This window comes from Pristis pectinata, chromosome 24, assembly GCF_009764475.1.
Source record: "Pristis pectinata isolate sPriPec2 chromosome 24, sPriPec2.1.pri, whole genome shotgun sequence".
Classification (NCBI taxonomy): domain Eukaryota; kingdom Metazoa; phylum Chordata; class Chondrichthyes; order Rhinopristiformes; family Pristidae; genus Pristis; species Pristis pectinata.
Genome location: NC_067428.1, coordinates 27,647,822 through 27,792,000, shown reverse-complemented (window position 1 = coordinate 27,792,000; position 144,179 = coordinate 27,647,822). Strand labels below are relative to the sequence as shown.

General features: G+C 41.3%; 2 protein-coding genes and 1 long non-coding RNA gene across 6 annotated transcripts; 2 read left to right on the top strand and 1 right to left on the bottom strand.

Annotated features, from left to right (window-relative positions):
- Positions 1 to 53,298: 53,298 nt before the first annotated feature.
- Positions 53,299 to 71,756, top strand: LOC127582356 (Krueppel-like factor 9). The gene is made up of 2 exons (XM_052037525.1): positions 53,299 to 54,098; positions 66,145 to 71,756. Exons 1-2 carry the CDS (start codon positions 53,639 to 53,641, stop codon positions 66,441 to 66,443), a joined length of 759 nt encoding a protein of 252 aa, XP_051893485.1. The 5' UTR covers positions 53,299 to 53,638; the 3' UTR covers positions 66,444 to 71,756.
- LOC127582357 (uncharacterized) lies at positions 62,882 to 107,259 on the bottom strand. Its single transcript, XR_007958105.1, has 4 exons — positions 107,113 to 107,259; positions 72,123 to 72,262; positions 64,934 to 65,001; positions 62,882 to 63,730 (listed from the first exon to the last, which is right to left on the bottom strand). It is a non-coding gene; the product is annotated as an uncharacterized LOC127582357 (long non-coding RNA).
- Positions 107,064 to 138,168, top strand: LOC127582355 (BTB/POZ domain-containing protein 2-like). 4 transcript variants are annotated; one of them, XM_052037520.1, is made up of 9 exons: positions 107,064 to 107,605; positions 115,082 to 115,298; positions 117,730 to 117,903; positions 123,122 to 123,227; positions 126,534 to 126,731; positions 128,080 to 128,272; positions 129,818 to 129,905; positions 131,582 to 131,728; positions 132,551 to 138,168. In XM_052037520.1, exons 1-9 carry the CDS (start codon positions 107,136 to 107,138, stop codon positions 132,710 to 132,712), a joined length of 1,755 nt encoding a protein of 584 aa, XP_051893480.1. In that variant the 5' UTR covers positions 107,064 to 107,135; the 3' UTR covers positions 132,713 to 138,168. The 4 variants fall into 4 exon arrangements, with proteins under 4 accessions (XP_051893480.1, XP_051893481.1, XP_051893482.1 ...); XM_052037521.1 differs by having other exon boundaries at positions 107,065 to 107,605; positions 115,082 to 115,238; positions 132,551 to 138,167; XM_052037522.1 differs by lacking the exon at positions 117,730 to 117,903 and having other exon boundaries at positions 107,067 to 107,605; positions 132,551 to 138,167.
- The last annotated feature ends 6,011 nt before the right edge of the window (positions 138,169 to 144,179 follow it).

The window sequence follows — 144,179 nt, the reverse complement described above, 5'->3', positions numbered from 1 at the left end:
CCCAGCCACCAGACAGGCTTGGCAGAGTGAGATCTTGGTCCAGTAGCTGGAGGATCCAAGATGACTGGAGCTTTGGCTCTGCCATGTAGACTTAGCACACACATGCATGTGGACACACACACACATACATGTTAAGCACACACAGATGTAATCTGACCACATACACATGGACATGATCACTAAGTCTTTCTAGTTTATTGTCATGTGCACAAGTATGGTGAGGTACAGGTACAATGAAAAACTTGCTTGCAGCAGCATCACAGGCACGTAGGTTCAGACAACAACACACAGAACATAAATTGTACATAAATTATACAAGAGAATGAAGGAAGACTGTGCAAAACAAGACATTAGTGTAAAAACACGATTAGAAACAAGTCCATGGTAGGTCTGAAGTGGCGGTCTGAAGTGTTCCATTGCTGAGGTAAAGTTAGGGTTGTGCAGGTCAGTCCAAGAACCTGATGGTTGTTGTAAAGTAGCTGTTCTGAACCTGGTGGTGTGGGACTTCACACTAATAACTTTCCCCTCAGATCACCTCCATTGCACACGCTTCCCCTCTCCCCCCCCCCCACCAATATCTGCCATCTTTAATTTTCCCCACCCCAGACTCTCAGTCTCCCTACTTCTGTCCTACATCCCCTCATTGCTGATCTGGCTTACACGTGACTCCAGACCCACAGAAATACTAATAATAGTGTAAATAACACAACCTGATTTCTGTGATAGGTCACAGGACAAGGAGATTGAATTTCTTTTGGTGCTCTGCCACTTGTTCATCGATGAACATAAAAGATTTTAACTGCCTTGATCCATTCCAGCAAAGGAGTGATTGAATGCCATGCCAGTGTCTCTTTGCAACATAGCTCTGACCTCTGTGCTTGACTTTTGCTTTGTTACTAACTCTCTGCACCTCCCCATACTCAAGCGGTGACCAGATTCCCTATTGTTAATTACAGAACTAACCTGCCCAAAATTCACTTGAAGATCTTGATGTGAAAGAAGCAATGAAGTTTAGGAATTGAAATTTGCACCAGAAATTTTAGAAACCATCTTCTGAAATATTTTTTTTCCCAAAAGAGGACATTCCCATCTGAGAGATGTCACCATATGAGAGAGTCTCCTAACATTTTAATATTCTTTTACATTGATCCCTCAGAAACATTTCTGAGTTTCCTTTGTGTAGCTTGGAATAGAGGGTCCAGTGTCTAATGCACTGGTCCTATGTTTTAAGGAAAGGGGGGGGGTGATTCAGAAATGATTGAAATATGGGCCAGTAGTCAGTGTTTTAATTAATTTATGAACCCATATATTTTGGTGCGAGGTTTAGCGATTTCACACTGTGTCCATTATATTCTGCAAAAGCACAGAACTGCTTTGTGTAGCAACTGGCTAATCAATCAGATTGCGACATTTTTAAAACCATTTACGGCTCACATTCCTAAATTTTTATGAAAAGTGAGCAATTTGGCTCATTCTAAAGTTGTAAAGGAAATTCAGAATACAATTAACTTCTGGGTTGCTGCTCTGTTTTGGCACATCACTTCTTTGCGTTTGACAATAATGATCATATCAGGGTGTGGGTTCTCTTCAGTTAAAAGAGATGTCAGGCCTAATGTCACCAATGACCTAACTGCTTCTGACAGATGGGGAGCTGGTATTTGGAACGTAGATATTGCTTTCCTAAATTCCAACCACAGAAAGGAGATTGGAAAAGCACAAGCTGCCTTTTGTTTTTAACAAAGGCAAATTAAGTTAGGGAATATAAATACTGATGCCTTTTTGGGCAGTGGAGTACCTAATGTTGATGCAGAGCTCAAGAAAGATTAAAGTAATTCCAATAAAGAACTGAAGAGAAGGATCTTTTCCCAGAGAGGGGTGTCTACATTTGCTGTCTCGTAGAGTGGTTGAAGTGAATGTTGTAGAGTCAGAGAAATTTCCACACAGAAAGGTGGCCATTTGGCCCACTACGTCCATACTGGCAAATACCTAAGATAATGAAAATCAAAAGAGCTACAGATGCTGAAAATATGAAATAAAAACCAAAGATTCTGGAAGCACTCAACAGGTCGGACAGCATCTGTGAAAGCAGAAACAGAGTTAATGTTTTTCTTGGGTTGTTTTCTCCAATGTAGAGGCTATTTAGGTTAACCCCACTTCCCAGCTTTCAGCCCATAGCTTTGTAGGTCTGGTCTTTCCAAGTAGTTTTTAATGGTGATGAGGGTCTCTGTCTTCACCATCCTTTTAAGCAGTGGGTTCCAGACTACCATCACCACACCCAATCAGTGAGTGAACTAATTATTTCCTCAACTTCTCCTTTCCTTTTATCAAATGATTCAAACCAGTGTCCCCGAGTCATTGACCATTCTACTGTGGGAAATGTGTCTTCCTTTTCATCCTGTCTGAACCTCTCATGATTATAAGTACACCTTCCCGCCATCTCTTTTGTTCCAGGCATGTGAACAAACAAATTGGGAGCAGGAGAAGGTCACTTGGTCCCTCAAGCCATTTAATACAAGAAAACAATCCAAACCTCGCTGATCCTCTTCATATAATTCTCCAGTCCTGGTAACGCTCCTCTGCACCCTTCATAGTGGTGTCACACCCTTCCAGTACATAGTGACCACCTCTGTACACAGTGATCCCACTGGAGTCAGTATCCTGGGCACAGGAAAGCAATTCAACAAATACTTCCACCCATGACGGCTATCCTTTAGTACCCTGCTTGAAATGGCACAGTAGTGTAGCGGTTAGCATAACACTATAACAGCACCAGCGACCCGGGTTCAATTCTGGCCACTGTCTGTAAGGAGTTTGTATGTTCTACCCGTGTCTGCGTGGGTTTCCTCCGGGTGCTCCGGTTTCCTCCCACATTCCAAAGACATAAAGGTTAGGAAGTTGTGGGCATGCTATGTTGGCGCCGGAAGCGTGGCAACCCTTGCGGGCTGCCCCCAGAACACTCTACACAAAAGATGTATTTCACTGTGTGTTTTGATGTACAAGTGACTAATAATGATATCCTATCTTATAGATGTTAAATGTGGACAGGGTGAGCAGCAGTTGTGAAGCCACAATGGTGATTAGTCTGATGATATAGAATTTTCTGTCTGCACAATTTTAAAATAATTGGGACTGCATGAAAGCAAATGTTAATCAGAAAACTCAGGCCTAGTGCCTACTGCTTGCAGACCAGGTGACATCCTGAAGACAGCTGGTGCTCATGAGGAACCACCGATGGAGACAAAGGGTTGGAGTACTGAGGACCACACTCAGGCTGCGACCATCACACTCCACGCGAAGCTCCTTTGGAGCTTGGCCAGAAGGAATTAGTCCCTGTGGTTGAAGCTGCGCGTGTCATGGGGCGTTTTGTGGGTTTGCTTCCTCTGCTGCAGAGTGACTTAAAGGTGACCTTCCTCAGCAGATCTCAGCCAGGGATCGACACACAGGTAGCTCCCTTTGAACATGAGAGGTTCAGACAGGATGAACAAGGAAGACGTATTTCTCACAGCAGAATGGTCAATGACTCGGGGACACTGGTTTGAATCAGTTGGTAAAAACAGGTTAGGACTTTATTCCTTGGTGCGCAGAAGAATGAGAGGAGATTTGATAGAGGTTTACAAAATTATGAGGGGTATAGACAGAGTTAATGTGAGTAGGCTCTTTCCACCTAGATTAGGAGAGATAAGTACGAGAGGACATGGCTTTAGGGTGAAAGGGGAAAGGTTTAGGGGGAACATTAGGGGGAACTTTTTCACTCAAAGAGTGGTGAGAGCGTGGAACGGGCCGCCATCTGATGTAGTAAATGTGAGCTCACTCTTGAGTTTTAAGAATAAATTGGATAGATACATGGACGGGAGAGGTTTGGAGGGTTATGGAATGGGTGCAGGTACTAGCAGAATAACGTTTCGGCACAGACTAGAAGGGCCGAATAGCCTGTTTTCTGTGCTGTAGTGTTCTATGGCTCTATGGGAGAAGTTGAGGAAATAATTAGTTCACTGGCTGATTGGGTGTGGGGAGGGTGATCTGGAACCCACTGTCTAAAAAGCTGGTGAAGACACCTCGGGACTGCATGATGAAAATTTAGGATGTCCATTGTGAAGAAACAGGTATGGAAAATAAATGTAGTGTGTACTCGAGACTGAAGGTTGGACACCCAAGGATTTTGAACATTGTTGCAATGTGACTTTGGAAATAGTTTGGTGGTCTCGTGCACGTGTACACACACACACACACACACACACACACACACACACACACACGCACACAAACAGAAATTCAGATGTGCGCGTATACGCGCGCGCGCGCGCACACACACACACACACACACACACACACACACACACACACACACACACACACACACACACACACACACACACTGAACAACTGTCTGTGAACTAAAAAATAAATGATCCAAAAATTCATCAGAGCCTGCAGAGGAATGCTGATCAGTTGCTGTGCAGCCCAACACAATGATCTTATTGTGGTCCTGCCTCTTAAATCAGTCTTACAGCTAAGTCTACAAGTGCTGCATCGGTGCAGGGTGCTAAGGAAACCAGGTAACCCATTTCCAGGGATGACTGGGGGAGAGGGGATGGGGGGGGCTGTTGGAGGGGGCGAGGAGCAGAAGGGGGGTGGGCAGGTTGAATGAGGATTGGCCAAGGATCATCCACCAGCGATCAGTTGCTGGGGAAGAGGTCACTGAATCAGTGGAGGTTGCTGAGCTGGTTGACAAGGTTACCAGGTTGGTTGAAAGTTGCTGAGATGGGAATACAGAGGGGCGTAGGTCACTGCTTACTATTGGTGTTCAGGGTCCAAGGACAGGAAGGTGGGGAGGGGTGAGGTTGCTTGGGAGTTGGGGAGGCTTCTGTGCGTTCAACACAACAAGGAGCAGCTAAGTGAAAAAGTTCAAAGGGACCTACCTGTGTATCATTCCCTGGCTGAGATCTGCTGAGGAATGTCACCTTTAAGTCACTCTGCAGCAGAGGAAGCAAACCCACAAAACGTCCCGTGACATGCACAGCTTCAACCACAGGGACTAATTCCTTCTGGCCGCGTTCCAAAGGAGCTTCGCACGGAGTGTGATGTTCAACTTGGGAAACACGTCTTTGGCACAAGTACAGGTTCCTTCCAGAAGTGCCTGATCAGAGTTCTGAAGTAGCATGTTTCAACCCGAAAACCATTGTCATCATTTTCCATTCCGGAGAAATCAACTTTTGAATGTTTAGGCAGGCATGTCTTTACTTTTTAATCCAATATTTACAAGATGAAAGGCAATAATATATCACTTTTATAGACCCATCCTCAAGTGCCCTTTTAATTTATGGAGCCCTGGTATAATTGACAAGCTTCCCTGGGAAAGAATTAGTATAGTCTTTATGTAAATAACATAGAATTTGAATGCCAAATCAGTCATAATGTGCATATCTATGAGTGTAATTGTGTTAGTCCAGTGTACTCAGATATATCCATCAGTCAGGGTTAAATATTGCCCATGGGAATACAACTTGTTAAGTCTTGAAAATAAATATATTTGGCAGATCATTTTCAAAGCTCCAGCTTGGCAGTTGTTTTAACCCTTATCCCTGGAACTCTTGGAACACATGGCTGGGAACAGCAATGTGCAATGAGCACTCAGGCAGAATGAAAAAAAATGTCACAGCAAGGCATAAGATACCAAATGTTGCTGAAGTATTTGGTTTCACTCACACTTCACATACACACTCGTGTGAAACTAAAGATTAGCCAAAAGTTTATACCTCTGTTAAATGATTTTTCCCCTTTTCACAGGTTATTTTTTATTATTAAGGGCAGCACGGTAGCGTGGCGGTTAGTGCGACGCTGTTACAGCGCCAGCGATCGGGGTTCGATTCCCGTCGCTGTCTGTAAGGAGTTTGTACGTTCTTCCGTGTCTGCGTGGGTTTCCTCTGGGTGCTCTGGTTTCCTCCCACATTCCAAAAGACGTGTGGGTAGGTTAATTTGGGTTTAAAATAGGCGGCACGGACTCGTTGGGCCGGAAGGGCCTGTTACCACGCTGTAAATAAAATTTAAAAATTAAACAAAAATGTAAAATTTAAAATTTTTAAAAAATTTATTTGTTTTGCTGGGTAGCATGGAATAAAAGAGCCACTTAAAAAGTGTAAAGATTGACTAATATTCATACAACACATTACCCCACTATCTAAGTGAATGTCTGCAACTCCCAGAACTACATTTAACCATAAACGCTAAACCAGTTTTGATTTATCAACTTCTTTCAAAGGGGGAAAAGATGTGGTGACACAAAAAATTCTGCAGATGCTGGAATCTGGAGCAATACACAAAAAGTGCTGGAGGGACTCAGCAGGTCAGGCAGCATCAATGGAGGGAAATAAACAGTCAATGTTTTGGGCCAAGACCCTTCATCAGGACTGGAAAGGAAGAGAGCAGAAGCCAGAATAGGAAGGTGGGCAGAGGGGGAGGAGCACACGCAGGCAGGGGATAGGCGAGTTCAGGTGATAGGCAAGCCCAGGTGAGAGGGGGATGGTAGGTGGGTGAGAGAGGGGGAGAAGATGTAATAAGCTGAGAGGTGATGGGTAGAAGAGGTAAAGGGCTGAAGAAGCAGGAATCTGGTAGGAGAGGCTGATACGCTAGGGCATGTCGACGTGAGGAAAGAGGAGGTGCTGGAACTTTTGAGGAACATTAGGATAGATAAGTCACTGGGGCTGAACGGGATATATCCAAGGTTATCACAGGAAGTGAGGGAAGAGATCCCTGCATCTTTGGCAAGGATCTTTGCATCCTCACTGGCCACATGATTGGAGGGTGGCAAATGTTGTTCCTTTGTTTAAGAAAGGGAGTAGGGATAACCCTGGGAATTACAGGCCAGTGAGTCTTACTTCAGTGGTGGGCAAATTACTGGAGAAGATTCCTAGAGACAGGATTTATAGGCATTTGGAGAAGCATAAGCTGACTAGGGACAATGAACATGGCTTTGTGAGGGGCAGATCGTGCCTCATGAGCATAAATGAATTCTTTGAGGATGTGACAAAACACATTGATGAAGGTAGAGCAGTGGATGTGGTGTATGTGGATTTTAGTAAGGCGTTTGATAAGGTTCCTCACGGAAGGCTCATTCAGAAAGTCAGAAAGCATGGGATCCAGGGAAATTTGTTTGTGTGGATTCAGAATTGGCTCACCCATAGAAGACAGAGGGTGGTGGTAGATGGAGCATACTCTGACTGGAGGTCGGTGACCAGTGGTGTTCCGCAGGGATCTGTTCTGGGACTCCTGCTCTTTTGTGATTTTTATAAATGACTTGGTGGAAATGCAAAGGTGGGTTAGTAAGTTTGCTGACTGTGGATAGTGTAGAAGGTTGCAGTAGGTTATAACAGGACATTGATAGGATGCAGACCTGGGCTGAGTAGTGGCAGATGGAGTTCAGCCTGGATAAGTGTGAAGTGATACACTTTGGGAGATCGAATTTGAAGGCAGAATACAAGGTTAATGGCAGGATTCTTAGCAGTATGGAGGAACAGAGGGATCTTGGGGTCCACGTCCATAGATCCCTCAAGGTTGCCACGCAGGTCAATAGGGTTGTTAAGAAGGTGTATAATGCGTTGGCCTTCATTAGTCGGGGTATTGAGTTCAAGAGCCGCGAGGTTATGTTGCAGCTCTATAGGACTCTGGTTAGACCACACTTGGAGTATTGTGTTCAGTTCTGGTCACCTCATTTTAGGAAGGATGTGGAAGCTTTCGAGAGGGTGCAGAGGAGATTTACCAGGATGCTGCCTGGATTGGAGAGCATGTCTTGTGAGGATAGGTTGAGTGAGCTAGGTCTTTTCTCTTTGGAGAGGAGGATGAGAGGTGATTTGATAGAGGAGGACTAGACGATAAGAGGCATAGATTGAGTGGACAGTCAGAGACTTTTTCCCAGGGTGAAAATGGCTAACACGAGGGGGCATAATTTTAAGGTGAATGGAGGAAGGTATAAGGGGGATGTCAGGGGTAAGTTTTTTACACAGAGGGTGGTGGGTGCATGGAGCACACTGCTGGCAGAGGTTGTGGGGGAAGATACATTAGGAACATTTAAGAGACCCTTAGTTAGGCACATGAATGATAGAAAAATGGAGGGCTATGTGTGAGGGAAGGGTTAGATAGATCTTTTTATCATGTCGGCACAACATTGTGGGCCGAAGGGCCTGTACTGTGCTGTAATGTTCTACGTTCTATATTAGAGGGCAGTGGACCATGGAATAAAGGACGGGGGGGGGGGGGGGGAGGAGAGGATATGGGAAGGTCATCAAGGCGGGGGAAGGGACCCACAGGAATAAGGGAGTGGGGGGAAGAAAAAGAGGGGTGGGGTTACCAGAAGTTGGAGAAATCGATGTTGAGGCCATCAGGTTGGAGAATCCCAAGGAGGAATATGAGGCGTTGTTCCTCCAACCTGCATCTGGCCTCAACATGGCAGTAAAGGAGGCCATGGATAGACATGTCAGTGTGGGAGTGGGATGTGGAATTGAAGTGGGTGGCCACCGGGTGGTCCTGGCTGTTGCAGCAGACGGAGCGAAGGTGCTCGACGAAGTGGTCACCCAATCTGTGGTGAACAGCTGCTGGGTTCTCTTCTGACGGAAACCCTGGGATCATGGATGACTTGACGGGTGGCACGTTGTTGCAGGAGGTAGTGCAGCTGCTACACAGCTCCAGTGACCCCAGTTCAATCTGGTGCTCCAATGCAGTCTGTGTAGAGTTTGTATGTTTGCCTTGTGACTGTGTGGGATTTCCTCTGGTCCTCTGGTTTCCTTCAACATCCCAGTGCTGGTAGGGTCAATTAGTTGCTACCCCTGGTGCAGGAGAATGAGGGTAGAGCAGCTGCCTCACACTTCCAGAGACCTGGGTTCGATCCTGACCTCTGGTGCTGCCTGTGTGAGTGGAATCTGCATGTTCTACCTGTGACCGCATGAGTTTCCTCCGGGTGCTCTGGTTTCCTCCCACATCCCAAAGACATGCGGGCTGGCAGTGTAAGTTGCCCGTACTGTGGTAGAACCTGGGGTGAGTTGATGGAAGTATGGGGAAAACAAAAAATGGAATTAATGTAGGATTAGTGCGAATGGGTGCTTAATGGTCCACATAGACTCAGTGGGCTGATCGGCCTAATTCCATTCTTTATGACTCTACATATAGTGTTAAAACCCATCAATAATGCCCTTGTAGAAAGAAATCTACTGCCTCACCTTGTCTGATCTGTATGTGACTGCAGACACACAATAATGTGTTTGATTCTTAACTACCCCTCCCCCTAAAATGGCCAAGTAAGCCATTCAGTGCAAGGGCAAATAGGGATGAGTAATAAATGCTTATCTTTCCAGTGACATCCCCACCTGTTACTGAATTAAAAGAGAGACAATCTCAGCACTCTTTTCAGCTTTCCGATCTCTCACTCCACGGTGGAGAGACCAAGTGCTCCTCTCTCTCTAAAAATAAACTTCTCTCCTTTTATTTGCCTGGATTTATCTTTCTTCCCATTTCACGTTGTCAGGAAGAGGGGCAAGTGACTCTTTGCATTGTGACCTGTGTTGTTTCTAAACCGTCAGTAGCCCTGTGGTTTACATCAGTGATGTGTGGTGACTTGTCCTTAAGTTTCCCTTTCATCCTCAGCAGCCGTAGCTGATTGAGATCGGAAGCTCCTTGAAGGAATAACAGGAACTGAATTCCCACCGACCCACTCAGGGTGCAGTGTTTTAATGTACCAACGACCTCTTTGCTCACTCCTTGCCACAAACACAGATCCTTGAATGTTCTCATACTAGTCTTAAATATTATGTTATTACACATGCTACAAATTTATTTTACTGAAATGCTTCCGGTACATCGTGTTTTTACTTGAGACAATTACTTCTTTGGTAACCTTTCATAAGTAGTCTCCCAACAGAGGGCAGAATTCTATTTACAATGTTTGGTTCAGAATGACAACTCATCATGACTCAGAGTGCCTCAAGATGTTTTTGCTGTTCTGTTTAGTTTCATGCAGCAGGACTTTGCCAAATAAATATGAATTGTTTTCTTTTTTATGACTCTGATTTGTTTTTAATTAAAGCAAAGCTTTTTAGCACTGGATACAAACAGTAGTAAAGTGACCTAACTATACCACTGATTATGTCACCATATTTTTTCTCCTCCTCAGTTTGATCTCCTTTTTCTCTTCCTTTCTTCCCAATGGTTATTGAGTCATGTTGGGTCATCTTTACATGTGTTCTTAGCCAAGCCAGATCTACAGAGTGCCATTCTCTGAGATTGGACAGAGAGCGTTGATGATAGGGGTAGGAGAATCGTTTGGTTCTCCTTGCTTACTGAATCTAAATGCAACTTCCTTCCCCTTCCCTGAACTGAAAATAAGCTAACTCAGCATGGACGTCCAAACCAGAAGCTAAGAAACTCCCAAGATGTTCAAAAGACATTGCTCAGTGTGGAGCCATGGGCTGAGGGGAGACCTGATAGAACTATATAAAATTATGAGTCGTAGACAGGGTAGATGGTCAGAGTCAATGTGTTGCCTGATAGGATGGTGGAGGCAAATTCATTGGGGGCTTTTAAGAGGGGCTTGGATGGGCACATGAATGAGAGGAAAATGGAGGGATATGGGCATTCTGTAGGTAGGAGGGAAGCTATATTGGCACAACATTGTGGGCCGAAGGGCCTGTTCTGTGCTGTACTGTCCCATGTCCTATAAGTCTTTTTCCCAGGGTGGAAATGTCAAATACTAGAGGGCATAGCTTTAAGGTGAGAGGGGGAAAGTTTAAAGGAGATTTACAAGTAAGTTTTTTACACAGAGGGTGGTAGGTGCCTGGAACGCGTTGCCAGGGGAAGTGGTGGAAGCAGATACAACAGCAACGTTTAGGAAGTATTTAGACAGGCACATGAACAGGCAGGGGATGGAGGGATATAGGCCCCATGCTGGCAAATTGGACAAGTTTAGATTGGCATCATGTTCAGTGCAGACATGGTGGCCTGAAGGGCCTGTTCCTGTTCTGTACTGTTCTACGTTCTATGAAACCAACAAGGCTTCAGTTTTAGATCTTAACTTGTGTCTGCTCAGTTTATCTGCTGTCAATGGGGGAAGTAGGTGGGGTGCCACAACCTATTTAGCACCTATCAGCCTGAGAGTGGGACAAGTAAAGAGTTCAGGTTTCTATTCCCAATCACTGTCCCAGGATCCAAGCTGAAGGCTGGTCAAAAGGGTAAGGTGGTGGAGGACAAACTGTGTTATAGATCCTCCCCTCAGTATGAATGTTGTCTTCAGAATTTCTTCTGTAAAAGAAAAGCCAAGTGTAAAGCCCTGGGAGCGCTGGGGTGAGAAGTGTTATCTGTTGGGTGAGACTTGAAGCTGAGGCCTAGTGCCTCAGGTCTACAGTGCTCTGATGAAGAGTTGGGGGATGGGCAGCTGAGATTAGCCCCAATGAACTGGCTAGTATTTACCCCACAGTCAAATTCACCGAAACAGATCAACCACATTGTGTGGGCTTACTGTGCCTGAACTTGCTGCCATGTTTCCTACAATCTAAACTAGTTCCAATTGCCTGCACAGTGACTATGTTTCAAAATCTACTTCATTGGCTATAGAAAAATGTGGGATTTTCTGAGGTGAAGTTGCTATATAAATGCAAGAGTTCTTTATAGCTCGAGGCATTGGATTTATCAGCTGAGTCATTGTGGAAACATTGACACAAGAGATTCTGCAGCTGCTAGAATCTGGAGCAACACACACAAAATGCTGGAGGAGCTCAGCAGGCCGGGCAGCATCTATGGAGGGAAATAAACAGTCGACGTTTGGGGTTGAGACCCTTCAGGGATCCACTTTGAAATTGGTAAATTGGTAAATTGATTTATTATTGTCATGTGTACCAAGGTACAGTGAAAAACCATGCATGCCATCCATACGGATTATTTCATTACAACAGTGTGTTGAGTAGTACAAGGGAAAACAATAACAGAATGTAGAATAAGGTGTTACAGTTACAGAGAAAGTGCAGGCAGACAGTAAGGAGCAAGGCCATAACGAGGTAGATTGTGAGGTCAAGAGTCCATCTTGTCGTACCAGGGAACTGTTTAATAGTCTTAAAACAGCAGGATAGAAGCTGTCCTGGAGCCTGTTGGTACGTGCTTTCAAGCTTTTGTATCTTCTGCCCGATGGGAGAGGGGAGAAGAGAGAACGTCAGGGGTGGGTGGGGTCCTTGACTATGCTGGCTGCTTTACCGAGGCAGCGAGAAGTGTAGACGAGTCCATGGAGGGGAGGCTAGTTTCCGTGATGTGCTGGGCTGTGTCCACAACCCTCTGCAGTTTGTTGTGGTCCCGGGCAAAGCAGTTGCCGTACCAAGCCGTGATGCATTTGATAAAAATTGAAATTTGAAAAATTTCAACAAATAATTGATAAAAATTGAAAACCTAAAATATGCAAACACCACCTTGAGTGTCTCTTCTTCTCGCCTTCCTTTTTCTGAAGATAAGCCTGGCTTTTTTTCACTGCCTGCCTCACTAGTGGAACACGAACCCTGAACACAGGAACAATTGCAAGTACAAACCTGTGTCCCACCACTCCACAATGCCATTTGATGTGTTGCAACACACCAGACCACCTGATTACTTCACTGCTGTTTTAGAACAGTAAATACAGTCAGGAGATCTACATGGTTTCTAAACTGCACTCTAATATTAGTTCTGTGGTCAAAGCAGGCAGGCCAGACACTTTGAGTAATGAGGGAGATTTGACAACATCCCTTTGGGAATTATATCTCCAAACAAACTTAAATAACCATTAAGTGTAATTTCTGCCATTCCCTCTGCAAATGACATAATTCCAGTCTCCATCCTAAGATAATATTTGACCCCATTACCAACTATTCCATTTGTAATCTTTCCTCAACTCAAAATACACAGGGTCCTTAAGCCTTATACATTCAATATGTTGATTTTTCTAGTCTACTCTGCTTTTAGCTGTCAGCATTTATTGCAGAATTTAGCACCTGAGTTAGTTTATGCACAGCCCCTGAGGTTTGGATTCAGTCTATTTATGGTATATCCCGAATCTAAATAAACTGCCCTCAGTATAAGAGAAGTTATTCAGTTCAAATCACCAGAACTTGACCCTCCTAAGTAAATGAACTGAATCACTGTTTCAGATTGGGCTAATTTTAAACTATGTATCAAAGTACAGTAAATAGAATTATTTATGGTCCTAGGTATGTGCACAGCCCTCAGAACTAGGCTGTCAAAGTAACCGCTTCTTTGGTCAAATACCGTCATCAGATGAGGTGGGGTGTAAAATTTATCTGCTGTGGTATATTGTCAAATTCAGTAGATGGTCTGAACATACTGATCATCAAATATTTGTTGCTGATTTAAGAGCATGTTTGGAGACACAAGAGACTGCAGATGCTGGAAATCTGGAGCAACACACAAAAAGCTGGAGGAACTCAGCAGGTCAGGCAGCATCTATGGAGGGAAATGGACTGTCCACATTTCAGGTCGAGACCCTTCATCAGGACTGTCCATTTCCCTCTCTAGGCACAGTAGTGTAGCGGTTAGCGTAACGCTATCACAGCGCCAGTGACCCGGGTTCAATTCCAGCCGCTGTCTGTGAGGAGTTTGTACGTTCTCCCCGTGTCTGCGTGGGTTTCCTCCGGGTGCTCTGGTTTCCTCCCACATTCCAAAGATGTACGGGTTGGGAAGTTGTGGGTGTGCTATGTTGGCGCCGGAAGCGTGACGACACTTGCGGGCTGCCCCCAGAACACTCTACGCAAAAGATGCATTTCACTGTGTTTTTCGATGTACATGTGACTAATAAAGATATCTCTCTCTAGATGTTGCCTGACCTGCTGAGTTCTTTTTGTGTGTTGCTTAAGAGCATGCTTGTTGTCCGAAATGAAAATTCTTCAAGGATTTGAGTACGACAAAGACACGAGTTTAATGAGCATCTTTGTTTGTGCTCTAATGTGGAAAGAGTACATCCTCTGGAGCTATTTCAAGGCTACTGTTTCATGGTATACTTTGTGTTCCTGACTGCATTGCATGGTTTTACTGCCAGAGGTGCTAACACTTTGTCCTTTCATATTATTGGCTTCCAGGTGAGTTATGCAAGTCATGGAATCTGTAAAATATGTTGCATCATCACCAACTCTTTGTAGCAATGGGTGTTGAGGAAATGCAGAACTTCTGCCTGTTGTCTTCTGCTTTGTTGAAGCTGCACTTGTCAGAATGGTACTTTAGTCAGGGCCACAGTCTGTACTGTGGAGTCCATAAGACCATAAGATATAGGAACAGAATTAGGCCATTTGGCCTGTCAAGTCTGCTCTGCCATTCAATCATGGCTGATTTCTTTTCAACTCCTTCTCCCTGTAACCCTTAACCCCCCTTACCAATCAAGAACCTATCAATCTCTGACTTAAATACACCCAATGACTTGGCCTCCACAGCTGTCTGTGGCGACGAATTCCACAGATTCACCACCCTCTGGCTGAAGAAATTCCCCCTTATCTCAGTTTTAAAGGGACGTCCCTTTATTCTGAGTGTTGCGGTACAGGCGACAAGCCTCCACAAACAGTGTGATAATGACAACATAATTTGTATTTGTGATTCTGATTGAGAGTTAAATGTGGGCCAGAACACTGCTCTTTCTTAGAGGCAGTGAAAACAGATGCAAACTATGGGTTAAAATGGTTCAGTAATCTCTGTCAGTACGTAAATCATGACACCGATTTGCAGCAATGAAGTCCAGCTGAAAGGTTGCGGTTTGATAGATCTGGCAGCAATAGCTCAGCAATAATGTAAGTGATTGGCATGATGAAGCAGTGGCAAGTGGCATTGCTCCAAAACTTCTGCCTCATTTGCCAAAGGATGAAGTGAACTTAGAGAAAGGGGAAGAGATGGGCATTACTATGGAAATAAGAGTTAAAGAATCAGTGGCCACAGAATCAAGTTGTCGGACAGTCCGCATGTAAATAGTGAGAGGGGTGGCACAGTGGTGCACGTGGTAGAGGTAGTGCCTCAGAGCTCCAGTGACCGAGGTTCAATCCTGACCTCCGCTGCTGTGTGGGGTTTGCACATTCTCCACGTGACCATGTGTGTTTCCCCCAGGTTCGAATCTGATTGACGCAAGAGATTCTGCAGATGCTGGAAATCTGGAGCAACACACAAGATGCTGGAGGAACTCAGCAGGTCAGGCAGTATCTATGGAAGCAAATGAACAGCTGACGTTTGGGTCTCAGCCTGAAGCCATTGCTAATGGTATTGGTATTGGTTTATTATTGTCACTTGTACCGAGGTACAGTGAAAAACTTGTCTTGCATACCGATCATACAGGTCAATTCATTACACAGTGCAGTTACATTGGGTTAGTACATGAACACTACCTAGCTATACCTCTTTTGCACTATTTGTTTTTTTTGTAACTTATAGTAGTTTTTATGTTTTGTACTGTACTGCTGCTGCAAAACAACAAATTTCACAACATATGTCAGTGATAATAAACCTGATTCTAATTCTGAATGGCAAAAGGTTTTACAATTGTGAGTGGGTGTGTATGTCTACTCTTCTGTGATTTCTTTCACTTGCACACTCAGTATGATGCTTTGCACATTGCAATTTGTTCCAGTCTACTGAACCACCTAATACTCTCAATGATTTCCCCCTCCACTGGGAGATACAATCAGTTCAGATCTGAGAGCAGCAGTTGAAGTTGACTTGAATGATGTCATTAATTTCCTTTGCTTATACACATTTAAGGCCAGATTCTGTGGGAGCAGTGTTTGCAGCTCAGCTCCTACCTTTTCAGTTGTTAAATCCAGCACCATTACTCCAGTAGAAGATCCAGAGATCCAATGAAAAGTTCACAGAGTGAATAAGAGTAAATGTGGGGAGCCAACTCAAGGGCATAGAGTCATAGAGCAATACAGCCCATCTCGTCCATGCCGACCATGGTGCCCACCAGGCTAGTCCCATCTGCCCGAGTTTGATCCATATCCTTCTAAACCCCTCCTATCCAAGTTGTTATCTAAGTGCCTTTAAAATGTTGTTATTGTACCTGCCTCAACCACTTCCTCTGGCAGCTCGTTCCATGTACACACCACCCTCTGTGTGAAGAAGTTGTCCCTCAGGTCCCTTTTAAATCATTCCCCACTCACCCTAAACCCATGCCCTCTAGTTTTTAGCTCCCTTTCCCCTGGGCAAAAATACCATGTGCATTCACCCGCCATGAATCTCTTAAAGCATGCCTCTCTCCTACGTTCCAAGGAATAAAGCCCTAGCCTGCCCAACCTCTCCCTCTAACCTAGGCCTTGAGTCTTGGCAGAATGCTGATAAATATTCTCTGCTTCCTTTCCAGCTTAATGATGCCTTTCCTATAACAGGGCGACCAAAACTCTACACAAGTGCGGTCTCACTAACGTCTTGAACAACTGCAACATATCGTCCCAATTCTTATTTCAATGCCCTGATCCATGATCTGAATTAAACAAGTGGTAAAAAACCCAACAACTGGATCCTAAGATAACTATTGCATTCCTCAGCCAGTTAAAAGCATTGAAGTCATTTTCTTTGAAGCAGCTTTACAGAAGTTTATCTCACCATTATTTATCTCTCAATGGCAGAAGTAATTTGACTGTAGTCTTACAGAAACTTTCTGCTGCTGAAAGACCTCTTTGAAGTCCCACAGAGACACTTCCAAAGCATGTTGGCGATGCTCACCTACAACACCCCGAACACACAGTTAATTGAAGACCCTGCACTGGAATTCCCTAGCTTCAACTCCTGTAGGTGGCAATAGGTTGCATTTAATTTCGTTCGGACAACATACAGCAAGTATGACTATCTCCTTCAACAAATGGAAACGAAACAACTGCCTTAAAGTGAACATGGCAAATGCACTCTGCTCATCACACATCCAATTGTTGTCCACTGTCTGCTAATTCAGGGAGAGATGCCGACACGATATGACTCCTGATGTCGATGGATGGATTGGCCAACTCAATATTCAGTCACTTATGCCAGATAAAGAACTAAATAATGAAGAAACATAGCCAGCCACCCTGACCACAGGCACAGCAACATATTAAAATAACAGCCTGACATCAACTTCCCAAGTGTGTGGGGTTGCTTTCTTGATTTCTTAATGAGGGCCATTAAATACTGCCCTTGCCAAAGACTTCAATGAATAAAGAGGTCAGAGTAGTGGACTCTGCCCAATACATCACGAGCACATCCCTCCCCACCATCGGTAGTATTTATAGGAGGCACTGCCTCAAGAAGGCAGCATCTATCATCAAATTTCCCCACCATCCGGGCTGTGCCATCTTCTCGCAGCTACTATCAGGCAGGAGGTACAGAGCCTGAAGTCCCACACCAATAGGCTCAAGAACGGCTACTTCCCTTCAACCATTCAGTTCTTGAACCAACTATAATCACTTTGATAACTTTGCACTACAATGGACTTATTGTGTTATTGTTCTAATTGTGTTCTTTCTTGTAAAAATTGTGTATAATTTATGCTTAGTTTATGTTTGTCTTGTAAATGCTGCTATTTGATGCTTTGTGCTCGTGATGCTGCTGCAAGTAAGTTTTTCATTGCACCTGTGCACACATGTACTTGTGCATGTGACAATAAATTTGACCTCGACTTTGACGAATATGGCTCCACTTTAACTAGAAGTCTGGGGGGGGAGGTGGAGTGGGGGGGTGGTTGAGGGAGAGGAGCAAGGTCAGGAGAGGGGAGGATGGAGACAGCTGCTGGAGGGAGATAAGCAGGAACACAAAGGACTGCCAGTGCTGGACTCTGATAAGTAAAGGAGATGATAATGGGAACCATTAGGGGAGAGGTGTATGGCAGGTGGAACCAGAACCAGATAGGGGTTGGGTGGGGGAGACCTGTGGGTGACCTGTGTGTGAGAATCCCCAGCATTTTCTGCTTTTATCTCAGAGGTCTAAACCTGATATGTTAACACATTAAAGGTAATTTTCTTCACAAAGTCCCTTTAAATTATTTGACATACTTTTTAACATTGTATTGGGCCACATTCCAATGGCTCACTTGATAATTGTGCTACTAAACTGGTTTTGAATCTGGTAACTCCTGTATTTAATCCTAACTCAGTTTTGGGCTGGCTTGGGTAGAGACATGTATGTTTCAATCAATTTCAGTTTTCCCAACTGGAGTGGGGGTTGGGGGGGGGGGGGAATGGAAGCCAAGCAGGATTTCTTGTGTGGATTGGTTCCATGGTTCCACTTGAATTGGATCATGAACAACAGAGGAAAGACACTGCTATGAATTTTAGTTGGTTATGATACTCTTGGAATTGGAATTAGGATTGGTTTATTATTGTCACATGCATGGAGATACAGTGAAAAACTTAGTTTTACAAGCCAATCATATACATCATTTCAAAACATAACTACATTGAGGTAGTACAAGGGAAAAGCAATAACAGAATGCAGGATATCGTGTTACGGTTACGGTTACAGAGAAAGTGCAGTGCAGGTGGACAATAAGGTGCAAGGTCCATGATGAGCTATATTGTGAGTTCAAGAGTCCAACATTAATGTCCATTCAAGGGTCTTATAACAGCAGAATAGAAGCTGTCCTTGAGCCTGGTGGTGCGTGTATTCAAGCTTTTGTATCTTCTGCCTGATGGAAGAGGGTAGAAGAGAGAATGTTTGGGGTGAGAGGGGTCTTCTCCCTAATGTAGTAATAAACAAAACAGGCTAGGAGCCCTCAGGTTGAATTCCTAATCTGTGCTGAGCTGGGTATATGGATGCCCAATGCTAGTGAGCGAAAGATCGTTCAGGGTTCCTGCATTCCTGCAGTGAATTCTATCCAATAGATATAGACAGGATCTGTTTAGTCACTCCCCAGGAGTTACATCTCTCAGTGTAAATTTGGCAAGGTGTAAAGCAGGTGGTCATTTCTATCAACTTTCTTTGAACCATTGACCAATTTCACAGGCATTGTGTTACAGTGGAAGTTTGGATGTTGCACAGTGACACCAAAGGGCCTGTTCTCAAGCATGTGTGCCAAGCTGTGCATGAGCCGTGTGATTATCAGGGTGCTTTGAAAGTGGCCTCCATCAAAGAGCAACAAGTCGAAGAAGAAAGTCTTTGCATTCTGCATGTTTGCCTTTGCCTGGGAGAGTGTTGTGTCATCTTACCTCTGGATAGTTCTGACGCTGGGAAACACTTTGTCCCATTTTTTTCCCTCACTGTCTTTTTCCTGTGGGATCATCCCTTTCAGTAGCAAACAAAGGAACACTCCTCAGCCAAGGGAAGCTCCACAATTACTGAAAGGAGGAATTCTCTGTGAATGCTGCTGCATTTCACAAATCCAATCTAAACTGGAAACCCACAATATATACCTCATTGCAAACAAAGCCAAAGCTTTTAACGTGGCTGTTTCACACAGAGCAGAGCTTGGTGAGGTCCAGTCCACAGAATGTGAAATATATCGATGAGAATCATAGAGCAATACAGCACGGAAACAGGCTGATCAGCCCATCAAGCCTGCACTCGCCATCAAGCACCCATTTACATTAATCCTACATTCATCTCATCAACTGGTGTATAAGATGATGAGGCATTGATCATGTGGATAGTCAGAGGCTTTTTCCCAGGGCTGAAATGGTTGCCACAAGACGACACAGGTTTAAGGTGCTGGGGAGTAGGTACAGAGGAGATGTCAGGGGGAAGTTTTTTACTCAGAGAGTGGTGAGTGCATGGAATGGACTGCTGGCAACGGTGGTGGAGGTGGATACGATAGGGTCTTTTAAGAGACTTTTGGATAGGTACATGGAGCTTAGAAAAATAGAGGGCTATGGGTAAGCCTAGTAATTTCTAAGGTAGGGACATGTTTGGCACAACTTTGTGGGCCGAAGGGCCTGTATTGTGCTGTAGGTTTTCTGTGTTTCTAACTCTGCTCAGATTCTGCCACTTACCTAGACATCGAGGCAATTTGCAGTGGCTAATTAACCTACCAACCCATACATGTTTGGAGGACACTGGGGCACCTGGAGGAAACCCACATGATTACAGGTAGAACATGCAAACTCCACACACACACACACACACACACACACACACACACACACACACACACACACACACACACACACACACACACACACACACACACACACACACACACACACACACACACACACAGAGCATCCAAGGTCAGGAATGAACCCGGGTCTCTGTCACTGTGAGGCAGCGGCTCCACTGCACTGTCCCACATTACCTTTCAAGGCCGGGGGTTACATTTCTGCACGGTTTGCCCTGGTTTTCTACTCTAACTGGGACAGAAACCACGATCAAGTCTTTGGACCATTTAAGGAGATTGTGTCATTAAAAGTAGAGGAAGAATGAGGCATTTAGTTTAGCTCATTTGTCCACAATTACAAAAGCCTGGATCTGCTTATTTACTGAAATTGAGCTCAATACAAAAGAAATATGGGATTAAAAAAAACAGAAAATGCTGTAAATACCCAGCAGGTCAACGGTATTTGATGAGGGAAAAACAGAGTTAATCCTTCAGGTGGATAATATTTCTTCAGAAGTGACGTAAATTAGAGGTATGATGCATTAAGAGTTAGAGGAAGAGGCAGTGTGGAAGAAGGAACAAAAGGGATGGTCTTTAAGAGCACAGAAGAGAGGAGGGAACTGTTATAACAGCTGAATGAGGGAGATACCCAGCTCCTCAGGCAGCTTCTGAGGAGTGAGGAACACAGTCAATCGTCTTTCATCAAAACACTTGAGGATTAGGTTTAGGATTAATTGACCAAAGGGAGAAGGGAGTGGTAGCAGGACAGGCAAAGGAATAAACTCCTTTAAGCAACTTAGCTGCAGACTCAAGAAATCTTGTTACTTCCCCAGCAGAGTGGAGCTGATCAAATGGAGAACTCACTCGGACTTTTGGGACTTTAGGACTGGGGTGAGAGTTCATAGCTCAGCTGCCAATGATAATTCTGAGTTGGGCAGCAAAAGCCTAGATAGGCTCAGTGCAATCGTTCCACCCAAAAGTTTCAGGTAGATGCAAGTTTTGGGTCATGACTGTTTGCAATAGAGAAATATCTCTGACGCAGTAGGCTAAACCAGCAGGAAGTATGGTGGTTGTGACACTGGAGTGTCAAATTCACCACATTGACCTGTTTACTGTCAAATGTCAGACAGACGGAGGCTTTAAGTACATTTATCAAATGCCTTTGTTTTGGTTTATGATCTAAAAATGAGGAAGCAAACTTCCTGCAATGTATCAAACTTTTAGCTGAGAGAGAAATAACCAGTTTTGTATAACACGCACACATACGAACTAGGAGCAGGAAAGGAACTTGGCACCTTGCACCGGTTCGACCATTCACTGAGAACATGGGTAACCTCAACCTTGCATTCCTACTTACACCCTGTAACCATTCACCTCTTTGCTTATCATGAATTGATATACCTTTGCCTTAAAGATATTCTAAAACTTTGCTTCCACTGCCCTATGGTGAAGAGATTTCCAAAGAACATGGGAACTGAAGATCAGCCCACCCCTTGAACCTGCTCTACCATCTAGTATGTTCATGGCTGATCCAATCTTGCCTCAACGCCACTTTCTCATTCTCCCCCCATACCTCTTGACTGCCCTGTCAATCATTGCCTTCAATATATTCATGACTCCACCTCTATAGATCATGGGCAAGAGAATTCCAAAGATCCACGATCCCCTGAATGAAGAAAGTCAGTGTTAACTGGACAACCCTTTATTCTGAAAGAGGGCCTTCTAGTTCCAGATACCACCCACCTGGGGAAAGCTCCACTCAGCACCCAACTGATCGATCACCTCTCGTTCTTCTAAACTCCAATAAGTATGGACCCACAAACAATCTGCTGGAGGAACTCAGTGGGTCGAGCAGCATCTGTGGGGGAAGAGGAATTGTCGATGTTTCAGGTCGAAACCCTGCATCAAGACGACATCCAGTAACGAAACCTTCCCCAAATCTGAGGAATTTTGGGAAAAACATCAACTAATTCATCAGCTTAGGTGCTATCAATGGAAGGAGAAACTGTATTAACGTTTCGGAAACCTTTCGTTAGTTAACTCTATTTCTTTTCCACAGATACTGCCTGACCTGCTGAGTGTTACCAGCATTTTCAGTTTTTATTTCAGATTTCCAGCATCTGCGTTTTTTTATTTGCATCAGTTCTGTCATGAGCCATTGCCTCTAAGACCTTAGAATGAACTCCATCAGGACCCAGGGGCTTGTTTGCCCACAGCTTCAACAATTTGTTCAGTCCGGTTATCCTGTAATATTCATGAATTCCGTCCCCCTCCCACACCCCCACCCCTTGCCCCAACTTCCAATTCTTAATTTACACTATTTCTGGGAGTTCTGGGCGGATCTACTTGACAGTGTTGCAAGCTTCTTGCAAATGAAGTAAGCAGCAACAAGACAAAAACGAGTGGTTCACCTTATAATGACTTCCAGGAGCAAACTGATTGACAAGCAGCACACTCCTGGCAATGTGCCAGAAACTCCACCCCTGACTTGAGATGTCCAATTGGACAGCAGAACAGATGAATGATTGGAGCACCCATCCAATCATAAAGCCCCATCCTTATGCCCTCTGAATTCAACTTGTGAAAGCTTAGAGTGGCTTTTAAAAATATGCAAGCCTAGTTCTATTTATTATAAACAGGATTTGAAACTCTGCACCCCTGACTGTGCTGCCACTCCCCATGTTCTGTGTCTGTCATCTTTAATACATTTTCTGAAATAAACAACATTGTCCCATTTTATTCAGAGTAAGCAAAGTTTTGTAAAACCTGCTAGGTTGGTCGGCTTTTTTTGCCAGTATCGTTAACAATAAATCTCTCAGTGATGAGGTGTGACCACACCTTAGACAGAGTCAGGTAGACTGCCTTTTAATGAGATGACTAACAGCAAGCACTTATGTAGAAAATCTACCAGTGGTTAAGGACACACATGGTTAAGGCAATAATCCAATAAAACATGCAAAATTGCGTGACTTCGGTTCCTCAACAAACACTTTGGTGAAGGATTTCCACGCACCTCACCCAAAATATAGCAAGATCAACCAGGATAAAGAGGAAAATTTCAACCAGTACATTAGAACACAGAACACAGAACAGTACAGCACATTCGACCCACCATGTGTGCACTGACCATGATGTCAACTAATCTCATCTGCCTGCAAATGGCCTGTATCTCACTATTCCCTGCCCGTTTATGTGTCTGTCTAAATGCCTCTTAAACATTGCTATTGTATCTGCTTTGCTGCTATGATATGATGCTATGTGCCTGTGATGCTGCTGCAGGTAATGTTTTCATTGCACCTGTGCACACATGGACTTGAGCATATGACAATAAACTCAACTTGTTTTTTGCTTCCAGCACCACCCCTGGCAGCACGTTCCACACTCCGTGTGAAAAACCTGCTTCACACATCTCCTTTCTGTCATCCTGATCTAATGTACTTTCCCCCCCCACTTAATATGCTGGGATTGATAAAATAAGATCTCTTTATTAGTCACATGTACATCGAAACACACAGTGAATTGCATCTTTGCGTAGAGTGTTCTGGGGCAGCCCGCAAGTGTCGCCACGCTTCCGGCGCCAACGTAGCTTGCCCACAACTTCCTAACCCGTACGTCTTTGGAATGTGGGAGGAAACCGGAGCACCCAGAGTAAACCCACACAGTCATGGGGAGAACGTACAAACTCCTTACAGACAGCAGCTGGAATTGAACCCATGTCTCTGGTGCTGTAATAATGTTATGCACAAACAATCTGCTGGAAGAACTCAGTGGGTCGAGCAGCATTTGTGGGAGGAAGGGAACTGTTGACGTTTCAGGTCGAAACCCTGCATCAGGACTTCAATCCGAAACGTCAGCAAGACCTTTCCTCCCACAGATGCTGCCTGACCCGCTGAGTTCTTCCAGTAGATTGTTGCTCCAGATTCCAGCATCTGCAGTCTCCTCTGTTGGTATTGATATCGGCTGTAACCTTCCCTGGAAAGAGAAGCAGAGTTAACATTCTTCCTGGGCAATGGTCTTGGACCTGAAACTTTACCTCGGTTTCTCTTCACCTGATGAGTGTTTCCAGCTTTTTCCGTTTTTATTTCAGACATCCAGCATCTGCAGGTTACTTTTTAAAAATTTCAATGGTTTCCTTCCCTGACTACATCAAGCACAAGGCAATGTCCACCGTCTACACTGAGGGATGTCCCTCTTACCCCTGCTGAGCCTTTCCAGAAAGTGTCATTTAAGGGTCTGACTCCATATCTTGGGGGTGTGGCTCATGTTTCAGTCACACCCCTGTGAAACGCCTTCTAACATTATGCTGCACTGAAGGTGCTTTGATTGGTCAGTGTTTGTTGTGGCAACCTCTTCCTCCTGCTGCTGGCTCCAAACAATGAAGTACCAGCGTTGATTAAGGTGTTCCACAAGACTGTGATTCCGATCTGAGGGATATTGTTGCCTCTCAGATCCTGCATGACCCTTTCCGTCCTATTTCCATTGTCACTATTGCAATTTTAGGACTGGCAGGCTTGCTCTTGACAGTTTTGTCAGGAGGGAGCCTGCCAGTGGGAATTTTGTCAAGATCCTTAGGTAGAGTCAGAGTCAAAGTCAAGTTTATTGTCATATGCACAAGTGCATGCATACACAGATGCAATGTAAAGCTTAGCATCATAGATATAGCACAGAAACAGACCCTTCAGCCCATCATATCCATGTCAATCATCAAGTACCTATCTATACTAATCCCATTGGCCAGTATTGGTACATAGCCATTTGTGTCTTGGCAATTCAACTGCTCATCTAGACACTTCTTAGATGTTGAGAGAGTCTCTGCCTCTGTCAGCCATTGTGTTCCAGATTCCAAAAAACCTCTGGGTGACAAAGGTTCCTTAAACCTGTGGTGTTAGACTCCTCTGTTATGTGAAATGTTTCTTACTGCCTACCCCATCTATCCCCCAACACAATTTTCTACACCTCAGTCAGGAGCCCCCTCCTCTAACCCCATTGGTGATAGGATTGTCCCTCTTGTCCTCAGATGCTTTTCAAAGTCAAAGTCAAGTTTATTGTCACGTGCCCAAGTACATGTATGCACAGGTGCAATGAAAGACTTACTTGCAGCAGCAGCACAGGTACATAGCATCTTGCTCTTCTTGGGAGGGATGGAGTATCACCTGTGTAAATATTCGCTCAAGTCGCAAGTTGGAGACTAATGTTAGAAAAGAACAGCCACTTCATATGTACTGCTCCTGCCCCATTAGAACAACATGTATGAAGATGCTTTGAATCAATGTCATGTGGAGCAAGAATGACAGAGTGGATAAAGCTCTGCTCTGAGGAGGAGACTCTTGACACTTACAATCTGACAAGACAAATAAGGGAAGGACCTGATAAATGTAAAACAATGTCAACATACATATTACATGGCCCCAGTTAATTCACTCAGAATGTTTAACTGTGCTGCCCCAGTGCCAATGATCAATTGTAATACAATTACACATGTAACAGGGACCAGCCTTGACCATTGCCAAGGCAGTGTGATCTGATTGACAAACTAACTTCTGTATCTGCAAAAAAGATGTGTAATAATGCTGCATGCTACCTGCTCATTTGGGTGACCTCTGTAAGTTACATTGTGTAGTTACATTGAGTTAGTACAGAGTGCATTGATGTAGTACAGGTAAAAACAATAACAGTACAGAGTAAAGTGTCACAGCTACAGAGAAAGTGCAGTGCAATAAGGTGCAAGGTCACAACAAGGTACATTGTGAGGTCAAGAGTCCATCTCATCGTATAAGGGAACAGTTCAATAGTCTTATCACAGTGGGATAGAAGCTGTCCTTAAGTCTGGTGGTACATGCCCTCAGGCTCCTGTATCTTCTACCTGATGGAAGAGGAGAGAAGAGAGAATGACCCGGGTGGGTGGGGTCTTTGATTATGCTGGCTGCTTTGCCAAGGCAGCGAGAGGTAAAGACAGAATCCAAGGAGGGGAGGCTGGTTTCTGTGACGTCCTGGCCAGAGCAGTTGCCATACCAAGCCGTGATGCATCCAGGTAAGATGCAGCAACAGGAGGCCAATATCAGAAGTGGTTAGCTGAAGTTAAGGTTGAGTAAAGATAGCACTTCTTAAAAGGAAGGCGCACTGCTTCAGGATCAGTGCTAGGGTTGCACAGAGGGGGTGAATCAGACCTGGGAAACAGTGAATGATGACATCACAAGGACAGGATGAGTTTCCAGTGTCTGGACTCTGCACTAAAGGGGTAGAAAAGGTGTTTGTTGTAGCAGCCTCCTCCTCCTGCTGCTGACCCCATCCAGTGAAGTGCCAGCATTGATTAAGGTGTTCCACAGGACTATAAGTGCTGCAGACATTGGCACTCGAAACACTATAGACTGCAGATGCTGGAATCTGGAGCAATACACAAGATGCTGGAGGAACTCAGCAGGACGAGCAGCATCTGTGGAGGGAAATGAACAGTCAATGTTCTGGGTCAAGACCCTTCATCTAGACTCAGGATGAAGGGTCTAGATGAAGGATCTCGAGCCGAAATGTCAACTGCCCATTTCTCTCCATAGATGCTGCCTGACCCGCTGAGTTCCTCCAGCACCTTGTGTGTTGCATTGGCATTGGGACGTCAGAGTTGGAATGGTGGTTGGAGTCACCACTGAGCATCTATGAGGTTGAGAGCTACACGTCGGGACATGGCCGTCCTGCAGCTGAAGAGTGTGCACCTTGAGAGGGAGTAGGTGTTTGCCAGACAGAAGAAGAGTAACAGGCAGGGTAGTGTAAAGGTCCCTTGTTCAGCACCAGGTCCACCACACCATGGAAGGCGGACTGCTGAGGATGAGAAGGAAGGAGAGGAGAGGAGAGGAGAGCAGTAGATGAGATAAGATATCTTTATTAGTCACATGTACACCGAAACTCACAGTGAAATGCATCTTTTTGAAGAGGGCATTCTGGGGGCAGCCCACAAGTGTCGCCACGCTTCCAGCGTCTACATAGCATGCCCACAACTTCCTAACCCGTACACCTTTGGAATGTGAGAGGAAACTGGAGGAAATCCACGCAGACACGGGGAGAACGTACAAACTCCTTACAGACAGCGGCGGGAATTGAACCTGGGTCGCTAGCGCTGTAATAGCATTACACTAACCGCTACACTACCGTGCCTGCCCTCGTAGTGTAAGGTAGTGGGGACATTCAATAGTTAAGGGAGCAGATGTGACTCCCTGGTCAAGGATGTCACTGATTGGCTGCAGGGTATTCTGAAGGGGAAGGGTGAACAGCCAGTGATCATAGCCCATATCAGTATCAAAACTGTGGAAAGAGGGATGAGGTCCTGCAGGTAGGGTTTAGGAAAGAGATTAAAAAGCATAACCTGAAACCTCTGGATTACCACCTGTGCCACATGCTCATGTACAGAAATAGGAAGACAGTACAAATGAACACCCAGATGGAAGGGCGGTGTAGGAGGGAGGGCTTTGGATTCCTGAGGAACTGGGACAGTATCTGGGATGGGTAGACAGATTACACTTCAACAAGAATGGGGCCAATATCCTCAGAACATTGCTTGTGTTTTTTGGGAGAGTTTAAACTAATTTGGCAGGGGGATAGGAAACTGAGGATGAAATCAGAACAGAGAAAAGTTAAACTGGAACTGGAAGGGAATCATGCAGACGGGTATTTTGGAAAAATGATAAGATAAAATTTAAAGACCCTATAACTGAATGTATGTAACATTAGTAATAAGGCAGATGAGTGGATGGCGCAAATAGAAGGATGTGCTGGCATTGGAGATGGTCCAGAGAAGGTTTACAAGAATGATCCCGAGAATGAAAGGGTTAATGTATGGTTATGTTTGATGGTTCTGGGCCTATACTCTCTGGAGTTTAGAAGGATGATGGGGGATCTCATTGAAACGTACTGAATATTGAAAGGCCTGGATAGAGTGGATATGGAGAGGATGTTTCCGGTGGTGGGAGAGTCTAGGACCAGAGGGCACAGCCTCAGAATAAAAGGATGTCCCTTTAGAACAGAAAGTGGTGAATGTGTGGAATTCATTGTCACAGATGGCTGTGGAGACCAAGTCATTGGGTATATTTAAAGTGGAGGTTGATAGGTTCTTAATTAGTAAGGGCGTCAAAGGTTATGGGAGGAAGGCAGGAGAGTGGGGTTGAGAAGGAAAAATAAATCAGCCCTAGTCTAATGGCAGAGCAGACTCAAAGGGCCGAATGGTCTAATTCTGCTCTTACGTCTTATGGAACTAAATAGGTCTGATCTAATTGCCATCATGGAAGTGTGGGTGCAAGGTGACCAAGGCCTGGAACTGAATCTTCAGGAGTATTTGACGTTTTGGAAGGATAGGAAGAAAAGAGAAGAAAGTGAGCTGGGTTTATTAAGTGGTAAGGAATGACTTTGGTGCTGAAGACCAAGATGTAGGGTCTGTGTGGGTGGAGTCAAGATACAGTAAGAGCAGGAAGTCAATGATGGGTCTATTATGTAGACCCCTTAAAAGTAGCTACACAATAGGAAGGGGTATAAATCAAGAAATAATGGAGCTTGTAAAAAAGGAATGGCAATAATCAAGGGCAATTTTAATCATCAAGTAGACTGGACAAATCAAATTGGCAAGTGTAGCCTGGAAAACTAGTGTAATCAGGATGGTTCCTTAGAGCAACACACTGAGGAATTAACTAGAGAGCAGACTATTGTCGAGTCATAGAACATAGAACAGTACAGCACAATACAGGCCCTTCGGCCCACAATGTTGTGCCAATCCCTTAAACCTCGCCTAATACTATCTAACCCCTTCCTCCCACATATCCCTCTATTTTAAATTCCTCCATATGCTTATCTAACAATCTCTTGAACTTGACCAATGTACCTGCCTCCACCACCACCCCAGGCAGCGCATTCCATTCCCCAACCACTCTCTGGGTAAAAAAACCTTCCTCTGATATCTCCCTTGAACTTCCCACCCATTACTTTAAGGCCATGCCCTCTTGTATTGAGCATTGGTGCCCCGGGAGAGAGGCGCTGGCTCTCCACTCTATCTATTCCTCTTAATATTTTGTACACCTCTATCATGTCTCTTCTCATCCCCCTTCTCTCCAAAGAGTAAAGCCTTAGCTCCCTTAGTCTCTCCTCATAATGCATAGTCTCCAAACCAGGCAGCATGCTGGTAAATCTCCTCTGCACCCTTTCCAACGCCTCCACATCCTATAATGAGGCGACCGGAACTGGACACAGTACTCTAAGTGTGGTCTAACCAGAGTTTTATAGAGCTACATTATTGTTACTTTGCAGCTCTTAAACTCAATCCCTCGACTTATGAAATCTAACACCCTATCCACCTGTGAGGCAACTTTCAGGGATCTGTGGATATGGACCCCCAGATCTCTCTGCTCCTCCACACTACCAAGAAGCCATAGAGTCATACAGCACGGAATCAGGCTCTTTGGCCCAACTGGTCCATGCCGACCAAGAGTCACATCTAAGTTAGTCCCAATTGCCCACTTTTAGCCCATACCCTTCTAAACCTTTCCTATCCATGAACCTGTTCAAATGCCTTTTAAATGTTGTTAATTGTGTTGTAGATCTGGTATTATGTAATGAGATAGGCTTAATTAATGATCTTATGGCAAAGGATACCTTAGGAAGGAATGATCATGGCAGAGTTTTGAATTTATTTTATGGGTAAGAAACATGGGTCAGAAATTAGTGTTCTAAATTTAAATTAAGGAAATGACTGGGGTAATGAGGATTGAGAAGGCCGAAGTGGTCTGGGAAATAGATTAAAGGAAAAGATGGGAGATCAGCGGTGGCAGACATTTAAGGAGATATTTCATAAATCTCAGCAACGGCAAGGAATAGTGGCTCTATGAGGAAGTTGCACCCTCCATGTAAGTTACAGACGGTATGACAGTGAAATCAATGACATCAAATGTTGCAAAGGTTAGTGAATGCCAAAGGATTAGGAATCCGGTAGTGTAGCGGTTAGTGTAATGCTATTACAGTGCCATCGACCTGGGTTCAATTCTCGCCGCTGTCTGTAGGGAGTTTGTACGTTCTCCCTGTCTCTGTGTGGGTTTCCTCTGGGTGCTCCGGTTTCCTCCCACATTCCAAAAAAGATGCACGGGTTAGGAGCTGTGGGCATGCTATGTTGGCATCGGAAGTGTGGCGACACTTGCGGGCTGCCCCCAGAACACTCTACGCAAAAAGATGCATTTCACTGTGTGTTTCAATGTACATGTGACTAATAAAGATATCTTATCTTTTATAAACTAGCAAAGGATGATTTAAAAAAATTATGAAGAGGGAGAAGACAGTGTATGAGAGTAAATAATATAAATTCAAATAGTAAGAACTTTTCAGGTACATAAAAGAGAATAACAAAAGTAAACTTTGGTTCCTTTGAGGGAAGGCACTGGAGAATTAAAATAGAAAAATGGCAAAGGTTCCAAACAAATAGCTTGTATTGGTCATCCTGATAGAAAACAGTAAAGACACCTCAATAATAGTAGATAATCAAGGCACTAGAAGGAGGGAGGAACTTAAAATACATACAGGTATTTAACATACAAGTCGACTTTGACTTTTTTACTTTGAAAATAATCCCTATCACAGAGGAAAAGTACTAGGCAAGTCAATGGGGGTTAAAGGCTGGCAAGTCCCCTGCATCCTGGGTTGCTGCAGGAAATTTGCTGCAGGGATATTGGTTCGGTGGGATGCAAAGAACAATGCTCCTCTGGGTTTTGGAGAGGTCCCAGACGATTAGAAAACCGCAAATGTAATGCCACTATTCAAGAAAGGAGGGAAACTGAAAACAGGAAACAACTGGAGACACAAGAGAGACTGCAGATGCTGGAAATCTGGAGCAACGCACACAAAATGCTGGAGGAACTCAGCAGGTCAGGCAGCATCTATGGAGCGAAATGAACAGTCGACATTTCGAGCCGACACCCAGTCCTGATGGTCGCAGCCCGAAATGTCAACTGTTCATTTCCCTCCATAGATGCTGCCTGACCTGCGAGTTCCTCCAGCGCTTGTGTGTCTTGCTACAGGAAACAATTGGCCAGGATCCATCAATGGGAAAATGCTGAAATCTATTCTTACAAAAGTAATAGCAGGACATTTAGAAAATCAAAAGACAATCAAGCAGAGTAAATGTGTTTTTATGAAAAGGAAATTGTGTATGACACATTTGCTGGAGTTCTTTATGGGTGCAATGGGGCTAACAGGGCATGAACAAGTTGGACTGAATGGCCTGTTTCCATGCTCTACAATCCTATGATTCTTTGAGGATGCAGGAAACAAGATCGATAAGGGGAACCAGTAATGTAGTGTATTTTGACTTCCATAAGGCATTCAATAAGCTGCCATATCCAAGGTTACTGCATAAGATTGAAATGCACATGATTAGGGATAATCTATTGACATGATTGTCCAACTAAAAGGATAAATGGGTCATTTTTGAATTGGCAATCAGTAACTAGTGGGATGACACAGTGCCTTGCATCTCAACTATTTACAATCTATTTTAATCACTTGGATGAAGGAACCAAATGTACTATAGCCAAACTTTTCATGAGACATTATTCAGTGGGTTAGCAAATTATGAGGAGGACACAAAAAGGGAGTAAAGAGATGCTAAGTGAATGGGCAAGGAGTTGGCAGATGGAGTTTAATGTGGAAAGACGTGAGGCTGTGCACTTTGGAAGGAAGAATGAAACAACAAATTATTACATAAGTAGAATGAGGCAACAAAATGTTTAAGTACCAAGGAATCTGGAGGTCCATGTGCGTGGGAATATAAAACGCTGGCACGTAGGTAAGTGAGTAATTAGGAAGACCATAGAATGTTAGCCTCTTTTACAAGGGGCATGGATTGTAAGAGGATTGCAGTTTTGATGTCACTTTACAGCGCACTGGTAATCCCACACTGCAAGACACTAAAGACCCAAAACATTGACTGTCCATTTCCCCTTCATAGACGCTACCTGTCCAGCTGAGTACCTCCAACACCTTGTGTGTTGCCTATAGAAGTGCATACGGCTTTGCTCTCCATATTTAAGAAGGATATATTTGCATGGGAAGCAGGGCAAAGAAGGTCCTCTGGGTTGCTCCCGATGATGAAGGGGTTGTTGCTTGAAGAGAGGTTGAGTGAGTTAAGCCCATACTCAGTGGAAGTTTAGAAAAATATGAGGTGGACCTTATTGTAACGTAAGGCTCTGAAGGGGTGGGGGGGGGAGGCGGCTGACATAAGTGGAGATGAGGAGGAATTTCATCTCTCAGAGGGTCTTGAACCTTTGGAATTCTCCACCTCAGAGATGTGCGGAGGCTCAGTCAGTGAAGATATTCAAGCCTTTGCCTTCTCCACACCTTGCCCACCCTCTCTGCAACTTAAGTAACATTTTCTCTCTCCCCATTCTGACCAAGGGCTTTATGAAATGTTAACTCTTTCCTCTGCCTCATCCATTGAGTGTTTCTATCATTTTTGTTTTTTGTTTCAAATTTTCACCGCCTGCAGTTTTCTTGATTACCAATTATAATAAGTTGATGAGCCCTTTAACTTGCACCGCGGAGGGGTGCCCTTCATGGTTTGAATCCGTGCTCAGCTGTGTCACAGTAAGAGGGGCTGCTGAGCTCTAAAGTGGCAGCACTAATATCATTTCAGATTGCAATTTCTAGCACTCTCAAGGGGACAATTCACCAAGGGTGCCAACAAAATGCTGGGGCTTTAAGAGAATCAAAACATGGGTGATTAAGCTGCCTATAAAGATATTAGTGTAGATTTCCTGATGGGGGACAGTCACTTTCAGCAAGAGTGTACACAATGTCGTGAAGAATGAACCTGCCACAATTTCCCAGCTCAAGTTCAACTGAATAATTAAAGTAGCCTTCTGCCATTGGAGAGATCTGCCTGGGAGCTTGCTTGCAGAAAAATTGCATGTGAAACTGTCCAGGCATTATCAGCAACATCAAGACACCCATTTCCTTTTGTCCAAATCTAAGAGGGATCTAATGAGAAACACTGCACAGTACCCCTGTCTCTCTGCTCTCTCCCACTCTTCTCTGCTTATGGATTTAATTGTTGAAATGCTGTTGCATAAGGTTACAACAACAAAGAAGGTGCACATTTGAAACAGACTGGCGGAGTTGCTCTAGGCTAGTGTAAGAAATGTCCAGAGTAATGAATGTCAATGCAAACAACACACACTGGCATTTAATACCGGAAAAACTGTAATGACCTTACTAACCCAGCCAAAACAACAGAAATTGGCTACATCATCTAATAATGGACTGTACAAAGAAGAAATGTTGCTTCTGATACCCTCTCCTTCACATTATACCAATCTGCTTCCATTGCTTATCATTAATATCCATGAGGTGTGATAGAGCCTGTTACATCACCAGATTTCACTGCAAATGTATTGCTATTTATGCCCTTAAATAAATTCCCCCTGCATGGAATGTAATGTATATTTAATTCACTTGTCATCGCATTAGTTCTGGGCTGCATACTGACACTTGTTGTCATAGCAACGGAATGTGACTTGTACTTTTTTCACTCTTTTTCAAGAAGACAGCCAGAGGAGGTGAGCAGTAACTGGTGGGCCTGAGATCGCTGCCTTTCTGTGCTTTATGAAGAAGAACCTCTTGGTAGTCTTAAGGACAGAGAAGCAGACCAGCTTCATGGTAGGACTTTCACAGTGAACAGAAGGGCTCTGGGGAGGGTTGTAGAACAGAGGGACCTTGGAGTACAAGTACATGGTTCACTGAAAGGGGAGCCACAGATAAACAGGGTGGTGAAGAAGGCTTTTGGCACGCTGGCCTTCATAAGTCAGGGCATTGAGTATAAAAGTTGGGAGGTCATGGAGCGGTTGTACGGGACACTGGTGAGGCTGCACTTGGAATTTTGTGTTCAGTTTTGGTCGCCCTGCTATAGGAAGGATGTTATTAAACTGGAAAGAGCGCAGAAAAGATTTATGAGGATGCTGCCAGGACTTGAGGGACTGATTATAGGGAGAGGTTGGACAGGCTAGTACCTTATTCCTTAGAGTGTAGGAGACTGAGAGGTGATCTTATAGAGGTGTATAAAATCATGAGGGGCATAGATAGGGTGAATGCACTCAAGTCTTTTTTCTCAGAGTTGGGGAATCAAGAGCTAGAGGGCATAAGTTTAAGGTGAGGGGGAATGATTTAATAGGAACTTGAGGGGCAACTTTTTTACACAAAGGGTGGTATGAATATAGAATGAGCTGCCAGAGGATATGGTTGAGGTTGAGGTTTAATGACTTTTAAAGGGCAGTTGGACAGATACATATATTGGAAAGGTTTAGAAGGTTATGGGCCAAACGCTGGCAAATGGGACTTGCTTGGATGGAGCATCTTGGTCGGCACGGACCAGTTGGGCTGAAGGGCCTGTTTCTGTGCTGATGGATGTGCTGTCCACTCAGTCTGACACTCCTTCCTATTTGTGCCCTGTCTGGTATTACGGGCAGCTCAGTAGCTCTGTAGGTAAGGCAGCTGCTTCATAGCACCAGCGACCTGGATTCAATTCTGATCCCTGATGCTGTCTGTGTGGAGTTTGTACATTTTCCCGGTGACCATGTGGGTTTCCTCCAGGTGCCCTGGTTCCCAACCACATCCCAAAGACGTGCGGATTGTTAGGGTAATTAAAGCAAAAAGCATGATGCTGGAGGAACTCAGTGGTTCAGGCAGCAACTGTGGAGGGAAAAAGACAGTCAACATTTTGGTTTGAGACCCTTCATCAGTCCAAATGAAGGGTCTTGACCCGAAATATCGACTGTCCATTTCCCTCCACGGATGCTGCCTGACCCATTGAGTTCATCCAGCATCTTGTTATCTTGCTCCAAATTCCAGCATCTGCCGTCTCTTGTGTCTCCATTGTTAAGGTACTTTACGACTGCAAATTTCTCCTAGTGTAACTTCCTGTGGGAAGGTGATGATGGGGACCTGTAGGGAATAGGATGCAGGGAAAGAAGTGGAGGAATGGGATTGCTCTGTGAGCAGGTATAGACTTGATAGGTCATAAGGAAATATGAGAATTGCATTTAGCCTCTTTTCCCAGTGCACCCTGCTCTAATATTAATGAACTATACCATGAAATGTCAATCATCTTACTTAAAGTGACATGTTAATTTCATTTCTTCGCAAACCACTCAACTCTCTTTCTCTCCTCGAGATGTGCTTCAGCAAGAGGAGCCTAAGCTGTCAAATTAGAGAGACCTGGCTTTTGAAGGAGATCTAATGACAACTGGTTACTTGCTCCACAGAACCTGAGCTTACTGATACCATTGGTGTTATTAGATCTCTTTACCGATTCACCATAGAAAGCATCCTACCTGGATGCATCACGGCTTGGTATGGCAACTGCTCTGCCCAAGAACGCAAGAAACTGCAGAGATTTGTGGACATAGCCCAGCACATCATGGAAACCAGCCTCCCCTCCATGGACCTTGTCTACGCTTCTCACTGCCTTGGTAAAGCAGCCAGTATAATCAAAGATCCCACTCACCCTGGACATTCTCTCTTCTCCCCAATCGCATCGGGCAGAAAATACAAAAGCCTGAAAACACATACCATCAGGGTCAAGGACAGCTTCTATCCCACTATTATAAGACAATTGAACGGTTCCCTAGTATGATAAGATGGACTCTTGACCTCACAATCTACCTCATTGTGACCTTGCACCTTATTGTCTACCTGCACTGCACTTTCTCTGTAATGCAACACTTTATTCTGCATCCTGTTGTCATTTTACCTTGTCTTATAAGGAAAGGTTGAGTTAGCTAGGGCTTTTCTCTTTGGACAGAAGGAGGATGAGAGGTGACTTGATAGATAAGATTTCTTTATTAGTCACATGTACATCGAAACACACAGTGAAATACATCTTTTTGCGTAGTGATTTGGGGGGCAGCCTGCAAGTGTTGCCATGCTTCTGGCGCCAACATAGCATGCCCACAACTTCCTAACCTGTACATCTTTCGGAATGTGGGAGGAAACCGGAGCACCCGGATGATAGAGGTATACGAGATGATAAGAGGCATAGATTGAGTGGACAATCAGATACTTCTTCCCAGGGCGAAAATGGCTAACATGAGAGGGCATAATTTTAAGGTGATTGGAGGAAGATATAGGGGGGATGTCAGAGGTAAGTTTTTTTACACGGAGAGTGGTGGATGCATGGAATGCACTGCCGGCAGAGGTTGTGGGGGCAGATACATTAGGGACATTTAAGATACTCTTAGATAGACACATGAATGATAGAAAAATGGAGGGCTATGTGGGAGGGAAGGGTTAGATAGATATTAGAGCAGGATAAAACATCAGCACAACATCGTGGGCCAAAGGGCCCGTACTGCACTGTAATGTTCTATGTTCTATGTTGTACTACTTCAATGCACTGTATAATGAATTGATCTGTATGAACAGTATGCAAGGCAAGTTTTTCACTGTACCTCGGTACATGTGACAATAATAAACCAATTTACCAATTCCAGTAGATGTTTAACCATCCCGTGCCACTGCCCAGTAACAGTGGTCAGGTGGGAATATCTTCCCAGAAAATGCCAGCTTCCTGCAATCCCTTTATCTGTGGTAAAATGGACACTGGATCACACCGGCTTAAAGCAGGACAAAAGGTGCTGAATTCATCCCAGGACATCTGTTAAAGGGCTGGTATTGGGAAACAATTACTAGCCAGGAGGATCATAAATTGGAAATTACAGCTGGCCTAAAGGCTTGTAATTATGCAACAACAGCCACTGTAAATGAAAATCAAAGAAACTGCAGATGCTGAAAATCTGAAATAAAACCAGAAAATGCTGGAAAAACTCTGCAGATCAGGCAGCATCTGTGGAAAGAGAGACTTATTTCCCAGTTCTGATGATGGGCCGCAGACCCGAAACATTGACTTTTCCACAGATGTTGTCAGACCTGTTGAGTTTCTTCAGATTTTTCTGTTTTATTCAGCAGGTTCAAACCTGACCTGCAGTGCTGTCTGTTCTGAAGGTTGCATGTTCTCCCCGTGAGGGCATGGGTTTACTCCGGGTCCTCTGCTTGCTTTCCACATCCCATAGTCATGCTGGTTGATAAGTTAAGTGGTGTGTAGGCGAGTGGTAGAATCTGAGGTGAGGTGGTGGGAATGTGGAGAGAATGAAAGGGGCCAAGTGTAGAATTAATGGGAAGGGTCCTGACCCAAAACGTTGACCGCCTGCTTTTCTCCACGGATGCTGCCTGGCCTGCTGAGTTCCTCCAGCATCATCGTGTTTTTCATTAATGAGAATGGATGCTTGATGGGACGATTGAGTGGGCAAACAGGCCTGTTTCGGTGCTGTATAATTCTACAACTCTAACATTGAAGAGCGTCTGGATGCTGGAGTCCTTATGGATAGAATGGGAATTCATAAAAACTTAAAAATAGGAGCAGGAGTAGGTCATCTGGCCCGTCGAGCCTGCTCCACCATTCAATAAGATCATGGCTGATCTGGCCATGGACTCAGCTCCACCTTCCTTCCTTTTCCCCATAACCCTTAATTCCCCTACTATGCAAAAATCTATCTAACTGTGTTTTAAGTATATTTAATGAGGTAGCCTCTACTGCTTCCCTGGGCAGAGAATTTCACAGATTCACTACTCTCTGGGAAAAGCAGTTCCTCCTCATCTCCATCCTAAATCTACTCCCCCGAATCTTGAGGCCATGTCCCCTAGTTGTAGTCTCACCTACCAGTGGAAACAACTTTCTTGCCTCTATCTTATCTATCCCTTTCATAAATAAAATGGAGGCAGGTTCACTTATATCAGTAGAAGTGTCAGAAACTGGGGAACATGATTTTAAAGTAATTGGTGGAAGGATTAGAAGGGAGATGAGGAAAGTAAAGTCTTTTCATCTGATGGGTGGTGGGGATCCGGAACTTACTGCTTGAAAGGGCGGTGGAAATCTTCACGACATTTAGAACATAGAACAGTACAGCACAGGAACAGGCCCTTCGGCCCACAAGGTTGTGCCGAACTAATTAAACCAGTAATTAAATGCCGAACTAAATTCCTTCCCATTTAAAGTCATACAGCTCTACAGCATGGAAAACAGACCCTTTGGCCCAACTTGTCCATGCCGACCAAGTTGCCTAACTGAGCTAGTCCCATTTGCCTCTGTCTGGCCCGTATCCCTCTAAATCTTTCTTATCCATGCAACCAGCTGGTAGTTATTGCACAATTAATAGTCAGAAAAGCCACTTCTCTAGAAGGCAGTCTCTAACCTGTCAAATTTTTGTACCTCCAAATATTTAAGAAGATGAACTATATTAACTCTTGCAAAATGTCTCCATATCATTGTCCTCATTGGGCTGATAACTAACATTTTTCAGACTTGGAAAGGAAGTATAGTTTCACAGAGGAAATTTGACATCAGCTTCCATAAGGTGCACTGTACCACTCACCAATGCTTCTTCAACACCACCCCCAAAACCTCTCACCTCCATATTTAACAAGGCAAGGGCAAGGGTCAATTGGAAACTCTACCATTTGCAAGTAACTCTCTCAGTCACACAACATCCTGATTTTGACGTATATATTTGCTCTTCCATCGTTGTCGGGCAAAATCCTGGAACTGCTAACTTTAACAGCACTAAAGCAGTGCGCTCACCACAGTTCAAGAAGACAGTTCACCGCCTTCTTAAGGGAAAGTAAGGAAATTAAGCAACACCATGACCGCTTTGCACTGCAACGGACTTTGCTTTTTTTGTTCTAATTATGTTCTATTTGTATAATTTTGTATAACATACATTGTTAATTTATGTTTTTCTTGTGAATATTGTGTATCTGCTGCTATGTGCCTGTGATGCTGTTGTAAGTAAGTTCTTTGTTAAACTTACTTAAGCACATGACAATAAACTCGACTTGACTTGACTTTGAAGGTAATAAATGTTGCCCTTGGCAGAGTCAAACGTATCTGATGAATGACAAATGCTGCACTGCATAAACAGCACCAGTATTTTGCCCATTACATTTATAGTGGAAGAACATGTGCATGAAATTCACATTATGCACAGTAATATCGTCACCATTCTGACCACGGTGGACAGGATCAGTACTTTGACAGCTCACTTCTAACTAGCTCCAATACCACACACAGAATTGATTGTTGTATTTTGTTCAATTACCAGTATTAATTCTGCATTAACAGAACTATGTCCACTTAACAAGAAGCCAGACATCAGTAAGATTCCTATTTGTCTGAGTTTGGACATGAGTAAATTTTTGAGCGTTAATCTCAAAATTTCAAAGATGCAAGCCAGACAAAAAGGTCTATGTTCTTTTAATCAGGAGTCTGGTTTTAAAGCCATCACTTAAAACCACCAGCACCCATACCATAACCCTTGCTCAGCCTTAGACCTACCAGAAGTGACAACCCTAAATATCTGAGACCTCTTCCTCTAAAGTTGTTTAAATTTTTATATATCATATCTCAGTTTAGCTGGACCAGTGTTTCACAGAAATCTACAATAAGAGTTTAACTGTTGAGAACCATGAGTCATTGCACTACTGAGCCAGCTAATGACTGACTCAATTCTTCTTAACTACAACTGACAGATTGGAGTGTTAGTCAACACGAAAAGTGAAAATTTGGTGTTTTAATGAAGGGTCTCTGACCTGCAACATTGACTCTTTTTCTTTCTATAGATGCCTCCTGACCTGCTGAGTGTTTCCAGCATGTTCCGTTTGTATTTCAGAATTTAGTGGAATTGAGTTAAAAAGTGAATATTCTGCACCATTTCCTTCAAAACGTTAAACTTTAACCACACTATTATTTTCTTAGTAGGATCCATTCAGCTGTTTGATCAACAGAGGAAAGGTTCCTTATATTAGTGAACTGCGTTCTGACATGGAATAAACAGAAATCATGGCTATATAAGGCCCATGTCCTTGAAGGAATTGAGGTGCTTTAGCAGTTGATTTAGAGAAATAGTATCATTTATTTTGAAAATTTATATACAGAGGCATGATAAGGTTTAGGAAATCATCGAGCATATAATAACAATCAGCTCACAAAATGCAGGCAACCAATGGATAGATGCAGGACCCAACTTTGTATATGAAACAAACAGAGAGAAAAAAAACACTTATCTGGAAAGTGGACCATTTGTGCCCATAACAGAGCAGAATTGTAGTCCCAGAATATGAGTATAGGCAAAAAATAGACAGTTAGGGCTCAGATCAGAAACAGGCCTTAGGGACTTTGTTTCTGAAAATAAGAAAACTAAGGACAATTTTAATGCTCTGGTGTATAATTGGGTTGGAGATTAGATATCTATAAATCCAACTCTATAGCAAGCTATTCTTTTTGATTCCTGGAATATCACATTCCTTTCCATAGATACTAGTTCCACTATACATTATTGTTCTAGCATCTGCCATTTGTATGCAGCACCTTAAAGTATTTCTTATCCTAATGTTAAAGCAAGCTTACACTTGCTTTAAAAGACTCTAAAGTTCCCAGTCATTTGACGAGTAAATGCATGTTACTGAATCGTACAGATCAAGAATTCCCCAATTAAATCTCTTCTGTGCAAAGCATTATCTATCAGCGATGTGAAGGTGGTTTCAGCACCCACATGCTGATGAAGCAAAATTCTTACAACATTCTTACTTGTCCTTAAATAGCACCTGCACATAACACTGCAAAAGCAGAGCAACCAATCTCCTTGCAGGTTTGTAGCATTTGCCCCTGTTCTAACCATCCCTCCTCCGCAATCCCATCCCAGCATCAGCTGTGACTTACCTGACTGAATCAGAAGTTTATGGGCTCAAGTTCCACTGCAGAGACTCGGCTGTAAAAATATCGTTCAGTATTATTACAACTCCCATCTTTTGGACTGTATCACCTACAGGCTCCCTCAGGTGGATGTGAAGGATCCTATGACACGATTTGGAAGAAGAGCAGTCAACGCTGGTGTTTGAACCAAGGTGTATTACCCAATCAAAGTCTCCCCCCAAGTTATTGGCATTATGCCATTGCTTATCGTCACATTGCTGCCAACAGAAGTTTGCTGTCCACAAATTCACCGCTGTGTTTCCTACATTACAACAGTGACTATTGTTCCAAGGTATTTGGAGTGACCTGATGCAGTGCAGATAAAATATAAATGTACATCTTTTGTCTTTTGTTTTAATCTCTTGAAGAGGTCCCTCTGATAACATAGTCCATGCCTTCAAAGTGGAAAAGCTTTACTCCCTGAGGGTTGGGAGTCTGTCAATTAACTGATATGCAGTAATTGAAAAGCAAAAAAAAATATCTGCAGACGTTGGAAATTTGAGATAAAAATCAGAAAACATTGGAGATACTCAGCAGGTCAGGCAGCAGCAGTGGAGAGAGTGGTGATTTTTCGTCGGAACTAGAAAAAAACTACAAGCATGTTTTAGGTTGCAGAGAAGGGGAAGGGGTGGAGAGGACAAAGTGACAGAATAGAGATCCAGTGAGTGAATGACACAGAAAGTGGTGGTGCTGGTTGAGAGAGGGTGAGGAAGGTTTGTGCATTGTTGCTGACCTGAGTGAAGGAGGTATGACTTGAGGGAGATGAATACAGGCAAAGGAGAGAGAAGAAGGAAAAACACAGGCTGAAACTATGAAATACAAACACTGCTGTGGCTGGAAGTCCAAAATAAAAGAGAATGCTGGAAATACCCAGCAAGTCAGGCAGCATCTGCGGATAGAGAAAAACTGGGTTAACATTAGGGGTTTTGACCTTGCATCAGAACGGTTCAGTTCTTTCACAAGAAAGGCTGGTTACCTGACATAGTTGAATTCCACGCTGAATCCTAAAGGGTCTATGAGCCACATTGGAAGATGAGTTGTTGTTGCACAATCTTATGTTTGTCCTTCATGGGACAGTGTAAGAGGCCAAAGTCAGAGGGGTCAAGGTGGGAGTGACAGACAACTGTATGCTCCTGGTCGCTCTTGTGGATGTAATAGAGGTGATCTGTAAAGTGGTCACCCAATCTGCCTGTGGTTTCTCCAATGTAGGTATGACCAGATCATGAACACCAAATGACTAGACGACCTTGGAAGAAATACGTAAAGCACTGCTTGACCTGGATTTTTGACCTCTTGGATGATGGGAAGAGATAAAGAGGCAAATGCTGCGCTTCCTGCAGTCGTATGGGAAGGTGCCGAGAGGAGTGGGTGTTGGTGGAGAAGGAGGAGCGAATGTTCAAAGGGGAGGGGAGAAGATGTGTCTGGTGGTGGAATCATGTTGAAGGTGGCAGAAATTATGAGGGATGATCCACTGAAAAGGAAGGCTGCTGGGGTGGAAGATGAGGGCAATTGGGACACTGTCCTTACTCTGTTAGAGAGGAGACGGTGTTTAGAATAGCAGTGCGGGAATAGATTGAGGGCCCTGTCAACTATGGTAGAGGGGAAGCCTTTGTTAAAGAAAAATTCTCAGAAGCACTGTGTGGAAAGTATTATCAGAACACATGAAATGACTGGAAAAACTGGGATGATGGAACACAGGAGTTATCGCCTTAAATACAGAACTTAAATGTGGAACTGATAACACAACACTTAGGGTGAACTCATGTGATCTCAAGAAACCATCTCCCCCACCACTGCCTAACCATCTCACCATTGAAACATCTCTTGCAGTGGGCTTTAATAAAGGGCTTCATAAATGAGGGTCTTTTTGCCCATTCAGACTTCTTAAAGGCAAAAATACCATCAGACCCAAGTGTTGAGACCAGATTAGGTACAGATGTAGCAGCAGAGGGACCCTGTGGCAGACATTAGTGTCTGGAGCGTCAGAGGCTGAGGGGAGACCTGATAGAAGTTTGTGAGAGGTAGAGATAGGGTAGACAGTCAGAGTCTTTTTCCCAGGGTAGAAATATTAAGTACTAGAGGATATGAGAGGGGGAAAGTTTAAAGGAGATTTGCAGGGCAAGCTTTTTGACACAGAGAGTGGTGGGTGCCTGGAACGGATTGCCAGGGGTAGTGGCGGAAGCAGATACAATAGTGGGGCTGATGAGGCTGTTAGACACATGAATATGCAGGCAATGGAGGGATATGGATCATTTATAAGTGAAAGAGAATTAGTTTAATTTGGCATCGTGTTTGGCACAGACATTGTGGGCCGAAGGGCCTGTGCTGTACTGTGCTATGTTTTATAGACCTTTATGTTGGCGATTCCCACATGCTCTTGTTGCTTCCTTCAGTTTGGCTGTTTAAATAGGATAGTAATATGGGCTAGTCACAGGATGGTGTGTCACAGGGAAGTCTTTATGAGCTGTCTAATTATAGGCAGTGCAGTGTGTGCCCACAAATTCATAATCTATCTCTGCCACAGAAATCTAACAAAAAGTCAAGTGTGTCTACTACTATTATCATTGGCACCTGTTGACAGTGCTAATGGCAGTTGGATGTACATGTGTATTGATGCCAGGTGTGAGTGGGTCATGTGTGGCTGTAATCACGCAACGGCCTACTGACAGTGACTGCTCGATCTCGAGGCAGACCAAGCACCTGGGAGAGCAGCCACAGGGCAAAGACTGGCCAAGAGTTGCACTGTAGCATGGATTACCATTGATCCAGTTAGGATGAAAGGAAAGTGGACATACTTCTTTTAAGGAACCTCATCTCTGAGGCTTTGAATAGATTGCTGAAAAATATATACCACTCTAATACATTACTTCAGCTGCATTTATGTAACATTGCTTATGTAGTTAAAAAAAAGCTAAGTCAGACTAATGTAACTTTTCACTCTGGATCTGGATGTCCAATTGGTTTTCAATGACTTACCACAGCTCAAGAGAAATCAAACTAGGAACAAATAAGGAAGAAATTGTTTTTGTGTAGTAGCTTTCTTAATCTCAAAACATTCCAAAGTATTTTGAAGTCCAGTCACTGCTGAAATGTAGCAGTAAATTTATGTACAGCAAGATCACAAAGACAACCAGATCATTACTGTCTAAGGGAAATATCACTGCTATTTTACAAAATGGTTCTGTGGGACAGTATATGTCCAAATGAAAAGGCAGAGAAGGCCCTGGTTTAACAGCCAATCACAAAGGCAAAAATGTGGAGTATTCAATCAGAAATACACTGGATGATCAGCATAGATTTAGTGCTCGTAGAACTTGAACAGGGGATGCAGCTTTAGTACTGTGTACAGAGTGGTTCCCATATTACAGGAAAGATGTGAATGCATTAGGGAGGGTGCAATAGCGATTCACTTGTAGCTGTGAGGAAAGACTGGGTAAGCTAGGGGTGTATTCTTTGGAACAGAGGAGGCTGAAGGGAGAATTAATTCAGGTGTATAATATTTCAAAGAGCTAAGATAGATAAGCAAGAAGGATCTATTTTCCTTCAGCAGAGGGATCAAAAACCAGGGAGCAGAGATTTGAAGATGAAAGATCATTTTTTCTAAACAGTAGTAGGGGTCTGGAACCCTGTCTGAATAGGTAAAAAAAAAGAAACCCCATTCACGTTTAAATGTATAACAACATGTACATGAAGGGACACAGCCTCCACGGCTGTGGACCCGGTGTGGGAAGGTAGGATTAGGCTTGGTGCTCTCTTCTGACTGGCAGAGACACGGTGGGTTAAATGGCCTGTTTCTGCGTCATAAATTTTCTATTAATCCATTACAGTTTTACTCAAGAAATTCAAATGCTTCCCTAGACCCTTGACATTTTATACACCAGAGGAAAAACTTGCAGCATTGTTAAAACCCACGATTCCTTCTGATGTGCAGGAGAGTGGGCTGTGTAAGTTCTCCCTCAGCAGTGGACTGCTACTCACTTCCATTCACGCACAAACTGTGCCTTGTTACATCAGACCTTTGCAGCTAAAATAAATGGCAATAACTATTGTGCTGGTCCCACGCAGGACAAAGAACCATTATAACTCCTTAATGTTTTAGTTTTACTCAAAGTACCAATGTGACACTAGTACTTAATGCTTCAGTTTAATTCTAAGTACCAATGTGACAATAGTACCATTTCTTTCAAGTATTATGAACAATTAAAATTGTTATCTTTTGTCACAGTATTTAGAATGAGGTTAAGAGGATCTCCACTTGAGTAAATCAGACAAAGAGAAAATAAAGAAGTAGAGTCATAGAGTCATACAGCACAGAAACAGGCCCTTTAGCCCAACTGGTCCATGCTGACCAGGATTCCCATCTAAGCTAGTCCCATTTGCCCACATTTGGCCCATATCCCTCTAAACCTTCCCTATCCATGTACCTGTCCAAGTACCATTTAAATGTTGTTAATGTACCTGCCTCAACCACTTTCTCTGGCAGCTCATTCCATATACTGACCACCCTCTGGGTGAAAACGTTGTCCCTCAGGTTCCTATGAAACCTCTCCCCTCTCATCTTAAACCTATGCCCTCTGGTTCTTGATTTCCCAACCCTGGGTAAAAGACTGTGTGCATTCACCCTATCTATGCCCCTCATAATTTTATACACATCCATAAGATCACTCCTCATTCTCCTATGCTCCAATGAAAAATGTCCCAACCTGCTCAACCTCTCTCCATAATTCAGTTCCCTCGGGTCCTGGCAACATCCTCGTAAATCTCCTCTGCACACTTTCCAGCTAAATGGCATCTTTCCTATAGCAGGGCGACCAAAACTGAACATAATGTTCCAAATGCGGCCTCACCAACATCTTGTACAACTGCAACATAACATTCCGACTTCTATAGTCAGTGCCCTGACTGATGAAGGCCAGCGTGCCAAAAGCCTCCTTCACCACCCTGTCTACCTGCGATGCCACTTTCAGGGTACCATGTACTTGTACTCCTAGGTCTAACAGTTCTATTAATTTAGATAATAGAGTCTTACTTTTCTTATTCATTTGTTTATACTGTATCTACTACCTTAGTGGCTGTGGCAAGTTGAATCATTGGAACTAATTTGATTTCTAAAACAAATGACACTAAGCTGACAATTTTTAAGTTCTTTTAGTTTCAAGAATGAATCCGTCAGGTAAAATCATTTCATATTGAAGGATCTAATAAATGAATAAAATATAACTGATGTCCACTCCTGTTCTACTGAGGCGTGGAGAAGCTTAATAAGAAGTGGATTGGAGGTAAACAAGGAGAAGTAGTATCATTGCATAAAGATGACATCTTTAAGCCGTCTATAGGAGGTAGCATAATTTGAATTCTGTCTCTGCTGTACCAGAAATTATCTCAAAAATAAGAAAACATTTATGTAGGTAACAGAGCATTACAAAGTAGCTCAGATTGGGCGCAATGACCGATAAGCAAACAGAAGAAACAATCAAAAGGTAAAAATAGAAAATGCTAGAGATACTGATGTAAAGTCAATGACCTCAAACATTAATTCTCTTTCTCTCTCCAGAGATGCTGCCTGACTAGCCAAGTATTTCCAGCATTTCCTATTTTTATTTCAGATTTCCAGCATCTGCAGTTTTTCAATCAAAAAGTTGGTATTTTAAATGCTTGCTTTTTTCATAATTGATCTCTGGAAGAGCGGCCTGGGTAACTCAGCACCTACTTTCTCTCACTATCCGATGGGTAGGAGTGCAATCATTACATTTTCAACTCACCAATTAAAGGTTCTTGGACTTGACACCCACTTAGTTTGCAGTAAGCTTAATAGAGTTTGACTAAGTCATGAGACATTCATTGTTTCAAGATTATTGAAACATTGTGAAGGAGAGCTTCATTTCTTTATAGGGATCTAATCACTCACACCTATTCATTGAAAGGATTCCTCAATGATTGTCTTTGATACTGTTAAGAATTCCCTCATATCATAAATCTCTTGTGTGGTGTTCCTTGTTGTTAAACAACTACTCCTGGCTTTCAAAAACTAACCAAGCTAAGTGTTACCATAAACAAAAATGTTAAGTATATGAAATTAAACCAAATCCTATGAAAATACATACATAATATTAGAATTTCCAGACTAGTATCCAAAATATTTTCATCCTGGGGATACAAAGGATGACCTGGGGGTGAGAAGAATCATGTCAGAAAAATTAATGTAAAGTGAGGATCTCTCCATAGATGTTGCCTGACCTGTAGAGTATTTCCATTATTGTTTTTAAAGGGTATATTGGTTTTATTTTAAACTGATTTCCTGGCCAGGGTTTTTGGTGTTCTACAGTTGCCACCTGCTTGTGATTTCTCTATTCACTTATTCATTTTAGTGAAGGAGGAATCGTTGGGTGAGCACTGGATGCTAATAAATTGATAAATAATTAAACAAGTCGTCGGATGTGTACTTGAAGAGCTGTGACCTGCAGGGCTGTAAACCCAGTGTTGGGAGGTGGGACTGGGCTGGGTAATTCTTTATCGACTAGCAGGCACAAGGGGCTGAATAGGTCATTCGCTGCCACAAATTTTCTACAATTTCTATGAAATGTGTTTCTTTTGCTGTATGTTAGCTAGATTTATGACTGATTGCTAAGGTCCTATTTAAGAAATGCGGCAAAGTTAAAGGTTGTGGGAGACATCCAGCATGCCTAGTATTGATCACAGAGAAAAGGGAATACAAAATCCAAAGTAATGTGGGAGCATATCCCCTTTTTCTTATCGTAGTATGCCTATACCCTGGATCCAACCCACTATAGGCCATCCTGCTTTCAGAAGTTCAAGTTCAAGTTCCTTGAGTTCAAGTTTATTGTTGTCATGGGCATACATACCCAGGGTATACATGCCATGAAATCTAGCTTTTGCAGCAGCACATTACATTACAAGATGAGGACAAACATACATTAACATAAACTTAAATTAACAGACATTATACATAACTTACGTGTGCAAATAAACATCAAATAAATATAACGACACTAATGCAATATTGAGAGAAAAAAATGAAGAAGTAGATGATTCTTTGCATCCCAAGGATGAAAATATTTTGGAGACTAGTCTGGAAATTCTAATATTGTATATGTATTTTCATAGGATTTGGTTTAATTTCATATACTTAACATTTTTGTTTATGGTAACACTCAGCTTGGTTGGTTTGTGTACCATGTGGTGTGGATTCCTACTGATGACATCACCATGCTGCTAGGCACAAAGTAATTGATTATCAAGGTCGACACTGAGTGCTGACACTGCCACGTTCTGAATGTGTGCCCGCTCTGATCCCTGCCCACCCTAGGGCAGCAATGGTCTTTCATTTTCTTCTGAAACTCTGGTATTAGAACATAGAACATACAGCACAGGAACAGGCCCTTTGGCCCACGATGTTGTGCCAAACTAATTAAACTAGTAATTAAACACCTAACTAAACTAATCCCTTCTGCCGACACAACATTCATTTCCCTCCATTCTCTGCACATTAATGTGCCTGTCTAAGAGCCTCTTAAATGCCTCTATCGTATTTGCAAAGAGCAACTCAGATCCTTGACTTTTGAGCCAATGGGCGTGTACAAGATTTATAGCCAGTGTTACTCTAATTCAGCTTACGCATGGAAGTAAATTAATATTGAAGAAAAGCGGACTTCATGCGCAGGGGAAACAACTTAAAAGCAAACAATTGATTGATGCTCTACTCTACCCCAGTGTTATCAAATACACATTTAAATCAGATGGCAAGGTCCAAAGCCTCTCTAAGTACACGGATCAAGTTCAGCTGAAGCCATCGGACCCCAAGTTCTGAACCCAGGGCAGAGCAGCTGAGGTGCCTTTCCCTTCCCCGACTAGGACATGCCCACTGGGATTCAAGCTGGGCCACAAGAGGCCCAGAAGTACTTGTTGATTAATTTCTGTTCCCTTGCTGGCCAAGGGAAGCACAAGGACACAAGAGACTACAGATGCTGGAATCTGGAGCAAAAAAAAACCAAATGGCTGGAGAACTTAGCCGGTCAACCATCATCTAGAACATAGAACAGCACAGCACAGAAACAGGTCCTTCAGCCCATGATGGTGTGCGAGGTAATTAAGCTAATGATGCCGAACTAAACTAATTCCTTCTGCCAGCAGATGGTCCATATCCCTCCATTCATGTGCCTATTTAAGAGCCTCTTAAACACAACTATTGAATCTGCCTCCATCACCACCCCTGGCAGCGCATTCCAAGCACCCACCACTGTGTAAAACACTTGCCCTGCCCATCTCCTTTGAACTTTCCCTCTCTCAGCTTAAATGAGTGTCCTTTAGTATTAGACATTTCGACCCTGGGAAAAAGATACCGGCTGTCTACTTTACCTGTGGATTCAAAGGGATAGTCGACAGTCCCTGCATCAGGACTGAGAGTGTAGAGGGGAGATGGTCATTATAGAGGTGAGAGGGAGGGGAGAGGCAGGGGCTGGCAGGTGATAGGTGGAACCAGGTGAGGAGGGGGATAATGGGCGGGTGGTGCCAGGTGGGGGAGGGAAGGGGGAGATAGAGACAGAGAGAGGCTGGAAGATGAGGCGGAAACAGGAGGTTGCAGATGTTGGGATCTGATACGTAGGGAAAGTGATGTGGAACCAGATAAGGGGGGATGAGGGACAGATGGAACCAGTTGGGGAAGGGGATAGGAAGGGAGAGGATAGGGAAGCATGAGTCATGGCAGCCACATGGATGCATTGGGTCTCTCCCTTCCCCACTTTGAGAAAGGCCTCCTCAAGATATACCCAAAGAGTATACTCGAGGTTGCAAAGATTTATGAAGATGCTGCCAAGACTAGACAACCATAGTCATAGTTATTGTGTCATGCAGCATGGAAACAGGCCCTTCAGCACATCAAGTGCATGCTACAATCAAACAATATACTATTTCTATACTAATCCCATTTTATTTTCCCCACATTCCCCGCTCTCCCCTGGATTCCACCACTCACCTACACACTAGGAGCAAGTCACGCAGGACTTTATAGGAGTTATAAAGCATAACAGCACAGATACAGGCCCTTCAGCCCAATGAGTCCATGCCAGCTACGGTGCCCACCCAATTAATCCCATATCCCTCTAAGCCCCGCTCCTGTATGTACCTTCCAAGTACTTCTTAAATGACACGATTGTACCTGCCTCAACCACTTCCTCTGGCAGATCATTCCATATACTCACCACCCTCTGTGTGGAAAAAGTTGTGCCTCAGGTCCCTTTTAAATCTTTCCCCTCTCACCCTAAACCTATGCCTCCTAGTTCTGGACTCCCCTACCCTGGGGAAAAGACTGTTACCGTCCACCTTATCTATGCCTCTCATAATTTTAAACATTTCTGTAAGGTCACCCCTCATTCTCCTACATTCCAAGGAATAAAGACCTAACCTGATCAACATCTCCCTATAACTCAGCCCCTCCAGTCCTGGCAACATCCTCGTAAATCTTCTCTGTGCTCTTTGCAGTTTAACCACATCCTTCTTATAACAGGGTGACCAACACTGTACACAGTACTCCAACTGCGACCTCACCAACAACTTATACAACTGCAACATAATGTCCCAATGCCCTGACTGATGAAGGCCAGTGTGCTAAACGCCTGTTTCACCACCCTATCTGTGACGCTGCTCTTAACAAACTGTGCACTTGTACTCCTAGGTCCCTCTCTTCCATTACACTCCCTAGTGCCCTACCATTCATAGTATAAGTCCTACACTGGTTTGACTTTCCAAAAAGCATAGTCACAGTGGCCAATTAACCTACCAATCTGCACTTCTTTGGGATGTGGGAGGGAACTGCAGCGTCTGGAGGAAACCCCTGTGGTCACAGGGAGAACGTGCAAACTGCACACATAATGATGAAGGCAGAGTGGTTAGATTGGGGGTGAAGATAGATGTTGTTCTGATGCATTAAATTATGAAAGAGCTCAACAGGATGAAGTGAGAATAGGTCTTTCTCTTAGAGAGGTCAATAATTAAGGGATACAGATTTAAAATATTTGGTAGAAGATTCAGAAGTGAGGTGAGGAAGGAAAATTCACCCAAAGATCGGTTGGGTTCTAGAAAGCAGTGCCCAAAACAATGTTAGAGGCAGAAGTTCTCAACACACCTGGAGGATCACTTGAATAGCTCTAATCTCTAAGGTTACAGACCAAGATCTGGGGTGTGGGATTAATGTAAACAACCATCTCCCTCTGCTTTAAGTTTCCATGACTCTATAACTCCCACCATCCAAGAAGCAGTTCCAGCTTTGTGCCAACTCTGAATGTAGAACTGGTGAAAGAAGATTAAAAGCCTTGGATCTGATGGCCACTAATAAATCCAATAGGATTTTAGAAGAGACTTTACCCGGGTAGTTAGAATGTGGAGTTTGCTGCTGCATAGCTCAGTGAGGTAACTGGAATCAAATATTCAGGGGTAAGCTCTTTGGAGAGAAGGAGGATGAGAGGTGACTTGATAGAGGTGTACAAGATGATAAGAGGCATAGATCGAGTGGACAATCAGAGACTTTTTCCCAGGGCGACAATGGCTAACATGAGGGGACATAATTTTAAGGTGACTGGAGGAAGGTATAAGGGGGATGTCAGGGGTAAGTTTTTTTACACAGAGAGAGTTGGGTGCGTAGAATGCACTGTCTGCAGAGGTTTTGGGGGCAGATACATTAGGGACATTTAAGAGACTCTTAGATAGCCACATGAATGATAGAGAAATGGGAGAGAAGGGTTAACATTTGGGAGGGAAGGGTTAGATAGATATTAGAGCAGGATAAAATGTCGGCACAACATGTGGGCCGAAGGGCCTGGACTGTGCTGTAGTGTTCTATGTAAAACTTCTAATGTAAGCTAATCATGAGGGAGAAAATGAAGGTAATGTTGCAAAATCAAAATACAGCAGATGCAGGAAATCTGAAATTAAAAATGCTGGAATACTCAGCAGGTAAAGCAGCATCCATGGAGTAAAGTTAATGTTTCCAAGGAGAGATGTGGCCTGACCTTCTGGATATTTCCAGGATTTCTGATTCTATATGGAAGTTTATGCTGATTGAGTCTGAGTGGGAGGGAGTCAATGAAGCACAAGCACAGACAAACTGGTTCAAATGACCAATTTCTGTCCACTGTGTTAAATACAAGTGTTTAATTTATTAGCAGATGTACTCAGTTCTGATGTGCAGGGCAGGTCACTCACATGTTCAACAACAGAACCCCCCACCCCCCGAGTCCTGATCCAGGGTTTTGACTCAAAACGTCGACAATTCCCTTCCTCCCACAGGTGCTGCTGGACCTGTTGAGTTCCTCCAGCAGGTTGTTTGTTGTGACCCCTGGAAAAAGTCTCTCTACTCCATCAAGGCAAGAAAGGAAATGAGTCTAGATGTTCTCAAAACCTATGTGGAAAAAGTCATAGAGAGGTACAGTAATGGAAACAGACCCTTGGGCCCAGAAGTCTGTGCCAACTATCAACCACCCGCTCCTGGGGTCATCCCCACCAATTATTGGGAATTCATGCACCAAAACTGCCTAAAATGGACAACGGGAATTTGGAATGGTATTGAGAACCACGAGGCCCTGCATCAGGAGCATACAGGAGCCCACTGGAAATGGCAGAAGGAGTGTACCCACGTGTCAGAGTCAGGGTGTCCCACAATTGCCTCATCAACCACCTCATAGCCCGCAGCCACACAGTGAAAGCAAGTCACCCCCAACCACTGAAGACAGAATCTACAGATAACTTTCAGCCTCTCCTGCAGCCAGATCCCCTCCACATGACAAGAGGGCTCCTCCTCAAGTGCAGGGTGAAACTCCAGTCGGGTTAATAACCCTGTTTCCCCATTGTAACTCTGTGCCCCGAGGCAGGGTCTCGACCCGAAAGTTCTACAATTCCTTTACGCCCCACTCGCCTACAGATGCCGACACAAGAGGTTGCAGATGCTGGAATCCGGAGCAACACACGAGATGCTGGAGGAACTCAGCGGGTCAGGTAGCCATTTTCTCCACAGATGTCCATTCTCCTCTATAGATGCTGCCTGACCCGCTGAGTTGCTCCAGCAGATTGTGTGTTGCTCCAGATTCCAGCATCTTGTATCTCCATTATAATACACATGCGTCCTCTTTCCCCTGCGTAATATTCCCCCATGACTGCACCCTGTAGCAACATTTCATGCCCTGCACATCCACCCACCAGCACATGTAGTCCAGCTCACTCAAGTTAGCTGCCTCGCCGAGCTCTACACCTCCCTCGCCCCCGCCCAATGTATCATCATCTGTGAATTTCACGATCCGCCCTCATACGGGGCGATAGGCGAAATATTGTAGAATCTCCACCCGTGAGCACTCTTTTTTGGTTCTGAAAATTGGAAACCGTCCAAACTTTTTATTCCCTCCTTCCCTCCTCCTCCTCCTCCCTCGTGTCGTGTTGCTCGCTCCCTCCCCTCCCCCTGGAGACAGGGGTTTCCAGCGTCAATAAGCCAGCGTCACCGAGTGGCTCGGAGCCTGGGACCCGCCCGGCGCGTCACACCCCATTTGGAGGAGGCGTTTCCTCGTCCTCTCCCCCCCTCCACAGACAAAGCATCGGGGCCGCGGCGCAGCGGGCTTACTTCGCCGGCTCCCCACCGCTTGGAGACGGCATTTTAACCAAACACCGGGCCAGCCGGGAGGAGGAGAAGGAGGAGGAGGGGTGTAAGGGGTAAAGATCCCAGCGCGCACACACACACACACACACAGGGAGTCTCCTGCAATTCCCCAGCCATGTCCGCCTTCGCGTGTCGCGATTACTTCGCCGCTGAGTGTCTGATGTCCATTTCTAGCGGCGCCGTAGTGCACCGCTCCCCGTTGAAGGGGGAAACTTGCGAGTTAACTTCAAGGGAGGACAAAGAGGTGAGCGACACGCTGAAGGACGGCGGTAACCTGCTGATGGTGGCCAGCATTCTCACCGATCTGCAGAAATCCAGGCCGATGTCTTCCAACTCGGAGAGCAGCAATTCTTCCTCGGGCGAGAGCCTGGAGAGCGGCTACACGACGCTGTCCGAAGGATCCTGCACGCCCGTCACTCCCCCGACCCTGATCGCCGCAAACTGCACGTCGGAAAAGAGGAAAATTAAGCGATCGGACAAATCTCTGGTGAAAAAGCACCAGTGTTACTTTGCGGGATGCGATAAAGTGTATGGAAAATCGTCCCATCTGAAAGCACACATGAGGACTCACACAGGTAAGAATTAAGGTTTAATTCTCTCGACCTGTGAAACTAAGTTATGACCACGTTTCATTTCGTGCTTGAAGCTGCCCGTTTCCTTTGTTCTTTCCTATTCACTAGCATTCCTTAGTCTTTTGTTACACCATGCTGCTTTCGTAGTGTAAACCATAGCATAATTTATGGCGATTAACTGTCGTCGATAATGTTGTTAGTTTCATTTCAGGCGCTTTGTTTTAATTCCACTGGAATGGCTTTCGTTCTCATAGCATAAGCAGTTGCCCATGGTTTGTGTATTTATATTTAAAAAAACATCTTTTCTTGGTATGGAACAAAGAACTTTGCTTCAACCGTACTTTTTTCCTTGCAGGTTAACGTCCTCATTTGCAGACTTAGCAATTCTGAGAAGGGGAGGGGTCACTAGTGGAACAGACAATGAGGCTCTCGGTAGCAGGCCATAAATATTGTATAATTTGGCATATTCAATTTGACGTTTGGTGCTGGACAAAAGGCAATTGATATTTAAAGTTTTGTTTGTGCAGGGTTAAGTTTCATGGGTTAAGTTTCTTTTGAGATCTGCATGTTTCAGCTCGTGTGGGAGAGATGGGCTTGGGGGTGTGTGACATGGTCTGGCGGACAAGGCTGTGGCTCTTAAAGTCTGTTGGGCAGACTTTATAACCTTATATAACCGGATTAGGGGTTCGGTGAGGTTAAAATTCTGGCTGCAGTGTACCTTTTTCATAAACGCCGGCTCCTTCCTTGGGCTGGTTTAGATAAGCTTGCGAGGGGGCGGAGTAGGCCACACCACCTGTTACTGAGTCGGTTAAGTTGCGGCGGCCCTTCTAACGCTAGTCCTAACAAACGGGGCCGTGTGGTTTAAACCCGAGACGAGGGATGGGTATCCGTTATCCCCTGTGCCACGGGGGAGGGTTCTGGCTGGGGTTGAATCGACAGTGCGTGGCGCCACATGGCACACAGTGGGGGCAATGGCTTTGCCCTCTGGAAGGGGCTGCTTCTAAACCCTGGCTGGGCGTTTCTCCGTCTGATGGAATCCACTCCACCCACTCCTCTGTCCCGCGTCATTTCCCACCGTGTGCCCTTGGTGGCGGGGGAGGAGTGGGTGTGGTACAGAGGGAGAGAGAAAGCAAACGAAGGGCTTAAACTCGAGATCATTCATGACACTGGCTGCCAGTGTCGTGTTCTCCTCCCCCCTCCTCCTCCTTGAGTCGTAATGGCCAAGGGTGGAGAAATAAACGCGTTTTCTGCTTCTAAGAGGAGGAAAAAAAGCCCATACTTGGGATACACCGGAACTGCCAGTCAAGTGACGGTAGTGGGCTGATTTGGTGGATTTTTTTTTGGATAGCAGGAAATCGTTTGCGGTAATATTTATCCAAGAAATGTTAGGTTTGGGGTGTGGCCTCTGTGTTAGAATCAGTCTTTCTGAGAAAACCTAGACTGCGTTGCGTGAATCCGAAGGATCAGTGCGATGAGATGGGAGGGGCTACATTAATTTTATTAAAAGGAAGCTTAAGGTTAGAAAAAGAGGCACATGTGGTGCAGGGAGGCTGGGATTTCACCAAGTTGGGAAAAGGTTGTGAAGAAATTAATTTTTTCCTAAAGAAAAATAAGGTTTGCAGGAAAGAGTTGGTCACCAATGTCCTGGATGTTTTCTGCGCTGGGAGACCGAGTGGGCAAATGGTTACTACAGTTCCCACAATGCGGGAGAGGGGGAGGGGCTTTTGCGGGGCTCTCAGCCAACCCGGGACAATCAAGGGCGTGGTTGGCGTGTTGCGGGCCAATTGGTGGAGAGGGGCGGGGCCGCAGCTCCAGCGCGCCTCAGCCTGTGAGTGTGGAGCTCACTTCCTGGTGACTCAGCCCGTGTGCCCTTTGCTGCCTCGCACGCCACCACGCTTGTTTTGCAGCCCGTGGTTATACACAAGTATAGTTCTCTGGGAATGTGATGCAACCGGCTGGAGTTTCTGAGAACTGCTTGGATATAAAGGCATCCTGTTTTCCCTGCTGCCAAGTGTAGATTCGGATTGAGATGGAATTTCACCCTTGCTAGTTCCCAGAACTTGCTTTATAGCCAAGAGTCTCCTCCCTTTTATGAAATTAACTCCTTTTTCTACAGTAGCGAGGGAGGCAGTGCTGGTGAACGAAGAATCGTTTTCTAAAGTTTCTATGGCATTATGAGCTGCATGCTTAATGGTTTGAATGATTTTTAAATTCATTGCACATTTTTTTACAAATAGAAATTTCAGTTTCCTGATACCACAGGGGATATGGATGCCCATTCCCCTTACTGAGTTCGAGCTCAATAGATGGATCTCATTAGATATGCCACTAGGTCCTCTGAATCAACACCAATGAGTCATAAAGTTGTACAGCATTGAAACAGTCCCCTTTGGCCCATTGTGTCTGTGCTGACCATTGTGCCTATCTATACTAAATTCACTTGCATTAATTCCATCTCCCTCTATGCCTTGCTCATTCAAGTACCTGTCCAGAAGCCTCTTAAATGTTGTTCCTGCCTCCACCACTTCCTCTGGCAGCTCACTTCAGATACCAAACTACTGTGTGAATGGTTTACCCCTCGGATCCCCTTTAAACCTCCTCCCTCTCACCTTAAACCTATGCCCTCTAGTTTTAGACACCGCTACCACAGGAAACAGACACTAGCTATTTACCCTATCCATTCCCTCATAATTTTATGCCAGTCACCTCAACCTCCTTTGTTCCAAGGAAAGCAGACCTAGCCTATCCAATCTCTCCTTGTAACTCAAGCCCTCCGATCGCCCATCCTACCTCCCCCTCAAGATTTTTTTAAACCAGCCCATGAAATGAGGTGGCATATAATTAGATTCTATAAATAATCCTGGGAATAAATCCATTTGGAGTGGTTAGTCCCAGTAGGCAGGTTGATGCTTATAATTCTACCTGCATTTTCTGATTTTTCTATTCTTGACCAGGGTAGAATGTGACTTGGGGAGTCTGTCCATAGATGTTTAAAACACAGTATGAGAGAATTCACCCCTACACATGCCTCCATCTATCATCCACCTGCTTTTGTTTCCTAACTCCGCCCCCTCTCTGGCTTGATTTGCTTGTCATCTTTCACCCTTCTTTGGTGTGCTAATCACTTACTGGGCCCTGTCTCACTACACCCCCCTCTCCTCTTTGTACTGGTTATCTTCTCTCTCCACTCAGTCCTAATTTGGGGCTCTGACCAAAACACCAACAGTTCCTCTTCTCACTCTCTCCCCCCCTCCCCCCGCCGACCTGCTGAGTTGCTCCAGATTCTGGCACCTGCAGTCTCTTGTCTCCATGTGAGAGCTCTTTGCTAGAATAATCAACCAATCCCAGATGCTGCCTGACCTGCTCCATGTCCCAGCATTTATTGTTTTATTTGAGATTTTCAGCATCTGTAGTTTGTTGATTTTTTTTCAATCCCATTTCCTTGCAGTCTCCCCATAGCCTTGTATTTTCCATGATCAAATGCCTTTGGGGTGGGGGAGGGATGTTCATACACTTTGAGAGCAAATTGGCTGAATAGAAAATATCAAGAATTTGAACCAAAGCCTTGATTATCATTACAATAAATGTGGATTGTCTGAAATGAAAATTAGGCCCCATGTTTGACACTAGGACTAAATAAGTTAGCTGGTTACTGCAGGGAAGATAGTTTCTTCATCCATGGGCTGGAAAGGGAGTGACCTGGTGGAAAGGGTGTGTTTTGTGGACAGTACTGGACACAACCTTTAATAACCTGCTAATTACTGGGATCCTGTACAGCCTCAAGGTTTACTATCTACATGTACCAACAGAATGGGTCAGTAACACCTATGAGCAAATGAAAATAGTGTGTTTTGGGGGGGGGGGGGCGGTCACAAATAAATCCCAACTATTGTATGCCTAACACTCATCTTGAATAACTGAGAAATTCCTGTTGAGAAAACTTGCAGCTAAAGTAAGTTGTATCTTCCTATGTGCTGCACACATCCTGTACTGGGCCTTCTATTTGTTTCCAGATTGTAATAAACATTTTTGTTGCTTTATTTGGACAGTGAACATGTTTCTAATGAAACTGTGCTGCAGGGCAGTTCTTGATCAGTAGGAGGCAGATGGCTTGATGATTCCCAAGTGGGAGAGATGGGGGGCTGTGTGGTGAGAAGATGGGAGGAGTCTGTGTTCTTGTACCCTGAAGCTGGAGCTCTGGCTATTTACATAAGTACCACCTAAACTGTAGCTCTGCTTTTGTGGTTTGCAAAAAAAATACTCCCAGTTTTTGTTCTTCCTGTTGTGCAACAATAAATCTCCTTGCTGATATTTCCAAACTCTAAATGAAGATTAGTGCAATGTCAGTACAGATTTAGTTATGGAGAAGAGATATGATTTCCAAATTGGCACAGGCAAATTTCCTGAAGGTTGAAGCTCAAAAGCATTAGATGCTTGGATGAAATATTGCCGAACTATAACCAAGCATTCAGAAGGTAGGGTTTTAGTACAGTTTGTAAATCCATGTAAGTATTTTTTAAATTTAACATTTGAAAAATACTTTGCAGCCCATTAAATAATCGTCATTTGACCCACGTTTGTAGAACAGACAACAGTTACATAATCTACTTTGTAACATAATATAGTTTTGGTTGATGGTGTGGGTTTCTATCTTTACACAGCACTCCTGAGAGGGTGGAATAATTTACATTTTTGATCATCAGTGCTAAGGTGTTGTGACAATTTCCCTTTTTTAAAGTGAATTCAACGGGGGTGGACCTTTTGACAAAAATGTTTGGCAAAATTGACTGAAGTCATGAAACCTTATCAAGTCTTGGTTTCTTAATTCTCCCACATGGGATTTCACTGTCTTTTAAGATGCTGTTGTAGCATGTCTGTGTCTTGCAAGATGAGGGCAGCCACTGGGAACAGTGGTAGGTCTTTGCCCCCGCCCCCCCTGCCCCCCCGTGGTTGTCTGACTGTGCTGTTGGATCATGGCTGATGTGTGCCTCATTCCATCCTCAAACCCTTGCCCCACAGCCTATGATGCCTTTGCTCTAACAAAATTCTGTCTCTATCTTGAAAACAGTTGACCTAACATCCACAAACTTTTTGGGTAGAGGAAGGGCAGGGAATGGTGGTCTGAGGATGAGAGTATAGGGTTGTAAATTTTTTAATATCCTTTGGAGAACGTTCTTCCTGGTTTTTTTTCATCCTGAACCACCTTATTTTAAGATTATATTCCCGTCAACAATTTGTATTTACATTGTCCCTTTAAGGTAGGAATATATCTAAACACATTTTGTGGGAGTATCACCAAACAATCCACATAGACTCTCATGAGAAGATGCTGGAAAAATTGCCAAAAGCTTGGTCAGAGAGGTTTTATAAAACTCTTATTCTATTGAAACTGATGAGCACCCAACTTCCCTTCAAATCTGGTATCATCCTAATACTTCTCAAAAGATCAACGCATGGCAATCCCACACTACCCCTGGTTCTTGCAAACCATCAACGCATCTCAAATTCCCTTTTCTCAAGAACTCCCAAATTTGGAACACCTCCAATTGGATTTCCACCCCATTACAGTGCTGAGAAGGTTCTCTGCAGTCACTGATAATGTACTATGCAGTCCTTAATGACATGTCTGCTGCCTTTGACATATACCCCATCTTCCTCCATTGCTTTTTCCACTTCTGTCCATCTGTGTTGGACTGAGATTGTCTAGTTCAGTTTTTACCCAGTTGCAGCTCCAAAAATCAGAACTAATGGCTTCTCTCGCTGCGCTCAAATAGTTGCCACTTACATTCTCCTAAGGAACTGCCTTTGGTCACCTGTTTATCACCTACACAATGTCCCCTGGCAACATCACCTGAAAACCCAGTGTCTGTTTCCACCTGTGCTTTGAAAGCACCTAGTTCTATCTCACCACTGCCTTTCTTGACCCTTCCACTTAAATTGTGAGTTTGTTTGTCCAACATCCAGTTCTAGGCCTTAAAGCTTTGGCAGAAATTTCTCCCAACTAAATGTTGAGGAAATCTAAGCTATTATCTTCAGCTCTCTCCACATACTGCTTCCTAGCTATAAATCCCACCCGCTTCATGGCAACTCCATGACTCTAACCAGTTTTTGCAACCTTGGTGTTATGTGACCCCATGTCTCATCAGAGCTTGCTTGCTTCCATCTTTGTGACATAAACGCAAAGATGTAGGAATAAAGTTGCTTTAACTGTATACGTAACTACTTATTGCACTCCTGCCAGTGAGGTCATCCAAAGCTCTGCTGCCCACATCCTAATTCTCGCCATATCCTGTAGAACTGATGTGCAGATCCCTCATGATCAAACTGCTCCTTTAATCTCAGACATCCCTATAACATTCCAGGATATCTGTGCATCTTTAATTCTGCTCTCCAGAATTTAATTGGTTATCCCTGGCATCTGTGCCTTCCGTTGCCAAGGCCTTTAATTCTGGAATCCCCTCTTTTTCCTCTAAGAAGCTCGTTAAAATGCATCTCTTTGGCTAGACCTTCGAACACTTGTCTTACTATTATGTAATAAACAATCTGCTGGAGGAACTCAGCAGGTCAAGCAGCATCTTTTGGGGGGAAGGAATTGTCAATGTTTTCGATCAAAACCCTGCATCAGGACTGAGAGTGGAGAGGAGATTATCCAGTATAAAGAGGAGAGGGAGAGTGGTCAGACAGAGGCCAGAGGTGATTTGGGAGGGGTGGAGGATGATGAGCAAATTGGGGGGGGGGGGGGGGGGGGGGGAGGGGAAGGAGTGGAGTTGGGAGATGGAGGAAGATGGAGCCAGGAGGGAGGATGAAGGAGGAGACAACTGCTGACAGTGATAAGCAGGAACATGAAGTCTACTAGTGCTAGGGAAGGTGATAATGGAAACCATTAGGGGGCAGGTGAACAGCAGATGGAACTAGAAGGTTATATGAAACTAGCTTAATATTGCCTTTTGTAACTCAATGTAATTTTTTTGATGTAGCCCCTGTGAATTGCTTTGGGACCTTTTGCTTTGTTGAATGTGATTCATATAATGCAAGTTATCTGAAGTGAATTGGCTGTCTTGGGAAAGGTGGTCCAGATCTTGGCAGCTGAAGATGACTAATGGTGGAGAAATTCAGAAATGACTGAAGCCAGAATTAGAGTGCAAACATCTTAAAGGGTTGTGGGATGGAGGAAATTAGAAGCAGGAATGTGTGAGACCATAGAATAGTTTGAAAGCAAGGATAAGGCTCTTAAAATCAGTCCTCAGTTAAAGCAGGCTATCAAACAATGGGGTGATTTGGGTGAATGGGCTAGGAGACGGGCAGCAAAGATTTGGATAACCTCTGGAGAAGCTGGAACAAGGGAAGTGGGTCTGGTGTTCTGTAGAGAACAAAGGATTCAAAGACATTTCCAGCATCAGGTGAGCCAGGCAGGGATGAAATACGGGGTAGAGAGAAGTGGTCTTGGTGGTGACTGATTAGTAGTCCAAAGCTCATTTCTGGTTAGAAATGACACTGAGGTTTTGAATATTCCAGTTCTGTTTCAGACAGATGTGAGGCAGCAATGGAGCTGATGACTGTGGAGCTGTGCCTGTGATTGGGACCAAAGACAGTGGTTGAGGCCTTTCCAAATTTTTACTTGGAGAAGATTACTGTCTATCCAGTACTGGATGTCTAACAAGCTGTCCAACTGCTTGGAGACAGTGCAGGGGTTACTAAGGCCAAGATGTGCTTTGTTCATATACATGTGGAAACTGGCATTTTTTGGTAATGTTTGGGGAAGGGACTAAGGACAGATCCTTGGCCAGAAACTAAAAGTATTGGTTTAGGGAGGGGGAGGCATTATAGGTGAGTTCGGGCTCCAACTATAATGGAGCAGGCAAAGTTGCAGAGAAGCATTGGCAGTGGATGGGGTGGACATTTGTATCAAAGGCTACAGACAGACTAAAAAGGAGAAGTGACCTTTGCTATGGTCACATCGCATGTCATTAAGGACTTTGGTGCTTGGGCAGAAACCTTATCGTAGGGATTCTGGGAATAATGGAAATTTAGAAAGCCACAGCAAATTTTGATTTGGAAGGGAATATTTGCAAGAGTGGAGTTACTTTTATTTAAAAAAAGAGAACAAGTTTGAAGGAGACAGTAAGCTCTTTACTAGAGAGAATTGTATATTAGTTTATATAGGTGTCAGGAAGGGAAGCTTCAGAGGAAGTAGGCTGATCATGTCTACCTTAGGAAATCCTTTTACCATCATGAACACCTCAAACCTTCCAAACTCGGGAGTACAAGGCAGTTTTATGTAATGTGACCATGACAGTCTGTTTCTTCCAACCCTTGCTTTTTCCCTCTTATGAACATATTCCCTGATGTTATGCATGGCTGCACAGGGAGCACACACAGAATCTGAGCTCTGTGTGCCTGTCAGCTCAGTAACAAGTTAAGCGTGTGCATTTGACTCCTTGTCTGATGCCCACATTACAAGTGCTGCACCGAGACACCATTAGGGTGGGGCACCTGCAGAGGTTTTTGTGCTAACTAGAGGTACTGAAACTACTTTCTTTCTGCCTCCTGACGGAACCTCTGACCTTTTTTTGTAGTTTATTCTAATTACATAACTTCCAGATTTTACTCAGTGCGTCATTAGGGGAACATGAATCCAAAATCTTTGTAAAACACAGCTATTGGTTCAGTCTGTGTCCTTAATAATTTGCATGCTGTGACTGAATAGCTTTTTAAAGAGCTTTTTATTTATCTAAATATAGCTAATATACTGATAGCCTTAAAGTTACAGACAGTGCTAGATTTATTTTTGATTCTCTTTTGGATACTGGCACCTTTCTGTAGAGAGAAACAGAATGAACATTTTGAGTTGACATTTTTATTTCTCCCCCCCCCATTTTCTATTTTAATTCAGGCTTCCAACTTCTGCAATATTTTTCCTTTATTTAAATGCCGAAGCACAATTACTGTTGAGGTGATGATGGGGGCAACTGAGAGGTTTGCAGAAACATTTCAGAGGGCAGATGAATGTCAAGTACATTGTTGCATAGGTCAGACTAAATAAGGATGGAAAATTTCCTTCCCTTGAGGGCATTGAACCAGATGAGTTTTCATGGCAGTCTGATAGTAGTAGTGATATGAATCTGTTAATTTGGAATTAAAAACATTATTATACAGTTCTGTGATACCTTGAGCTCCTGGTGAAATGAATCTTACTGCTTTAATATTGGACAGAGCGTTTCCTTGCTCTGGATTAACACAGCTTCCATTTTTTTCTATGAGCATCCACTTGTGAGTTTTTATTCTTGGCTGCCAGGTGGTCTTTGGTGAGGAAGGACAGTAATGGCTGGCGATGGGAAACCATGTCACTAATCTGCAGCCAAGGAAAATGGTACCACATCCATAGCAGTGATGAAGAACATTGGATCAGTAATACAGTTCCAACATTATTAGCCCAGTTTAGATTCCAGTCAATCCTGAGCCAAATGAATTTGACTTCAATGAAAGTGTGGTTGTAAATCTGGCACGGTGCTCTCTGGAGAAGTGGAGCGGGAGGTGTGGATGCAGATATGGACAAGTGGGTGGTGGTGAATCCCAGGCAAAGATGCTGGTGTGAAGTTGAGAATGCTGAAAACACCCAGCAGGTCAGGCAGCATCTGTGGAAAGAGAAACAGAGTTAATGTTTCAGGTTGAAATTGAAATACTAGCTCTGAGATGCTGCCTGACCTGCTGAGTGTTTTCAGCATTTTCTGGTTTTACTTCAGATTTCCAGCACCTGCCATTTCTTTGATTTGCATGTAGGTTGTAGTGACCATCCTTGGATGGGAAACTGTCTCAAAGTTCAATAATTTTTTTTGTTCACCTATAGTCACCTTGCAAGACATGAACAAATGCAGGGTCTTGTAGCATCAAGTTATCCCAAAATGCTGTAATAAAGGAATCTGAGGCCAATAAAGAACAAAGGAACACAGAAAAGGTGCAGTAACTATGGGTGACCCATTCAAGATGAAGAACTTTCTTATGGGAGGGACTGCTGTGCAGTGCACATTTTATGTGGATGCTGAGCGCCTGCAGCACTGTTGGAATGCATTTTCAGAGTGTTCTGAATGGGTTTACTAATGTGCATATTTGGTGAATACAAGGAAGTGCTGGCTTGAAGGCTCCCAACACGACATTTACTTCAAGTCTGCTATAGCTGCTGAGTGCTGGCCATTTAGCAAATCTGAGCATCCTATAAAGCAGAATCCTGATGCCTTATGGCATTGGTATATTTAGCTGGCTTATTTCTGGAGCACATTTGCCTTGTTTTTATTTTTCTGCCCTGTCACTGCAGCAAAGGCTGTTGGCAACCACAGTTAAAATTACTTGTAGCTGATGGCTGATACTGTACATTATAATTCTTAAACCATCCCTTCCCCAAGCAGCTGCACAATCCAAGTTCAATATATGTGCCTTGTATCATTAACCTGTCGTTATGTTTTAGTATTGTCAGTGACTCTTAACGAGCAGTTCCTTAACCCAGATTGGATGCTATTGATGTGACAGTCTGTTGGAGACTGGGTGGTGTAATAGGCTAGAATGAGTAGCCCTGTTAACTTGTGACCTGACAGATAGGTAAAAGACATGAGGGTAAAACAACATGCAGCTTCAGCAGATCTTGGTTTAATTGAACTCCACTGAAGAACATTTGGACTTGTCTGGGTTGTGCCAAGTTTGAATTCCATTCATTTCAAATTATTATTCTTCATTTTAAGCGGAAGTTCCCACTAAGGATATGCACTTTGCTTGAAATTTTGGTAGACTAAATCTGAAATGAAACCAACATTGCAATTTGTAAAATTAACAAAACTGAACTTAACTTTTCACAGTGCACCAGAGGTAGCTGGACTCTCACCAGTGTGCGTGACGTGCTAGTTTTCTGAAATTTCTGTTGTGTGGGAAGGAGACAAAATATTGCATGATCATTGCAAAGTTTCATCTCTCAACGACTACTGTATTATTCCCTTCTCATATTTCCGTACAACATAGGAAGTCATTCTGACTATCAAATCCATGCCAGCTCTCGGAGCAATCCCGTTCCCCATTTATTTCTTGTATTCAGATTAGTTTGTCATATACACCATGGTGCAATGAAATTCCTGACGTGTGAAGCTCGCAGAGTAAACAGTAGACACTGTAATAATAAATACTATAATAAATAGTGAGCACAAAACAGAGTGGTGGAAAGATTGTAGTGCAATCTGAAGAAGTGTAAAATAAAATTTATTCAGTTTCACCTATTCTCTTCCACATACCCATTTAACGCCCTGTCTCCTCTTTTCTCTTTTTCCCCCCCCCCCCCCCCCCCCCCCCCAACTATTCACTGACACAAGGGGCAATGCACAGTGGCCAAATAACCTTACAGCTGCACCTGAGACGCAGGAAGAAACTAGAGCATCTGGGAAAACCCATGCAGTCATGGAGAATATACAAACTCCACACAGTCAAGTCATTCATCATTCTTGCTGTGTAGATGGGTGTAATCTTGTCATTGTTGCATGACAAAACCCAGGATAGGCAGGAGCAAAGCTCCCTATCCAAGAGACAAGGAGACCATTGAGCTGCTCCTGCTACTACCGCACATGAATGTACTACAACACTAGATTGGTGTGTGGTACCCAGCAAAGTTTGCTTGGTCAGATTTCTACATTTGCTCTGTTGATATGCTATATAAAAATTTAACCTGTTGAGTGGGGAAACTTGTGGGATTGGGTGTAATGGTTATTTAACCCTCTGCTTGATTTTTATTCTCCCATTGGCAGGATCTAAAAGCACAGAGTGTATTCAATTCTGTTTGTTTTGCATCCAGCAAGCTAAATTAAAATTGCCCTCTTGGTTTCTAGACTTGGGCTGTGGAGTGGGAGTTGGGGCAGGAAGAGGAGAGGAGTCAAAGTGAGTTTGTGTACCCTGCCTTGTAATGGGAGTCGAGGTTGGGGATTAGTGGAGAGAGGTTGCAGGCTAAAATAGCACTTATGATTTTTGTCTAAATTGAGCTTGCAGTGTCTGATGTCCATTCCATTCTGTCTTCCAGGAGAGCGACCATTTCCTTGCACCTGGCCACAGTGTTTGAAGAAGTTTGCCCGTTCTGATGAGCTGGCTCGACATTATCGTACCCATACGGGTGAGAAAAAGTTCAAGTGCCCAATGTGTGAGAAGAGGTTCATGCGCAGTGACCACTTGATGAAGCATGCTCGCCGACACCCTGACTTCAATCCTGCTATGATCGTCAAGCCAAACAGCAGGAGTGCATCGCCCCCCCAAAATGCTGGCACCCACCTTCCTCAGCCTGGCTCCCCCTTCCATTGTCATTCCTTCTCTCAATCTGGCTAGTCCTGTGTTCAGTTAGACTGAAAAGAATCCAGTTTGTACCAAAAGTCTTGTTAAGCTGAGAGTTTAGCCTCCTACCCTCTGAGCATGTGTGGACTGTGCTTGTAGATGATCTTCGCTTTTGAACCTTTTCGGTCTTTGCGGACAAGTGTTGGGGGAAGGGCCTTTTTCGTATGCATTGTTTTTGCACACACAGTGACTGTAGCCAGCCACAGAATTGCTTGCTTTGTTGGGATAGTACAAGAGTAAAATAGTGTGAGTTTGTGGATGTTGTGTTAATATTGTCCCTGATATTATCTGCCCTAGTTACACCTGATGTCCATTTTTATTTTTAAAATTTTAACTTATTGCAGTAACTCCATACAGGCTTTTGAAGTATATTAAAGTACAGCCATTGTGTTTAATCAACCTAGTTGAAAATTGACCTATTTTAGTGGCTTTTTCTGAAATTAAACAGTCATGCAGACTGAATGAGCAACAGTTTCTAGCAGTAAACGAAACAGCCACACAAAGCTCCACTGTGCTAACACATCATTGAAAAAGAACTATAAAAGACACTTTAGGGCAGTTTTAACTGGATCAGGGAGAGTAAAAGTGAAGTCACTTTTCTTCAGTTTTTCAGGTTTTATGAATAAGTCTTTATTTGTTCAAATGAATTAAAAACCTTGAGGAATCAAATCTGCTTAGTTTGTCCATCAATTCTCAGTCATCTATTGTTACAGAGTTTCCCTCCCCTGAACAATGTGTTCAGCTCAGGAACCGAATTACTGTAACTTGCAGGGTTCATACATTGACAATGATTTGCAGCTTTTCAGTTGATACCTCTCAGGGCTACAAAAGATCTTTCCAATATGTCACAAAAACAGACATAGGACTGCAATTCTGGACACTGACATATCTTTCGTAAAATAGTTTGTTTCTCTTTTGAGGGCAGGCTGCTGTTCTGTACAGCAAAATGTTGAAATCTGACTGCAGGTTTGTATGCAGCCAGTGTATGGTAAGCATGCTGCTGGCATGATAATCCATACACAAAGAGCAGGCCAGGCTGTGCATAACAGAGATTGAGATTAATACCAGCCTGTTGGAAATCTCCCCGTTGACAGTTCTGTTTTGCTCTGCTGTTGAGAATTTTTTAGATTGCAGAGAGCTAAACCATTGGGTACTAAACAGGATTCTGGTTTAATACTTGTGGCATCAATCTACTCTTTGTATGATTGATCTTTTGAAGATAAAATATGCCCTGGATATTTGGATATATTGGAGAGAAAACATAGGATCTATAATGATGCCTATTTCTTTGCTAACTTCACTGTGAACCGATATAGTAGCAAAATGTATCCAAGGTAGGACACCTTCATTCAGAATACTTAAATTAGAAGAGTATTTTGTATCCTGGTACATCAGAGATCAGTTGCCATTTTTCTGGGAAATCTGCTCAATGGAGTTAGCTGAACGAAGATAAAATGACAGTGCTCATTATGCTAATAAAACTAAATGTTACAAACTGCTTCCGGGTAAGAGTTGCAGCCCTTTCAACACGATGGGATATTTATTGAGATCTGCTCATCACTGGTGACAACTGTACAAACACATGCTCATCAAGAAAGTTGTGTTTTCAAAGCTTTCATTGGAATTTTATTGAAAGGCATTTGACTGGCATTAACCTGCTCAAAAGTCATCTGTGTGCAAAAATAATATAGCAGTGGGGTTATGTGCATACTGCCTTTCTTAAAGTGCTCCTTTTAATAACGTATTTTTGTAACATTTCTACTCAGGGGGCTGTGTTGCTGATGCATGCATTTCACCATATAAATGTGGAGTGTGTGTCTATATTATGTTTTTACCTGTTCAGTGTGTGAAATTGGAACTGTATTGTTCCCAGCAATTTGCTTGTGGTAAACTGTTGATCAGTTATCAAAAGGGAAGATATTCATATTCTTTATCTAAAAGTGTTCTACTCTACTAAAATTGCTAGATGTGTGTTTGGAAAAAAAATGATAAATATAACTTTAAAAAGGTAATGTAAATATCTGTGGAAAGCATGTTTTTAAGGTGATTTTAAATTTACACTAATGATTATTTTACTATAAATAGCTTGTGCACTAATGCACACACCTCTCAACCAGTTGTGTTTCAGGAATTCAACCATGGGTCATAATTCATATAATTGCCCCTATTTCAGTCTCTAATGTTACAGTCTTCTCTAGGTTTTTAAAATAGTGATCAGAATAAAATGCTCCATAGGCAGTGTTTTTTTAATCTCCCACACCCCATATGTATTTTTTTTGATGTTGGTCCTAAATTGGCTTTGACTTTTTATTTGGACAGTTTCAAATAAATCTTTTGTGTCCAGGTGCTGATGAATAACTGTTACTTTTATTTGCTGGCTTGACATAATTTGGGAGCTTATCCTAAAATTCTGACTTGTTTGTAGTTAATATTGATGTATGATAATATTCTTTCAGGTAGCAAAATAATATGTGGAAAAAATAATTTGATTTATTGTTAATTGTTCACACTCCCCACATAATAAGAACAGTTACAGTTGTTCTCATTACCATATTGCTTTTTTTGAATCAAGGATAGAAATTTCTCATTAAATTAAAACCATAAATAAGCAAGTGGTCCACTGGTTAAATCACAGGAATGCCAGCCTTGAAACATTCCAAATTTTGTTAGCATGGTTTCATAATTAGATTTATTTCCATTTTGTAAAAGAAATTTTACTCAACATATCTGACATTTATCGCAATGATGCCAAGGTTGGTAATGAAGGATTTAGAATCTGAATTGCAAGAACATGTAGTCAGAGATGGACTATTTTCTAAATAAAGCTCTTCACACTGGATAATTCCATCTGTGACCTTAAACTCCTGACATTGCTAACATTATTTTTAATCTTAATTTTCCTCTTGGATGGTGTTTTAAATATATTTTTAAATTTTACTATTTGGTGGAACCTTCTTCCCATACTTTGAAGCAATATTCTGGGTTTTCCCAATTTAGCATCGAGTCATTAAACTCACTTTGGGGCTGCAAATGAATTCTTGCTTGGATGCTATGTTTGGACTTCATTTAAACATTCCATTTTTTTTCAGGAGGAAAAAAGCCTTTGTACTGTTTTTAATCGGTCCTCATTGACCAATAATGATTACTTATTCTGTAGCCTACCATGGTTGCTTTTTTCTAAATTAACTCTTCCAGTGAAGCCTCTTTGGTTTTATCACTACCATTTACTGATGGAGTCCCTTGAAATGTTACCATCAGGGTGACTCGAGACCTGGATGTTGCTTTATTCACCAAAAAATGGTGATATTCCCAAAGCCTAATCCTGTAGACCTGTGTTGGTGGCAATATTTTTTTAAGCATAAGGATTGATTTGTGCCACAACACCAACAGGTTATAATCTATCAACCTGCCACATTGGAATAAAGCTCATTTCTATTCACCTTCCTCTTTGTGGATTGCATATAGTTATCTAACTGTGTGAATAAGCTATCCAGCAGATAGCTTGTGATGGTCCAGCTTTTAATTAGGATGTCAGGCATATAGTCCACTTCGATCAGCCTGCTGTTAGTTGATGAAGTGATATTGGAGAAGCTTGCCATTTGCTTCACATCATCTGATTATGCAAAGGTGCTGGTTGGAGCTGAGAAGCTGTTAGGATTTCATCCTTAAAATGTGACTGAACAATGGGCAACCATATAGTTTCTGTATTGTAGCATACTTTTATTTCATTTGTAGGTGTTGCTAATGAGGTGTGAAGAATGCCATACACATTGAGATGTTAGTATTTAAGGATGTAAGGATTGTATCATTCCAGTTTGTAATTCAGAAACTAAGGCTGCAGGCAGCCCTTCACTTATTTGCAATAAAAATAATTATTCATTACAATGAAGCCAGTAATAGGGCATTGGTGTAGATCTAACATTAGGATTCCAGAATAAGTAGCCAATATATCTTGGGTCAATTCTATCTTGGGTTGTGTAAATTGTCTTCTCTATATAAGTTGTACAATTTTTATTTGGCAGTCATGACCTGTGAAATCCAGATTATTTCTTAAACTGAGGGTCAATTTTGACCAAACATTTCACTGTCTCTTCCCCACATTCTCCAACTCTGCTCTACTGCTGTTACCAACTGTAGATAAGGGGAAGCTGTTAGCCACAACTCCTGCACAATCAAGGCCCTGGAAAACAATACTGTCTCTTGGGAGGAATCTGACTGGTAGACATATTTATTGTAAGGAGAGCCCTTCTGGTTTTCAGAACATTGCACATTTTAAATAAATCATTATTGTATTCAGTGTTTTCCTGAATTTGTACTGTTTTGGCAACCTTTCTTATTTTGTTTTGTTAATGCAACTGCAAGATGAACATTAACATTTTGATGTGTGATACCTTTGTTTTATCACTTTTCAGTCATTTCCCCCCCCCCCCCCTCACCTATTACCACCTATCCCTCTTGGGGGTAACAATTTATGCTAGTGTACAGTTTTACGCACACTTGTCTTTGGTACTTTGGTGACTACTTTCTGACACAAAGACAGCAAAACCTGTCAATGCAATAATTTTGTCTTGCATCCAAAAATGCATAATGGTCAAGAGGAGAATTCTGGTTGTTTTTCCCCTTTTGCCCCCACTTTTTAGGATGTAAACTATAGAATCCCCATTGCTGTCTGAGATTACATAATTCAGACTGGGATTTTCTTGGTTTGTCTGGCTCAGTGCATCACATTTACAGCCAGAATCTTTGAAAAATGGAAGATGTTTTTAAATGAAGGAGCATTTATATATTGGCTCTTTGGAAGTTTGGCATTTAAAAGAAAATCAGAAGCAATGACTCATTTTCTTAAAAGTTGGTTGGAGCACCATTGAATAATTAACCTTTAAAAATACAAACAAGTGTGGAATATAAACTGGATTTTTGTGTATGTAGTCTGTCAAAGTTTGGCAATTTAAACAAATGTCTTTAATCTTTCAAAATAGATGCAGCTTCAAAAAGAAGCGTTTTATTCAGGAATTACCAGTATATGTGCCTAAAAGGAATCCTGTTTTCACTATCAGTATCCCTGTGTTTCTTAAGTCTGTACATGTAGTACCCATGTAGCAGTTGGTATTACTGGAAGCTTTGTATTTTACTTTTTTACAGTCATTTTATGGATATTGTATTTTATATTCTGGTGGTCAGTTATATTAGTACATGTGCTGATAATTGCAGAAAGCTACAAAGCATTACAGAGAGATTGCTCTTTGACATTTTGCATGGTTGACTGAATTTTGTACAGAGTGAATAAACAATGATGTCCTAATTAAAATAAAATGTGTATCTTTCTTGTATACAATGGGGGCCCTATAAGCTGGTCTCTTTTAAAATAAGTATTACTAGCTTTCACTCCCTCTTATTTTCCCATTACTAACTCATACCAGGAAACTCTCCAGACAGTTCTCTAACTTCTTTCCCTGAGTTGTCCTCCACTTAAGCCAATGTTGTAACCAACATGTGCAGTTTCACAAGTGTCGCTTTGACACTACGGTCATCTCTTAAACCTAAAAGGTTATGGGTGCAAGTCTCGTGCTGAAATTTGAGAGTGTAATTTGGACATGCTTAAGTGCAGAACCAAAGATCTGCCAAATTGCATTACGTAATTGTCATCCTAGAGGTGGCACAACCAAAACTTACCTGTATTCCAATGGTTCTGGTGCATTACTTAGAGAGGCTACAGTTGCCTTTGTGCTATGAGATAGAGGAAACAAACAGCCAAGGTTCCTGTTCCTAATTCATATCCAGTGATGAATTTCATCTCCCAACATTGCCTCACCCTGGGAAAATAAAAGATTTTGACAGAAATAAAGTTTGAGTTGACAATAGAAATATTCTGACAATAGTTGAACAAATATTTATATGTCAAAGATTTTCATAAATATATACAAAAGAAACAGTGCAAAACTTTTACATGGTCATTACATTCAGTGATGTTACTTTTTTAAAAATCATAGCACCAGTACCACTTATGTGGCCCCCTGGGAATGATGCACCCTTTCATTGTTTAGGGGCTTGCCCACCTGACTTGGCCCCTCCATGTGTGGTAGCGGAAGGAGCCTAGACCGTGGTCCTTCCCTATAGAGCCTTTGCGTTGGCTGCACCAAGCTTTGGTGTATCCCTCAGCGTCTACCCCTGCAGCCTGGAATGTGCCAGTTGGCAGCATTCCCTTACGGACATCTTGCTGTACTGGAAGACAGACAAGTTTTGGGCAGACCTACGGGTGTCTTTCACCTTCCAGCAGCACTTGACATCTGTCTCTGTGAGCCCCTGGGGACAGCCTATAGATCAGAGAGTCCTCAGTTACACAGCTGCTAGGGATGAACTGAGACAGGGACCCTTGCATCCTTCTCTACACCCTCATAGCAAATCCAGTCTGCAAAGAGGTAGTTGACTATCTCTGCTCCACTGCAGTTGTCCTGAGGGCAGCATGTGTTGGGGATGATATGTCATCTGTACAGTAAGGATCTGACTGTGAGGGCCCCTCTCGCCACCAGCCAAGTGAGGTCTTGATACTTGGTGGGTTCTGGTGGTGAGGCATTCTGCCAGATGATTTGGACAGTTTACTTGGGGAACCACCCCACGATACCCATGGTGTCCCTGTCCTGCAGTGTCTGCAGGATGTTCTGTGCCAACCACTGCCTGATGGACTTATGGTCAAAGGTGTTTTCTTGGAAGAACTCTTCCACAAAGGACAGGTAGTGTGGCAACATCCAGCTGACTGGAACATTGCACAGCATCGGGGCCAGACCTATCCTCATCAGCACCAGGGACAGGTAGAACCTCAGCATGAAATGACACTTGGTGCCCATGTACTTTGGATCAATGCACAGCCTGATGCAGCCACACACAAATGTGGTCAGCAGAATGAGGGCAATGTTGGATACACTTTCTTCTCCCATTTGCTGGGGACTTGTGCAGCATGACCTGTCCGACTTGCTCCATCTTGGATCCCAGATGAACTGGAAGATGGCCCGGGTGATCACCGAGGCAGAAGAGCGGGGAATGGGCCACACCTGTGCCAATTATGCAGCCCGAAGAGCATATCGCACCTGATGACCAAGTTCTTCCCGGTTCTTGACAGAGGATGCTGTTTCCACAGACCCAGTTTTTGTTTGACCTTCCCAATCCACTCCAGCCAATTTTTGTTACATGCAACTGGATGGAAGTTGTACCCAGGCAAAAGTGGACATTTGTTCTGGAATGTCCTGATTGGTGTGACTCACTCTGCAAGGAATATTTATGGAAGGTTAGATGGCCTGTTTTTTCATGTTTTAAAAATTATTTTACACCCTCCATCCAAAAACTCCTATTTCTAGGAGCCAGCATTAAGAATTCCCTGACTAGTGTGATGCTAGACTTCCTCTGATTCTGTGTATGTTGTGGGGTGGCTCCCCAGTAGGAATTAATAGTCTACTTGAAATAGCACAACATTGGTCATAGTAAAGGAGAGTTGCTCATACATTGCAACATTAGTTAATATTTTAATGTGAGAAGATAAAACATTGGATCCTTTGGCAATGTTTTCCTTTTCAACAAATGTGATCAAACATTTTAACTTAAGCCATTGATGGTGAGATAAAATAGCTATTGCAGTTATGTTGTGTTTACCTTGGAGTGCAATTCAGTGCTCCTTTCCAAAACTAATTATAAAATATCTAGTTCCCCATCCTTGTTCTGGATTGTATCCAGGAAAATGCATTGGCTGGTGACACTTTTCCTGAGAATTTAATAAGATCTCTTTAATTATATGTTGCAGAGTCCAGCTCATTATACATTTTGTTTTGATAATTCCCACTTGCAGGAGGAACAGAAAGTCCTGCCCAATAACTGAATAGATATTTGGGGAAGCCTGCCTTTAATGATGTTGCTGCACATTTGTGGTGATCCCTGAATATCTTTGGGAGCAGAAAAAAACACACCATGCAACTGAGATGCGGAAGTGGCCTTGTGCTGAGTTAGTTGACCTCAGTCAGGAACGTTACAATTGTACTCCAGCTCAAATGGCAATAAAGGAAGTGATTGCTTGCACTGCCTCCATTTCCCAGCAGTCCTTATTACAGGCACAGCAACACTGAGTGTGAATAGTAGGTTTTTGTTCCAAAAGCAATGAATGAGCTGGAGTGACTGAGACCCTTCTATAGTGCAGGTAAGCATCAATGAATTGAGGAAATGAACCTCGGTTTCACCCTTAAGACACATATTAACTGAGCTGTCAGTGGAAAAACAATGGACAACACACATTTAAGAAATGGGTTGCCTGACAATACCCTACGTAGATTAGGTCTCCAGATTCTAAATTTACTTTGCTTCAATGGACTATATGTAAAAGATCATGGACTAGGAGAAATCAACGGCCATCACTACACTGCAAAACTTGACAGTAATTTCTGGACTACATCCATGCACAGTTAAACAGAAATCCAGCAGTTGCAGTAGATGATTGATTGTTCTCTCACTGGCCTTCTTCATTATCTTTAAAAACTCTTCACCTGTGCTATCATAAAGTATTTATGAACTACTCTCATTCCAAATACCTTGAAATGTTGCACTTAGTTGCATGTGGTCTAAGTGACGAAGTATGAAGTTAAAAGCTTCTCTGGGCCAAAGAAACAAATTGAAATTTCTTCAGCTAAATACTTAAAAATAGAATGCAGGTTAGAGGTATTTGTATTCATTTGTCAGATAAGGGATTGCTGGTGGGGACAGCATTTATTGCCCATATCTAATAAACTGTCGAAGTAGATTTTTTTCTAATCTTAAAATATTTTTGAGATTTCAACTAATATCTTGATTTTACATGTTCCCTCCAATCTCCATTTTGAAATCTATAGTTTAAAAACTTAGCAAACAAATGCTCAATTTCTATCTGTAAAAATTATTCAATGTGATATGGTGCTTAGCCAGTTTAATGGCATCACTATTCCTGAATATTGAGGAACCCCTAAACTCATTCCTGTTAGCAGTTGGTATTGAATAAGAAGAAGTCCACATCACTGAGATTGTTGGGGTTTTGGGCAGCTTTCTTCAAGGTCAGCAAACACATAATTTTGCTTCTGATTGTGAAATGCAGGCTGATCTATTAAAGGTTCTAATAATCTCATTATATTCCGAAAGCAATACTGAGTGATCCCTGAGGTTCCACTGAATAGAGAAGTAAGAGTACTTTTCAAACATAATCAAACATCTGGCACATTGAAACTGAATGGGATTCATGCATACGTAAATTCCTGGAAGAGAATAAAGTGTTTCTGTGACATTCAAACCTGTTTTCTTTTGCCTAAGAATCACAAAGTCTTTCCTTCCCTCCCTAAGGTTATTGACTTTGGCTACTATACGATTCTAAAGGTGCCAGGCTCTTTTTGATGATCCAGTATGGAAAGTGTTATAACCAAGTCAGTCCTGTTCCTAACTGGTATCTGCATGCAAACACCTTTGACATAAATAAGTACACAGTGATAAGGAGATGAGATTGGTGCATAAAGTGAAAATGTTGTAACACCACTATTGCATAACCCAGAACAAACCAGACAGTGAATCTAGGTTCCTCTTGATCTGTATAGTTCATTAGCAATTAGTGAACCATCAGGACCTGAAATGTTAACTCTATTTTCTCTCCATACTAGCTGCCTGACCTGCTGAGTGTGTGCAGCATATTCTGTTTTTGTTTCAGATTTCTAGCATCAGTTTTTTTTTTATTTTCAATTAGAACTGGTTGTTGGTTTGCAGTCTTATTGTAAAGGAGTGAAAGTTCTGGTAAAAGATGATTCCGTAGTGAACTTTATTTCCCTCAAAGTGAATTGGCTTCAAATGCCTTTTCATTTCCAAACCTAGAAAATTTGCTCCAACAACCCAAGACATAATTGCTTTGGGGATTTTCCTGCCTTAATAACAATGAAAGTTCCATATAATTATAGCAAAAAATAAACTGCAGGAGGAACTCAGCGGGTAAAGCAGCATCTGTGGTGGGGGTGGGGAAGGAATTGTCAACATTTAAGGTCAAGACCCAGCATTGGGACTAAGAGTGGAGAAGGAAGATAGCCGGTATAAAGTGCAGGGTCTGGACTCAAAACGTTGACAATTCCATTTCCCCCCACAGATGCTGCTTGACCTACTGAGTTCCTCTGGCTGACTTTTTTTGCTCCAGATTCTGGCATCTGCAGTCTCTTATGTTTCCATATAATTATAAACTGAAAGTACAATAGCCAAGTGAGAAAACCTCAGAGAAAGTAGTGCTGCATATCTCAAGGCCCTGGCATTCATTTTGTCTTCCTCACCAACCCCTACTTGATTTTCTCCTTGAGCTACTAGTGGTGAAGTAGTTTGTTGATACCAGGACTCCCATAATTTTTTATCCTAGGGATTAATCTTTGTGTGAACTGAGATAGTAACAAGCTATATTTTTATAACACCCTTAATGTAGCCTTTGCATTTTACAGGATTATTGGGGGAAAAAAACATTAATACCAAGTCATATAAGATGATATTAGGATGGAAAGAACCAAACTTACATCAAAGAATCAGATTTGTCACAAAGGAAAAGGAGATCCTTCGGCCCATCAAATTTATGCTGGCTCCTAGCACAGCAATCTAATTATTTTCATTCAAGCATCCATACAAATCCCTTAAACAATTCCATCTTCACCACCATTTGAAGCTGTGCATTCCAGATCACAACTATTCTTTGAGTAATAAAAGTTCTTTTCCCACATCCTGCTTGTATCATTTGCCCAAAATTTTCAGTCTATGTTTGATCCAGGTGCTAGTGGGAATAGCTTCACTCCATTTAATACTACAGTCATTGAGCTGTACAGCATTGAAACAGGCCCTTTGGTCCACTGTGACCATGTCGACCATTGTATGTGTTCACCCACATTTGCTTCTTAGCCTTTTACATCTACTGAAAAGCAAAAAAATGCAGCATCTGTGGAAAGAGAAAGAGTTAATGGTTCAGGTTAAAGACACTTCGTTAGAACTGAGAAAAAGAAAACAAATTAGTTTAAGATGCATTCTATGCGCGTTTTGAACAGGAAGGGATTGCAATGTCACTACCCGCCCCGACAGCCTTCAATGCACCTGAACCCACAGTGGATGTAAGATCAGTATTCCGGAGAGTGACCCCGCAGAAAGCATCTGGCCCGGATGATGTCCCTGGCCATGTCCTTAGATCCTGTGCAGATCAGCTGGCGGGGGTATCTGTAGACATTTTTAACCTCTCCCTGCTTCAGTCTCAGGTTTTCGCTTGCTTTAAGAAGACCACTATCATCCTGATACCCAAGGAAAATAAGGTAACGTGCCTTAAAGACTCCCGCCCAGTGGCTCTGACATCCACCATCATGAAGTGCTTCGAGAAGCTGGTCATGGCACAGATCAACTCCAGCCGCCCAGGCAACCTCGACCCACTGCAATTTGCCTACTACTGAAACACGTCAATAGCGAATGCCATCTCCCTGGCCCTACACTCATCTCTACAGCATATGGACAGTAAAGACACCTATGCTAGACTATTGTTTCTTGGCTACAGCTCTGCCTTCAATACTATAATCCCAAGCAAACACATCTCCAAATTCTTAGACCTGGGACTCAGCACCTCCCTTTGCAATTGGATCCTTAATTTCCTGACTAATAGACTGCAATCAGTAAGGATAGGCAGGAACAATTCCTTCACAATAATCCTCAACAATGGTGCCCCATAAGGCTGCGCCCTCAGCTCCTACTCTACTCCCTATACACTCACATGACAGATTTGGCTCTAACTCCATCTACAAGTTTGCAGGTGACACCAATGGAGTGCTGACAGAGGCATCTGCTGACAGGCTCCGAATACCAGAGCATTGCTGTACAAGTCCATATGCCCTTTGAGTGCTCACTGTTGTCAAAAGCTTTTAAAACTTTTTAAATGCATTCCATAAAGACATTTAAAAACTGTTGCAATGGAGTTAAATATACTTTTAAATTAATATATTAAAATAAAATAAATTTAATAGCGACAGTGAAATACAAGTAATTAAAATCGTTATTTAGTTTAATGAAGACTTTCCTGTATTTATCTCTTCCCAAAGGGTTGCTAACTCCATTCAAATAAAGGGGTTCGTATGCCAGCCACTCCTGATGTAAGGATGTTGGGAAATGCAGACAAACGTTCTCAGTGCATCAGTGCTCCGCTGCTGCGCACAGTGGTGGGTCCAGTGGCGGAGCGGGAGGTCAGATGCACTGGCTCAGACATCAGCGGGAGGTTGAAGTGTGCAAATCGGAGATGTGTTCAGGCCCAAACAGCTGACACCTGGTCGTTCCTAGAACCACCAGCTGTCCATCAGCCCAGCTTGATCCAACAGGAGTCATTTTGTTTCAAAAACAATTCTCGTTATGAAACATTTAAGTTTAAGGTGTATATAATTGTAATTGCTTTACTTTGAATTAAAATTCTCTAATTCTGCAAATAAAGTATTCCTATATATTTTAACCAAAAACATTTGTGCATTGAGTTGCCTTTTCTACTCTGGAATAGCCTGTTCGTTTCTTGTGCACCATTTATATTTGGTAAATCAGAGAGATTATCCAATATGTTAGTGGCTTCATCCGCATATGGCCATGTGACCTAGTTCTTATTGTGATCTAGTAAAACAGAGGTAATAATATCACGCTGAATACACAGTAGTTAAGGTGCTCTATAGAATTCTGGTCAGACGACACTTGGAGTATTGTGTTCAGTTCGGGTCGCCTCATTATAGGAAGGATGTGGAAGCTTTAGAGAGGGTGCAGAGGAGATTTACCAGGATGTTGCCTGGATTGGAGAGTATGTCTTATGAGGATAGGTTGAGTGAGCTAGGGCTTTTCTCTTTGGAGAGAAGGAGGATGAGCGGGGACTTGATAGAGGTGTACGAGATGATAAGAGGCATAGATCAAGTGGACAGTCAGAGACTTTTTCCCAGGGCGACAATGGCTAACATTTTAAGGTGATTGGAGAAAGGTGTAAGGGGGATGTCAGGGGTAAATTTTTTTATAGAGTGGTGGGTGCGTGGAACGCACTGCCTGCAGAGGTTGTGGGGGCAGAGACTCTTAAATAGACACATGAATGATAGAAAAATAGGGGGCTACGTGGGAGGGAAGGGTTAGATAGATCTTAGAGCAGGATAAAATGTCGGCACAACATTGTGGGCCAAAGGGCCTGTACTGTGCTGTAGTGTTCTATGTTTACTGGAGAGAAGCCATTGATTTTCACATTGAGGGTTATATGTTGGAAAATATATTTCATTCTCAAGCATTTCACCTTTTGAATATAATTTCTTAAAATCTACCCAAATTTAAAATATTTTATAAAAAATTACAAAAGTTAATAACTTTTTCCAGTACTATTGCTGCAGTTCAGAAATGATTATGAACCCCTTGGGCATACAGAAAGAACAGGAGCAGTAAAGACAAGGGCCTTACAAAATAGGTGCATGTGCCAAGCTGCTATATATAACTGGTGTTAACTGTTTACAAAGTCAGATCAAATGAGAGAGAGACAAGGAAGCTACTAGAAAGAAATGGAGCTTATAAAAACAGAGGTTTAACAAGGTGATAGTAAAGAAGTTTGCAAAGGGAATTTAATGGTTTAGAAATGATGGAAATAGAAAGGGTGGAGAAAGACAACGATAACAAGAAAATGGATAGGAAGAGATTAAATTCTAGTCATAAAAAACAACTCTACCAATGATATGAGGTTGAATTCCTTGCAGTACAGGGTGCCCCACCCATAGACCACACATCTGCAGAGTGTATTCAATCCACAATGTTGTACACATGTAAAAAGTCATTTAGCCATGATCCATAATCTTTGTTTTGTTCCATTGCTCTGTCTCTGGCTCATGGTTACTGGAAAACTGCATATAAATAGAACTTTTACAATCTATCTGTAAAGTACAGTTATGCCATAATATGAACGGGATACATTGGTCTATGTTTATAGTGTCACAAAGGATATCAGCACTTTATCTGAAAGATACTTGCTTTGCTCAAGTAATGTTGATGGCTTAGGAGCCTGTAAAAAGAGCAGTGTTGTGCAAGATCCACTGCACTGAAGAATACTAAAAATGATTAAAGAATAAATATAAATTGGACATATAAAATCAAGAATTTGTTTTCTTTATATTCAAATTCTTTATACATGTATGCAGTCTGTGTTGTATCTATTGTTGTATTGTACTTAATGTACATCAATATGTATTTCAGTATTGTTCACCTATTGGAATGTGTATGGCAAAAATTCACTCTTACGTTACGTTTAATAGTATAACACAGTCATATATATTGAGTGACACAATATTGACTAATTCATCAATTATTTATACCTGCTCTTTAAACTATAAGATAATGCTTTAAGCTTGCTAAACATTGGAATCTTCCAAATTCTTTTGTTAAACTTGTCCATTCCCTTATAGATTTTCAATGGGAAGTAAAATTCCCTTTCATACGGATATTGCTACATCATCTTAAAATTATTTTATTGGATATACTTTAAAGGCGAACTTCCAAAATTCTTGTAGATAAAGAAGATGTAGCATTCAAGCTGTTACTTCAATCACATGTTCAATTTAATCTCCCCCAGTACATAGCATTACGTACTCCATGAAGCATATGGAGTGGAATCCACTACAGAGGAAAGTGCTGTGCTAAAATTTACAAGAGTTGCTATCAATGGATTTTTCTTAAGCAAATTCATCCAACCTATGGTGGCTTTACCCTGCCATAAAGGCCTATAGACAGTAAAGGGCAGGACCCTTAGGAGATTTGATTTTCAATGGGATCCAGGGGTGCAAGTCCATAGCTCCCTGAAAGTGGCATCACAAGTAGATAGGATGGTAAAGGAGGTGTACGGCACACTTCATCCGTTGGGGCATTGAGTCAAAAACTTGGGAAGTCATATTGCAGCTGCATAAAACTACGGTTAGGCCACATTTGGAGTATTGTGTGCAGTTCTGGTCGCTGCATTACAGGAAGGCTGTGGAGGTTTTGGAGAAGGTACAGAAGAGGTTCACCAGATGTTGCGTGGATTAGAGAGTATTAGCTATAAGGAGAGGTTGATCAAACTTTAGTTGTGTTCTCTGGAGTGTTAGAGACTGAGGGACGACCTGACAGAGGTATATAAAATTATGAGAGGCATAGATAGGGTTGACAGAATGGAAATGTCAAATACTAGAGGTAAAGAGCTGATTTTTCTTTAAAGAGAATAACACTATCCCCTCGATATCTGTTCCAAACAAATGCTGAAAGTTGGAGCACTGCTCATTACCTGGTTGAAATATGGGGCAGCAACATTATATAAATGGAACTCATGAAGCCTAATGAGTCCAATTGGTTGCAGTCTCCCAGCTACTGTACTTATTGCTCATGTGGGGCACAGGATGCCTTAGCTTAAACTTCATATTTAATGTTATTGTCGAGTGGACACCTGAAGTGCTTCAGCAGAATTAGGATGACAAATAGGTAAGGATTCACATGTCCAGGTGGAAATGATGGGTCTTCCCAGACAACAAAAAACTCTGCCTTAGTTTTATTTTGAAATTATACCATAAAAAAGATTTGTTGCATCATTTTATATGTTGCTTTAATTCTATTTTACATCACTCAGCATTAAGTTAGAAACAACCAGAGGTGCAGGTGTTCTAAAAGAGCTTATTTTAAAAGCTGCCTTCTATCATTGTGTGATGACAAATAACATCTCGATTACTTGGCCACTAGAGAGCTCAGTAAAAATTAGCTAAACTGCATGAACCAAAGTGAGTAAAGGTGGTGCTAATACATGAATTCTTCATGAAGTTACTTTGGTGCCAGGCTCCTTTTGAATGGGCAAATGGCTGGAATTGGGATCAGCAGGACTGCATTCTTCTCAAGTCACCCCAGGTGACCTGAAGAGATAGTATCAGTCATTTTGTTGAATTATTACAGTCTATCTGGTAATAGTGCTTCCACATAGTATTGTGTTATGGAATTCCAAGATGGTGACACTGTGACAATGAAGGAATAATGATTTTAGGCATATGTCACAAGTTGTGTTGGATGGAGATGGTGTTCGTATGACAATGCAGTTCATCCTCCGTAATGGGGAGAGGGTGGGGAAGTGGGACTAGCTGGATTGCTCCCAATTAGAGCTGGTACACACTCAATGAACAGAATTACTTCCTTTCATGCTGTGTTTCTGTAATGAAGAGCAGAGGGGAGGAAAGTACAGCTGAAATATCATAGAACCATTGCACAATATCCTACATCAATGATGCAAGAGGTAGATATTGAGTTCAATAGCAGTGGTGTTGAATAAGGGACTGCTCTATTCAGGATGATGTTAATCTTCTGGAACATTGCTACAGTTGCATGAATGGTGAGTACATTCTTGACTGGGCGGTGATGACACTCTTGAGGCTTACAAATAAGAGTGTCTTTGAGGATTCTGGAGGTAAGCCAGTCAAAGTCAGTTTGGCCCACTGCTGCACTTGGAACAATCTTGCTGAGATTCCCTAGCATTTATACTGAGGATCAGCTCTGGATATCAAGGAATTAGAGAGCCATTGCTTTCAATGGAGATTGTTGATATGTGAATAGGAATAGGATTTATGAGCATTTGGAAAAGCATGACCTAATTAGGGACAGTCAACATGGCTTTGTGCAGGGCAGGTCTTACTAACTTGATTAAGTTTTTCGAGGAGGTGATAAAGGTGATTGATGAAGGTAGAGCTGTGGATGTTGTCTACGTGGATTTTAACAAGGTCATTTAACACGCAATGTGCACTTAACAAGGTCCCTCATGGTAGGCTCATCCAAAAGATTAAGATGCATGGGATCCATGTTGACTTGGCCATTTGGATTCAGAACAGGCTTGCTCATAGAAGACAGAGGGTAGTGGCAGATGGGTCTTATTCTGGCTGGATGTCCATGACTAGTGGTGTTCTGCAGGGATCCGTACTGGGACCTCTGCTGTTTGTAATGTATATAAATGACTTGGATGAAAACATGGATGAGTGGGTAAGTTTGCAGATGACACAAAGACTTGGTGGCATTGTGGAAAGTGTAGAAGTTGCCAAAGGATACAGCGGGATAAAGAATTGTTGCAGATACGGGTGGAGAAATGGTAGACGGACTTTTGTCCGGGCAAGTGTGAGATATTGCACTTTGGGAGATCAAATGCAAAGGGGAAGTACACTGTTAATGGCAGGACCCTAACAGCTTTGATGTACAGAGGAATCTTGGGGTCCAAGTCCATAGCTCCCCGAAAGTGGCCACACAAGTTGATAGGGTGGTAAAGAAGGTGTATGGCATGCTTGCCTTTAATAGGTGAGGCACTGAGTCACAGCCCGAAACGTCGACTGTTTATTTCCCTCCATGGATGCTGCCTGACCTGCTCAATTCATCCAGCACTTTTTGTGTATTGCTTCAGATTCCAGCATCTGCAGAATTTTTTGTGTCTAAAGAGTCAGTAAGTTATGTTACAGCTTTATAAAACTCTGCTTAGGCTGCACATGGAGTATTGCATTCAGTTCTGGTCGCCCCATTATAGGAAGGATGTGGAGGCTTTGGAGAAGGTGCATTAGAGGTTTACCAGGATGCTGCCTGGATTAGAGAGCAGGTGCTACAAGGAGAGGTTGGACAAACTAGGGTTATTTTCTCTGGAGCAGCAGAGGCTGAGGGGAGACCTGATAGAAGTTTATAAAATTATGAGAGGCATAGATAGACATATCTTTTTCCCAAGGTTGAAATGTCTTAATACTAAAGGGCATTTGAGATGAGAGAGGGAAAGTTCAAAGGAGCTGTGTAGGGCAGGTTTTTTTTATGGCGAGAGTTGTGGGCGCCTGGAATGTGCTGCAAGGGTTGGTGGTGGATGCAGGTACAATTGAGGCGTTTAAGAGGCTCTTAGATAGGCACATGAATATGCAGAGAATGGAGGGATATGGACCTTGTGTAGCCAGAAGGGATTAGGTGTCATTAGTTTAATTAATTCGGCACAACGTTGTGGGCCGAAGGGCCTGTCCTGTGCTGTACTGTTCTATGTGGTTTTGAAGCAAAGAGGAAGGCAAGCTACTCTCTTTAAAATATTTCTCTCTGGTTTAATGTTTTTCATTATTTATCAATGTTTCAGGGGTATTTTTGTTAACTTTATTTTTATTCTCCATAATTTTAAAAATATTTAATTTATTCAATTTTAACAGGTTTTAAATGTCTCTGAATATCATCAAATGACACAGGACTTTTCAACCTGGAAAGCTGGGGGCTTGGGCTTTGCCAATTGTCAAAGCTGTTGGGCTGTTTCTGGGATGGGGCTTCATCCGGGCATCGCTGGGAGCCCTGCTACCATTCAGATCACACTGCTGAATTCTAGGATGCTTCAGCAAAATGGACGCTCTGCATCTGGGCCAGGCAAGCACACACATGGGGAGACCAGGTCAGCAAGAATAGGTTTGTAATGTCTTGAATGTGACAAACTATTTGAGGTGATTCACGGAGGCATGAGGAAATTATCATTCAGGAATTCTCTCATAAAAGATTAGGAGATGAGTTCCAAATGTGGGTTTTAAAGAGGCTTAAAAGGGAGAATTTGGAGAAATGGTTAAGTTTATAAAGGACTTTCTAAGCAAGACAACACAGCAGCTGAAGACATAGATGTCAAGAGAGGCATGGAACAAAGAGGACCTACACAAGAGTTAAAGCAGAAAAACAAAGTAACATGAGAGAGATATTGGAATGAATCACAGAGATATGGAAAGATAAGGCCACAGAGGGATTTAAGCACAAGGTTAAAATTTTTTAATTTGAGTTATTGTGGGTCCAAAATGTAATGTACCCATGTAATCTACAAGAATCAGTTTTAGAAAAGCAGGACCTGGTACATGTAGAAGGCAGCTAGAGTGCCACATTTCACAACACAGTTGCATTTTAAACCAATGGTGTTTGTTAACATGCATTAAGAAAATTATTGCAGCAGCGGTATTGCTGTAGAAGGATAATATCTCACTATATAGTGTACTTAGAATCTTAGATTCATGCAGCATAGAAACAGGCCCTTTGGTGCACCAAGTGCATGCCGACCATCAATTACCCAACTATACTAATCTTACTTACCAACATTTGGTCCATAGCCTTCTATGGCTTGGTGATTCAAGTGCTCATCCAGATTAATTTTAAATGTTTTGAGAGCACCTGCCTCCACCACATTCGAGGCAGACAAGACCACATCCGACACTAGGAATTTAATTATATTAATAGATATTTTACCTACTTATTATGAGTCAGAAGGAGCTATTTGGCCCACCAGGTCCATGCTGGTCAACAACAGAGTAATCCCATCAGTCCCAGTCTCCCACTCATTATTTCCCTATAGCCCTGCAACCTACACTCTTTCATATGCCCATCGACTCCCCTTTAATTCTTTTGCCACTTACCTACACCAAGGGGTAATTTACAGGAGCCAATTAAGCTACAAGCATATCTTTGGGATATGGGAGGAAACCGGAGTACTCTGTGGAAACCCACAGTCACGAGGAAAATGTGCAAACTCTACATACACAGCACCTGAGGGCTAGTTCAAATCTGGACTCCTGGAGCTGCAATGCAACAGCCACCATGCCTCCCAATATCACAGTAAATAGTCACAAAGTTCAAATGACCATGAATTCATTTCCTTGTTGCAAAAGTTCACATGTAGATGAGGTTACCCAAAGTTTCTTTACATATAAGAATAGGTTAACTTAACTAATTTATGAGCTGTCCCAAGGAAAGTGGAGTGATTGACTGTCAGTGGATAATTTCCGTTCAATTTTTTGTAAATATATTAGTTTGATTTTATACCGAGTTTCCTTTATTACATTAAGATGATTCTTAAAAACTGTGCTTAACCTCATTCACGTTTTATTTGGTCTCTATAAACGGACATCACAAGAGAACTACAGTGAATCCAAATTCAGTCATTAAGCTGCAATAGGCTGATGAGGCTTGCATATGCACATATTTAGAAACCAAGCTCCAAGTCATTGTCAACTTGCAAGAGAAAGAGCCTTCCATTTCACAGCTGCAAAACCAAAGTCCTCTACCAACATCCCCCTACTGTACAATGCAGCCCTCTGACAATGAAGTTCCACCACAAACCACCTCTCAACGAAAGCAGTTATTGATGATGAAATTCACCATTGCCTACAATGTTCCAGTACATTGAAGAAATTATAGAAAATCGTGAAATCAAATCTAACACAAAACTTGTGGTCTACTGGGTAGCAATGATACCTTGTTGCCTGTATGCTAAAATGGTTTGAAAAGAAGATTATACAGATACAGGAAGACGAGAAAAATGGCAGTGAATTATTGTGCTTTTATCCAATTTAGAACAACATAGATTTGACTAATTGAGACATGAACCTCTTACAGCAGGCACTTCAAAGTACTGGGGAGATACTACCACACTGAATCTGTAAAATCCTCCAAATTCACTGTTAGCATAAGGAAACCAATATTAGTGTCCCCTTCCAGGCTAACATCCCCTTGGAGTGCTAATTGCTCTGAAGGGCAGGACACCAGACTTCTGGAACAGGCATTCCATTCCAAGTACCTGGTATGACAAGAAATTATCAGGTGGACAGAGGAAATTATTAGGTTATGCTCTTAAATCCTCCTTGGAAAAAGTGTTACATTCCCACTACATGTTGAGGATCCTCATCACCACCCACAACAGAGAAGGATAATTCAAGATGGCTGGTAAGTCAATTGGCTAATATAAAATGCCACCTGGGTTAGGCAGTTGGCAGAAGAAATGTGAGAGGAGATGATGGGCCTGTGAGAGAGAACAGGTTAGCGATAAATCATTGGGGGAATGGGACAGATGTAATCATTCTGACAGATAACATAGACTCAATGGGCTGAATGGCCTCCATCTCCACCGTGAAAAATATGAAGTGTCATTGAAAAGCCTGTGTCCATTTGTCAGAATCACACAGAAATCAAGTGTAAATGGGGGAAGGAATGTACAACCTCCCAAACTACCCGTGCCCCTGCTCCACCTGAGGCAGAGCCTATTGGTCCCACATTAGCCTCATCAACCACCTCAGAACTCACAGAACTGGAGTGGAACCAAGTTCCTTCTCAATTTCAAGGGACTGCCTAAGAAGGAGAAGGTTCTTTTGAACTGCATGGGTATGTATCACATTGTAATTATGTTCTAACTAATCTGCATCAGGAGAGCAAACCTGTTGTTACAAATATAGATTGAGAAGATAATACAGATGTAGGAAGATGAGACACTAGCAGTGAATTATTGTACTGTAATTCACTTTAACAGCTACACAGGTCTAATTTGGAATGTTCAGCAGAATGTTAAGATTCAACAGCTGCCTTAACCTAGCTTTTCTTATGCTGAATATGTTCATTTCTTTAAAACTTTATATATACAGCACGGTAACAGGCCCTTGCAGCCCAACGAGTCTGCGCCACCCATTTAAACCCATGTTAACCTACCCGTACATCTTTGGAATGTGAGAGGAAACCGGAGTACCCAGAGGAAACCCACGCAGACACAGGGAGAACGTATAAATTCTTAGCAACGGGAATTGAACCCCGATTGCTGGTGCTGTAATAATGTTATGCTAACCACTACACTACCGTGCTGGTATATATTTGTAAATATTTCATTATGGTATAAAGGAGGGAATCAAGCGATATGATAGGGGTGAAAACACATCCGATCTCCTTGATTCAGTGATTTAAAATATGTGGTGGTATTTCAGATAAATTCACTTGTTATTTTTCAAATGGTGCTTAGAATATTAGAATAAAACATAAATGAGATTTTTCAGAGTTCTCAGAATGATTACATGGAAGTACATAACATTGTAAGAAACTTCAGGGATATAGCTTAACCTTGACTACTATTTCAATCATGGTTGGTTTATTTCCTGAGCACAAAAACCTAGGCTGAGAAAATACTGCAGCACTGAAAGAGTGCCGCATCATTGGTAGTTCCATCTTCAGATGAAATTTAAAACAGAAAAACTGTCACAGTGACCTCTGTTTTCTTAGTCAGAACTAAAAGAACCCCTGGCACTATTTTGAAGTGTAGGGAAGTTAAACCTGGGTATCCCGTCAATATTTATCCTTCATTCAGCATTACCATATAATCTGGTCACAATTGGATTTATGTTTACAGGAGTTTGGAGTGCGCAATCTGAATGCCGTGCTTCTCACCTTTCAACAGTCATTATACTTCAAAAATACTTCAACAGTTGTAACGTGGCCCTGAAAGACGTATGAAAAGAGGAAAATAAATGCAGGTTATAGATCCTAAGGCCTAGAACTCATCTGCACAATGCTCAAAAAAATGTCAGCATTGTGCAGGCTGTTTTTTTGAGCATTGTGTAGGAAAACATTAGTGCTAAGCAGCATGAACCAATGTTGCTCTTGTTTCTTGCCAGCCATTATTAAGGTGTGGAATTTTGATGTGAGAATTCTGACTACACAAACACTACATAACTCTCTGCTAATCAAACCTAGTCAGCACACAACCAAGTGGTTTTCCCTCCAAATTAAGTGGCCTCAAATGTCAGAAGAAATCCTGTAAAATGAGAAGTGAGCATACTTTCACCAAGTCAGAATTATCAAAAAACCAGAGAAAGATCTGACAAAAAAAGGTGCTATCTATTCACAGTTGAGTATACATGCACCTCTGGTCATCACATTGAAGGAAAGATATGATTACACCGGAGGGAGTCCCCAGACCCGAAATATTAACTTTCCACAGGTGCTGCCTGACCTGCTGGGTGTTTCCAGCATTTCTTTCTTTATTTACAAGGATATTGCTCGGAATGGGGATAAGCTAGGGTTGTTTTCTTTGCAACTGAAGCTGTGATGAGACATAATTGAGGTATATAAAATAGGAAGGGCCCCTCTCCTTTAGCAGGGAGGTTAAAGATCAGGGAACATAAATTTAAAGTAATTAGATTGGAGGAGAAAGGAGTAAATTCTTTTCACTGAAAGGCAGTAGGAATCTGAAATTCATGACCTGAAAGAGGAAGAAACCATCATCATATTGAAAAACCACTTAATATGTACTAAAAGAACCACGATCTGTAGATCTACCTACCTAGTTATGGATAGTGGGATTAGGCTGGTAGATCTTTTTCTAGTAGCTTTGACATGATAGTCTTAATGGCCTCCTTCTTTTGTGTAAATATTGGCTTTGCCAATAAATGATTTCTTGATTTCTGCAATGTAGCAGCGAGCAGCAAAAGACCATATGTGGCTTGCAATCTAAGGCAAGGTTTTAGAGAGCCAGACTAACACAGTCTTTGATTTTGAGAGCAATGCAGGCAGTTATGTTTTTTGCTATAAGTGCAATTAGCGATACAGTCTTCCCAACTAGCTGTACAATAGGGCTCTACTTGATATTTGCAGCCAGGTTGTGAGAAAGGCTATTTGTTAGCTTTGTGATGATTTTTATGATAGATGGAGATGAAAATTCAGTACTCACTGCATCTAAACCGGATTGAATAAGACATTCTGCTAGCTAACCAGACCTCTGCAAGTTACAGTTTACAAAAGAAGACCATGCCCCCTTCAACCCCCACCACTCTTTAATATCTATACAGGTCCCAATAAAGATGGAAAAAGGTGATGTCATGGGGAATTTAACAGCAGGACCTGATCAGCATTTTTAATTATTTTCCCCTGGCTAGCTAGCCAGGTTAAGAAATTCCAAGCTAATGGACAGGTAGGCTTGTGACAGCTGGATAGCAGAAATGAAGGGACAGATCACGAGGCACATTGTGGTACCTGGTCTTTCTTCTCTCGTCGTCTACAGAGGAGTGGAAGAGGGTTTAGTGAATGGGGTTCTGGTGAGAGGGGCGGCTCTATTCACATGGGTCCAACTGATGCAGAATTAAATTTCCTATTTCTCCTTGCTCAAACTCATTAGCTGTCAATCCAACCATTTGTACTTTCCTTCAGCTACCAGATTTCCCATGGCCTGGGACTCCCTGGCTGGACAGCATTAAAACTGAAATAAACTACAGATCAATTCATTACACAGTGCATCGACGTAGCACAAGGTAAAACAATAACAGAATGCAGAATAAACTATCACAGCTACAGAGAAAGTGCAGTGCAAGTAGACAGTAAGGTGGAAGGCTATAATGAGGTAGATTGTGAGGTCAAGAGTCCATCTTATTGTTCCAGGTGACCATTCAATAGTCTTATAACAGCAGGATAGAAGCTGTCATTGAGCTTGGTGGTACGTCCTTTCAGGCTTTTGTATCTTCTGCCCGATGGGAGAGGGGAGAAGGGAGAATGTCTGGGATGGGTGAGGTCTTTGATTATGTTGGCTGCTTTACCGAGGCAGTGAGAAGTATAGAAATAAAGAACTTGCCATTGGAAGCTATGTCAATTACCACATTCTAATCGAATGCCATCAACACTGCAAATGGAAATGTCAGATTTGCCATTTTTATAATTTGAGCCCATTCACTTCCATCATGGGGTGTTAAAATAAGCTCCATAATCTCTAACATCAATCATCTACTCGACTCAAACCTACCGCCAAAAGCATGGTGGGCATCACCAACTAGATGCAGACTCAATTTTCCAGTCATGTGGTATTTCCCAATTAGAAAACATCAATAACTTCACTAACACAGTAATCCATATGTCATTACTCAACTGACTTCCTTTTATCAATAAAAAGGATTATGTATTCTGTAACATTCACATGGTATGCAAATACTGGCAAAGATTTCTTTAATTCACATTACTGAAAGATACATTTAAAGGCTTCAAAGTCTTGGAGGGAATATCAAGGATAAAATTAGCTCCTAGGAGTCATTAAGTGGTTTCAAATTTGCTCAGAATTTCTCTACCACATCACAAGTACACATTGATAGCATTGTAGTACTTGGCAAATTGAAGAGAATAATCTCGCAGGTGTTCCACCCTTGCAGTGGATGGAAGCAGTGTACACAATTATTGATGCCAATTCTCATACAATGCTAATCTGATGTAGGATATGCCAAATTGAAGGGGATTGTTTCAGCTGTGTGAACTATGCACAGGCAATCTTGTCTTTGAAGTAATCGTGTCATAATATTTAACTTCCTGAAAGGGCAACCAAGAGGCCTGGACTAACTAGACCAGCCAAGTCCTGCGAACATAGCTGTCAGACTGGGTCAGCAGCAAGTGGTGAAAGAGCCAACATGAGGGATAAACCTTGATTTCATCCTCACCAAATGACCAGTTGTAAATACATCTGTTCATGAAGGTCTCAGATGGAGTGACCATCACACAGTCCTTGTGAAGGGAAAGCCTAATCTTCACATTGAGAATACCTTACATCATTTTATGCGGCACTAACACCATGCTAAATGGGATTGGAATCAGAGCAAATCCAGCAGCTCAAAACTGGGCATGTATGAGTTACTGTAGAACATCAGCAGCAGCAGAATTGTATTCCACATCAATCTATAAATTCATGACCTTTACTACCACTACAAGGATGTACTGCTGAGGCTTTGTAAGGTGTTGGTCAGACCACATTCGGAATAATGTGAGCAACTTTAGGCCCTTATGTAAGGAAAGATGTGCTGGCCCTGGAGAGGGTCCAAAGGAGTTTCACAAGAATGATCCCAGGAATGAAAGGGTTAACATATCAGGAGCATTTGATGGCTCTGGGCCTGGAGTTCAGAAGGATGAGGGGGGATCTCATCGAAACCTACCAAATATTGAAATGCCTAGATAGAGTGGACGTGGAGAAGTTGTTTTCATTAGAAGAGTCTAGGGTCTGAGGGTACAGCCTCAGAATAAAGGGACGCCCCTTTGAAAGTGAGATGAGGAGGAGGGTGCTGAATCTGTGAAATTTGTTGCCACAGAGGGCAGTGGAGGCCAAGTCATTGGGTGTATTAATGCAGAAATTAATAGGTTCTTGATTGGTAAAAGGATTAAGGTTACAGAGAGAAGGCAGAACAATGGCATTTGAAAAAAAATCAGCCACGATTGAATGGCGGAGCAGATTTGATGGCCGAATGGCCTAATTCTGCTCCTATATCTTATGGTCTTATCAAGGCAAGGGCCAAGCCTGGTTCAGGCTAGGATGGAAGGGAATGCCAAGAACAGCACCTAACATGCTCAGAATTGAGTGCTGTGACACAGTATTAAAAGTTAGTAATAAACAGAACTAAGCAATTCCATACCAATAGATTAGAATAAAGTTCATCACTCAAATTGTAAGTGGACAACTAAACAAATAAGAGGATAGAGATCAGCACTTGACAAAGACAAGAATGAAGCATTTTCAACCATCTCCAGCTGTCAATGCTGAATGGATGGCCCATCATAGCTTCCTCCTGAGATTCCCACAACCCACAAGCCAAACTTCATCCAATTGTTCTACTCCTGTGATAATAAGAAACAGTTGACAGCACTGGATACTGAGGAGGCTATGGAACCCGAAAACACTGATTCTGAAGATGTGGCACTCCAGAACCAGCCAGACCGCTAGCCAATCTATTCTAATGGGCTACAACACAGACATCAACAATGTGGAAAATAGTCTCATTCAGAAAAACCAGGTCAAGTTCAAATCAGCGTATTACTACCCATGAGGCTACTCATGCCAGAAGGTGAAAGTTCCCCTCCTCAGTTGCTGGGCGTGGTTCTGCAGAACATGAAGTTCGTGGTATTTCTTAAGTATAAAGAAATAAGCTTATCGGACGAGTTTCCTACATCGTTTACTAACCAATGACCCCTACTGGAGGATAGTCCCGACTAACATCAGGTAAAGTCATTCAGGTTATGAATCACTTCGTTGTTGAATTGAAGACACTCAGAGCCCACTGTCTAGGCTCACAAATGAAGAATGCCTACAATGAGTAAACAACAGAAGCCTTTAAGCACAAAACTGATTTTAAAGGGAATGCCTGAATGGTGAGGCTACCACTTCCTTTCTGTACTTTTCCACTATTTTATATTTTCATTTGAGATTTTCAGAATTCCTTGGTTCCTCTCATTTCAGCGTTAACTTTTAGTACAAAAAAAGGAAAAATCTGGTAGAATAAACATAAATGGAAATACTTGGAACTGCAAAAAATTTAAATCATATCATTGACTTCTATCCTAAAAACTTGTTTTCATCTATCTCCCATTCCCATTACATTCCAAATAGTCTTACATACAAATGCTCCACCTCTAAAATAAACTTCCTTCCTTTCCCACCTTATAATTTGCATAATTCACTCATACAAACCTATTCAACCATGTTCTCAGAAAATTTAATTTTCATTTGCTTGCACCTTGACTTGAATTTTATGGATGTGTACAACTGCATTTATTCTGCTCTAGGACTGGTTCTGTAGACACAGCTTCTGTATAACAATAGAATATCACTTTCATGGCTAATCATAAGAAGTTTTCAAGTTTAGAATGGAAATAAATGAACAGATAATAGCTGGCATCAAAAAAATCAACCCTCACTGCAAATTGGGACATCACTCCTTGATATAGTAATGGATTTCTTAATCTTATGAGATCCAATTTTAAATAATGTCATGGATCAAAAACTGTGGTACATGAGTATGACCCCTTATTCTTACACCTTTTCCATTTTCGAGGCAGAAAGCACTGCTAGGCAGTAGCCGCTATCAAAAGCTTCTTTTTATACTTAACATTTTCTTGTATCAGAAGAATGTAAATTTGAATTTACAAAAGCAATGGGAGCACGAGTCAATTAGATGGTAAAATTAAACAACTATAGAGAATTTTAAAGATGAAAGAAATCTGATGAAGAGAACAAACAGCAAAATGGGTGAGCTGTAACCAGAAATGATTTCAATTACATAAAAAAAAATGTTAAATTATGCCAAAGGGTAAAAACTTCACGAAAGTTTCCTGTTTAGAAACCAGATATGGTCAGAACAGGGTGTAACTGCTGATTATAAGAGGCTTGCACAAAAGGAAAGTGCAACAGAAGGTCACACACTATAATCTGAATGATACATAGCATTAAGTGTTGTATAGAAAACTAAACAAAAATGAACAGTTTTTATTAGTCAAGTTACAGTACATATTAGATAGTCCTAATGAAAAATATTCTAAAAGAAAATTAAAATTATATGCCATAGCCTTTGATGCATTATACTGTGTTGACTGAAGTGTAAATTGAATGGTTATTGTCTTTACAGTGGCTTGTGTATTAGTAATCACAGCTTTCAAATATCTCTTGATGTTGGCATACATTCAGGATGTATAAATACACAAACACTTCCTTTTGAGAGGGTCTTTGCTATATCCAACCAACCAAATAATTAAAGATCTTGCATTTAATATATACACATCACATCAATTTTTTGTCATATGTCTATAATAGCTGAATGTCCAGTGAGAAAGAAAACAAAAATGTTTAACATGTACTAAGTTAACAAATACTCTATTGACCAGATGTGAATAAATCAAAAGCCATCATCAGTGAATATATTTGAGGTGATTGGCAAAAGAGCCAGAGATGATGAGGAGAAACTTTATAATGCAATGAGTGGGCAGGATTTGGAATGTGATGCCTGGTACGATGGTGAATAATAGCTTTTAAAATAAAATTGGAGAAAGAACATAAAAAATATAAACAGGACCAGGCTTTTGGGCCCTGAACCTGCTCTGCCATTTAACAAGATCATGGCAGATCGCTTACTTGAGTGCCACTTTCCTATGCTAACCCCATTAATTTCATTAAATATCCAAAAATCTTTTGATCTTTGACTTGAATATACAAAGCTTCTTGGGTTGAGAACTTTAAAGGTTTGTCACCATATGTGAAGAATTTTTTAAAAATCTCAGACGTGAAAGTCCAACCAGTTATTTTGAGAGTATGGCTTCTGATTCTGATCATCCCTGACCAGGAGAAACATCATCCCTACATCGACCCTGTCAAGTTCTGAAAGAATAACTTACTTATTCTCCCAATAACTGACTATATCCGTCTTAAGCCTCTCTGTATTCTCCTCATAATTCATACTGCCACATAGCTTTAAATTATCGTCAAACTTAGAAATCCTCATTCAAATAATCGATATAGATTGGGAACAACTACAGCCCAAGCTACCTCACTAGTCACAGCCTCAGAATCCAAACAAGACCCTCTTATTCTCACTTTCTATTTTCTCTCTGTCAACCAATCATAATCAAAAGCCCTTTGAAAGTCCAAATACACCACCCCCACTGGTTCCCCCTTATACATTCTGTTAGTTACAACCTCAAAAGATTCTGACACATTTGCCAAACACTTGGAGGAAAATTTGTAGGGAAATGGGGCAAGAGCAGAGGAGTGGGACTGCCTGGATTGCTCTTCAAAAGAGGAGTTGGATGGCCCATGGTTTTATGATTCCACTCACTAAGGAGTAAAAAGCAGATAAACTGAACCAACAAACAGAATAGTATAACTGACTAATTAAACCAATCAAAATATTCTCGTCATTTATGTTTGGTATGTCACCAAAGACTCTTGCAAATTTCTATAGATGTATGGTGGAGAGCATTCTGACTGATTGCGTCACAGCCTGGCATGGTGGTTCCAATTCACAGGATCGCAAGAGGCTGCAGAGGGACTCCATCACAGGCACAATCCTCCCCACCATTGAAGACAACTTCAACAGGTGATGCCTCAAGAAGGCGGCATCCATCACTGAAGACCCTCATCATCCGGGACATGCCCTCTTCACGTTACTACCATCAGGCAGGAGCCTGAAGACCCACACTCAATGATTTCGGAACAGCTTCTTCCCCTCCGCCATCAGACTTCTGAACGGTCCATGAGCACTATCTCGTTTTTGCACTCTTTAATTTTATAACTTATAGTAATTTTTATGTTTTTATGTCTTGCACTGTACTGCTGTCATAAAACAACAAATTTCACGACATATGTCAGTGATAATAAACCTGATACTGAAAAAGCTTCTACTCTTCATTTATATCTACCTTCAAATTAGCCAATGTAAGCAACATTTACAGAATATCAGAACAAGATGTTTATTTATTTTCATAATGTTTTGTAAATATTTGCCAAAGATTTTTCCCAAGGCCTAATATTACGTCATATATTTGATATTGAATAATGTCCCAAGGTTTTTCATACCAACACAATCAACAGCTTGCCTTTATAAAGCACCTTTGACATAGTAAAATCTCCTAAGGTCAGAGTAGTTATCAGACAAAATCTGATTTTGAGACTTTAGGAAAGATAACCAAAGTAACAAATTTTTACCAGCATCTTAAAGGAAAGCCAGAGAAGCACAGACCCTTAGGAAAGGAATTCCAGAGCTTAAGGGCGACGCAGCTGATAGACTAGCCATCGACAAAAAATAAAAATTTGGGAGACGTAAGTAGCCAGAACCAGAGAAACACGGAGACCATGGAAGATTATAGGACAATAAATGGTTAGAAAGATAAGAAAGGGCAATGCCATGGAGAGATTTGAAAACAAGGATGAGAGTTTTTAAACAGAACTGTTGCCAAATTGGAAGCCAACGGAAGTCAGCACAAGGATAATTTGGAGGTAGGCATGTTGATAGCCTCCAATCTACACCACCTCTTAAATGGAATACCTGTATCTTTGACTAATTCTGATGAACAAGCCACAGTACCACTTTGCTCTTCTTGTTTTTATGCAGGATTTCATGATAGATAAAACTACCTGTAACATGTGCCCTATATGCTACCACATACATGCAACAGCTGAATAGTGTTACATCATAATAACTTTTTAATACCCAGCTATTGGTTAAATGGATTTCTTTATGTCTTGAAAAATGTCGAAAAATCATTATTATTTTTCCTCTCTTAATCAAAAATTACATTCAGCAAAATTGTATGTTTCATGTCCATATGTTTCTGCTTTTGTAATTTTGTAAGCAGATTAGTCATCAGTTTTTTGCATAACTGAAAAATATTGTCCTGGATGTAAAAACTGAAGATCATCTTTAAGCAATTCTACTGTAAAATTTCCCTGAACAATAGCACAAATGTAGCCTTAGTAACCACCTTGCCAGCAATAAAGAAGAGACCTCAGCTAACCAATTGAAATGGTCCCAGCAGTCACAGTCATGACAACAGCAGAACCAATCATTTACTTTGCTGCTCAGAAAAGACAGTCATAGTCTTTATCACAATAATATTGAAACATGCTGCACAACCTTCCTCTGTGGTTTAAGAAAGCATTCTTCTGTCATCTGTTTTCTGAATCACTTAAAATGTGCTAATTGTAATAACTGATGTTAAAATGTGTTTAATGACCAATCCAATTTATTTATCCATCAGCTTTATCCAATATCAGACTTTGCTACTTGTGTTATTTAGTGAGGTCATCCATTGGATCTTTCAATTCAGCAAGCATTTCCCCCTTAAAGCTGTAAATGAAAATTTAAGCTTTATTATGATTCTACCGTGTGCATTTATTGCATATTATCAGTTAATCAGTTTGCATTTCTTACAAATAATATATACGGTTACAAAATATATTTTTTGTTTTTAAAATACATTTTGAATAAAACCAATGCTCCATCTTGTGGTCATTGCGAACGGTGCTTACTCTTTCTGCATTGTCTAAATGAAGCAGAAATTGTCTGAATCACTGCTCACGCTGATCCTCAGTGGATGTGAGAATTGAATGAAGATAAAGAGGGCTTTAACACTGTAGCCCTGTTTCTGCGTTCCACAATCACAATTAGTGAAGCTTGTTGTAGCACTAGAATCTATGATGTTGTATGACATTGGGCTTCCTAATAACACATGATATAATGCCCTATAAATTATTTGGTGCCTGGAAAGGCATATTAAGCGTGCAATATGCGGCAAACTACAGAATATTTTTTGGGAAGGTCTGCTGCTGCAAAATTCTATTGCTCACAGGGCCCATTTGCAACTCCTCAGATTGTGAAGCATTAAGCAACAAGGTCTAGACAATATTCAGGCATGAGGTGAAAAGTGACAAGTATCATTTGTGCCAAGCAATGGCCATTTCTAACAAGAGAGAGTCTAACCACCTACCCTTGATATTCAATGGCATTATCCTCACCATGTCCTCCATCCTCAACATCCTGGGATTCACCATTGATCAGAAACTCAAATGGATGTCATCTAAATATAATGGCTACACAAACAAGTCAAAGACTGTGTACCCAGTGGTGGGTGACTCCTCTCCTGATGCCCCTTCCATCATCTACAAGGCACAAGTCAGAAGAGTGATGGAATACTCTCCACTTTTGCCTGGACGACTGCAGACAAAGCAACCCGTTTGACTGGCACCTAATCCATCACCCTGAACACTCATTCCCTCCACCACTGATGCACTGTGGCTGCTTAGGGATGGTACTTGCACAGTAGAATGGGAGTTCCAGGATACCTATATTCCATTGAAGAAGGAACAAATAAAGATTGTGTGGGTAAAAAAACAACTTGCAAGTGGCGGTAACTCTCATGCATCTTTAGCCCTCACTGTAGTAAAGGTTGCTAACAGGAAAGCCCTGTCAGAATAGTCTGGGCAATTAAGCACAGATATTTTGTGGATAAATCATACTAACCCCACCATATACCAGCGGTGAATCAGGAGCCAAACAAACAGGCTGTTTTGTCCTGGTTGGTGTTGGGCTTCTTGAAATTGCACCCACCTGAGCAACTATCACTCTTCCATAATCCTATAATACCTGGTGTGGCATTTCCCAGTTTAGGTTTATGTCCTGTTTGATGTGCCTTGAGAAATTTGGCTGCTGCAAGGCACTTGCCCTTGGGTTGTTACTAGCAAACTTCCTTTTTGTTTGGTGCAGATACTAGTGACCTAGACAAAACCTCTCCTATATAAGGTACTAGCCTAAATTCAGCATGCACCGAGGCTTTCACTATAGGATAATCTTCAGCTTTAAACAGATCAACTTCCTTTGCTGTACAACCTGGAGTAGGGACTTCATCTAGTCAGCAACAGAGAGTTCAATGCCATCTATGCTTCTGCAACTCTAAAATGACCAATTATTCATTTCTTTCATTTAAAGTCTGGATGCACTCCAATAACAATTGATCACTTGCCTGATATTCTAACCCCCAGCCATGTGTAAACTCTCTGGGAAAGCTTTTCATCCAACCTTTACCTACTCAAGTAAGCAACTGGCTTTCCAATGGAAAATTAAGCCAGTTGGCAATGTGATTAGGGATGCAGTTGACAATTGATCCAGATGCTCCATTTTTTTTTATTGTTGGAAAATGCTGATTATTTTATTTCATTACCCTTGGAATTTTAACAAAAGATAATGCGTTAAACATCTGTTAAAGCAAATATTCAGGCAAATTTCAATCATCCAAGGCAATGATGGGAAGTGGACAACCAACTGATAATTCAAATCACATTAAAACACATTTAATGTGTTGCACAGTACTTATTTCATGTCTGTAGCACTCACATAAACAGTTTGCACTCAAGATTTGCACAGTTTCACCTTGCGGAGTCGGGAGTTGGAGCGAGATTTGGAGCAGGACCTTTGAACAGAGGTGAGTCTCTGTGGAGTGGGGAGCTAAGGCTTTGGTTCAAGAGGCTTCAGTGAGAAGAGGCGAAGGTAAGTCTCCAGTAAGTTTCTTCCTTTCTTTGTTTTGGTGTTCCCTTTAGTGCAGAGTAGCAAGAATGGCTCCAGGGTCAGTGGTGTGTACAGCTTGTGAGATGTGGGAGTTCTGGGAGACATCCAGTCTCCCTGATAACTACATCTGCACGAGGTGCATCCAGCTGCAGCTCCTTATAGACCGTGTTAGGGAACTGGAGCTGCAGCTGGATGACCTTCGGCTCCTACGGGATAACAAGGAGTACATAGACAAGAGCTACAGGGAGGCAGCCACTCCGAAGCTGCAGGAGGCAGGTAGCTGGGTGACTGTCAGGAGAAGGACAGAGAATAGGCAGGTAGTGCAGAGTACTCCTGTGGCCATTCCCCTCAATAACAGGCATACTGCTTTGGATACTGTTGGGGGGGATGACCTACCAGGGGAAAACTGCAGTGACCAGGTCTCTGGCACTGAGCCTGGTCGTGTGGTGCAGAGGGGAAAGGGGGAGAAGAGGAGAGTGGTAGTGATAGGGGATTCCATAGTAAGGGGGGCCAGACAGGAGATTCTGTGGACATGAAAGAGTCTCGCAGATGGTATGTTGCCTTCCCGGTGCCAGGGTCAGGGATGCCTCGGATCGAGTCCACAGCATTCTGAAGGGGGAGGGAAAACAGCCAGAGGTCATGGTACATATTGGTACCAATGACATAGGTAGAAAAAGAGATGAGGTCCTGAAAGAGGGAATATAGGGAGTTAGGTAGGAAGCTGAAAAGCATGACCTCAAGGGTAGTAATTTCTGGATTGCTGCCTGTGCCACGTGCCAATGAGGGTAAGAATAGGGTGATTTGGCAGATGAATGCGTGGCTGAGAAATTGGTGCAGGGAGCAGGGTTTCAGATTTGTTGATCATTGGGATCTCTTCTGGGGAAGGTACAACCTGTACAAAAGGGACGGGTTACACCTGAACTGGAGGGGGACCAATATTCTTGTGGGCAGGTTTGCTAGAACTGTTGGGGAGGGTTTAAACTAGTTTGGCAGGGGGATGGGAACCAGAGTGATAGGTCAGAGGTTGGTTCATTTAGTGTACAAGTAGATGCAGAGTGTAGAAAGACTGTGAAGAAGGATAGGCAGTTGAGAGGGCAAAATTGCAGTCAGTTGGATGGGCTGACGTTTGTCTACTTTCATGCGAGAAGTATCAGGAACAAGGCTGATGAACTTAGAGCATGGGTAAGTATGTGGAACTATGACGTGGTGGCCATTACAGATACTTGGCTGTCGCAAGGATAGGAATGACTGCTGGATATTCCAGGGTTTAGATGTTTCAAAAGGTACAGGGATGGAGGTAAAAGAGGTGGGGGAGTGGCTTTGCTGATCAGGGACAGTGTCACAGCTGTAGAAAGGGAGGATGTCCTGGAGGAATCGTCCACTGAGTCAGTGTGGGTGGAAGTCAGAAACGGGAAGAGAGCGATCACTCTATTGGGAGTATTCTACAGACACTAAGGAGCAGATCGGGAGACAGATTTTGGAGAGGTGCAAAAATAACAGGGTTGCTGTCATGGGTGATTTCAACTTCCCTAATATTGATTGGCACCTCCTTAGTGTAAAGGGGATAGATGGGACGGAGTTTGTTCGGTGTGTCCAGGAAGGATTCCTGATACAGTATGTGGACAGGCTGACTAGAGGCGCCATACTGGACCTGGTACTAGGCAATGAGCCTGATCAGGTTTCAGATCTCTTGGTGGGAGAGCATTTTGGAGATAGTGACCATAACTCCTTGACCTTTACCATAGCCTTGGAGAGGGATAGGAGGAAACGATATGGGAAAGTATTTAACTGGGGGAGGGGAAATTATGATGCTATTAGGTAGGAACTTGGGAGCGTTAATTGGGAACAGATGTTCTTGGGGAAGTGCACAGCAGAAATGTGGAGGCTGTTTAAGGAATACTTGCATGGGGCTCTGGATAGGTTTGTCCCATTGAAGCAGGGTAAGGATGGTAGAGTGAAGGAACCGTGGTTGACACGAGATGTAGACTATCTTGTCAAGAGGAAGAAAGAAGCTTACCTGAGGTTTAGAAAGCATGGATCAGACAGGGCCCTGGACAGTTACAAGGTAGCCAGGAGGGTGCTTAAGAATGGACTTAGGAGAGCTAGAAGGGGGCAGGAGAAGTTCTTGGCGAGTAGGATCAAGGAAAACCCCAAGGCGTTCTAAATGAATGTGAAGAGTAAGAGGATGACTAGAGTGAGGGTTGGACCAATCAGGGATAAAAGAGGAAACATGTGCCTGGAGTCGGAAGTGGTAGGGGAGGTCCCTAATGAATACTTAGCTTCAGTACTCACCAGAAAGAGAGAGAACTTGAAGTTTGTGAGGATGGCGTACAACAGGCTGATATGCTAGGGCATGTCAATGTGAGGAAAGAGGATGTGCTGGAACTACTGAAAAACTTTAGGATAGATAAGTCACTGGGGAGGGACGGGATATATCCAAGGTTATTAAGGGAAGGGAAGGAAGAGATTGCTGCACTTTTGGTGATGATCTTTGCATCCTCACTGGCCACAGGAGTAGTGCTAGATGACTGGAGGGTGGCAAGTGTTGTTTCTTTGTTTAAGAAAGGGAGTAGGGATAACCCTATAAGGGGGATGTCAGGGGTAAGTTTTTTTTTTACACAGAATGGTGGGTGCGTGGAACGCACTGCCTGCAGAGATTGTGGGGGCAGATACATTAGGGACATTTAAGAGACTCTTAGATAGACACGTGAATGATAGAAAAATAGGGGGCTATGTGGGAGGGAAGGGTTAGGTAGATCTTAGAGCAGGATAAAATGTCGGCACAACATTGTGGGCCGAACGGCCTGTACTGTGCTGTAGTGTTCTATGTTCTATATTTACAGTACAATATGACTCCAAGATTCAGTACTGCTGTGTAAATGGCTTCAATAAATTTGAAAGTTTAATCATTTTCTAATATAATCTTACTTAATTGGAGGTAATGCACTATTACTGTAATCTTACTGCTATTAATATAATATTACTGTACTAATTAATGCACAATTACAGTACTCTTCCTATTAATGCAATCTTACTGTATTCTTGGTGGCAGGGTTTTAAGCCTGGAAGTGCAGGCTTTTTAAATTTGAAACTGCAAGCTTTTAAAACTGAATGCTTGGGACTTATTAAACCTGAAAGTGCAGGCATTTTAAACTGAAGGTATGCTTTTTATAAAGTAGGTGTGGGTCTTAAAAGAGTTCCACAATTAAGCCCTAACTGCTGATCAGCTATTGATTAATCAAAAATCTAGCGTCGGGATACTTACAGGGAAGCTGGATGAACACATAAGAGAGAAGGGAGGATATGCAGAAAGGATTAAAGAAATAAAAAAAACAGAAAATGTTGGAAATACTCATCAGATCAGGCACCATTTGTGAAGAGAGAAACAGCTGGTTTCATGTTGGGTTCTGACGAAAAGTCATCAACCTGAAATGTTAACTCTGTTTCAGGTTACAGATGCTGCCTGACCTGCTCTCTACTTTCATCATTTTCTGTTTTTTTTACAGATTTCCAGTATCTGCAGTTTTATGATTTTCATTTAGGATTAAAGGAGGTATTCCAAGTATATGTAATTCTATGTATTATAGCCAGAAGACATGCCCTACACCTGGTAAAAGATATAAAATTATTATTAATTTATTATTAATAATTTATGATCATCCACAGCATGTGCACCATTAATCCACAGAAATTACATCTATTTTTTACTGTGCTCTTTGGTTTCTTTTCTGCTTGTTGAATAAGGTCCTTGGATTTTTTTTTACTTTGGTCTCTTTTGATATTTTCCATCATTACTCTGCGTTACAGAAGCAAACTTTGACATTGGAAGATGATAAAGGTCAGCACAATTGAACAGCTTGTACAGCAACTGCCTCATAATTCCAGTAACCTAGGTTCAATTGTGACCTCCAGTGCTGTCTGAATGGAGTCTCTGACCACATGGGTTTTCCCCAGGTGCTGCAGTTTTCTTTCACATCTGAAAGACATGCCAGTTGGTAGCTTAAGTAGCCACTGTATATTGCCCCTAGTGTGTAGGTCAGTGGTGGGATCTGCGGAAGTTGATGGGAACGTGGGGAGAAGAGGTTACAGGGAAAATTATTGGGGAATAGCATTGCTCTGCCAACTGGCAAAGATTCAATGGGCTGAATTGGCCTCTTTCTATGTCATAAGGAAATACGGTACATCAAGGCAGCATAATGCCACAGCAGGTAGTGCGGCTGCTTCATAGCTACAGTGATCTGGGTTCAATCCTGATCTCTGGTGCTGTGTGGAATTTGCATGCTCTCCTTGTGACAGTGTAGATTTCTTCTGGATGCTCCATTTCTTCCCTCATCCCAGAGATATTATGGCTGGTTAGTTAATTGGCCACTGTAAATTACCCCGGGTGTAAGTGAGCAGTAAGATAAGATTTCTTTATTAGTTACATGACATCAAAACACACAGTGAAATACATCTTTGTGTACAATGTTCTAGGGGTAGCCCAAAAGTGTTGCCATGCTTCTGGCACCAACATAGCATGCCCACAACTTCCCAACCTGTACATCTTTGGAATGTGGGAGGAAACCCGAGCACCCAGAGGAAACCCACGCAGACACAGGGAGAACGTACAAACTCCTTACATACAGCGGCCGGAATTGAACGCAGGTCGCTGGCACTGTAATGGTGTCATGCTAACCGTTACACTACCGTGGTAAAAGAATCAGGGTGGAGTTGATGGGTATGTGTGAGAAAATGGGAATGGGATGGATGGAGTTGTTCTGAGAGCATTGGTCTGAACGGCCTCCCTCTCTGTCATGAGAAAGTACAAAATATGTCCTCTCCCAGTTTTCTTTTTCTGTCCATGGTTATTTACACTACCTCTAAATGTATTTGTATGCTCTATAATTAAATATAACCACAGTTCAAGTCCTGTATTATTAAGTACACTATTGATGGTTACTGAGTAGTATGTGGACCAATTTGCTCAACCATGTTCAGTGTTCATCTCGTTCCCAAGCTTCACATGTACTCATACTTCTAGGAAACAGCTGAAGCTTCAGAGCATTACAAAAAAGAATCAAACCAGAATGATAGTTTAGGATGGAATGAGATCAAACCTCTGGGCAGTGGATTTACAAGTGCACAGTGGTTAATGCTGTAGCATCATAGCTCCAGCAATCCAGGTTCAATTCAATGGGTGTGATTAGTATGTTAATGGCCCCTAGTATAGGGGGCAGGGCAGAAGAATGAGGTGATGGGGAGAAGATCATGGGGATGCAACAGGAAATATAGGATTAGTGTAGATGGGTGCTTGATGTTCAGTGGGGGCCCGATAGGTCGAATGGCCTGTTTACATGCTTTATGACTTATTTCAACAATGGAGGACAACATAGGAAGGAGCATTGCTAAGAGTAAAGTGTAGCAATACTCCTTCCTACAAGTAGTGGATGGTAGAAATTTGCAACTCTGACTCGTACATTGCAATTGGCTGTCAATTATAGAGGTTTTCAGATTAACATTTTTTTAAAACTCCACTCACTTTCTATGTGTTTTCTTTTAGGATATGTGGAACAGTTCTTGTCTCAGCCTCTTTTTCTCTCACCACAGATACGGCCTAACTCACTCAGTACTTCTGGCATTTTTACATTTTTCTTTCAGATTTCCAATATATGCATTTTTGTTTGCTTTTTGGTGACTCTTTCAATTGCTGATTTTAAACCTAAGATTTGATGGATGATTGATAATGAATGAATTTTGTTCTGCTAAAACATCCTGAACTGTTAATTGTATTTCCTTTTCCATAAGTATTGCTTGACCTGCTGAGCAATTATTGCTTTAATTTCAGATTTCCAAGTTCCAGATCATTTTTCTTTGGGATTAAGTGACATTGGGAAAACCAAGGCATCAATGGGACAACAGGAGCAAGGGCCTAAATGACCAAATTCTCTTTATTGACAACTGAGGAAACTGAGGAACAAGTTGAACCTACACTCCCTGGAGTTGAGATGAATGATAGGTGTTCTTCTTAAATGTGCAAGATTCTAAGTAGATTTGACAGGATAGATGCTGACAGCATGTTTCCTCTCCCGAGGAAATAGAGTTATACGGAATGGAAACAGGCCCTTCAGCCCACTGAACCACCAACCGGTACATCTTTGGGATGTAGGAGGAAACCCATGCAGTCACAGGGAGAATGTGCAAACTCCACACAGACAGCACCGAAGGTCAGGATTGAACCTGGGTCACTGGAGCTTTGAGGCAGCAGCTCTACCACTGTGCCACCTCAAATCTCTATGGAATCTAGGTTAAACGGTCCCCCCATTTAAGACAGAGATAAGGAGGAATTTCTTCTCTAGAGGCTTGTAAGCCTTTGTAATTCTCTGCTGCAAAAGCTGTGCAGGAAAAGCCATTGAATATATTGCAGAATGAGATAAACAGATATTTTTGGTCTATAGGTAAGTCAAGAGGCATGGAAAGTGGAGCTGTGCAGGTGAGGTCATTGAATATATTGCAGACATTCTTGGTCTACAAGTGAGTCAAGGGATATGGAAAGTGGAGCTGTGCAGGGAAAGTCATTGAATATATTGCAGACTGAGATGAGCATATATTTTTGGTCTTTAGGTAAGTCAGGTGTATGAAAGGTGGAGCTATGCAGGAAAAGTCATTGAATACATTGCAGAATGAAATAAACAGTTTTGGTCTGGAGGCAATTCAAGGGGTATGGAAAGTGGAGCTGCAACAGAAGTCAATGAACATATTGCAGACAGATAAACATATATTTTTGTTCTATAGAGGTATGGAAAGTGGAGCTGTGCAGGAAAAGTCACTGAATACATCGCAGACCGAGGTAAACATATTTTTGGTCAACAGGTAAGTCAAGTGGAGCTGATGATGCGGGATGGTTTTGAACGTCTGAGGGTGAAGTGGGTCAGTTTATGTTTTAAAAAAACTAAAGAAATAAAAAGGTCCTAGTATTTGTTCGTTGGCTTTACTGAGAGCAGCAGGTAATTGGGTGGAGGGGTGGTGTGTGAGTGGGGAGACTGACTTACCACAGCCTCCTTTAAGGAGGGCCATGCTGTGGAGCTCGCTGTTTGTAAACAGATGCCACTTCAAGATGGCGGCGGGAGGGAGCAACCTCAGCGCCTGCAACAGAGTCAACGTCCCTAATGGCGGCGGCTCGGGCAGCCCGACCCTCGGCACCGGCTCGTCGCCACCTCCCTCGATGTTAGGGGCCGGTCCGGGAGGGGCAGCGGCCGCCGCCGCCGCCGCGGTGGTGATCTACCGGGAGCCCATGTACAACTGGCAGGCCACGAAGACGACGGTGAAGGAGCGCTTCGCCTTCCTGTTCAACAACGAGATCCTGAGCGACGTGCACTTCCTGGTGGGCAAGGGGATGGGGACGCAGCGCATCCCCGCTCACCGCTTCGTGCTGGCCGTCGGCAGCGCCGTCTTCGACGCCATGTTCAACGGCGGGATGGCCACCACCTCCACCGAGATCGAGCTGCCCGACGTGGAGCCCGCCGCCTTCCTCGCCCTGCTCAAGTGAGTGCGGCCTCGGGCCGGCGAGAGGCGCGGGCGGGCGGGCGGGGAGGGGGCGGCGGTTGGCAGCTCGAGCGTTCAAACATTTAAACCGGTCCCGCGGCGGGCGCGGGGCCTGGCGGCGCTCGGCCGGTAACCGGCGGCGGGGGAGCAACGAGGAGCTCATCCTCCCTCGGCCGCCTGCCCCATAGCTGTGCTCTCTTCCTACTTTCACCGACAGTTTTATTCCCACTTTATTACTTTTAACGAGGCACTTCCATTATTTTTATGGCTATTTGCACCGTATTCTACTTGAGGTGGACATTTTTCACTTTTCTTAGTGAGGAACAGTTTTTTTCAGCATAAACGATTTTTCATGCAAATGTTTTTGTTTCGTCTGTTTGGCCCGCGGTTATTTTGTGCAGGCTGTTGCTTTCAGCAGGGAGAAAGCCGCAGAGCATCGAGGTGGTTTCCTCTCCGGATCACGCCCTGTAGCGGAGGGGAGGGCGGGTCCCTGCAGCTCCGCCGATTCATCCATGCGCTCCGCAAGCGGTTGCAGCACTGGGGACGATGCCGGCGCTCTCTAGGGCAGAGCTTCATGGCAGACGTTCTCCACCCCCCCCCCCAAGTTTTTTTGGAAGGACTTCCACTAGATTGCCCAAACCCACGTTTTTGTGTCGGTAACGAGGTATACCTTTTGTGTGCGAGGTTGGGCATTTTCTCTGCTGACAATGGAAACCGAGAAATCTCACTTGATTTACTACAGAATAATTGCAGAAGGCTAATTCATAGCAGAGCAACTTAAAGTCGTCAAACCTCGTCAATCTAAAATTGGCTTTGAAATTGAATTCATGTTTTGTTTTCAGTCTCCGGCTTTGATTTTTTTTAACATTTACTATCAGTTTTGTTTCCTTTTTTTTTAAAAGACGTTCCAGATTTTTTTCTGTTTAGTGCCCCGCCTTTCTTTTGCACTTGCGCTCTGATATGGACTACACCGTCCCAATGCTTCTCTCCTTCCCCCACCCACCACTGTTTTTGACCATTGTGTTTTATTCCCCTTGTTTAAGCTTCATGTTCAGCTTTGAAACACTGCTGTTGCAAAATGCACAGGTTTAATATGCCAAGCTGGGTTGGAGTTTGACCTGGCACGTTTTATGTGCATCTTGCTTCATTATGCAGTAATGCACAGCAGACATAATATAGTTGGCAATGCCTTTGAAATTTTCTACTGGCTGTCTAATGTGCTATGACTTATTTTACTTTCGTTTCTTTCAAAAGCTTGCTTTAAAGAATTGATACAGCTTTTGAACATAGTGGCAGTATTATGTATGTATTTGCCTATAATAGATTTTTATTTGAGTTTGGGCAGTGTGTTGGTGAGCTATTTAACTATGAGAATTGTGGCACTTGGCCCTGTTGTTATTTAATATTGATAATGCATGCTCTGTGACAGGAATTAACACACAAGAAGGGCTACAATCCTGAATAATATTTTCTCCCCAAAGACAGCTGCATCATGGGAATTGAAGCTGTGACCTCTTTTTGTACAATAGAGTTCAGAGTTGTACAACATGGAAATGGGCCCTTTGGCTCATGCTGACCTTTTATTTCATCTGCACTAATCCTATTTGCTGGCAGTGGGTCTGTATCCTTCTAGGCCTTGCAAGTGGATACCCTTTACCTGCTAGATTACTAGGGAAGTTGTTTAATAACCATCATTAATTAACAATACAAAAACAAACACTCTGCTTTACTGTTCTGACTGAATTTAGGACAGACTCTCACTTTACTGATTGTTATTTAACTGTAAAGTGTTTCTTTCTATGTCTCTAGGATTCCAGAGGAAACATTGCTGATGGTTCAGTAATCAAATTTTTAGCTTGCCCGCACTCTTCTGAAGCAGTTTGGGATGTTTAATTTTTTTTAAACACTTGTTAACTGCAATTTGTTGTAAATGTTTGTGTGTGTTTTGGCCTTAGCCAAATTAAGGGTAGAGTTGTTGAATCTTTTTCTTTCAAATGGATGATTGATTTACTGACATTAACACACAAGTCACATCTCCATTTTAGGATTTGGAAAGATTTTTAGAAAACTGTTATAGGTTCAATTCATTAATGTGTTTTATTGCTGGTGTGCCATTTTTGGTTTCTTGAATAAAGTTGGAAAGTAACCATAGTGGTTCCAAGAAAAATATTTATTTGAGTGCAGAATTATGCTCAGAACAAGCTAGTAGTTTTAACAGCAGCTTGCTGATTTGTAAGAGGTAATGGTTAAAAATTATTAATCTTCACTATAAGTGGACTTCATCAGTACAAAGTTTTTTTATCTAGCCATTGCATTCTTATATATTTTATTTTACTGCTGGCTCCCTTTGCCTAGATGTCACACAGCCAGGCTTAGCTGTAACTAAAACTGTTGTATATTGTTAGCTCAGTTGTAGTTGGACTTGTTTGTCCAATTAAAGTCAGGCTCTCTATTGTAACTGTACTTAGTAAAGACCCTCTTAACCACATAAATGGTACTATTCTGTATTACTTTATGTATTGTGTCACAACTTGGCAAAAACATGACAAAATTTTATTGCACATGCATAGCAACCAATTTGTCAGAAGCACTCCACAAGCATTTCTCTTTGCAGTAAATTCATGTGAACGTTCACAGTATAATTCGGGGAGAGGTGGATTTAGCCACCCTAATTGTGGATTGTTTTATTTGTTAGAATTTTGATAAAGGACTGTTTTATTAATGTTGCATTATCAAGGCAGTCTTGAGGAGAGTTGTGATTTTATTTTGTTAGGTTAATTCCTCCATCTTACTTGAGGTAGCTCAGCTCCTCTGTTACTCAGAAGGAGGTGGTGTTGGAATTTTTTTGAGGCTTTCCAACTGTAGTATAACTTTTACTCCAGCACACTTGGGATTTTGGTGGTGCTGGACCAACAGATTTTCTAGACTATGTGATGTAATTCCAGTTAATGCTCTTGCACACTTATAATTCAATTTTTTTTAGATGTTACACAGTACATTACTATAACAAATTTTCTAGTGAACTCGTTAAGTTTCAAGGGAGCAGGAGAAACAGAGCCAGATGAGTTTGGAGGGATTTGCACCCAGTGAGCCAAATGGGATTTCTGAACAGTTTTATAGGATATTTATTTATAAATATCCACTTCCATGTACTGGAATAAATACAGATTCAGATCTCTTTGGTTCAATTAGAGTTTGTCCAACTTGAAGATGTCAAACCTGATAAATGTGTTCTGGGCACTGATCAGTCTTTTAAGGAATTCAATTAGTGCCACCAACTATACTTCAGCCCTGTATTCTTTCTTAAATGATTATGGTGAACTCCAGGGCAGTCCAGTTGCTGTGGACACTTTGCAATTCCTGCTGGTTATGTGCATTTGGGTTGTCTGAGAAGTTGTTTCTATGCAGTATTCTTGAGACCTTCAGCATTGCATTTCTTATGGCAATGTTTCTGTTCGCAACATAGTTTTGAGGCCAGGGTGATGATGATAAGAATTGATTAGAAGTATAGGAAATAGGAGCAGGAGTAGGCCATTTGATCCATTAAGCCTGCTCTGCTATTCAGTGCAATCATAGCTGATCATCTGCCTCAGTATATTCCTCATCTTCCTCCAAGCCTCTAGATGTCTTTCGAGTCTAAAGATTTTGTCAATCTCCTTCTTAAGTATATTCATTGACTTGATCTTTACAGCCCTATATGGTAACAAATTCCACAAGTTCCTCACTCTTTGAAGAAATTTCTCCTCTCCTCAGACCTATATCTCTTGGCTTGTAATCTGAAACAGTGATGCTTCATTGATATTACAGACAGAGGAAACCTGCCTACATCCAGTTTGGCCCTGTCAGAATTTTGAAGTTTCAGTTAGATCCCCTAACATTCTTTTAAACTCTAGTGCATACAAACCTAGTTGACCTATTTGCCCTTATAAGGCACTCTTGTTGTCCAAGGAATCAGTTTGGTGAACCTTCATCGTACTCCCTCTATAGCAAGTACATCATTTCTTGGACAAGGAGTCCAAAACTACACACAGTATTCCAGGTGTGGTGTTATCAAGGCCCTGTATAATTGTAGCAAGTTGTGCTTGCTCCTGTACTCAAATTATTTTGCTTTGAAGGCCAAAACGATATTTACCTGCTTAACTGTTAGCTGCAACTGCATGTTTGCTGTTAGTGGCTGGTATAAAGAATGCCTAAGTCTCTTCAACACTTCCCAATCTAATACTATTTAAATAATATGCCTCCTTTGTTTCTACTGAAGTGAATAATTTTATATTTATCCATATTTACTGCGTCAGTTATGTTGTTTCCCATTAGCTCAATCTTGAAGGTCCTCCTTGTCCTCATCATGATTCACCATCCCATCCAGTTTATTGTTGGCTGCAAACTTCAGAATGTTACTTTTTGTTCCCTCATCTGAATCATCAATATGTTATTAGTGGCCGAGGCCCACAGACTGATTTGGACAAATACTGTGCCCACTGCCTTGTCCTCACTCCCTGGCCAGGTTTCCCCCTGATCCCTCAAAAGCTTGATCCCCTCTGCCCCTGAATCACCTTTCCTTCAGAGATCCCCATCCCCTAACCTGCCAGCTTCACAAAGGCCCCTACCTCCAAACCTTGTTATCTCCCACCAAGACTCCCATCTTTCCAATACTTAGCTGCTTGGCTTCCCTGTTCTGGAGACCCAATCCCTTAGCTTTCTGATCTCACCATCTGCCCCTACACCATCTCTCTCCTTGCTGCACCCCAATCACATCCTACAAGTCTTCCAAGCCCTCTCTTGCTCTTCAGCTCTGAGGGGTAAAAAAAAATCAGGACAAAGTTGGCTTCCCTCTCAGAAAACATCAAAACTGATTTGATGGGAATTTCCAGAAGTTAATTAACTGCAAATGTGAGGTATCCTTAGACTGGAAACCAAATTGCACCTCATATGGTTCAGTGGGACTCTTCTATAGGTACACAAAGGCAGAGGTCCAAAGTGAAATCCATCTCCTAAAGAGCAGATGGTGAATAGAAAGAATGCAAGAGATGTAACAACTTGCTGACAACTATGGATTCTATTGCTGTCAAGACTCTTGCCAAGCACCTAAGGGAACAGAGAAGAGCTTGTCATTGAAAGAGGGAGTACTTCGAACAGCCTCTCACTCCATCCCATAGCAAGCTGTCGGGTCGAGCCTCTGTCATCACAGACCAACAAAAATTTGACGAGGTCGTATGCCACCTGAAAAACAAAGTTCTTGAGAGCAAACTAAAGTTAGAAACTTGATAGTAAGGAATTTAAGCTTCAAACTTGCCACCTCATCTCTGATGCCTTTGAAGAGGGGGACGTGCCAGGGGACTTCAGAGACATCGTAATTGTAACCATCTTCGAGAAAGTAGACAAATCCAATTGCAGTAACTACAATGGGGTCTACTGCTGCCTGCCATGGGGAATGTCATCAGAGTTTTTCTTAGTTTTCTCTTCCTGAATTGCACTGTGTATTTTGTCCTTCCTGAGGCACATTGGACATGACCGTCACCTTGTGTCAATTGAAAGATGTGGGAGCAGTATCAACATTATACATCCTTTCTTTGACTTCACAAATGCCTTTGACTTTGTCAGTCAAGAGAACTTGTAGAGCATCCTTCCTACATTTGGTTGCCCACAAAATACCACCTCCATCTTGTGTCTGCTTCACATTGGCATTCAAGCCATGAACTTGGGCAGATGGTCCACTGCAAATCCAATCTCAGTGCAGTTTGGTATTAGTGTCAAACGAGGTTGCATCACCGCCTCGATACTTGATCTTTCTTACTTGCAGTATTGTATTTTCAACAAGCTTTCTGCTGAAGTGTTGATTAACAAGATAAATGGGAAACCTTTTTAATATATGTTGCCTCCTTTCCAAAAGCAAGGAAACCTACGTCACCAAGCTGCAGTAAGCAGGTGATGCTTGCAGAGCTCCAACTTATTGTCAACTTGATTGGTGAAATGTATGAAAAAGTGAACCTTGTACTTAACACTTGCAAAACTGATATCCCTTACTAACCTTGTTGTACAACATCGCTCCCTGATGATAGAGACCCTGGAAAATCCGGACCACTTTCTGTACTAAGACAGACTTTGAAATTCCCCATCACTTTTGTTTGCTGTATGAGCAAAAACATCTTTGAAGATCAAGTCCCTAAATTTGTCTCAAAGCTCATAGTCTACCATGGGGCAATGATCCCTACCCTTCTGCGTGATTTGAAGCATGAACTAACTACGGTAAGGAGAGGTACCACCAATGCTACCTCTGTAAGAATCCTCCAGATCCACCGGCAGGATAAGAGAACCACATCAGTGTCCTTTCACAGGTCAAATTCCCAGCATGGAGGCTCTAATTACTCTGTTGTTCACATATCCAACAATAGACTCCCAAAATGAACTCTCAGATCTGAGCTTTGCCATGGTGAGATGGACAGAGGAAATGATTTGAGGAAGTTCTTGGAGTCTCCTTGGAAAAGGCATAACTGGGTATCCCTGGCCCATGATTGCTCAAAAAGGAGTAGTAGTATTTGGTCCAGCATTGGTAACTTGAGTTCTTTCATCAGGAGCACACATTTGGCCAGCATTAATGGCTGGAAGCACACACCACCTGTCAGGCACTTCTGCCTCATCTGCTGTACTGTCTGCAGGCCCCACATTGGCCTTGTCAGCCATCTTGTAACTCAAAGAACTGGACTAGAAACAAGTCATCATTAACTTATAGGAACTGCCTATGAACAATACATACATAATCTACCCAGAATCTATGCAAAAAGAACAACATCTAGGATTGCATCTACAGAGAGTTGAGATTTAATTGTGTACCCAAAGAGTGATCAGCTCATTCATTACTTCAATGGTTTGGCAATAGCTTTAATGAATTTTGTAAGAAACTAATATTTGATAACTTCAAGATTATCAAGAACATTTTTGACTCCTGTATGTAATCATGTCTGATAATTGACCTCTGGCTCCAAAGGCAGGGGCAAAAAAAAGTCCAGTGACGGAACCTAACCACACATGTTCCGTGCTTTTTTTTCCCAGAATGCAGGATTCTGACATGGTACATCCTAACAACAGAAAAGGAGCACAAATTGTGAAGTCCAGACCAACCTTCCAAAGTAAAGACTTCAGTGCACAAAATGGATATAAAGTTATTTCAAAGTCAATCTTGTATAAGGCCATCACTACTTATAGAATCATTATTGCAATAGAAAAGACTAATCATCCCATTGTCCATGCTGGTTCCATGCTCAGCAGTGCATCCTGTCCCAATCCTAGGTTTTATCTCGCAGCCTTGCAAATCACTTGCACTCAAGTACCCTGGCCCCTTGCTGTGAGTTTACATAGTAAAATCCTAATTTGTATTTCAGAGTTCAATCAAATTCATGTTCTGAACCTGGCTGTTTGTTATTTTCAGCTTTGGGGGGGACAAAAGTGATCATTAGCCTGTTTTATTTTCCCCTCCAGATTCCTGTATTCTGACGAAGTCCAGATTGGGCCAGAGACTGTTATGACTACATTGTACACTGCTAAAAAGTATGCAGTACCTGCCCTTGAAGCACACTGTGTGGAGTTCTTGAAGAAGAATCTCCGAGCAGACAATGCATTTATGCTTCTTACACAGGTACGTTGGAACATTCATGTCGTGCATGATATCTGTCTGCAGAAGAAACTCAGAAAAATGGTAAGTGTTGATCCTATTACTCAGTTTATAACCCTACAATTTTGATTTTGAGATATTGTCCACTGTGAGCTTTAAAAGCAAAATATTACAATCAACCTCCAGAACAAACATTATATACATTGCAAGTGCTACAGAACTGGCTTTGGTCTACCTTTCCGTTCTACTTTGTAAAGAAAATTTTTGTCATTAGGCTAATTCATCTTGGGCAGGGCAGCTTTGAGTAAAGAATGTGCTCAAAAGCAATTCATGATTTTTTTTCTCTCCAGTTCATTGTTTATTTGGTAGAAGGTTGACTGAGCTACTCCGAATAGGTTGATGTAATTATTAGTGTCTCTGCCATGATCGTGTTCTTCAGAGCAAGTTTCATAATTTACTAACCAAATCTAATGTGCTACCTTGATTCTCATCATCAATTTGAGAATGTCATGATGGAACGTGATCTTGAACGTGATCTATGTCCATTTGATGGCTTGCAAAAGGATTCACAGGGTATCATAATTGGCACTCCATTTCTTCCCTTATGTAAAATTGTCACTTCTACTTGAGCCCAGCCAAAAACAAAAACTCCAATAAAATCCATTTCCTTAATCAGCCACTTGCTCTTTATGAACATCTTGATTTTTTTCCTATCTGGTTTTCTGTAGTTACCCTGCAATAGAGTACAATGATCTGTCTATATTTCAAAAATCACCTTTCCTTAATGTACAGAGGTAAAATGCTATGAATGCTGGAAATACCTTGGTTAGGCTTGAACTGTGGAGAGCGACTTTCAGGCCAGTGACCTTTCATCAGAACTTGAAAATGTTCTCGACCAAATTCCCGCTTCAGGGATTGTGAACTCAGCAGAATTATGTGGTAGAAGTGTGACTGGGGACCAAATGTAAATGGCTCTGTACTCACTGGACACATTAATTCACAAATTACAAGTAAGCCTACCTGAACCTTTTTTAAATATAGAGATTAGCACTGGTTGGATAGGTGAAGAGCAGCTGATAATTCATAAATTGAGGGTACGTGTTTTTAAATGGATGTATCATCTAGATATATCTATTTGATATTGACACTTGTAAGGCAAGTTATCTGCCAATTTTAAATAATTAGATTTCTGCATGTTGAATGGAAACTTTTGTTGGTAAAATATAACGGCATGAAAATCTCAAATGTACCCTTTTTAATAATTGGTGTCCTGTACTCAGTGTTAACCATAGAATTGAGACGGTGGTTCAGTTTTCCAGTTCTGCTGAGTTCACAATCTCTAAAGCGTGAAAGAGGAAGCAGATAGTAAGTTCAAGTTGATAATCTTCCCATGGGCGAAAGCAGAATCTAGGGGAAAAATCACTCCTGGTCGCTCTTGCACGTCATCTTGCAATTCCAAATCAACTGTATTAATACAGGCCATGGGGCTGTTTAGATAATACATAACTTAAAGAAACTTATTAGAAAATAGAGGACTTTAATAGGTATATTTCTGTGTAAGATATATTGATTTAATTAAGGTACTGGAATTCTGAAGAACTAAGTATGTGAACTGATGGTTATCAAGTCCTAGGTTCTTGGGAATTGTAGTAGCTAATGGTATAGATGTCATAATCTGAGTTCTTTTAGACTATACAGTATTGGAAATGAGAATTTCATTCTTCAAGATCTGATGCAGCATAATCTCCTAATATTAGAGATTTTAAGTAGTGGTGTGGGGGGGAGGTGGGGAAGAACATAAGGAATTTATGACCAAACACAAAAGTTGAACTCTTAACCTTTTTAAATATTGGCAACTCTCTAAACTTTTTTCCCAGTATATCTTGATGTGTATTTTGTTTTGTTGAATACCCGAAACTGCATTGCAAGCCTATCAGCAAACACATTTTAACTTGCTTTCAGATTTTCTGGCCTGAAGCTTCATTAAAAGTACTAATAGAGTTAGCACTTGTTTTAATAGCTTGGAGAAATTGAACCAATTGAACAAATTAAGTTAAAAGTATGAGCGAAATGAAGAAATTTGAGTAATAGGTCAAAGTGAGAAGGAAGAACAATGATAAACAGTACAGGACTCCATGTCAGATCTGAAAACTAGAGGGGTAGGCATGGGAAGTTGTCACACGTGTGAAGTAGAGGGTATGATGTAGAGCAAGATAAATTATTCAACAGTGAATTTCTGGATAAATGGGTAACTAGCTATTTTGGCTTATAGTAAGGCCGGGAAGCTAATTTAGGGAAATATGATTGTGGATCTTTGGGGGGGGGGTTATTTATTCAGATACATGGGACACAGCAGTGATTTGGATGGGACCTTAGGATGGAATCAAGCACAATTGATGTTCTTGTAGCTTGATGTTCTGTGCTGAAATTATTGTTTCCTTTTTGTACCATACATAGCTGTGGTATTTAAATTTTAAAATTTCAGCTTTTAAAACTGTTTTTAATAATATTCCAGAGGCACAGAGCTATATGTGGTAATACCTGCATAAGGTCAGGCGAAGCAGTCGTGGGACAGCCATCTGGATCCCAGGGTTCAGTTTCTGTATGGCCACGGAACAGGGAGGATCGAGAGAGAGAACTAAACGGGGACGAGGAAATTAAGGAAGGAGACCAAGTTGGAGAGGGAGAGGTAGGGCAGGAGAGATCTGAAAAGCAATCTAGTAGAAAAATGCTGGTGGAAAATTTTTCTTTGGATAGGTAAAGAAACTATTGAATTTCCTGTTCTTTCTATTCATCACCTGTAATTATAACTGCACTTATATTCAATTGTGGGAATTAGTGATGGATAAAACAAAAAAAACAGCTGAATATAGATCACAATATAATATCTTGCATTATATTGTATTCAGTTTTTGCTGTGCTAATCTGTGTTATGCTGCATGAGATCACAAATCAATTAAAATCATTTCATCCTGATTACATTTTAGACTGTTAGATGTCTGTAAGTAGTTGTTAAAAATTGGTTGATGGTAATTAATGTTTTTTTTCCCGTTTTAGAGATGGAGGTATTTTAATGAAAGCAGTACTGGGGTCAGGCAGAAGCCTGCATGGTGTCTCGCCCATTTAAGGACAGGATTGTTTAACCAGCTCAGTAATATTTTGGGATGTGTTGAGATGGACTTGAGTGCAAATCATTAAAATGTGACAAGAATATTTATCATCTAGCTGCATTTTGTGTGCAGTCATAATATATTTAGGAATAGAAAAAGCCATTTAGCCTTTCTCGACGGTTCTGTGATTTAATGATCAAACTCCATATATTGTACCTTTTGTCTGATAGATTGCAGCATAAACATTTAAAGTAGTAAATGTTCCAGGATATTTGGAGGGAATAAGTTGAAGGAGATGGCCTAAACCCTGGGGACAAATGTAGATCTTCAGGAATGAAAAAAACTGAAAATGCTGGAAACACTTAGTAGGTCAGGCACCAAATGTGAAAAGAGAAACAGTGAATAGGATGAGAATAGAGTTACAGTCGTGCAGTCAATAGATGAGATGTGGTCAACAGCTCCGTCAACTATGGTTGAGGAGAAACAATGGTTCAGGAGAAAGGAGACATCCCAAAGTCACCTCTGTGGAAAGTCTTGTCATCGGAGTAAATACAAAGGGATGGAAGAACTGGGAGGATGAAATGAAGGTCTTGCAGGTGGCAGGAAGGGAGAAAGTATTGGTGAGATAGCTGTAGGAATCTCGAGGTCTATAACATGTTTGTTATAGCCGGTCCCCTGACATAGAGATGCAGAATTGCAGGAAGGAAAGAGTTGGTGTTGCACCATGTGAAGGTGAGAGCAGAGTGGAAATTGGCAGGAAAAGTAATGAAGTTTTCGAGTTGTATTTGAGTACCCAAAGTAATACTAATGCCGTTGTCAATCTACCAGACAAGGAGTTAGAGTGGGCTGAAACTAAAATGGTTCTCTATATCCTTTTTCTTTTTTTAAAAAAAAAAGGCACAACTTGGGCTCATGAGTCCCCATAACTGCACTATTGATATTTGAGAAAGAGAGTAGACTTGGCAAAAGACGTTTGTTGTGAAAATGAGTTTATCTAGGTGAATGACTGTCGTGGAGGGCCTCTTTTCAATGAAGAAGCGAAGGGCACGTGGTGTGAGAAGGAAGTGTTGAGCGATTGTACATTCATGGTGAAGATGAGCTGGTTGGGAAGAGCATATAAAGAAACTGTCAAAGTGGGGGAGGGCAACAGAGGTGTCACGATTGTAAGTGGGGAAGGATTGGACCAAGGAGAGGACAGAGTTGAAGTGGGAAGAAATAAGTTCATTGGGGGCAATATTTTGAAGATCCTTTCCAAATGGGGTATAGATTTCAAAGGTTAGGCATTTAAGGGAGAGGGTTTCAAAAAGTAGCTTCACACTAGCTCAGCCACTGATGAAAGGTGAGGGCAAGAGTCACAAATCTAATCAAATAGAAGAGAGAAATAGCTGTGGTTGGGGGAAATGTAGAAAGATTTATTAATGATTTTTAACTGTGGGCTTGAGCTAAATGCATTTAAAAATTCTCTCCATCATAAAATGCCCTTTTATACAATTTAAAATATTTTTACATGAAATTTGTTCCCAGCAATTTGTATATCCTTAAGAAGTTAATTTTAATTTATTTGCTGGCACTTGCACAAATTCAAACCCACTTCCTTATCTGCTTGCTTAATCATCCCATTCCAGTCGATACTTTGGAAAAATTATTCCTGTCTGGATTACATCAGCAAATAACTAGGACTTTAATTTGACTTAGTACCCTTTCTTATCAGAAAAATGTACCATCATTTCAGACTTAAGTAGAGTAGCATTTTAAAGAATGAATCCTTTTGAAGTGAGGTCCAATGTGTGTTGGTGCCTGGCTGATATGGCCATTCTTCCAAACATGTCCCTAGACAACAAGAGTCAATGTGTGAGATGTGGATCGAGTCTGGTACAGTTGTTTCATGTTGTAGACATAAATTCAGAAATGATCAGGAAAATGCCCCAACAGGTCAGGATATTTTGAGATTAATTATACTAGCACCATCCTGAACATAAATCAGCACATATTAGGAATGAAATTCTTATTGCACTTATCACTCTGGTCAAGCTAGGCAGTGTTCTTAAGCTTTGGTCTTCTAGCTTTAGACTTGTGTTTATTTAGGTTTTTTATTTGCAATCAAATGAATGCTTCTTTAAAACTAGGTTTAGAGCATCAAATACTCTTCTTAAAAGTTCTTTAAGCAGGTGAGTCACTAACGGTTTTAAATTGCATTTAACTAATTTTTTTTTAAACAACTTATGAAAACCTCATTAACATCGATGTTGACCAACAAAAAAATAAGCTTTTGACCGGTTTTACTATTGTCCATTACAATTACCATTAAATTTGCAGTAGTCAAGTTCAGGATACCAGGCTTCCTTGAGTTCACTGAGAAATTGCATAAATTGTAAATGTTGCAAGTTTTATAGAATAAAATTTAGTAGTAGTTGTACATGTTTCATTAACTTAATTTTGCTTGATTCAAAGTAAGAATTTTAGCTGTAGCTTGAGTGTTATGTTTTGATTATTTATGGCATTATGTTCTCTTATGGCACAGTGATTGGCCAGTCTCTAGCACTGAAGTCAAACGTTTGGACAGCCAGCTGCTGATACCATGTGAATTTTACTGAAGTATGAAAAGATTATGTTGAGAGAATGCATTGAAGATTAACACTCTACAGTCCATTTTATGTAACGTAGAAAAGCTGACTAGGATTATGATTTGATTTGCTCCCTTTTTTAAATATGCAAAAATCATACCACTTCAGAATTTTGGGTAGAGAGAAATATTTTGAATAGAAATAAAAGCTTTCAGAATTACAATTCCAAGGTTGCCGTGCTATTATTTGTACAAAAGAGATCTGATTTTCTTTTTTCCTCTTGTCAAGCTTGAATATAGCAAGTTCAGTTGCTATATTCAATTGCAGAGTAAACTGTTAGCTTCCTTTTGGCAGTCTGCATCCATAACCCCCATCTTTTACATTGCATAACCTGATGCCCTTTATTCCACAGTGGATTTGTAGATCCAAGAAAATATAGGTGCACCTTAGGGAATCCAGTTTGGCAATAGGTGAAGGAAGGTGTCAAAATGCATGACACTCCCCCAGAATCCATTTTTAAAACAGTTTGGGAAACCTCTACCTTAATACTGTTTGTTTAATAGGGATAAATGTGTACCTTTTAAAGGCTAAGGACTCAATACACCTAGTTTTTAACAAATGCTTTGGGGTCTATTTAATTTGTTTTTCTGTTGAACATTAATCAGATTTTGTGCAGTTCACTTTAAAGTAACTATTGGAGAAAGGATGTCTTACTATATAATATAACTTGATCTCCATTCTAAATATTTTGATGTAAAATGCTGGTATGATTTTTTTTGGGTTGGTTAGATTTATGACATTATCATTGTAGGAAACTTGCAAGCTTCACAAAGTTATTTTCTGTTTGTCTGATTTGGTTTAGTTTTCCATTAGCCCATAAATATGAAATGTTTAGGTGCAGATTAACAAACTGCTGCCTCAAACGTGCAATTTAGTTAAATTTTGCCTATTTTATTAAAGATGGAACAATAGTAATCTATTTGCTCTTTGCCTCAATGGGGAGAAATTGATCCAAATTAGACAAAGACTGTCATCAGATTACTAACTTATGTTATTCAGCCTAAAGACCTGAAGCATTTCTATAAAGTATTCACACTGATTTTTAAAGCTAAAGGTATTAAGCTTCAGAAAACAATAGACCATTGATCAGTAAGAGGAGAAAATGGGAATTGTGCTCCAAAATAATTTATCCTTGGCTCTTGCTAAGTTGGAAGCAGTGGCAATGTTGCAATTAGTTTGTAGTCCAGAGCAAAGGAAAGGGGAGAATGTCAGTCTAGAGTCCCACTCCTTATCAGCCTTGTTCACTAAGGAACACCTAACTGACACGCACTAAATGATGAAATGGCAAATGTTAGCAAAGTGTAAACAATAGGGAAATAGCTTTGCCAGTGCAATTGTTTTATGATATTTGTTATTTTCTGAAAAGAAATGGGACAGTGGTTTGTGTTTTTTTTGAAAGGGCACAGTTGTGGTGTCTTATCTAACCTGTATTGCTTTTCTTGCTCTCCCTCCTCTCCCAATGAATTACTTCATTTTTGTGATAATATCTGTAGAAGTTTAATAAGAATATAAATTACACCACAATGTACGAAATAGTGAATGATGGAATATAAGGTTGATATCATAAACTGTAATTATGGCTTCAGATGAGACTTTAAGGTTTAAAAACGATAGTGTTCAGTGGAAGTATCAGTACTGAGTGACCAAAAGGTGAACAGGTGCTTTGCTGCTGCTATTTGGTTAGGTAGAAATTATGATAGCCATTTATTTTACAGCTTTATTGAAGAATGCAGCAGCATTATTGATTAATGCAGTCCTTTGCTCTTTTAATGTTTACTTCTGGCCTATTTATCACCAGTATAGCGGGCAGAATAAAAGGGAAAGCTTAATGAAAGGTGATTGTTATGGGATTCCATAAAAAAATGTGAGAGTTTCATTGCTCTTAATTTATACTTCTATAGTAAATATAAACTAAGCTTTTAATTTGAAAGTGTACAGAATTAAAGTGTGAAATATATAGTGAGAATATTATGATTTAAAATGAGATCCCATTTCAGTGTTTTACCTCGATTGTTGAAAACGTAGCTTCCAATTCTAGTAAAAGGTCTTTGAGAGAGCACATTTCTTGACTAAAATTGTTCTTTGTCACCTAAACTGGTCATTTGCAGAAGCCTTTTGTGTGCTTGACTGTAAAGGTTGCAAAACTAATACACTTGTTTTATTTGTTCCTCAGGCTAGGCTTTTTGATGAACCACAGCTTGCCAGCTTATGCCTGGAAAATATTGATAAAAATACTTCAGATGCAATCAATGCAGAAGGTTTTACAGATATAGATTTAGGTGAGTATGTGATGAATCTGATGTGTTTTAAAACTTTTTTTTAACAACCCTGAGTTATGAGTTTTTACACAAAATGAATGATGGATTTGCTGAGATATGATGGGAAATAAAAAGGATTAGGCTATTTTAGTTGGTTCTCTATATTCTACTTAATTTTCATAAAACAATAATGTTTACTTTTTCGGGGAAAATATTAGCCAAGATTAAATATCAGAGACTTGACTCTGATTCCAAATAATGCAGTTTAGTTTACCAGGGAATTGAGAAGCTGCTGTCTTGAGAATGAAAACCATAAATTACGCTGCTTTAGTTACAATTTGCGTCATTTGGAGATGCATTATTTCTCTCAACGATGCACATACAGAGAAATAAATGCATTTGCCCCACTTTTCTTCAGTTAGACCGATAACCTTTATTGATCCATATCCTGACTATAAATTCTTAAAGAAAACTGGAGGTTTTTTAGGCATATTTTTGCGCACATTATCTTTGTTAATACCATATTGAGTATTAATATTTTTGGGGAAACTTCAAATTGAGAGACTTTCTTCTATACACTAAATGCCTCCTTAGCGCACACTGTCCTACTGCCCCATATTCCTCTTCAGGACTCTTTTGGCTATTTATTCCACAAGGTCACAAAAATCTTACTTGTACTCTGCCTGTACCTTGAAAGTTACTAAATAGTGCTCTCAGTAAAACTGAACTGAGACTTTAAAACTTAAAACACCTTGGGAATAAACACCTTCAACCATATTATTACTTTTAGCTACAGTACAAATTGACAGGCTGCTTAATGTTAAAATGGAAAAACTTCTTCATTAGAAAATACAGGAAGTACTGGTAGGTCAGCTAGTGTTTGCAGAGAAGGATACAGTTAATATTTCAGGCCGATGAACTTGTATCTTTGACTTTTTAAAGAAAATGTCACCCATAGTTGGGAATATTAAGTCTCCAAAAACATTTAAGGTATTATTCAGTTCAATGATTTGACTTAAATATGCAAAAGGCAGGAGTCTGATGAAAGGTTATAAGCCTGAAATATTAAATGTTTTATCCACTGCAGAATTATCAACCTGTTGAATTATCAACATTCTCCATTTTCACATTTCCAGTATCTTCAGTGTTCTAGTATTTGAGTGTTCACACCTCCAAAAGTTCCTTTTGATGATGAAGGAATAACCTTCTGATCCCTTGCTAGTAATTTGGCAATCTCACTACATTTCATTCTGGTGTACAGTACAATATTGTCCTCGTTCCTAAGGCTAAATCTCTTGTAAATTCTGTCCATCAACCAGTATAATCCAGAATGATGTCATGCAGCAACAACAAATTCTACAACTTAATGCAGCCACGTAGGCAGTTGCCAGTCTTTGTAGAAATGTCTGGTATAGCTATATCTTCAGACATTGTACAGATTTTCTACACATAATATAGAAAGCATTAGATTCTGCATTAAACATTCCTTCATTTGTTCTTTATCCTCTGATAGTATTACCATTATCACAGGAATAATTGCAAAACAAACAGTTTTGCAGGACCTCCTCGCACAATGTACCTATCCATATTTCTCACCTTTTACACCAAACTATATTCCTATCTTATTATCTTAAACAAAATTTTAATTGGAATTTTCTATTTATATACATGTTAAATAACCATTGTACGATAACACTTTTGTGATTTGTAGATTAGTTTTATCTTTTGTCCAGATTCTTGTCAATTCAAAATTCTCTGCCCAGCCTGCTGTCTAGTAAAATAATGTGCTGTTTACAACTTTTAATAGTGCATGATTTAAATTTTACACAAACTATTTTAAATTAAGCAGAGGTCAGGATATGAAAATATAATGGGTTGGGGAAAACCTCAAAGCACAAATTATTATTGTTCTTTACTTTGTTCCTCTGCCTTGTCTTGGAAACCTCTGATTCATCCTGAACCAATATAATTCTGTTATCTTTTAAGGTGTATCTTTTAACATGAGTGCACAATTCAGTCAGTTATTACAACTGATCTGTGTTACTTTATTTGTCTTTCCATTGTCATACTTAAACACTTTAGTTTTGGGTGCACCACTCTACCGCCAGTGATTGAGAGCAAGGGAAGTATTTGGCTACTCTAGTACTCCATCAGAGCAACAATGAATATTCACAATATACTTTAAATCCTAGATTAAAAAGCTCATACACATTTGAATTTGATCTGATATGGATCAAATTTCTGAACTGTAAAAGACATTTTGATACTCTGTACCTCCTGAAAGGTAGTGGTTTCTTTTAACAATCTGCTCCAGAGCCAGCATGTTTGGATCAGTCACAAGGCTACTTTTTTTTTAAAAAAAGGTAATAACAACAACTTGTATTCCTATAGTAATCCAAAATCAAAATACTGCTGATGCTGGAAATCCTGAAATAAAATAAACTGCTGGAAATATGCACCAGGTTGGTGAAACTGAGTTTTCTCCCTACGGATGGTGGTTGACCTGTTGAATGTTTCTAGCATATCCAATTTTACTTTGTTATTCAGTGAAGTCCCAAGGTCCTTCACAACATGATTAAACAAAATTTGACAGTAGGCCATGTAAGGAACAGATAGGGGCAGATAATCAAAGCTTGGGGGACAGTTTGAAGTATAGAGGTTTAGGCATTTAAAGAGTGAAGTGCACAGTTTAGAGCCATGCTAGCATTAAAATTACTATAATTACAGGAGATCTGAGTGTTCTAAGATGAGAGTTGGAAAGTGAGACAAAAATTTTAAAAATACAATGGCAGCCTTTAAAATTATTTTCCCAATGCATCAAATTAATATTTCTTTTGCAGCCACTGCATATTTCTTGTGATTTGTACCTGTCAGGAGCAATTTTGTTCACCAGCATGTAAATTGGATACGACTTCAGTGCTGAATTGGAGTGCTGATGGTGGTGATCTGTAAAATTTACAGTGTATATGCATTTATTTCTTGCATGCATTACTTGTGGGTTTTGCTTTTCTTGTGCATTTTGGCAGTATTTGCTGATCCTATCAGATAGGATAGTGGTCATCTGGATTTGGGGAAATGTCATGGTGCTCTAAGCAGCTAGTTGGTGATCAGTTAGCTATATAATTAGCATTTTTCTCAAATTAAGCTTCCGGTTTCTGGAGCTGTTGTCACCTTTACAACAATTTCTTTAATTACAATGATTCTGACATTAATATGGACACTTGGTTCAATTAACAGAGGCCTTTTTTGGGCACTCTGAAGCATATTTGTCAAAAAATTTCATCTTGAAACTGCAATTGTTGGCCTTAATGTTGGTTTCTATTACAGATACACTAATGGCGGTGCTAGAACGTGACACTCTAGGAATCCGAGAAATTCGGTTATTTAATGCTGTCGTTCGTTGGGCAGAAGCAGAGTGCCAACGACAGCAGCTTCAACTCACTCCTGAAAATAAACGTAAAGTGTTAGGAAAAGCATTGTCGCTCATCCGGTTTCCACTGATGACTATTGAGGAGTTTGCAGCAGGTAATTCTGCAAAATTAAATATTAGTTAATTTAATTTTTAATATTTCACATTATAACTTGTTGGCATTTTAGAACCAGCAAAAGTTTATACTGTTTTTAGATTTAAATTGATGGGTGCTTTAGTGGTACATTATGACATGCTTGGTCTCAACACATGAAGTCTAAAAGGTAAAATTGGATATCTTCACATCAACTTGAAATATTGGAAAGCATGTTCATTTGTTTTCTTTTCCTTGTAAATTTATTGGATTGAACAAGATTACGTGTATTGATTTATCTCTATTCATTACCTCAAGTTCTGTTTTATTTTATTGTGATGTCTTTTTAAAGAAACAATTGCTCCCTCACCTAGCCTTTTTATTGGTTTGGATTGGTTAGCCTTTTAATTCCCCAAAAATAAACTTGAAATGATACATCACCAAAAACCACAAGTACGGTATGTAAAGTAGGGCAACTAGGGTAGTAATCTGCTGAGTGTCACTGCCAAGGTTGGCCACTGTTCAAACTCTTAACTCATTTGGGTGATATTCATTGTTGACTGGTGCAAATGTGGCATGAATCTTGTTACCAGATTACAGAGTAATTATAAATTATGTGAAATTAGAAACTTGCAGTGTTCCACTCCAGTTAAATATCTGCATAAGTGCAAGTGCATCTTAAAGAAAAATATTGTATGCCATTGGTCCCTATTAACTATAATAATCTCTCTGTTAGTTCCTTACTTCTGCTGCGCTTTGAGGTATTCAGTGAATATGTCGTGAGAGAAATTCATATGGGTCACGTAGGGACCTGCAGACTCGTTCAGAAAGTCAAACCTTTAATGAACAGGGCTGGAAAAATGAACAAAATAAAGCTTTTATTGTATTTGTGAATAAATTAAATAGTTGCTTACGGTTACTATTACTTTTAGTTTGTGACAAAATGGTTTATCCTGGTGTTGTTTCGAGCAGTCTTCTGATCAAGTTTGTCATTTCCTAAAGTTGCCTACATGAATCCTGTTCTGTCCTATTTAAGCTCACATGTGCCAACATCCTTTGATGTAATGCCACGCAAAAATATCCATTCTAAAGCAAGTGTAGACAGAAAGTACAAACGTGGTATTTGACTCTGAGGAATATTTTAAAGGACCTATCCAATCCTCAATTATATCCGTGAACGCACTTTATCATGAGTCACTGAATACCATTTTGGTAACTTCTACCTCAGCCCAGTAGAACTGAAGGCAATGGTTTGAAATTAGCTTTTTCTGAATAGATACTAAATAGGAAACCTATTTGACTGTCTAATTTCTGAAAGTGCAGTTTGCTATAACAGTATCAAGTAACACGTATTCCCCCCACCCCCACAGGACCTGCACAGTCAGGAATTCTAACAGACCGAGAAGTTGTTAGTCTTTTCCTACATTTTACAGTCAATCCAAAGCCTCGGGTAGAGTTTATTGACAGACCTCGCTGTTGTCTAAGAGGCAAAGAATGCAGCATCAATCGTTTCCAACAGGTGGAAAGCCGTTGGGGCTACAGTGGTACAAGTGACCGGATAAGGTAAAGTTTCTGTACAGGTTTGTTTCCCCAAGGATTATATGTGTATCTGAAAGCTGTGATGTGATGTGCACATTCTCAGTAACGCAAAAAGGCGCATTTCACTGTGTGTCTCGATATACATGAGACAAATAAATATCTTAATATCTTTTTCATCTGTGCTGGGTTAATTGGATATCCAGTGTCCCTAGCTAATCAATAATGAAGTTAATGTTCAAAACGTAAGGATTTTTAAAAAACTTTTATGATCAGGAATGCCCTGCCTGAAAATAGGTTGGATGTACATTTAGCAGTAAATATTAAAAAGAAGCTGAATAAATACTTGGTGAAAATGGTATTGCAGCATTATAGGGAAAGGAGTGATTGGCTAGGTCTTTCAAGAATGGGCAAAATAGTCTATATTATTCTAGTACAGTTGTATGATATCTGTTCACAGATCTGTCCCTTTTTAAAGAAAGGTATACAAATATTTTTCATTGGGCACTCAGTTACAGAAATCTCACAGGCCTTGATGGCCCTGCCGGTCGACCAGTGAAGGATCACCAGAGGAAGTATGAGGTGTAGCTAAAAATGAGATGTCGATCTATAGGTGTGCTAAATAGCATGCAACAGACAAAGCTAAGTGATCCCACAATCAACAGATCAGATTCAAATTCTTCTGTCCTGCCACATCCCGGGAGACACCATTGACTGGCATTTCAATTGGCTACAAGAAGCAAGGTACCCTGTGTCTAGGGATTCACCACCTGATGTGCCAAAGCTTTTCCACCATCTTTAAGATTGCAGTCAGGAGCATAGTACAGTTTTCTTCACTTTGTCTGGTATAGTGCAGTTCCAACGAGACTCGAAGCTTGTTACTATCCAGGATCATGCAGCCAACTTGATTGGCACCTCATCCATTCATTCCCTCCATCCATTCATTCCTTCCATCGTCATCACATCGTAGCTGCAATATGTGCCATCTGCCAAAGGCACTGCCTCTCTGGAAGAACTTTCTGAACCTGTGACTTCTACCATCAACTAGGGCAGGGCAGCAGGTGCATAGAAATATCACCACCTGCATGTTCCCCTCCAGGTCGCACAACGTAAATATTTTGTTCCTTTTTCATTATTTTGTAAGTCCTCAAACCTTTTTTTTTTTGCTTCGCCCCCACCCCCACACAACAACAATTAGCACTAACTTCACCCAAAAACTGAAAAACTGCAATGGTTCAAGAAGACACTCGCCAACACTTGTCAAGGGTATTTAAAGATGGGCAACAAATGTTGTCCTTGCCATTGATTCCTGCATCCCAAAAAAGCAAATAATTAAATAGTTTTAGAGAACACTGCATTGAAGGAATATTTTGAGAACATTACTGCTTTTATCACTAATAAAATACATCATGTTCATTTATTATATTATACCATAGGAAGGGAATTTGGTGCTGTTTGGGATGTCTTGCAGATATTTCATTATAATGCCTTGAAAAATACCTGTCTTGGTTAGAATTTTGAGAGATGTATTTAAACTGTATTAATATATCCTACATATTTTTAATACCACAGGTTTACGGTCAATAGGAGGATATTTGTAGTTGGGTTTGGCTTGTATGGATCAATACATGGGCCCACAGACTATCAAGTAAATATACAGGTAAAAATGTCTATTTGTAAAACACTTTCATTACATAGGAATATCCCAAAATCTTCAAACTCTAGTACTATAGCCACTGTTGTATTGTTGGAAATGCAACAGGAAGTTGAAGGATAACAAGTTCCCACTAACAGCAATATGACTATAATCGGGTAATTAGTATGTTATATTAGTTGAGGTATAAATATTGTTGGCTCACCAAACGGGCAGAACCCACTCCAGTTTCCTTCCACATTCCAAAGGTGTACGGTTAGGAAGTTGTGGGCATGCTATTTTGGCGCCGGAAGTGTGGCGACACTTGCGGGCTGCCCCCACCCAGAACACTGTGCAAAGATGCATTTCATTGTGTGTTTTGATGTACATGTGACTAATAAAGAAATCTTATTGCTTGTGGATCTTTTGCATCCATTTGAGGAAGTACTGGGACCTTTGTTCTGACATGGCTGTGATATCAGCTTAGATTATGCACTCAAGTACTGGAGTGGAACCCACCATTTCTGACTGGCAAGAAGTTGCAAACTGAGTCATGGCTGACTGAACTGATGTAGCCCGTGCTACTGTAATTACTGTTAATGGAAGAATTTAGGGATACTTGAGATGTGGAAGTATATTAGAAATGAGGGATAAGTTGACTGAGAGTAAATGGAATTGAGGTATCTAAATTTTAAAAAATTTTCTCAGAATAAAGCAGAATAATTGTTTTGTTTCAAATTATTTCTATATTTTCCAAAATTAATATCTAAGACTCTGCCTAGGTCACCAAACTATCTTTGATTTGTATACCTATTTGCAATTAATGTTAGATACTTTAGTTTAACTTTTTTCCAGAAAAAAAAACAATTTTACATTCTTTTTAGATATATAGGTATTGCTGACATATTTCAGTTATTGATAAATCTTGCACATCTTGAATTACTAGTCTTTGTGATGATGTTTGACAGTGGTGTTAGGTCTGAATTTCTAGCATTTTGACTTGGCAATAAAGAACGATGGGCACCCAGGTCATAGTGTACGATGCAATGGAACTTAAAAAGTGATATTGTTCATATAATATTACAGTTCTTGTGCCTTCTGGAGACAAAGCTTGAGAGTTTGTGGGACTGTAAATATGGCAACTGGAGACGTATCTTATTTCTACTAAACATAGTCAAAAGCTGGCATGAGTGAAAATCTATTTGTCACACCAACTTTTTCTGTAATGTTTTTAAAAAAAAACACATCAACCTGTGACTATATCTAACATCTAATTGTGTCTGAATATCGCAAAGGGTTTGGAGCTATCTTACGTGTTTTTTTTAGTTGTAGCAGGAACAAGCTGCAAACACTATTTAAAAATTACTGAGGTTGACTACCGTTTTAAAAATGGAGAAGAACAAAGGAAAGACATCAAAACAGAAGAATTGATCTCTCGTATATGTACTACTATGGAGCAACTGGGCTTTTGGTGTTTCTTATATCAATTGCTGAACGCACAAAGTGCTTTCTGTTACTTGTCTGCAGTTAACATTCCAGGCTTGTTTTCCTCTTCAGTCAATTTACATCTGACTACAAAAGATGTAAATCATAGTTTTGGTCATGCACTATCTTTGAAAATAATTTGCAAGATTACAAATGTTGTTTTCTGATGGCAGTTGTAAAAAAAAATATAAACTTATTGTAATATGTTGCATTTTTAGATTATCCACACTGACAGTAACACAATTTTGGGACAGAATGACACTGGCTTTAGCTGTGACGGGTCATCCAACACTTTCAGGGTTATGTTCAAAGAACCAGTGGAGATTTTGCCCAATGTTAATTATACTGCAAGTGCTACATTGAAGGTATGTTTATAGATTTGTTTTAAAATATTTTACTGTTTGGATTGAATTCTTTCGAAACAGTGGATTATCATTTACAAAGTTAGCAATTAACTGATTGGAAATCCATGTACCAGTTTAATCTAATAATCCCACCATGGTTATCAGCAACAACCGTCAGTGAAAATGAAGACAAAATTTGTACCACAAACAATACAGCTTGTATTTTTAATTTAAATTATCTACCTCTAAATTAGTTATGATGGCATCATTTCCTTTTTGTATCATGATGAAGTGGTTAAATGCATACTTTGATTAATGTATTTAAGTAGTTCCCAAATGTTTGGCCTTGATTTTTTTTTTACTCTTTTTCTGGCTTTGCTTTTAAAAAGTAAATTTCAATTTCCCATTTCTTGGAACCTTTTAAAATAATGTACCTACATCACTGCTCTGCATCTCACAGGTATGGTCTTTAAAAAGTCTTCAGCAGGAGGTGGCCTTGTCATGTTTTTTTTCCAGCTTGCCCAGCTGGGTAACTGTTTTCACTGTACATTTTCCTCCACACCAACCCTACTTTGGTCAACCCATAGAAAATGCTCTGTACTTAATTCATTAAGCAGATTAGAGATCACTATACCATGAATCAATCTAGGTAGTAATATGATTGAGTGGCATGCTATTCCTCCTGGCTCTTTTTGAATATCATTTCTCAAAAATTCCTTTCCATTATTTACATGGGGCTGTCATTGTTCTTCAGTACCATAATTTGTTATACAAATTTTACTTGGTTTCTGTGATCCATGAAAGATTACTTAAAATTTCTTTCTATTTAAAATTTCTCTGTAGGGTCCAGATTCTCATTATGGAACAAAAGGACTTCGTAAAGTCATCCATGAATCTCCCACAACGGGCACTAAAACTGTCTTCACTTTCTGTTATGCTGCTGGAAATAATAATGGAACATCAGTAGAGGATGGGCAAGTCCCGGAGATTATCTTTTATACGTAGTCAAGCTCTGTGGGACCTTGAGATCTTGGTTGGTCTCACAAATACAAACTGATTGTATGCTACTGTATATTTGAAATGAAGAGTAATGTGCCTACTACTAGGCACAAGTTTTGAATATTGTGCTTTATTTTAAAATTTTATTGGCTGACAAGTGTAGAGAAAAAGCTTATTTTCCTTTTTTTTTCCTTCTCCTCTGCTCTGTATTGTCACAGAATGTAGGAGTATTGATATTGTGGTGCCAATTCTAAGCAGTTGTTTTGCTTAATGATGTGAGAAATGCACTTATGTAACCAGGGCTGTAGCAAAGCTGAGTGTTTAAGCCTTGAAGTTTCAGTTTAAAGACCCAGAGCATTATTATAATGAAGAAGGGTCATGGTTATGGTTAAGGCCAAAGACATTACACTGCATACGAGGAGAGCTTCAAATAAGTGTATAACACATTACTATGTAAAAAACTTTGGATTGTACCAGCAGCTTATGACGCAAGGAACAAAATCCAGATCTTTAAACAGGGAATCTGTTAACTTGTAATGTTTAATGAAGTGTATTAGTAAATAAATGTTTATCAGCACCAAATATAACTAGAAAGCTAAAATATGTCCAATCCATTTTCAGCTCTTGCTCTCCTTTTAACATTTTGTGAATGGTCTATCCTAACAGTTCAGTGGAAAATCTCTCAAACTGTTATTGTGATAACATATTTAGTCAGTTATATATGGGTCCAATTTCTTGGGAAGTTATCTGCAAAGTAGTATGTGTCAACATACTAAAGAGTAATGGTTTCTGTTACTGGTGTAAAATACAATTAAAGCAAATATACACAGTATGGCTTTCCAAGAGAGAGGTGATTTTTTTTGTCAGTAGTTTCAAGAACTGTCATTGAGAATCTGGAATATTAAATAAATGTAGGTCAACATCAATTCGGCAGTTAACCTGTAGTCTGATATGTTTTCAAATGTAGAGCAGCCCACCCTGAATTTCATGAAGGTACAGAGTTGCCAGATCTTTAATTGTCCTTGGTATGGGTGATGTACGTTAGGTGGAATTCAAACAGAATAAGAATAGTGATGTTACTATGGCTACTGTATGATACAGGTCAGTTTGAAATAAAAGGTATCCTCTACTTAGAAAGGATGGCATCATTAAAGCTACAGGGATTGGGGAAAATTAGAAGGATCTTACCGGGAGTTATGTTGCATTCTCACATTATATTTGTAAAACATTAAAATAATTTTATGAAGAAATGAAAGTAAACAATTTGGAGGAAAGAAAGATCCTATTCCTCCAGTAATTTTAAGGCCACACCTTAACAGCCCCGTGTGTGTGTGTGTTTGTTTCGATGATTAATTTTTATTTCCAAAAATCTTGCACTACTTCCCTTTGCTACCACTTTGATTTCATGCTCATTATATTTTGTAATAATTTGCTTAATTTGTCTAAAACACTAGAAAGCATCGGTATTTACTGGTTTAATAGAGAAAAAACATGATTGTGCAACTACAGAAGAAAGGTTTGACTTCGATGCTAGATTGGTTTCAGCTTGGCTCAAGGTGGTATTTATTTTAAAAATGCAGGGATTAACACACAGAACTATATAAATTTCAACACTGAAAACCAGTTGTAGGCCCACACTGAACCCATTTACTCCAATACCATTTTACTTGTGTTCTGTTGTACCTCTTTAAATTAATAAAATCATACCTATGTGTACATAGCTGTAGCAAACACAAACATTTGTAGTCAAAAACACAATGCTGGAAGTACTCAGCAGGCCAGACAGCATCTGTGAAGAGAAGCAGATCGATGACCTTTCATCAGAACCCAGGAAAAGTTAGGAATCAAATGTGCTTTATACTGCAGAGAAAGGAGAGGGGTAGAGAAATGGAACGTCTGTGATTAGGTGGAGACCGAGGGAGACTGAATGACACACGTGGTGGTAGTGCCAGCTGAGAGAGTGTGGTGAAGGCTTGTTTACATTTGTATCTAGTGAACCATTAAGGAAAAATGGTCTGTGTATGTTTCCCTCTATCAAATGATTAAAACTGAACAGTAATGCATTAAAGTGTCCTTTTTAAATTTTAGAAAACTTTAGCCTCCCTATTATATTTAGAAAGTAATTGAAATAGTTTACATATTGATTTTGTTCCTTTTGTTTTACTTGTGTGCTCTTCAAGGTCACAACTTCTATGTGTACCATTTGGATGAAACTTAAAAATACCTTTTACCAACAGCATTGTAATTAATTACTCAAGGTTGGAAAAACAAAGGTGCTAATTGGCCAACCATCTCTATATGAGATTGGTAATTGTGCCATTTTGAAATTCAAATCCTGCCTTGTAAGTAATATTGAACAGTATTTTCTCTATCTTGCATACAGTATTTACAAGTACATATTGACCATTTCATCAATACAGAATGGCCAAATTTAATCTCAATGAAGAAATGAGAAAGGATAGGACAGTTTTCCTTGCCACTGCCCACAGCTTGACCCTGTAAAATCTTCAACTGAAACATGTGTCTTTTTTACCTGCAGAAGGGACTTGCCAAAATACTAATTAATTTATTTCACAAACCATTTGGTGCATACATGCAATTGAAGTCCTTGTACTTAAACACATTAGGGTTATTTGTAGTTGATTCGAGTTGAAGTATTGAACTACAGTTTTTTTGTGGAAGTTGCTGTGATCTACCCATATAGAAAACAATTCTGTGGTATTTTAAATAATGTCATGGTTTCATTTTGGTTTAAGGACTACTTAACACTTTCTCAGGTTCAGACAATTTTAAGTTTTTCAATGTGTTATTTTGAAGCAACTTGAATCACAGCACCAGATTTCCCTCAAGCTAATAAAATCTTCAATATGTAGGAAACAAAGATGAATAATGGGTAAATACAGAGGTAAGATAAAGAAGCTAGTGATGATAAATTAGCAAGGTGTGGTTAACGCCGCCTTCCTTCTAATGCCTTAAGAGTCTTTTATGAGCCAACCTTTAAGTGGGCCCCATCTTTAAAACAGCCATGACAGAAAAATCATAATTCAAAATGGTGAAATCCAATAAGAACAGCATGTATTGCTTTCAGTGATACCTTGAGAATTTCAGATAAATTTGCAGTGGCTCATAGTAAGCTATTGCCAACTAAGTCTTCAGCCATATGCAAGTTCACATTTTTTTGTAAGGAAATGCTTATCTAAAATGCTTGGCTATTTCAGGACTTTAATGAAAAAGAACTGAAGATCTAAAGATAGATACTTAACAAATGCATGATGTAGCTCAAACATTCAGAGATATGTTAGCAAACTGCTATTGGAAATTGCAAGATTCTGCCCAACTCAAAGCCAGGAAACACCTTAGTTGTGATGATTTCTAATGAGTCACTTGATAATTTTAGAAATAGTGCATGCACTTTATGCTATTGGAATCAGCTATTGAGTGCAGTTGAACTTTGTGTATTTGGGGAAACTTGAATAAGAACACAGTTATCTCCCCTGGTGATGCACTGAAACTTGAAGGCTTGCTGAACAGCGACATTGCTATGGCCCTTTCATCAACCAATACACAAGTCGTGGCATTATTTAAAGAGAATTCTTTGCTTATTTAGACTTTGAATGTATTGCTAATTTTATTGTAGAAACTGCCTGTCAGAATTTGCAAATAAATATCATGTAAATTTTTAAAAGGAGTACTTAGAATCTTAGATACTGTAGGAAGAATGTATAAAATGATCAGTAAACCTTTATGTATTCTCACTTAAGCTTTGAGAGCTTATTTTGTCAAGATGTCCACAATAATTCAGTAAGTCTGCAGTGGAAGTGTGGAATGGCAGTTGTACATGATTGCATCAGTGAAGGTTCCCAAAAGGAGAGTATTTGAGGGAGCTTACAAATCGCAGAAGCAAGATTTTGTTGCAAACTGAAATACAAGTATCGAAGCATTCCCAGAAGGGATAAAAAGGCAATATGGCTCAGGCCATGCAACAAGTGTGTTGTCCTTAAATTTAAACAAAAATAATGTATCCGTGTTAAAATCAAAATATCACTGTAATTATAATTACCTTTACCCCTTGCCACACAAATCCAGGAAAGATGTTATGTGGTAATATGATTCAATTTTCTGTTGAAATGTGTATTTTTGTTTTGATTGACTTGCAACTCTGAAACACTTGAATAGATTATATAAAATTTGAATTCAATCCAGAGAAATGCTGCAGGTTCTGTTTTCATTGGAGTAATTTGGAAAAATGTAACAAATCACTAAATGCAGTAACTCCATTAGTTTCCATGACCATTTAGAATTTTTGAACTGTAATATTACAGTAATATGCACTTTACAAACTTGCAGAGCTATGAATTTAATGAGATTGCTATTTCCATTACTGCCATTAGTTGGCCATTAGTGGTACTGCAGCGCTGTTACTTAGAACCACAATGTATTTTTTATATATATAATCTCAATTGTGTGTCTAACTTCATTCTGGAATACAGAAGTACAATATTCATGTATGGTAATCTAATAGTCCCTTTGATTAGGTGGTGGGGAAACAAAAGTTGGTCAGTGAATGTTGGATCGGGAAATAAATGCAGGAAATACGGATTTTTAGGTAAGATATTGTTATTGGATCATTTTCCTCAGCACTGGAAATTCAACACAATGTATTTGAGCATTCAGCCATTTTGAACACTTGTATCATTTATTAATGGCATTTAAGTGCATTAGAATGATTTCTGCTTGAGACCATTTTTGATCAATAGTGACTGGACTGAGGCAATGTACAGACTAAATAATCGGTGGAAGAGAGTTAACCAGGCAATTCAACCATTTAAAGGGTTCTGATTGATGTGTATACAAGATCAGCCCTAGAGACTTTTGATGTTTTTATTCAACAACTTATTATTTATGTGATTTAGTAAAAAAATAAACACTATTCATGAATGTGTATGAATCCCTGAATTCAAAATTGCTTCAAATCCTTAAATGATGTGAGTGTGTGCATGTTACAATTAAAGAATACACAACAAAAAAAAGTCATTGGCAAAAATATTATCCAAGTATTGATATGATAGATGAAGCCCGAAAAATGTTTCACAAATCTACTTTGTTAAAATAAAACATTTTAAAAAAAAGTTTGTGTAATTCACTTTTGATGCTTGTGCATCTTGTACATTCACAACTTAATTATTGCAGTACCTGTTTATATGTTTGATTTTTAAGTCTACAGTTGTTTCATACTTTATATAAAATATTGTGCAGTTTGGAAAGCCTTCCTGTTCTCTATTGTCAGATGACTGAAATCATTGTTGTATTTGCATTTTATCACCCTTCTCAGAATACCCAAGTACTCACAACCAGGCAAGTAATGCTGTCCTGTAAATGAATGCAGCTTCCAGTGTGCACTCAAGGTTCCACAAACAACACTGGAATGATTACAGTAAAACTCCAAAAGCATGCTCTGGACTTTAATGCCAGGCTAGCAGATCTTCCTGACTATTGGGTGTTATTCCTACAAATACCCCATGTTTTAAGTTCACTTTTTTTTGATGCTCCACAATATTACAATAAATTTAACAGCAAAACTGGTACGTTTAAGGGGAGTGTTGGAACCTAGGGTCTTGTTGAGTTTCTGGGAGCACGGGAATGGGAAGCCCTATTGAGTTTCAGGGGAACATGCGGAAATGGCACCTGGGAGCCAGATGCTGAACCATTGTGATTTTTGGGCAGGAGATAATTGAAGTTTTATGGTATTCAGTTTTTGGTGGTGGCAATTGGAGGTTGAACATTGAACTCTATTTTTCCAGTAGAATTTTTGTTTTTTAGATCTTTTTTAAATATAGTCTATGTGCATTGAACAGACCAAGTACAAGTTGGGACAAATGTGACATTTACAAAAGAGAACAAAACATCTATGAAATATCAGAAGTAGTACAAAATCTAGTTTTGTGGAATATAAACTCTACAGAGAACAAAATTTATTGAGTGGGAAGTTTAATGGTGTTCTCCAGGTTTTGCATTGGTATTTAACTTTAAATTTAATATTCCTTTCACCGTTAGTGGTAGACAAAGTGTCTGCTAGTGGCAGTTGTGCATGTAATGAGATGATCAGCTGGAACTGGTTGATAATTATTGTCAATGGGGCTAGCTCAGGTTGGGGCTATCCCAGCTCGCATACAGAGAGGAGGTGATTGCTAATGTTTGGAATATGTAGTACAGAGTACAAGTTCTACAGAATATGAAACTCAGGACTTTGGTGTGGGGGGGAAATGAAACCAAAAAGAACTGCTGTTTTTCTGCTTTAAGCAAACATAAGAGCTGAAATGGTAAGGATGAGCAACAGAAACTGATGTTTTGATAAATTTGGGGGTGGGGGGATGCTGTTGGGGAACAAGCAAGAGGATAGGAAAGTAAGTATGGCAATTTTGTTTCCCTCTGATAAGGACTTGAATTGTAACAAAATACAAAAATTGTAAGCAAAATAGATATCTTAAAATGAAGTTATTAACTAAACTAAATTGCAGCTAAAAATTACAATTTTCCATGTGGAAAATGTAATTATTAATTGAACGACAGATTTGGCATGGCAAGGGAAGTGTTATGGCTGCAGTGTGTGAGAGTTGCAGACAACTATGATCTGCAGCAGGAGGGAGGTGGTTTGGAGATCCAGAAGGTTGTATTGAAGGAGCCCTGGGTTTCGTATTTGTCCAGCCCAAACAGAAGAGCAAACTGACCACAGCACTGTGTGTGTTAAGTTAGAGGAGAATGAAAAGAATGTAGTAGTTGTAGAGGTAGTATAGTCATGGATAAATACTGTTTTCAGAATCTGAGCATTAGTCCCAAAGGCTCTATTATCCTCTCAGTTAACAATTTATCCTCTGGGCTGGAGAAGAACTTGGAGTGGAAGGTAAAAGATTCAGATTTTGTAATCCATGTAGGTAACAGCAACATGGGTGGAACTAAGAAGGAGGTTCTGATGAACGGCCAGCATCCAAATTAAACAGTAGAACCACAAGGATAATCTCTGAATTACTCCACTGAAGCACGTGCATATTGGCATAGGGTTGACAATATTAAAGAGTTGAATGTATAGATTGAAGAGTGTGGGAGAAAAAAGTTAAATTCATATGGGACTGGCACCAATACTGAAAAACATAAGGAGAAGGTAAAGGCCATTTGGCCCTTCATACCTGGTCTTCTGTTCACTAAATTTATAGCTGATATTTTACCTCATTTCCTGAACTTCCCCGTATCACCTGATTCCCTTAATATCTAGGAATCCATTAACCCCTGCATTGAATATAATTAGTAACCTCCACAGCTCATTTGAGTATCAAATTCCAAAGATTCAATATCCTCTGGGTGAAGAAATTTTTGATTTTTTGACTGAATTGCTGACCTTGTGTTTTGAGATGGAGGATCCTGGATTTCCATGTTCTAGATACAACAGCCAGGGCAAAAAAAAAAATTAACTTTGCATCTACCCTGACAAGCATTGTAGTAAGTTTACACATTTCAATGAGATGACACCTTGTTCTTCTAAACTCTAGGCCCAGTCTGCTTAATCTGACCACAGATGAAAAACTTGCTGTTACGGGAATCAATTGGGTGAGCCTGTCCTGCACTCCATTGGGATGCCTTTCATTTGAATTGGGCTGGGTCTGGGGTATTGCAGTGAAGCAAATAACTGGGGCTATTGACAGGACTTTAAACAACTGTGGTGTGGGAAAGGTTCAGGTAAAAGGACATTTTAAAAGCTAAAAGGGAAAGGACAAGGCAAAAATGGCAGGCAGTGGAATGTGCAATGATAACTAGGGTATTATAACAATGGACAGAGCCTACAGACACAAAAATGCAACTGCAGATTGTCAGAGTAAGATAAAATGTTAAAAAGACAAATAAAAGGATCATTATCTGAACATGCACAACATCTATCCTGTTACCAATGAGTTAATTGCACAAATAGAAGTAGAAATGATCTGAAGAACATAAGTGGTTGCTATCTGACCAACGTTGGGAACTACATATTCTGGGGTTCTTGGAAGGATAGGCTGAAAGGGGGGGGGGGGAATAAGTAGGGTAGATCTGTAAAGGAGTGTAGCAGATGGAGTGTAAAAGTAGGGAAATCTTGGTACAAAGATACAGGGCTTTGCTGAGATCACATCTGAGATATTGCATACAGATCTGGTTACCTTATTTAAGGAGGCCAATACTTGCACTGGAGGTAGATGACAGGATGTTCATTAGTTGATTCCTTGGATGAAAGGATTGACCTGTAAGGAAAAGTTGAACACGTTGGGCCTGTTAGAGGTGGAGCTGAGAAAAAAGAGAGGTAACCTTATTGAAACATAAGATTCTGAGAGAGTTTGACAGGGTAGATGCTAAGGGTATGTTTCCTCTTGTGCGGGAATCTGGAACAGGGGCCATGGTTTTAGAGTAAGACAGATGAGGATGTTTTTCTCTCAGAGAATAATGAATCTTGGACACTCTCTAACCCAGAGACCCCTGAAGATGGAGTCATTCACAAGATTTTTGGTCTATAGAAAGATCAAGGATTATATGGAACAGGGAGAAAAATAGGGCTGAAGCCAAATTCAGATTACCCATGATCTTATTCAATGGCAGAGCGGATTTGATGAGCCATATGTCCTACTCTTGCTTTTTTTTTATGTTCTTCTGAATAATGTTGAAGCAGTTACCACTTGGGGTGTTTCTCAATCCAGTACTGATGATATCCTATCATTCCAAAGCAACATCAGCAAAGCAGATAGAAACCTATATCTGATCAATATAATTTGGAGAGTCTTGTTTAAATTGTGGTATATTGGTTGGAAATACTCCAAATTAGGACTATATGATGTGTTTCAAGATCTTTGAACAGGAGAAGAAGACAAGATGAAGGATTACTGCAGGGGCCCATGGGCAAGGGGTGAATCCAATCCACAGCTCGCACCTTCTGTCATGCTTTCAGCACATTGGCTGAAGGAAGGATTTGCCTTCACCCCCAAGGTAGACATAGATGACATCAACAGCTTCATACAGTACCTTTAATGTGGAAAATGTTCTAAGCAGCTTCCTAGGAGTGTCATCAAACAGAGTTTGATGTGGAATGGTACATGGAAATTTGAGGTAGATGAGTTAAATTTGGTAAAAGACAAGCTTTAAAGGAGAAAAACCAAAGAATTTTGGGAATTCTGAGCCTTGGCAGCTAAAGGTACTGCCACCAGCACTGTTGCAACTAGATAATGGGAACGTGCAAGAGGCCATAATTGGAAGAGTGCAGAAATCTTGGAGGGGTGTAGGGCTGCAGGAGGTAAGGGGTGAGGTCAAAATGGTGACCTGACTGTCCACTCGATTTATGCCTCTTATCATCTTGTACACCTCTATCAAGTCCCCTCTCATCCTCCTTCTCTCCAAAGAGAAAAGCACTAGCTCACTCAACCTATCCTCATAAGACATGCTCTCCAATCCAGGCAGCATCCTGGTAAATCTCCTCTGCACCCTCTCTAAAGCTTCCACATCCTTGCTATAATGAGGCGACCAGAACTGAACACAATACTCAAAGTACTCTATGTATGTCTTTTTTCTTAAATAAAAAGGTTTACATTACTGAATGTAACAACCATGAATGTAAAGGTTTTTTGCACTGTTTCTTCCTTTGTACATATTTTTTATTATGAATAAAATTTATTTTTGAAATAAGAAAAAGGTGATGCCCGTGAATCCCTGCCTCACCTGGAAGGGCTGTTTAGGTCCCTGGATGGTGGTGAGGGAGGAGGTGAAGGAACAAGTGTTGCACCTCCTATGATTGCAGGGGAAGGAGCCAGGGAATGGGGTTGGGTGGGTGGGAGGGAAGGGATGAATGGACCAGGGAGCCTGCAGAAAGCATAAAGGGGAGGAGAGGAGAAGGTGTGGCTGGTGGTGAGATCCTGTTGGAGCTGGTGGAAATCCTGAAGGATGATATGCTGGATGCGGAGGCTAGTGGGGTGAAAGGTGAGGACCAAGGAAATTCTATGTCTCTTCTGTCTGGGCAGGGTATGAGAACAGACATGGGGTAAATGGAGGATATGCATGGGAGGGTTCCATCAACTACAGCAAAGAGAAAGCAATGTTTCCTGAAGAAGGAGAACATCTCAGAGGTTCTGGAGCAGAGCACCTCATCTTGAGAACAGATGTGGCAGAGACAGAAAAACAGAGATGGCATCCTTGCAGGACACAGGGTGGGAAGTAGCTGTGGGTCTCCATGGGTTTATAGCAGATATCGGTGGATTGTTTGTCTCCTGAGATGGGGATAGAGAGATCCAGAAAAAGAAGAGAAGTGCCAGAAATAGTCCAAAAGAGAAAAAATGAGCTGAGAGAGAGAGAGAGAGAGAGAGAGAGAGCCAAGATACCTAGCTGCAGATTGAAGAGAATTGAAATCAGTCGAGTTTATTGCCATATGCACAAGTACATGTATGCAGAGGTGTGATGAAAAACTTGCAGCAGCATCACAGGAACAAAGCATCATATAAGCAGCATTCACAAGAAAAACAAATTTAATTGGTATTGGTTTATTATTGTCACTTGTACCGAGGTACAGTGAAAAACTTGTCTTACAAACCGATCTTACAGGTCAATTCATTACACGGTGCAGTTACATCAAGTTAGTACAGAGTGCATTGATGTAGTACAGGTAAAAACAATAACAGTACAAAGTAAAGTGTCACAGATACAGAGAAAGTGCAATGCAATAAGGTGCAAGGTCACAACAAGGTAGATCGTGAGGTCATGAGGTCATAGGTCAGAGTCCATCTCATCTTATAAGGGAACTGTTCAATAGTCTTATCACTATGGGGTAGAAGCTGTCCTTAAGTCTGGCGGTACATGCCCTCAGGCTCCTGTATCTTCTACCCGATGGAAGAGTAGAGAAGAGAGAATGTCCCGAGTGGGTGGGGTCTTTGATTATGCTGGCTGCTACACCAAGACAATGAGAGGTAAAGACAGAGTCCAAGGAGGGGAGACTGGTGACCGTAATGCGCTGGGCTGTGTCCACAACTCTCTGCAGCTTCTTGTGGTCTTGGGCAGAGCAGTTGCCGTACCAAGCCATGATACATCCTATTCTATGGTGCATCAGTAAAAGTTGGTGAGAGTCAAAGGGGACAAACCAAATTTCTTTAGCCTCCTGAGGCAGTAGAGGCGCTGGTGAGCTTTCTTGGCCATGGTATCCCTGTGGTTTGTCCAGGACAGGTTGTTGGTGATGTTCACTCCCAGGAACTTGAAGCTGTCAACCCTCTCAACCTCAGCACCATTGATGTAGACAGGTGTATGTACACCGCCCTTTTTCCTGAAGTCAATGGCAAGCTCTTTAGTTTTGCTGACATTGAGGAAAAGGTTGTTGTCATGATACCATCCCACTAAGCTCTCTATCTCCTTCCTGTACTCCGATTCATCACTGTTTGAGATACGGCCTACAACGGTGGTATCATCTGCAAACTTGTAG

What these genes read in the sequence shown, in the direction of transcription:
- LOC127582356 (XM_052037525.1), top strand. Translation starts at nt 53,639, where the DNA reads ATGTCCGCCTTCGCGTGTCGCGATTACTTCGCCGCTGAGTGTCTGATG. An exon ending in ACACATGAGGACTCACACAG is followed by an intron (nt 54,099 to 66,144) that starts GTAAGAATTAAG and finishes TCTGTCTTCCAG; the next exon opens with GAGAGCGACCATTTCCTTGC.
- LOC127582355 (XM_052037520.1), top strand. Translation starts at nt 107,136, where the DNA reads ATGCTGTGGAGCTCGCTGTTTGTAAACAGATGCCACTTCAAGATGGCG. An exon ending in ACCAAGTTGGAGAGGGAGAG is followed by an intron (nt 117,904 to 123,121) that starts GTAGGGCAGGAG and finishes TTTGTTCCTCAG; the next exon opens with GCTAGGCTTTTTGATGAACC. An exon ending in TTTTACAGATATAGATTTAG is followed by an intron (nt 123,228 to 126,533) that starts GTGAGTATGTGA and finishes TTTCTATTACAG; the next exon opens with ATACACTAATGGCGGTGCTA.